General features: G+C 36.8%; 8 protein-coding genes across 11 annotated transcripts; 4 read left to right on the top strand and 4 right to left on the bottom strand.

Moving 5' to 3' along the window:
- The first annotated feature begins 3,451 nt into the window (after nucleotides 1–3,451).
- On the top strand, nucleotides 3,452–20,285 carry LOC144446952 (serine/threonine-protein phosphatase 2A 55 kDa regulatory subunit B beta isoform-like). Of its 2 annotated transcripts, none has more exons than XM_078136801.1 (8): nucleotides 3,452–3,617; nucleotides 3,750–3,815; nucleotides 7,726–7,823; nucleotides 11,183–11,348; nucleotides 12,117–12,407; nucleotides 13,121–13,285; nucleotides 14,324–14,585; nucleotides 15,656–20,285. In XM_078136801.1, the coding sequence occupies exons 1-8, from the start codon at nucleotides 3,611–3,613 to the stop codon at nucleotides 15,930–15,932; spliced, it is 1,332 nt and encodes a 443-aa protein (XP_077992927.1). In that variant the 5' UTR covers nucleotides 3,452–3,610; the 3' UTR covers nucleotides 15,933–20,285. The 2 variants fall into 2 exon arrangements, with proteins under 2 accessions (XP_077992927.1, XP_077992926.1); XM_078136800.1 differs by having other exon boundaries at nucleotides 3,747–3,815.
- Nucleotides 20,286–23,552: 3,267 nt separating this feature from the next.
- LOC144446114 (exportin-7-like) lies at nucleotides 23,553–48,012 on the bottom strand. Its single transcript, XM_078135824.1, has 28 exons — nucleotides 47,998–48,012; nucleotides 46,640–46,786; nucleotides 45,117–45,210; nucleotides 43,684–43,754; nucleotides 42,724–42,819; nucleotides 42,162–42,227; nucleotides 41,736–41,840; nucleotides 41,088–41,126; nucleotides 40,229–40,355; nucleotides 39,434–39,507; nucleotides 37,512–37,631; nucleotides 36,660–36,812; nucleotides 35,429–35,662; nucleotides 35,061–35,196; nucleotides 33,767–33,872; nucleotides 33,199–33,334; nucleotides 32,329–32,402; nucleotides 29,974–30,118; nucleotides 29,117–29,341; nucleotides 28,536–28,624; nucleotides 27,907–28,097; nucleotides 27,676–27,730; nucleotides 27,104–27,263; nucleotides 26,192–26,330; nucleotides 25,543–25,700; nucleotides 24,801–24,899; nucleotides 24,024–24,151; nucleotides 23,553–23,689 (listed from the first exon to the last, which is right to left on the bottom strand). The coding sequence occupies exons 1-28, from the start codon at nucleotides 48,010–48,012 to the stop codon at nucleotides 23,590–23,592; spliced, it is 3,282 nt and encodes a 1,093-aa protein (XP_077991950.1). The 3' UTR covers nucleotides 23,553–23,589.
- A 1,865-nt stretch (nucleotides 48,013–49,877) lies between these two features.
- On the bottom strand, nucleotides 49,878–57,323 carry LOC144446406 (protein PBDC1-like). Its single transcript, XM_078136162.1, has 6 exons — nucleotides 56,793–57,323; nucleotides 55,502–55,567; nucleotides 54,956–55,015; nucleotides 54,162–54,302; nucleotides 53,375–53,486; nucleotides 49,878–51,376 (listed from the first exon to the last, which is right to left on the bottom strand). Exons 1-6 carry the CDS (start codon nucleotides 56,811–56,813, stop codon nucleotides 51,252–51,254), a joined length of 525 nt encoding a protein of 174 aa, XP_077992288.1. The 5' UTR covers nucleotides 56,814–57,323; the 3' UTR covers nucleotides 49,878–51,251.
- On the top strand, nucleotides 56,942–81,472 carry LOC144446405 (F-box/WD repeat-containing protein 1A-like). Of its 3 annotated transcripts, XM_078136161.1 has the most exons (13): nucleotides 56,942–57,257; nucleotides 59,225–59,447; nucleotides 65,151–65,337; nucleotides 65,994–66,087; nucleotides 66,298–66,435; nucleotides 66,984–67,102; nucleotides 68,180–68,285; nucleotides 68,632–68,775; nucleotides 69,454–69,572; nucleotides 69,909–70,019; nucleotides 70,538–70,616; nucleotides 74,902–75,019; nucleotides 77,329–81,472. In XM_078136161.1, the coding sequence occupies exons 1-13, from the start codon at nucleotides 57,192–57,194 to the stop codon at nucleotides 77,361–77,363; spliced, it is 1,539 nt and encodes a 512-aa protein (XP_077992287.1). In that variant the 5' UTR covers nucleotides 56,942–57,191; the 3' UTR covers nucleotides 77,364–81,472. The 3 variants fall into 3 exon arrangements, with proteins under 3 accessions (XP_077992287.1, XP_077992286.1, XP_077992285.1); XM_078136160.1 differs by lacking the exon at nucleotides 77,329–81,472 and having other exon boundaries at nucleotides 56,943–57,257; nucleotides 74,905–75,954; XM_078136159.1 differs by lacking the exon at nucleotides 77,329–81,472 and having other exon boundaries at nucleotides 56,944–57,257; nucleotides 74,902–75,954.
- Nucleotides 81,473–84,524: 3,052 nt separating this feature from the next.
- On the bottom strand, nucleotides 84,525–110,371 carry LOC144446196 (uncharacterized). Its single transcript, XM_078135949.1, has 27 exons — nucleotides 110,132–110,371; nucleotides 109,072–109,330; nucleotides 108,403–108,596; nucleotides 107,492–107,630; nucleotides 106,243–106,464; nucleotides 105,664–105,775; nucleotides 104,924–104,995; nucleotides 104,183–104,332; nucleotides 103,368–103,533; nucleotides 102,373–102,645; nucleotides 101,542–101,681; nucleotides 101,223–101,397; nucleotides 100,562–100,655; nucleotides 100,266–100,474; nucleotides 99,222–99,351; nucleotides 96,129–98,584; nucleotides 95,282–95,344; nucleotides 94,556–94,750; nucleotides 94,016–94,187; nucleotides 92,008–92,133; nucleotides 90,883–91,661; nucleotides 90,433–90,552; nucleotides 89,169–89,408; nucleotides 87,264–87,389; nucleotides 86,490–86,577; nucleotides 85,117–85,286; nucleotides 84,525–84,630 (listed from the first exon to the last, which is right to left on the bottom strand). Exons 1-27 carry the CDS (start codon nucleotides 110,369–110,371, stop codon nucleotides 84,538–84,540), a joined length of 7,203 nt encoding a protein of 2,400 aa, XP_077992075.1. The 3' UTR covers nucleotides 84,525–84,537.
- A 1,410-nt stretch (nucleotides 110,372–111,781) lies between these two features.
- On the top strand, nucleotides 111,782–117,760 carry LOC144446845 (ribonuclease P protein subunit p30-like). Its single transcript, XM_078136685.1, has 9 exons — nucleotides 111,782–111,873; nucleotides 111,978–112,036; nucleotides 112,745–112,801; nucleotides 113,827–113,898; nucleotides 114,378–114,533; nucleotides 115,166–115,312; nucleotides 115,754–115,791; nucleotides 116,506–116,585; nucleotides 116,998–117,760. Exons 1-9 carry the CDS (start codon nucleotides 111,792–111,794, stop codon nucleotides 117,201–117,203), a joined length of 897 nt encoding a protein of 298 aa, XP_077992811.1. The 5' UTR covers nucleotides 111,782–111,791; the 3' UTR covers nucleotides 117,204–117,760.
- A 637-nt stretch (nucleotides 117,761–118,397) lies between these two features.
- On the bottom strand, nucleotides 118,398–129,569 carry LOC144446195 (uncharacterized). Its single transcript, XM_078135948.1, has 11 exons — nucleotides 129,405–129,569; nucleotides 128,048–128,157; nucleotides 127,374–127,472; nucleotides 125,418–126,008; nucleotides 124,730–124,852; nucleotides 124,224–124,339; nucleotides 123,975–124,050; nucleotides 122,747–122,892; nucleotides 122,338–122,421; nucleotides 121,784–121,871; nucleotides 118,398–121,016 (listed from the first exon to the last, which is right to left on the bottom strand). Exons 1-11 carry the CDS (start codon nucleotides 129,487–129,489, stop codon nucleotides 120,873–120,875), a joined length of 1,662 nt encoding a protein of 553 aa, XP_077992074.1. The 5' UTR covers nucleotides 129,490–129,569; the 3' UTR covers nucleotides 118,398–120,872.
- Nucleotides 129,570–132,289: 2,720 nt separating this feature from the next.
- LOC144446606 (uncharacterized) lies at nucleotides 132,290–136,119 on the top strand. Its single transcript, XM_078136409.1, has 4 exons — nucleotides 132,290–132,649; nucleotides 133,477–133,699; nucleotides 134,759–134,855; nucleotides 135,500–136,119. The coding sequence occupies exons 1-4, from the start codon at nucleotides 132,319–132,321 to the stop codon at nucleotides 135,707–135,709; spliced, it is 861 nt and encodes a 286-aa protein (XP_077992535.1). The 5' UTR covers nucleotides 132,290–132,318; the 3' UTR covers nucleotides 135,710–136,119.
- Nucleotides 136,120–144,179: the final 8,060 nt, after the last annotated feature.

Genomic DNA, 144,179 nt, shown 5'->3' with positions numbered 1-144,179 from the left:
AAAAACATCATCATATCATGACATATGTGAGCTGAAAATTGTATGCCCGATAAACTTCTGGTTATTTCTTTCTCCTCCCTTTTTTATAAAAAAAAATAAAACAATGAAGTTTCCATTTAAAAAAACCCCCACACTTTCAAATCAACTCCCGATCATAAATTTGACCTGCAGTCTATAAAATCAATCGAGTTTCAATCGTATAGGCGTATAGATATACTGTGGACACGGACTGTGATCGTCATACAGTCACGTGTGAGCTAAGATTCTGTGATGATTCATGACGGTCATAATACAAAATAATGTCGTTATTAGGCTTGGGTCAGAATTTACAGTAGGGGGGCCTGGGGAGAAATTATTTGGTCTAAAAATGTTCGCAGTCCCCCTACCCCCTCCTTCGCGCTCTCAAAAGATTTTTTGCCCCCCCCTCTTCGAAATGAATCCAAGTATGTTCGTAACCCCCCCCCCCCTCCCATCCCGGCTACACATATTTTAATGTGTAATTATACAGTACCCCGCCCCTCCCCCCATGCTCCACTTCAGAGATGTACAGTATGGTACTCTACAGTAAACTGAGAGAGAGAGAGAGAGAGAGAGACAGACAGACAGACAGACAGACAGACAGACAGACAGACAGACATACATACATACATACATACATACATACATACATACATACAGACAGACATACAGACATACAGACAGACAGACAGACAGACAGACAGACAGACAGACAGACAGATAGACAGACAGACAGACAGACAGACAGACAGACAGACAGACAGACAGACAGACAGACAGGCAGGCAGGCAGGCAGGCAGACACTGTCAGACCATGGATCTATTATTGAGATAATAGATCCATGGTCTGTCAGATAGATAGAGGAAGGCATACACATATACATTCGCATGGCTGTAACTCATCTCTGAATATAGGTTTTAGAAGGTATTGCGATGAATTCACGAGAAATGTTTTAATTTACTCGGTAAACGCTCCTGAGGTTTAATTTGGTTAAAATCACGAGCAAAATATTTCGGGCCCCCTTTCAGAATTTTCACCCCCCCCCCCTCCCATCCCCTTGAACTCTCATGCTCCCCAATTTCTCCCCAGGCTCCCCCTGCCGTAAATTCTGATCCCAACCTTACGAAAAATACTGTCACCAGTGTTTGCACTGGAAAAGGTTCGTTTAAATCGACTTGACATGGGGTCGATTTCAAAACTTTATCCAAGTTTCACGTGCAAACACCGGTGCCGGTGTTTTTGAATATGCGTAAAAATATCTAATATTAAACGTCATTACTTTGTATTATGACAATCCTTGAATAAATTATTACTATACATCGGACCCACACCTTAAAATACAGTTTCCGGCATTAAGGTTCACCTATGGTGCAAACATGTGTTTAATAACGTCAAACTTCATATTGCGTGTGCCCCATTAAAAAGCAATACGTCTTCCCGTGCAGGAGATCACATCCACTGGGAGGGAGTACATATTGCATGCTGGTGGTAGCTTTGTATACACATAAGGAACACGCTCTGATTGCGTAAATCCGCAGATGTCCAACTGATTGCAGTTAAGTTTGACTACTTTGAGGTTTACAAATATAGCAAACGAATTAGCATGTTTTAGCGTATTTCATATTACTTCAAAATGCAATTATATCTAGACGTTAGAGTATGGTGGCCCAGGGCTGCCATATATTATATGCGAACTGTTTAGATAAAAACATTAATAAAATGAAGAAAAAAGATTAAAATATTTTTTTTTTAAAAATAAAAAAATAAAGATAGAATTAAAACAAAAGTAGAATGAAATAAAAATGAAAGTGAAATGAAAACAACATTAAAATTAAAAGGAAAATAAAAGTAAAGTGAAAGCAAAAGTAAAATAGAAATAAAAGTAAAAATAAAAGTAAAGTAAAATTAAAACAACAGTGCAATAGAAATAAAAGTAAAATGAAAACAAAAGTAAAATAGAAATAAAATTAAAAGTAGAATGAAAACAAAAGTAAAATAAAATCAAAATTAAAAAAAAAAAAAAAAAAAAAAAAATTAGTGGCAGCTCTGGTCCGCAATGGCCCAGAGCTGCCATAGACCAGCATTCCTTGCGATCTCAACGGCGCCACTGAAAGTGCTGTATACATGTAGCGCCCTCAAAGGCGAGAGTGTCATTATCAGACTGAATATGAGGCTGAATCTGGCTAACTTTGAATTGACATTTTAAAATTGAATTTTAAGCCAAATAAAAGCGAGAACTGAACACTGTCTCGTTAGACAGAACTACGACTGATGAAGGACCCCAACAGCCGGTCCGAAACGTCTTAAAAGAAGGGTCAACTAGGTATCACCCCGGGGACGTATTGCCAATGTCTTCCCTGCTAATTTACGCTAATACTAGGGTCAATTACCTTAACAAACTGGTCAAGTGGCTAACTGACCTTCAAACCAATTTATTAATACCAAAAAAATGATCAAGTCTGAACCAGCGTGGAAAAATATTTCCACTTATTAACAAACTTGATCTAACAACCCATAGTTGGTTACATGGTAAACGCAATGTCACAGTCATACACGTATTTAACATTGATGGTGTTCGGAGTCCCCTTCCCCCTCTTTCTACCATCGCATACGTCTATCCAAAGTTCGCACACTCTAGGCATACTGAGGGTAGTCCCTGCTCACAAAATCAAGAATCTCCATTCGCTGGAGCCCTAGTCTCACATATTTCATCAAATCTCCTTTGAGAAACTCATCCTCCTTCCATAAGCTTGACCGACACAGCGCCATGTACAGTAAAATGCCTAACGGTGATGCATGATGAGCGACGTAAGGTCAGTCTCATACTCATATTCAGGCTTATAATCACAGACTCTCGCCCTTGGGGGCGCTATATGTATACAGCACTTTCAGTAGTGCCGTTGAGATCGCAAGGAATGCTGGTCTATGGCAGCTGTGGGCCATCGCGGACCAGAACTGCCACTAATTTTTCTAATTTTTTTTTTTTTTTTTTTTTTTTTTTTAATTTTGATTTTAATTTTATTTCTATTTTACTTTTGTTTTCATTTCACTTTTATTTCACTTTTACTTTTATTTCTATTTTATTTTTGTTTTAATTTTACTTTATTTTACTTTTATTTTTACTTTTCTTTCTATTTTACTTTTGCTTTCACTTTACTTTTACTTTCCTTTTAATTTTGATTTTGTTTTCATTTCACTTTCATTTTTATTTCATTCTACTTTTATTTTAATTCTATCTTTATATTTTTTTTAAAATATTTTAATCTTTTTTCTTAATTTTATTAATTTTCTATCAAAACAATTCGCATATAATGTATGGCAGCCCTGGGCCACCATAGTTAGAGTAAACGACTGTAAAAGAGGAGCTTCTGACATCTCTTCCTCACAACGAGGCTTTGTGACGTCATTTCATAGTATCTTCCGTACAGTGAAGTGCGCCATTTTGAAAGTCGTCGACGGTCTTAGTGAACGGTCGCGGCGCTGAATCCTAGCGCCATCCTCGCCATCCGCCGCCAAATAGCTGATGCAGACCAAGCAAAGGATATTTCAAACATTCGTTCACAATTCTAGGGTTATATTTTAGCTCTATATTATGGCTGGTGAGTGAAAATAAGGATTTACATGCACCTATTAATTACATGTTTATTATAGAGCGTACCGTTTGCACCTATTCCTCACATGTATGTGTATTGGCTTCGTTCTTACAGAAGGCTATTTTTTCTATTTAGCAGGGACTGGCGAGGTACAGTGGTGTTTCTCGCAAGTAAAAGGAACAGTAGAAGAAGATGTCACAGAAGGTAATTGTACTTTTCGTTGTTGAATTGGTTGTATTTTCTACGCGTTTACGGTTTACGTTCACAGACCCTCAAGTCGGAAATGTCACTCGGACTGTTTTTGTTAGATTATATAATTAACCACCGGTTTTTGTATAGGGTTTTAATTTCTAGTGAAAATAACAAGGGTATTTTTAATCTTAAGACAGTGGAGTATATAGGAAGGGTCAATATGGCCATTTCACCCGGTTCAAGTTCACCACAGTGACAACTTGACCAGATCGGCATAAAACACCCTTTTAGTAACAGTTATTCGGCTCGCGCACGTACACCGCCTTCAAATCTTAAACATGCCTTATAAGATACGAGTGCTGTCATCTTGGGAACATCGTTCGTTCGTTTTACCTAGCTTACAAGAAAAAAGCAAAGTCATTATTATGCGGATAATGGCATGTAAAAAGTGGAACTGATTTTGAAAAGAATGACCTAACCTTTGACACACTGATTTTGCTACCCTGGAAAGCTTGTGTTGCCGGTGACCAGGCAGGTTACATAGTCTTGCCTCTCACAAATCTCTCGCTTTGTATATTGAAAGTTAGGCTGATGCTATGCCATCGGAATTTGTCTCTCAATACAGGTTATTTTACACCAATACTAGTCTGAACTCTCAATATTGGCACATATATATTGTTTTACATGCATATTTAGAAGATTGGCAGGAAGTAGGTCAGAACATTGCTAAGGTTTCCCCTTGTGTGTACCTTTGTTAAGTGTATAGGGGCCCTCCCTATTAAAAGCTAACGTTTACATAAATTCAACAATGTGTTATTGTATAGATTTATACAAGTTAGTGTGAATGCTAATGTTTATAACTGTTGAACACTGAATGGTACACTCTCATACTGAGGAGACTGTTTATACCAACATAAAATGAAGACATGAAAGTATATGTGCACTGCGTTATAATTCTGTACAGTACTACTCTGTGTATTAAGTACCATGTTAGGATCAGCATATACTTACGAAAACATAGAACAAATTTTATTTTGGAGTAACAGGCTTTGATAAGTTTGAATTGACAAGTTATATATATATATATATATATGTATATAAGCTAGAAAATGGTATTTCATTAACTAGAAAAATTGCTAAAATGAAAGACTATTATATGCAAGAGTAAAAAAAATGGCCTTGCTGTGTGCCCCCAATCTTGACTGATAAAGTAACGTAAAAAAAAAAATAACGTAAAAAAAAAGGGGGGGGGGGTTTATAAGCTACTAGTAAGTCTCAAACTTCATCTTTCACACACACATATAAGATAGTCCTGGGTGGGTGCTTAGTACTGAAAGGGTTAAATGCAATAGATTTATCTGTCGCAGTAAATCACAAAAATGGGACTAGTTTCACACCACAAGAAGACTTCATCAGTAACTACCTGAAACAAATGGGTTCTGAAACACTTTTCATCAATTTAGTAGACCTTCTTGAGCTGTTTATTTCATTTATGAAGTAGTTTACATACATAATAACATTGTCACATAATATCTCTTAAAAGGTACAGACAGTCGTATAGATTAGAAAGATAATAATTGACTATATGTAAGTTTGACATCAGTAGACCTATAACATTGCAAGTCCAAAGTTTCGCTCATTTTTTTTAATACACTATAATAACGCAATAGTTTACCCGAAAGGCAGGTATACTCAAGGTTAGGCTATGATTTGTGACATACAGCCTGTGCGAAAGCAAAAAAAATTGATTAAGGTGAAACACCACTCGAGGAAGTAAAGGCATTTTCATAAACTTTGGATTCTGGAGAGTGATCTCATGGTTTCACATCATCTAAAAGTCATGTGATTTCAGGGAAACACCTAGTTGAACTTCTGTCTCATTTAGGGGATTTTTGCTGTGGGTCAATGTTGGAGGGGGAGGGGGGGTTATTGCTATTGTAATCTCAACAGACTTTGCACTGAAGCAGTATCTTCTCTGAATGAAATGAAAAGTTGCTCCTCTTCAACAACATTGAATACACCTAGCACTGGAGCGAGTATTTGAACCTTACCTCATACAAATAAGGTCGTTCAAATCCATAGGGTCCACCCACATCGCTGTGAACACAGTGCTGTCATATGCTTGTTCTTCACCACTGGCATATGAATATATTACCACAGCTAGCTATGATCCAATCTGAATGAAATATTAACATAAAACTAATATTCTGACATATGAGAGACTTACAATTAACTTACAAAATATTCATATGCAGAGAAACATAAAGACTATTTTCTCTACCACTGTACCAGAGTTATAATTAGATGTTATTAAGATTAGCCAATGTTTTTCTTTATTCAGCTGAGGAATATACATGTGACCTAAGGGGACTTTGTCACTACTTGTCTAGCGACTTGTAGTGACAACCCTTAGGTCATGAGTAATTTCCAGATGATTGAACAAAAATATTTGAGAATAACATAATTATACTAGCACCATTAATATTTTTTAAAAATCTGTGAAATTAATGGCGATTTTTAATGTTTTGACACATTTCGAACAGAACCAGTAATGTAGAAAGCGGTGTGACATAGAATGACCAGGGTATAAATTCCATATTTTTTGCTTGTGCATGGTATAATCCTTTCTACATGTATCTATGTCATACATAGAGAAAAAGTCATGTCACCTCCCAGGCTCCCACCTAACACATGGTTTAATAATTAAAAACAAAATATTGGTTAAAGTAGGTCTGTAGCTTTACTTAATTAGCTTCGTTTAAATTCAAGTTGACCATCAGCATACACCATATTGGACATGACCTTGTTCATTTAATGTCGGAAATAGCCAGTGTTTGTTCAGAGAACATCAGGAACTGTAGTGCCATTGGTACATTTTTAGTCAGTCTTAAAGCATGTCTGTAGTAGTGACTACTAGTGGTGCTCCAACTTCTCCGATAACAAGATTGATACTGCCTCAGATATAAGTGTCACACATCATGTTTACATTTTGTAACTTATACCCTGGTGCAAATTGAAAATTACCAAATGTAAACACTGTTGCAATTTAAAATGGTCTGATTTCATCATAGTCGGCACATCCGTGAGTGGTTAATGAATTCTTAAATGAGTAATTTTTCATAAGTCAACTAATAGTGACTTCCTCCTCAAATCAATCAGAACGAGTAGGAAATTGAAAAATATGGATGTTTGTTGGGCACTCGTAGGCTCAATGTGATGTTGGCTAAAAGTCCAGCACTACTTCAGATGATGGTGATGTTACATTTTGTATTTATGCTAGAAAACATGACCTCTTTGCATTTCTAGCAGGATTATTTGCCTTGGCCACATAAATTTTGTCTGTCAGGGCAGTAAATAACACTGATATGTGCAGTAAACAATCAAGGATTTTATTTGTAATTCACATTAATTGAATGTTTAATCGTAAGTAATAAACAGAGACACCATGGACGCAGAAGTCCTAACCACGATTATAGCAGGCCGCCATTTTGTACATGTAATTGTGTGTAAGCCGCTTAGCACGAGTCACTAATTTTTACTGAGAGCTCTTCACATACTTGCAATGTTATAACTTGCCTTGCACACATATAAACTGCATGGAAGGTAGTCAAAATATCTTGGTCTAATATTGAAATTTTCTTGAACATATATAATTCATTAGTGCACTACATTCCAATCCGAGATAATGGAAGGAAAACACATCCATAAATGCATTTATTAGGGGTTGTTAATATCTGGTACATAATGAAACCACTGATCTGGTTGTAAAGTGTGGGTGTTATAGATATGTTAGATTGTTTTATAGCAGGATTGGATTTCACCTAGGTTTAAAAATAGAAACTAGATGTTAATCATTATGTGCAATGAAATGCCAGTAATACAATATTCAATTGCCTCTTTTCCTTCTGTGTCCATGTTACAGCTGACATCATCTCAACCGTAGAGTTCAACCACGATGGAGAATTACTAGCGACAGGAGACAAAGGAGGACGTGTTGTCATTTTCCAGCGCGATCAGGCAGTGAGTATGCAATTTATGCAATGTATCGAATCACGTACATGGAAACAATCCGTACAGGCACACATATATTTTTCATATTGGTGAACTGCCAGTAATCCGACAAGATGTTTGTTTTATGTGTACATTTGTATAAGCCATGCATTTATACTATGGTGACTACTAATGATGCAAGTGTAGTATTGAATTCTCAAAACTTGATGTTGATGGTCGAAAACAGCAAACAAACTGATACACATACATGTACCATTCAGTTATTTGAATGTTAAATGTTCTACATTGACTTGTGTTTTGGGTCTTAAACCCGACTGACTTAATCTGTTGCTCCAAAAGGTCACCAGGTCAAGTGATGCTACAATGAAAGAGTGCTGGTTTATAAGCCACAGCATTCTTGTTCTACCGCTTGAGAGGTATTATTGAAATGAAAACTACTTGTGTCGTTCTACCATTACTATTTGAAATGCGACCCGCAGTAATGTTAAAGATGCACAATGAAGGATAATTTGTGTGATTGAAAGTAGCTCATCACATTTTAAAAAAATATCAAAACACCAAGTTATCAGTATTGTGCTCAATTTTGTGAAGAAAATGCTAGTTTTGAATGTAAATTTGTTGGGTGACTTGCTGATTGTACTGTTCTTGTCCTGTATCATGGCAATGGTAGTAGTAGTAGTAAAATTCATTTTTTTAAGACAGGGTAGCCTAGTAACAACAAAGACTGATTACCACTCGGCCCCTGTTGCCACTCAAAAACCTGCCAATTCACTGTTTAACTCTTTCACCACCATTGGCCTCATGGGATTGTTTGTGCTCCACCAGCCCCCTCACTAACATAAAGTGAGAGTGAGTGGTGTGCAATCAAATTGATATAAAAATACTTAGAATTGCCCAATCTTTGAATATTAGGTATCATTTTACTGGAAAATAAATTGTCTATGTCATACTTACAAATAAACACATTCAAATATTACATTCACAACTGAAATTTGGGTTAAAATAAGAAAATATTGGTAAAAAAAACCTGTGTTGTTTATTTATTGACATGTCACAAATAAACAAAACATTTATATTACAAACAAAATTCAAAATACCAACATTTATGTTTCTACAAAATTCTGTATACTGGTTAAATGGTCAAAATCGGCGAAAATTTGGCAGAAATGTTATTTTCAGTCGTATTAAATTTGAACGGAAAAAAATAACGGCTCTCTAATCTGATTACGACGCAATTAGTCGGTCCCGCACCGACAATGAAAGGGACAAAAATACCTGAAGTCGTTGCACCAATACCTTCAGAAAAATCAGTTTGTGTAATTATATATCATTATTTGACAGAACAACAAAAAATTATCACCAAATTTATGCTCAAAATCAGTAAAAAATGCCCACAAGTTGGTAGTATACGAGTCCTAATCGGGACGCCAAAGTGGCGCTTTTTGCCAACATGCTGTACCCACAAAACAAAATATGCAGTCGGGACTTTGAAGTTACGTTGCGATAATCTGATCCTTCCATTTCCTGCATTGAGTTCACTCAGTCATCTCCTTGTATAAAACATCGTATTCATAGTCAAAATTGAGTGGAAATTTCTACGAACAGCACCGTTATTTACATTGTAACTTACGTTAGGGGAGACAGATTTTGCTTCGGCGATGTTGAAATTTGAATTTTACGTTGAAAAACGCACATAAAAAATCCGATTCGTAAAATCGCCCGTATCGTGCATAAATTTCCCTCCACGACCTTCACACGCTGAGCTAGTACAAATACAAGTCATTACTGAGATGTAACAAAAGAAATAAAACCAAAATAATCCATTTTATAGCCAAAAATTACAACCAAGACGTTAGTATGGGAGTCGGTATCTGTCACAAGATCGCGTAAATTTGCCGACATTCAAAAATTCAACCGTAAACTGCCGCCGGCAGCTCATACGGACTTAGCGGGAATTTGATGCTTACATACAAGTACAATGTGTTCCCACAGCTAAATACTTGTATTCAATGATGTATTTCGAGTCAAATTCAGTCGAAATATCCAAAGACAGTGACATAATTTATATCGTAGACCATGTTATGAGAGCCGTTAATTATATCCGCCATGTTTAAATTCGATCTTGTGGGCGAAAAACGCACGTAAAATTACGATCGCTCGTCATTTGGATCGTAGCTCTCGATACCGTTCACTATCATACATTCAAAATGGCAGGCAATATAAACAAGGCTAATACGCATGTGTGGAACTAGTTATGGCAGCAAATTTTGCAGCAATTGCTGCCTTTGAACGGTTTTACGGCAAGATAGGTGAATGAACTTTGGCGTCCCGGTATACCGGGTACTGGTGGGCGCCCTAGCGCGTCCCGGTATACCGGGTACTGGTGGTGAAAGGGTTAAACTACTTTGATATGTGTATAATATACATACAATGACAGACAAAATGATGTCAAGGCACTTTGTGTAAACAACATGTCTTGATACTTTTCACTTATAGATACATCTAACTTTCCTCAAAATCATAGTTGCCATCATACTATGAGATTTGGAACCCCTTCAGCACTTTTTTATGTCAATTAAGTTTACTCCCTCATACTTGCAAATTATGTTAGGAAAACATTTTTTATCCCTACTCAGAGGTAAACTTATTCTAAGAAATGTACAGGTGAGGAGGTATTCACACAGGATGTGATTTTCATCAAAAATCGACAATTTAAAACTAAGTGTCAACATCAAAGCAAAAGAAATTTACTTGAATGAAAGCCATACTTTGGTTTGAACGAGTCTGTCTTTGAAAAAAATCAGAAGGATGTAGTAAAAGGAAAAGGAATATTAGAAATGAAATCCTCAGTACTTGTTATAGCTTTTCCCCTTCAAGCTAAGGTCAGAATAGAACAAGAAGGTTGATTTTCTATTGCGTGCATTGATAGATGTACATGTATGATGTAGTAGTGCATGCATAGTGTGTGGATTGGAAGTTACAGTGTCGACTAAGAAATGAAGGATTTTTATTTCTATGATGCACTTAAGTGGTAAAATTCTATTTTGGGTAATGAAAATTGGAATTCATAGATAAAAAATTCAAATTATGTTGAAACAGCAATAAAGAGACACTTCTTTCAAATTCGCCTTACTGTGTAAAAAGATAGGGAATACAATTAAAAGACAAGCGAATATGCATTCAAAATATGCATAGCAACAAGACCATGCCCATTTGTGGTGTAAATAATAACATAAACTACAGTTGTGCTACAAAGCCATTGGCACTATTTTTGTCCTATGATTTGATATCTTGAAAATCCTGACTTGTACACTTGCAGAAGTTTGCAGTTTATGCATTCATGTCTCCTGTCATTTGTGTATTTATAGACCAAAAATTCAACGCCTCGTCGTGGGGAGTATAATGTGTATAGCACCTTCCAGAGTCATGAGCCAGAGTTTGACTACTTAAAAAGTTTAGAAATAGAGGAAAAAATAAATAAAATTAAATGGTTAGCAAGACAAAACCATGCTCACTTTTTACTTTCAACAAATGGTAAGTAGAAGTATTACCCTGGTTGTTGAGCCTTCGATTTACTCAGATAGACACAAACTAAAACTATTGATGGCAACATGTTGATACAACTATCATAAGCTATTGAATGGATGTTGTAGGGAGTCTCAGTAGGGAGTTCAAGTTTCATAAACTTGCAGTGTAATGTTTTGGGACTTCTAATGTTTACACTAACTTGATCACAGGGTGATTGGAATCGGATAACAGAGGAACTGCTATCACCCACTTGTGTAATCTACCACATTGAAGAATGATAGATTTAGCTTTTGTGTCTATCTTAGAAAACCGAAGACTCGACTACCAGTGTCGTATTAGTTGTGTCAATTTGAAGGGGTAATTTTTAGTCAGAAGACTAACTAATGATAAGCCAGGGAACCGATGAGGTTGGGGGTTTACTGTGTCAAGTTGTAGAGACTGATATGCAAATTGAGTAAGAAAATGTTATTCTTCATGGTGAAAAGGTAAAATGTGTATGAAAAAACTGATGTGGCATTTGATTTTCTGATTTTCTTTATTGGCATTTTACTTTGGTATGGAAGATTGTTAAAATGCTTGATGAGATGGAAGTATGCAAAAATGAGTCAAAATATTTCTTTTGCCAGTTTGGTACTACCTCGTGTGGTAGAAATTAAGATTAGGCAGTATTTTACTGTTGAAATTATGAAGTTTCTCTAGAATTGGTGTTTTCTGAGTTTTGTAAAGCAATAGAAGGATGGATTTTCTAGAAACGAAATTTCTTTTCCTTTACAGATAAGACTGTCAAATTATGGAAAGTGTCGGAGAGAGACAAGATGTGGGAAGGGTACAATCTAAAGGAAGAAGATGGTACTTTACGCGATCCCATGGGGTTTGGTAACTTGGTAATACCAGAGGTGAAGCCAATGGAATTGATGGTGGAAGCCAGTCCCAGACGGATTTTTGCAAATGCTCACACCTATCATATCAACTCTATATCAGTGAATAGTGATGGAGAAACATATATATCAGCTGATGATCTTAGGGTAAATCTCTGGCACCTTGCCGTAACTGACCAGAGCTTTAGTATCCTTTTAAAGAATTCCTTTTCTTTAGTAGTAGTTCATGTGTTCCCAACAGACTTGTTAGTCTTCAATGGGCAAAGCCTGTTGTGGACTACTACATTAGGGTCCATCTGTCAGTGTAGGTGTACATCCACCTGTATCTCTGAAATGCAAAAGCCAATTTCAATGAAATCTGGTGCAAATGTCAGCTGCTATTGTCTGCCTAAGCATGTCACTTTGATTCTCGACTTTTGCAATAATGATCCAATGGCAGCCATATTTGTTGTACAAATTCCCCTATTTTACCCAAAACACTGAAAGATTAACAGATGAGAGACCTCATTAGAGTATCTACACTCAAGTTAACCTTGATGAACTTTCTAATGAGACTTTGACCTTGACTTTTATGTTCAAGGTCAAATGACCCAACATATACAAGTGTTACTGTATACCGCTGACATGCATGGACCAGTTTCAAACAAACCTGGTACAACTGTCAGTTACTGTTATCTGATTATGCACATTACTTTAAATAAAGAAACCTTTGTGATAATGACCAATTGATAGCCACACTTGTCGTAAAAATTCAGAATATGAATGCCTAAGTTGAAATAGTTGACTATTGTCAACGAAAATTTGTTACTCGGTCAAGCTATCCACGACTTTAACCTTTGTTTAAAACCTGTTCACTATATGTGTGCATTTTTTTGTGTTCTCCTTAACCAAGTTCACCAGATATTGTTGACATCAAGCCAGCAAACATGGAAGAACTGACAGAAGTTATCACAGCAGCAGAATTCCACCCTAATGAGTGTAATACATTTGTTTATAGTAGTAGTAAAGGCACCATTAGGCTATGTGATATGAGAGCCCAGGCATTGTGCGACCAACATGCAAAGAGTAAGTACAAATTTGATTTCATTTTTGACCGACTCTGCTATGTCCTGTAAATGTTTTGCTAACCTCGACATGTGTTTCCCCGTATAAGGGTTCGCTGTCGACTGCTAGCCACCTGATAGCAATATCAACAGATGGGTGTGTTGTCGTCAGATTTATGTAGAGAGGCTCTATCTTTGTTCTAATGGTATGGCAGCAAGCAATGAAAGTTTTGGCTTACAAAGATTGACAAAAACTTAAAACTGTTGCTGTTCAATGTGGTAGATTACACAAGTAGGTGATAGCAGTGCCTTTGTTGTATGGAAATGTAATCACCTTGTTACCAAGGTGGTGTGTGGCCACTTGAGAAAAACTAGCTAGTATAATAAACGTTACCCTACAGCAAGTACAGTTAAACTTGCAATGTCCCTTCAGTAGCTTATCTCAACACAATAACGGTTTTAGGTTGCGTCTCTTTCTCAGTTATAGCCAAAACCTTGAATGTTGCTGTCATACCAGTTACACTGTCTAGTATTTGTTATTTCAACCCACATGAAATTCTCAACATCATACTTACAATCACGTTCACTACTTGTATGAGAGCTAAACTAATTTTTGCAAACCACTGATGCACAGCAGTTTTTTGGTACTCGCAAAATTTTGGTTTTCTGTATCCTTACTGTGTGCTGACTGGAATGGAAACCCACTTTTTATCATTTTGACAAATAACACAAAATTTTTGTCTCGTATTTCAAGCACACTGCTCAGAACCAAAATCGCTGATTGTGAATTTTATGCATATTATTTTTGTGTGTATGTGAATTCATGAAAATTATACCAAAAACAATAACAGAAAGCTATGCGTACTAAAATGTTAACCATACACACAACAGAATTTGATAAGCTTGGAGCTATTGACTGCAAACTGTCAGTCTTGTTCACTCGATGATACAAAAAAATGTAGATGACGCTGTTTATGAAAACAGAAACAGAAAGCTTTGTTTTCTACAGAGTTGCCATATATATACCATAACTTTTTGTTTTCTTTCTTCTCATTGACAGTGTTCGAGGAGCCAGAAGATCCTAGTAACCGCTCCTTCTTCTCAGAGATTATTTCATCAATATCAGATGTTAGGTTTAGTCATAGTGGTCGCTATTTAATATCTAGAGATTATTTATCAGTTAAAGTGTGGGACCTCCACATGGATACCGTTCCAGTAGAAACCTTCCAAGTTCACGAATATCTACGTAGTAAATTATGTTCCCTCTATGAAAATGACTGTATATTTGATAAGTTTGAGTGTGTATGGAATGGCACAGACAGGTAAGTGTTATTTTATTGACCCCTAGTTCATTGTTAAATTTGTAACTTTGCTCGTTGAATACTTTGCATCACGTTGTGTTTGAACAGAAATCATGGACTGCAATGATTTTCAAGGAAGTTGTAATTAGATATTATTCCCCAATATTTGTCTTCATTAGCAAAGAAAAATATGAGTAACTTAGGGGGCCTTGTCACTATGAGTCACCAGACGATTAGTGATAGAACCAGTATTTTCTGGTTGAATGAAGAAAACTAGTGGGGGAATATTGTAATTATACTTCCCCAAGCATAATTTATGAAAAAGTGGGGGGGGGGGGGGGGGGGGGGTGTTGGACCGTTTTTACTCATATTGTGGTTACTGCAGAACCAGTGACGTGCACATGCAGTAGACTTGGGTTGTTGCGACATAGAGTAATCAGGGTATATAATCCATATTTTCTGTTCAAAGACTATAACTTGACTTGTATATGGTATAAATGTGTATGCCACTATTTCTTCTGCATCATTGCATACTTGTGCAAGCTACAATAATAGCACAGTCATGTAAAGTGTGTATGTCATGTTTTCAACCTTGTAGACAAAGATATAAGCTTCTTACATTGAAATTAGAAGTAGTCATTCAATGCACATAGTTTCTCAAGTCAAACACTGTGTTTGTAGTATGCGAGGCTTAGAATAGAGTCAATAGATTTAACACTTCACTGTCTTTCATTGGTATGTGCTGGCTGAAAAATACATGAAACAATCACATGAAATGAAACCAATCTATATGGTTGCTTTGATTAGCCGAGTTAACCTCACTACTACTCGTTGATGTACACTGGCTTGATGTCCATGTGTAAACAGTCATGAAAGGTTCAGGCTGTTTGTTTGTCAATAAATTGCAAATTTAAAGGATATGGATAGGATTTGGGCTGAATGAAATCTTACATCAGCAAGTTCACCAACTTTATTTTTACAGTATTTCACAATAGTATCTTATTGTGATAAGATAAGCCAATTGTAAATCAATGTGGACAACCTTCATTGCAAAGAAATAAATTGTTGTTTTCTTCTTCGATTTCTTACAGTGCAATTATGACTGGTTCATATAATAATTTCTTCCGAATGTTCGACCGCAACACAAAGCGTGACATCACACTAGAGGCATCAAGGGAAAACGCAAAGCCCAAACAGGTGCTGAAGCCCAGGCGAGTGTGTGCAGGAGGCAAGCGAAAGAAGGATGAAATTAGTGTAGATAGTTTGGACTTCAACAAGAAGATTCTTCACACTGCGTGGCACCCATCAGAAAATATCATAGCTGTAGCCGCAACAAATAATTTGTATATATTTACAGACAAGCAATAGTCGAGAGTCCGGTCCCCATAGTCAACATGTGTACGTTTATCACAGTATTCACAAAGTGTAAACCCCGCCACCCAGTAGAGTATTCACAAAGGCTTAAAAATAAGCTGTACATGTATGTTTCCATATTTTCTACAGGATTATGTGTGTGTTTCTGACTTTATTTGGCTCCTACTGCAGTCTCAACTCGTTTAGGGAGAATGACAGCATTTTGTTTTGTAATGTTCTTCTGAAAATGACCAAAATTTGAAGAAAAAACCCCCCCAAAAACCTTGCTCTATGTAAAATACTGCAGAATTGTAAGCCTATTGAAACAAATATATATATAAAAAAAAAATTGAAAACATTGCAAAATGCAGCTAAGTCAGACCATACCAACATCTTGCATCTCCATGCTTCAGGGAAAACTCAACAGCAATCTTAAAACTTGTAACTCAAAAACAAAACAAAAAAATAATCAGACAGGAGCTGTTGTAACTTGCATTTGTCAAAAGTCCTTTCTATTTGAATGTGCTTTATTACATGCATAATGTACTGTAACGTCTATGTGAAACGATCCCAAATATCTTTCAATTTTAAACCGGTTTTTAACATAAGGGGAAAAAGGGTGGCTTCCAAATTCAGGATGCAACCATTTCCACAATGTAACATCGCACAAAACAAATTTCAGATTAGTTGAAGAGTAACAAGGGGAAAGTCTAGAATTAACTAAAAGAATTGTCAAGAACGAGAATTTTTTACGAGGCTTATAAAGTTATGATTAGGATACTCTTTGTGTAAGTTCATCCAAATGAAATGAAAATATTTTACAATATTTTAAGTTAGAAATGTGTTAAGTTGTAGTTGATGCCAGAAGACAGTTCCTGGCTAATAGAAGACGGTTCCTGGCTAATATTGATAATACCGCAGGTTGAGGGTAGAGTTGCTCATTTGCTGATACAAAGGGAGTGTTGTTGTAAGACTACAGCAAGTTAGATCATAGAGTAAGAGGAAGGAGTTTCATTCAATCTAATTGGAAAGCTCGAGTTGAAAGCGTACGATATAGCAGCTGTACTTCTCATAGAAAAACCTTTGTATTACGTCATTCAGCAAATCAGATTTGTCAAGTTTCATTTGAAAATTTACTCACTGAAAACTTGTTAGATTAGGATGCCATTCATTTGCACTGTTACTGTATATGAAAGATTATTTTTTTTTGTGATAGTCAAGCTGATTTATACAAATTAAAAAATACCTCAATGAAATTCAAAAGATTATTCTTTCTTTTTTTTTCTTTTTTTTTTGTTGCTAGAATGGTAAAATCACATTTCATGCTGCTGTAAGCATTTGTGATTTAGAGGCAATTTTTTTGTATGAATTGTAACTCCACGGCTCCACATTTCTTACTTAAAGTGTACATGTAATTATATATCAACTGCCATTTACTAAATTTTGCAAACCAGCAAGTTTGTGTTATGTAGTACTTTTTGTGTCATAGCTTAGTTTTTATGCAAATATGGTGGTAGAAAATCACAGATTTTTGTACAAAAGTGTTAACTTTTACTGTACATGTATGTAGTTGGCTGGTGGTGTCAGTGTGTATGGCAGAAAGAGGGAACATTTGCAAAAATGTAAGATTTGAAACTTTGTGAACCCGTTTTCAAACATGTTAAACATGCTTCAGTGCAGTCGTTCGTTGTACATTCCAAATCACTAGACCTGCTAGTGTACAAAAATTGTAGGAAGTATGCACAAATCGTTCCAGCTTTTCCACGACCTTTACAAAGAAACATAATGTGCAACCTAACTGAAATATTCTGAGGTAGTGGAGAGCAGTGATTTTGGCACTTTCTACATTTTCTGTCAACAGTGCTTCAAAGCCGAGCCATCATCTAATTTGATGAGTAAAAGTAATGTGACTACAACTAATGTGTTCTACCTAGCTAGTTGGAATACAACACTGTTTTTGCAGGCATGCTACACACCAATCTGACCACAATTTGCAAAGTCATGTAACTACTGGTAATAACATATTTTCCTTTTCTTGCCGTACACACTATTTGGGTACTAAATACTTAATGTATGTCGGAAGGTATTTCAACTCCTACACTAGTGTTTTATGTTGCATGTTACTGCAGGCATATTGCAGTAATGGCATGGTACTGCAGTGGTGGTGGCTACACATCTTGTGATAAACAGCAAGTCTTTTTTAGACACCAACTGGCACTGCCCAGAGGTGGCTTATGTGTTGAGTTTTGTCTGTGTGTGCGTTCACCCTTGTATCTCTGGCATACACCAACCAATTTCAACCAAGCCTGCCACAAAGGTAACATGCTATGTGAGACATGCACGTCACTTTGTTTTTCAACTGAATCAAATGGCAGGCATATTTGTTATATGTGCATTCACCCTCGTATCTCTGGCATGCACCAACTGATTTCAACCAAAACTAGCACAAAGATAACATGCTATGTGAGACATATGCAAGTCACTTTGTTTTGCGACTGAATCAAATATGGCTGAATGGTGGCCATATTTAGTGTTAAATTTCACTCTATGGATCATAACTTTGTAGATGTAATACAGTGACGCCATTCAAGTGTCTACACCCATATCAAATATGAGCTTTCTTTTACGACCTTGACGTGTGACCTTGAAAATCTTCTTCAAGGTGAAATAGCCAAAATTGGGTTTTCTTCATAGCTTTTTGAATCAAACATTGCAAGTGATAATATTTTAATCATGACTTGGGTTTGACTGTGAGGCGTATGCAAGTTATTTAATTGACCTGTATAGCAAAATGGCAACCATAGCTGTGATAGAAAGCACATTTGCCTGAGATCTCCAAAGTTTGATAAATATGGACACCATACAAGTATCTACCCTCGCATTATCAATGATAAGCTTTCTGATGGAGACCGTGACCTAGATATTGATATGTTTGCGAGGTGAAATGACTGAAATTTTTCTTTTTGGTTTGTATGTTAACTCAAGAAGTTGAAGACACCATGGTTATGTCTATACCCCAAAGTGCAGCTTTCTTTTTATACCTTGACCTTTGACCTCCACATTCAGGGTCAAATCGTAAATTGGTCAATAAATTTTTGTATCAAGAGACGCCATTCAAATTTGCACAATAAGTTTGCCAGAAAATACGCCAGTTGGGTGCTATGTCTTTGATGAAATGCTTGTTTTTTTATTCAATTTGTAAAATCCTCACACAACTGACAAGACTGATCACAGCAACATTGTACATAAAAAGAGTCATGTATTTGTTCTTTTTCTTGTTTTGTATTATTGTAAGGTATGAACTTCAGTTTATGCTTAGATTTATGTTTCAAACCAAGGGGACATTGACGAGCGTCTTTTGCAAGACAATTGCATTTTAGGTAACCATTGCTTTTCTTAGTCATAGGTTTATAAATACAAGTATTGTCAAAGCGGTCAGTTTGTTTGCTGTCCCTAGTTACAATCAAGTATTTGTACATTTCAAATACATTTTCAGAAAGAACTGAGCAGAAAAATCATTAATTTTATGTGAGAGCATTTTGACAAAAAATACAAGCTGTTTTATAATTATGCATTACATTTCTATGTAATGTTGCATTTGTAAATTTTGTTCGCCATCAGCCTGCACAGGGAAAAGGATACATGTAAATTATAAGAAGTTATTTTGTGCAAGAGAAGTAGGTTTTTCATATGTTATTACAGCCTTGAATATGTGCAAGATAGCCGAGCACCCAGAATATATTTGGTTCTGTCTTAAAATTAAAGTGGTATCGATATGACCAAAAGCTATGGGTCTTGTCTGCAGGGGATGCTAAAAAGGGGTGTAAAATAAGTTTGTGTGACTCCAGATGGAGTGAAAAAGATCTTTCGTAGTTGTAAACAACTATAAGTTGTACGACAATGATTTTGTGTTGCTAGTGTTCAGTGGTGTTATGCCGAGGGGTTGCTTTCCAAGGAGTAGTCATTTGATAGTGATAATAGTTGCCCACCAAATGATAATCAGATTTGGAGAAATCCCACCCAGTAGTAGCACTTGATATGTGTTTCTAATACGTAAATTGTAATGTCAGTTTTGTTGAGAGAAACATGGGTGTATTTCTGACTTGCATCTCTTATGATAAGAACATCGACACTACTTGATGTTTTTACTTCTTTTTTTCCAGGCTGTATTGTCTAGTTTCTTCCCTGATATGCAAATGTGTCTGTTATTTTGCTAGGAAAACAAAAATCATGAAATATTGAACCATGCGAGACCAGAATAGTGGTAATTTATTCTGTTGTCATTCCAGATTCTTCTCCAAAATGTTTATATTGGCCATGTTATGTGGCAAATTTTATTCAGAAAAATAAAAATGAAAAAGCATCTGTAAGAGAAAATTGTGGCATGTGTTTCTTTATTTATGTGTTTATTGATATGGAATGAAGTATCGTACTTGGCATCACTGTTCAATCAATATGACTCGTATTACCCCAAATCTTTGATATCGACTCTGGAGATATCACACCCCTTTCTACGCCAATTTGCAGTGTCTTCACACTTCTGTATTAACCCATCTGTTTTTGGATATGGCTACAGTGGAGATTGGTGGTAGGGTAGTTGTAGATAAAATTATTATTGTTTTCATACAGCCTTCAGTGATTGGCTGAGATTGTGTCACATGGTATGGACTGGTGACCTCAATTTGCATACAGTGAGTACTAGTATTCTGTTTTCCCTAGGGTACTTCATATGACATGGTAGTCTTACCAATGATTGCTTTGACTGGAAAGAATACGTGCCTAAGAATGTTATAAAACACTACTACATGGTCTTATTTCGTCACTAGTAGATATCATATTACAGACCCCCTTACACAGCAAATTTTTCATCAGCTTTTAGCCTTGTAGTGGGAGGGGATAGTTGCTGCATAACAGCCCTTGGGTACTAAATGTCTACTAGTGCCCAAATAAGATCAGGCAATATTACCGGCCATGTACAAGAATTAGTGGGAGGTAATACATACTACCACATACAGGCATATTATAGCATTTGAAATTCAAATATAAGATTTATTTTCAAGTCTTTCTACATACACATATAAATGAAGCACAGCGCTTCATTGGTTTGTTGGCTAGTGATTCAAATTATACGGTCACACTTTGACTTATGGTGTAATGCTCGTTATTCCTATATTTCTGTACTATTCAGCAAAACATGGATTGATGTCAGCACTCTTGTCCCTTCAACATAACTACTTTTCACATAGAAACTCCACTTTGGTGGGGGGGGGGGTCTATGTTATAAACAATGTATGAAAAAGATGCACGGCTTGTGCATGTGTCTTGTGTATTTCTGGTGGCAGGTATGGCCATTATATCACTTGCATATTCTTTAGCTTAAATACAAGGCCCCACATGTCCCTTTTAATTCCAATATATAAACACGGTCCCTTAGGCCACCTGTGTATTCTTTGGTTCACCAAGGCCCCCTAAGTCACATGACAAGGCTCCATGTCATTTGTCATACGCCTACGTAGCAATATCCCATAATTTATGCTTGAAATATTCGGCTGGAAGCGGAAATTGGTGTAGGGAGATGGATTCTGGGCTACACTGCGTGGGAGCTTGGTCATTTGTAATTACTTTAATAGGCCCCGAGTTACTTTATATAATCCCTATAGCTTAAAAAGGGAGGCCACAATCTTATGGAAGGTAATTCAAGTATATTACAAGGCCTCCTAAGTCACTTGTAAAGGCTCTAAGTCTTCACTTTTGCGTAACAAGGTCCCTTGTCACTTTATATAATTCCTATAGCTTAAATGATGAGGCCACGCATCTGATCTTGCTTGTCATACATCAAACTTAACAAGGCCCCTTATGTTGCTTGTCATACATCAAACTTAACAAGGCCCCTTATGTTGCTTGTCATACATCAAACTTAACAAGGCCCCTTATGTTGCTTCGCTCAACTTACATAACACAATATCCCTTGTTTTCGGTAACAGAAAATGTTATTAGTTTATTAGTCAAGTCAACCCATGTTTAAGGAATCATCATCACCATCATCATCAACATGAATGCCATGGCAGTGTTTGCAAAAAATCCAGCAAATAAACATTATTGGGTGAATAGTACTAAAGTTGGCTCCATTCCTGGTCGTATATACAGTGAAGTTGATCATTTTGACTTCGCAGTGTGTGTCCAATCCAGTCAGTAAAATCTACCATCTACAAACTAAACATATAAGACTAATTCCTACAGTAAGTAAGTAAGGTTACATTGCAAGTTTTCTTTCCTTTTTCACATTTCTTAAGAAAATAGACAATTACAGATTGGAGATCTTCCATAAATTTTACTGCTATGTGATACTCTATTTATTTATTTATTTATTCGTTTATTTATTTATTGTTGTCTTCTGCTTCTCTTTTGAAACAAACTGTGTTGCGTAAACAAACGTATGAGTCTGGAAACAAAACAATGGTCTGAAAATAAACTATACACAAACTGTTTTTATGGTTTTCAAAGGCCCCATTATCCATTTATAGCCTAAAACATAGGCAATGCACAAACTCTTTGTCTCCCAATAGCATTTCATTTGAAACAATGACTATATAACTTATACAGGTTTCTATGTTCAGAACACGGTAGTTGCATGTCAGTATGTCAGTATGTCAGTATGTATGTATGTATGTATGTATGTATGTGTACGTGTGTGTGTGTATGCATGTATGTCTGCATTGTGTATGTATGTGTAAGTATGCATGTATGTTTGTGTGCATGCACGTATGTGTATGTATATATGTACTGCGTATGTATGACTGTATGCATGCAGACATGCGTGCCTGTATGTATGCATGTATGTACGTACGTACGTACATACGTACATACGTACTTGAGTGTGTGTGTGTGTGCGTGTGTGTGTGTGTGACTGCTGCTTCATTATCCTCATATACATATAATTATTCTCAGAGAGTGCACAAGAAAAAATATGGACATAAAGGGAGCATGGGTATATATATATCTTATGACCAACTCACATAGCAAATGGAATGACTGAATCCAAATATATGCTAATATATGCATAACATCTATACATAACATATGGGTAAGAAACAAGTATTACAGTTTTTGGTGTCTAATTTATTTTGACTTTTTTTTTGGTAAAAAATAGTATCCTATGTAAGCCTTCACAATATTGCATATAAATCTGAGAATTTGACATGAAAAAATACCCTGAAGCGCTACGCAACGCAACAAAATACAAAAACAAAAACATCAACGGACATCTCTTTGAAATGAACTCCAAAGTCCAACCTTTGAAAAAAAACGCATCTGATATACACAAATATAATATTCTGCTGGGTTGAAGTTCTTATGATTAGATGATCAGACATACATATTTGAAAGCTTTCATATACATGTGTTGAAACTATGGCAACAGCCTACGAAAATTGTCCTCTGAGAGACCGGGATAATATGTCTACATATAAAACAATTTGACTTGGTTAAACCAGAATCAAAAAAAGTTTGCTGACTCCTTGCCATTACAAAAGTAGTTGCCCCCCCCCCCCCCCTCCATCTGATGATTTATTTGCCTTCACAACCCTTCCCCCCTCCCTGCAAAACTGGAATGGTCTAAGCCAAGCATTGTGTTTGGACTTCTCTATAAAAGGTACAGGGTAGGCAGGCGGCATTAGCTCATCATTTCACTGGCTGTCATGGGTACTGAATTGGCTGGTGATTTCAAGGAGTCGTTAACTTCCCTGCGGAACACTGATAAGTTTTGTGTAAACCTGGAAAAAAAAGAATGGAAGAGAAAACTTTCAATCATTCAAGAGAAAAGTAGTGGATACAGTATATTTGAAAAGAAATTTGCAAATATTTTCAGATTGGCGATAATCCTGACATCCCAAATGTGTGCCCCATTTGCTCACAAAAATTGATCTTTTTCCATCTCCCTTCCAATTGGCCAAGATGATTGTAAAGGTGCAAGTAGAATAACCATGGGTTTTGGTTTAATTTGAGAATCATGATGGTTGAATGGTTTGAGTGGCTGGCTTGCAATCTACAGGCTGCAGGTGCACTCATGCCTAATTCAAACAAAGAGTTGACAATTCTGTCTCTTACCTATCTCTGTTCTTGGTGAGCAAATTTCGTTCAATGCCATCCATGAGGTTTTCAAAACACACATGCATGGATTCCTGTTTCTCTAATGGCTGGGAACTGATTATTCTCTTCCGTAACTCTGTGAAGTACTGAAAAGATAACCAAGGGCTGTAGGTATTAGCTGCTGTTGTTGTTATTTGTTTAGTATCCTATTATGAACTATCCTATTATGAACTGGGAATCTGAAGAAATAATGTATTCAAGTTGAACACTGAATATTCATGAGCCCCGGGTGCCTATACCCTTCAGTGTAAATCAACCCTCATGAATATTCATTGTGCAACTTGAATATATAATTTCTGCTGACTCCCATGATGCAATTTCCCACAGCAAAGATACCCTATAAAGGCACAAGATCAACTTGATGTTTCCAAGTAAATTGTAAGTGATGTAACCTATACCATGTAAACCCCCAATGTACACACCGACAGGAAGTGGCGTGCCTCCATGCAAATTTTGGAAAGGCCTATTACAAAAACAATACAAACAGCTGACAATCCATGTAACAGAGTTTGCCCAGCAATGCGCCCCCCCCCCCTCCCCCCGCCAACATCTCATTTCTACCTAAGTTCACATCTACACTAGCACCAAACTGATAAATGAAAGTGAATGAAACATGAAACCAACACATTTTATTCTCATTTATAACATCCAGTTTCTATTAATCAAAGTGAAATCACAAGTTAAAAGACTGTCATTTTACACCAGTGAGGGCAGTGTTCGTTATAATGTACCCACCTCTTCATTGAGGAGTATAAGACCAAGTAAAGGTCTGGACATTGACCATTGATTCCTACAGTCTTCAAACATAATAATGTTTAATACTGTTGATAACATCTAACAACAAAACAAGTAATACAATGTTAACATGAAAAAGGCTCAAACAACAAGTCTTCTATGTCGACAAAGCATGCACCATTGATGACGACAATTTCTAGTTATCCATTACTGTCATATTTAAAAGGGAAACACCGCACCTGCAAATAAAGGTATTTTCACAAAAAATTATGATGTTCTCCTAAGCAGGCATGAGTATGGATTAGATGAACACTGAATATTCATGACTCCTAAGTGCTCACTTCCTTCACATAAAGTCATGAATATACATTGTTCATCTAATAAATATTCATGTATACTAAAACCAATGAGGCAACAGTGTGACAACAACAAATTTGTGTGATATGAAATCATGAAGTGACTCTCTCCAGAACCCAAAGTTTATGAAGATACCTTGATTTCCTGGCTTGGCATTACTTTTTAAGATAGCAAGGAATAAAATTATATTAAACATTATGTTATAGGTGTTGCTTGGATTAGTATTAAAATGTAGGTGTGAAAAACAGTTGTCTGGCAGAGCTTTTAAAAAAAGTTGGTCCACAATAAATGATAGGACAACACTAATTAGCGATCCTGGGATTGAAACCTTGGCCTTTAAGTCCACAAGGTACAACATTATTCTGGGTATGGGACTCATACTTACCTGTTGTAGTATATCTGGATGTACTTCTAATATTCTTAAGAATGTTTCATTTTCTTGGATGGCATTGGCTCGTTTTTTACTTGTTTTTGATAACCTCTTAAAGAGATAGGTAACGATGTGATCCAAGATTGTACAACATCCGGTGCAAACCATTGTATCTGTATAAAAAGGAACAATGGATAAACATACGTACTTGGGATATGAAATCAAATCTCTTATGCATATCTTTTAAATCGTTCAACCTACAGTCACACATCCAGTCAGAGTTTGAACGATTAGATGTTATCCCCCAATATCTTTCTTTGTTCAGCCGAGGAAAATACTCGTGACCTAATGGGGTCTTTGTCACTACGAGTCTATCGACTCGTGATGACAAACCCTTGGGTCACGAGTATTTTCCGGCTGAATGAAGAAAGATATTGGAGGATAACATAATCATACTAGTGCCAGTAATATCAAAGAAAAATTATGGAAAGTAAAGGTAATTTTGAACGTTTGACTCATATTTCGAACCCAGCATTACCAGTGACATAAACACACATTGTTGTGACATAGACATGCGTTGTCGTTACGTCGAACGACAACAGTATATATTCCATATTTTTTGTTCTAAATGGTTCTTGCAAGGTGTAAACTTATATATACTTACCTAAAGCTACTAAACCTTCTGATATTGATGAAAGTATATACAAGAAAACTTGGGGTTCTAAATTGGAAATAAAGTTCATATGATCTTGGGCTAGGCACTCCAATAAGGCATAGTAGGACTGACTGAGTTTGGGATAGTCCTGAAATATGAATAATAACATGGCAATTTATATCAACAAAATGAATCAACACACCATTAACCACAGATATGGTACACAGGATTCAAAAAAGAATTGATAATAATTTTGTTACAGCACCATGAATAGTGTTTTATCTGAATAGCATTCTACCTGTATTAATCTGGTAATCAAGGCTTCAGTTTACTAAGATAGACTCATACTAAAACTATATGTTCAAGTGGTGCATTACACAAGCGGGTGATAGCGGTTGCTCTGTTGTGCGATTCTAATCACCCTGTGATCAAAGATACTGTGAACATTGGAAGTCCTAAAACATCAATAAAATGCTGTCTCTGTCGTCCTATGGACTGGTAGATCTGTATGTGTGTGGCAACTGAAAAAATACTAGTTCTCAGAGAGCTGTCCCACTGAGACTATTAAACCAATATCCATTCAATAGCTTATCACTGTTGTATCAAGGCCTTGCGATAATAGTTTCAGTTTGTGTCTATCTTAGTAAACCAAAGCCTCGATTACCATAGTCATAGTGTGCCAAACCTTCTTGTAGTTTCCAAGAATTCTCTTGATGCAATGAAAATCATACTCCAAACACCTTCACTTTCTGCATAGCCACAAAAATTCTTCCCAACTGAGTGACAAATACTGAAGATATTACACTGAGCTCTATCCTTCTGATAACATACTAGGGGTCACACTGACTGGCATAACACATAGACAACTTGTGGTACCGTCGATTGTTAGGATGTCACTCTTTCTTTGTTCTTGATACTTACCAATAAATCACTATGTGGAATAGATAACAGTAGTTTGACAAACGTCTGTAATGCGTTTTCAAGGGCATCATCACCATACAGTTGAAATACCCCAAAATTAACATAGTTTCCACACAGTGCTGCTTTCAACATGTTGAAACATATTGATATACCTTTCAATGTAAGACACTGTTAAGGAATTCTACAAGAAATTAACAAACACTCACACATCATATGTACATACATACACACATACATACATACATACATACATACACACACACATACATACATACATACATACATACATACATACATACACACATACATACACATACATCACACATACATATATACATGTACATACATACATACATACATACATACATACATACACACATATACATACATACATACACACACACACATCACACACATACATACATACATACATACATACACACACATGCATACACACAGATTCACACGCATGAAGGCATGAATGAACGCATACACACACACACACACACACACACACACACACACACACACACACACACACACACACACACACACACACCTTGAAAGGATATCTCATTTGATAAATATTATCTTTGGGTACATCACCTAAAGTTAACACTCTTGTTCCTGAAATAAAAGGCAACAAAAGTAAAAGTTACTCTTCTAAAAATGAAACAAACAAAATGATATATTCATTATAGAGGCTGCCACAGTGAAAACTTTAAAACAAAAGTCTATCAAACAATCACAAGCTAAGGCGTTGCCAGTTGAGGGCGCTAAATAAACAGAGAAGAGTTCCTTACCATAGCTGACAATCATTTTACTTGTTTCTCTGAACAATAAGATTCCATTGGGAGACGACACATCAAATTGTAATCTCTGTGTTCTATTCTGTACTAGTTCTGCCATCAGTTTCAAAACTGGCGTTGTAACTGCCGGGTCATGGTACCAGATTTCTATTGCACGTAATAAAATAGGCGTATATGTGGGATAGCTGAAGACAAAGGTCAAGGTTAAGGAAATGTACTATGTTATTGGCTTGAGTGTATTAACTAGGAAGGGTCTGATTTAACTAGGAAGGGTCTGATTTAAACAGCACTTATTAAATCAGAATGCTCTCCAGGAAATAAAGACATTTTCATGAACTATGGGTTCTGGGTTATATTTAGTCTTGTTTTGTCTTTATTATGTTTGAAATAACATTTTGATCAGGAAATGATGGAAAGATATGTTGACCTCTTTGATTATGGGTGATTTTATAGAACAAAGACTAAACACCATCAATGACAGAGAGGGATTTTATGGGGAACCCAGGGTACGTTCAGGTGACAAACATCCCCCTGAGTAGTGTGTGCAAACCCCACAATACATGACATTGTGTGGAGAGACGCGCAGTGCATCTTGAAACCGGCATTACGTCTATAAAGGATACATCCAGTCAAACAACATCATGTAACTGGTCTTTGTATTAATAGCAAAGGCTACACCACGTAGATCTCGCACAAGACCTATCAACGTCCTCTGTGGATAAGAAAAGAACAAAACAATGAATTATTATGAGAAAAAAATGGTCAAGTAGACAACATTTATTGACTAAATTCCAAATTTCTGTATAGTAAAGGAGTATAAAAAACAGTTGCTTTGTAACTTCCAACGTATCATTTTCTTTTTTTTCTTGGTACCCGCAATAGCATTTACTTCATGCTAGATGGTCGAAATAGAACAAGGCCAATATATTTTCACATGTGCCCCTAAAACGTTCAGTGGATCTTCAAAGACACCATTTCTACATTCCAAGTACTGGATCCTTTCAAGGCTAATACTTTTCAAACCCCCAAAATTTCTGACCCACAAGTAAGCATGGGTAAAAAAAATCACATGTGCATGTATCGTAATACATGTGTGGCACACAGAGTCGAAGTCATGTTGATAAAACGTTAGAGGCTAGGCTGAATCAGTGGTAAACTGTCATTATCATACGGAAGGCTGTACCCTTTGTGGTGTGTCCTTTACCTTTGCTTGTTCTTCTTGAAAAAGCCCTGGACTTTCATAATTTGCAAGCTGTGTGCCTACGTATTCAAAAGCTGTAGTCAAAGGTGATATAAAGTTTTCAAATCTTTGTTCATCTTCTCCGAGGTCTACCATGAGTAATCTTCCTAGTGCTGTGTAGAAGGTTGTTCTGCATCTCATGTCGTTGAGAGTTGTACCGTTGATGCCAAGAAATGAAAAATGTTCACTCTGCTGAAAAGTAGTAGTATGGCGAGTGACATTAGATACACAAAAGATTAAAGAAATAAGCTCACGCACAGAAGTAGCCGTGGGGTCCCATGCTACAAAAAAGTTACTTGGGACACTCAAAATTTTATTACAATTGCAGTGAATATCAACAGATCTACAGTACAGGAGCATGATTCTCGCTTTCACATCCTAGTACAAATTCCCTTTCATTTGCAGGAACTGGGATCAATTATTCAAGTTCACATCTCATACCAAACGCTTGTTGGCCGGGCCATTTTGTGTACAAACACTAACAAATACACCCAGCCAAAATTCTGACCACCATATTGAATTCAGTATATGTACATGAAGTCTGAGCTAACTTGGAGAAATAAATTTTCAATTCTGAGCAGAAACTGACTTGATTTACACAAATTTGTTTTCCCTTCAAGTGAACTTTACTGAGAGATGTAATAGTGATGAATGATGTAACCCTTGACTCATTAATTTCACTGCATTGTCAAGAGATGGCGCTGTTTACCAACAAATGTATTGATGATGAATGATGTGACTTTGACTTATTCGATTCTCTACATTGTCAAGTGGTGGCGCTGTTCATCAAAAAGGGTACACTATCGATGAGTAATACTTACAGTATGATTATTTAACATAAATTGTACAGCTTCTAGCTTGATGAGTTTCCTGACACTGCTGTAGCCTATTGACAAGTCACTAAGTAACTGGAGAGTTTTGGTGATGATTGCTTCACTTCGACCCCAGTACTTCAGATTGGTAATTCTGTGTGTTGTGAAAAGAGACATCCATCATCAGAGTATCTGTGGCTAGACTAACAGAACTGACATTGAGGGCGCTCTTTAATTCACACCCTACATATGACCAAGCACAGTCTGTGCCATTGTTGACCTTGTTTCAACGTATAACACAGTACAGTAAAATGTAATAACTTTGAAATGGTAGGTTAGAAAACGAATGTGAAATTTTGATTTGTTTACAATGGACCTTGATCACACAATGATTCATGTATATAGCATCTTTGCCTGTCTATGCATGGTTACCATATGTATGCAACCCAGGATTCATGATAACAGATTTTTTTTCAATTAATTAATTAATTACTTTATTTTTTGATTTTTTTAATTAATTAATTTATTTATTTATTTATTTATTTATTTTTTTTAATTTTTTTTAATTTTTTTATTTTTTATTTTTTATTTTTTTATTTTTTTCTGCTCACTGTTTGTGTAGGCTGCCAAAAACCCTACATACTCATAAAGTGCATGATCAAATCTGCCATAGAACTGCATGTTGGGAGTGATTAAAAAGGTCACCAACAATGACAAATGTTTTTTTCTAATTGATGTCTTGATATATTTGAGTCATTTTGGCTTCACATGGCACCGTGGTGATGGTCAACAAGTCTGGTTTTCTTTTTTTTAAAATTGTATTACATTCACATTTTATAATAATAATGTGAATTTACAATGCACCTTTCATCCTGAGAGTGCAAGGTGCTCACAATAATTACCCCTGGTTCACGTATCAATGACAGCACAATCTTACGACCAAACATAGAAGTTAAATTCAAACCCTGCCCAAGTACTGTAGATATGACTATACAGCATTCCAGGACCAGTGTTCTCCCCAGGAGTTGTTGATAGGATATCGGCTCATTAGCATAAATTAGCATCAATTTACATATAATTATATTCCCAAAAAATCAAAGTACATCATAATATCAAACAAGTAGTACATGTACATGTGGCCAAAGGAAAGTTGAAGGCCAATTTCTTACTTCAAAATATTAGCACCAATAAGAAACTCATAAAGCAGTGTTATTGATTATTATTGTTAGGAAAGCTGAAATTATTTAAATCTTAATGTCCACAGATAAATTAGACTTTCGAAACACGAAAAGTTTGTGTACAACTACCGGCAGACATCGTCTTAGTCCGAAATATCGTGATACACGAGATTTACTATACTTCCCTATGGAGGACTTCAAAAACTCGCGATAGTTTGTGACGTCATGGCCGCCATTTTGGAAAATCCATGCTTTCACCGTAGTCGTACGATGTATCAGTCTACAATGTCAAACTACAAACTAAACGTGTTTTCAGGGTAAAATTAAACATGAAACTGATAATCTGAGATAACATCGCCACTTTATCGAAAGGTACATTAATCTGTTTAACTCTTTTCACGACATTGAAGAATGCACATGCTCTAGGGTTGAGACATACTCGGCGTTATCACTGTTACTCTGTCACTCGAACTCATTGAATGTCAACTTCATGCGTTTGTCGAACTTTTATACTTTATAGCAAAATGGCACGACATCTTTTGATTTTGTAGTTGTCAAAATCTGGCAGTTCCGACATGCTTCTACGGTCGAACCGACGTTACGGATGGGCCGGTTTTGCCTTTGATTTACCGAAAGCTGTTGTACCGATCGAGTGTGAATCACACTACCATTAGCGGGTTTACGCATTTTATTCCTATCGAAAACAATACTGACGGCAAACTTCAATGAAATCTTTCTGGTAATGGTAGAGGGTTGAATAGTCAGTTGAATTAATTAGACACTCATTAGTTTTACTTGCTGCTTATGTGTGAACTTGTGAAGGATCAATACAAACGTTGTGAAACAACAAAGGCGTCAGCTGACCGATTGACAGATGAACAATATTTACCGAACCCTATACAATCTTATAGCGTATCGGGACAACTGATAGCGTATCGGCGAAAATTAAAGGATATCGGGCCCGATACGCTAAAACCCTCTGCGGAGAACACTGCAGGACTAACCACTTTATCAACAAATAACATTTCAGTTATTAGTCGACATGAATACTGTCATTCATTCTGCTGCCCAGCTTTCATTTCATTCATTCAAGTCTTCCTCTCCAATCATATGAGAACTATGTTTTCGAAAAGAAATCAAGACTTCTAGCGTACATTCTGGAAATAATACAAAACATTCCACTTACATTTTACTGATGAAGACATTGAGAATCATTGACTCATCATTGAGTCCTAGTACTTGTGACAATCTTCTATAAACCTGTTGAAGTCAGACAGAATTTATGTTAACACTCTCGTGAAATACGCTTGTGAGGAGAAAGTAATAGATGCTTGATCCACACTTAAAAACAATAAGTCTATCAGAGCACAGTATTAGACACTTGAGTCACACTTCACAACAATAAGGCTATCAGAACACAGTATTAGACACTTGAGTCACACTTCACAACAATAAGGCTATCAGAACACAGTATTAGACACTTGAGTCACACTTCACAACAATAAGGCTATCAGAACACAGTATTAGACACTTGAGTCACACTTTACAACAATAAGGCTATCAGAGCACAGTATTAGACACTTGAGTCACACTTCACAACAATAAGGCTATCAGAACACAGTATTAGACACTTGAGTCACACTTCACAACAATAAGGCTATCAGAACACAGTATTAGATGCTTGAGTCACACTTTACAACAATAAGGCTATCAGAACACAGTATTAGATGCTTGATCCACACTTCAAAACATTAGGTCTATCAGAGCACAGTATTAGACACTTGATCCACACTTCACAACATTAGGTCTATCAGAATACAGTATTTGACACTTGATCCACACATCACAACAATAAGTCTATCAGAACACAGTATTAGACACTTGATCCACACTTCACAACGTTAGGTCTACCAGAACACAGTATTAGACACTTGATCCACACTTCAAGAAAATAGGGCATCAGAACATGGTATTAGACACTTGATCCATGCGTCAAGACAACTTTGGATGCAATTGTCTTTTTTCCCTTTAAAATATCTATTTTCCATTCACTTACCTTTGATGTTTTCTGTACCTGGTCTCCTACATAAATTTTTCGAAATTGTTCAAAGAAACTCAGCATGGCCAAGTCAAGTTTCTCACTTCCCCCCTGTGCAAGACGTGAATCTGTCAAATTCATTAACTGTAGTACTCTGCAAGAGAAACAATTCCAAGAATGTAACTGCAACACAATGTCTAATCATCACTGGTATAAAAGCATTCTGTGAAGGACAAATGATACACACAATATTTTTTCACTCATTTGGGACTGAATGTTGAATCTATAAACTTACTAATTGGTTTGTATATTCTCCCTCGAATATGTCAGCTTTGTAGCCGATTCTAGTTAAAAAAAAGCTCTCGTGAAATGCAGCCGAACATGGATGTATACATATAATGCTATTACATGGACAGACAGCCGGACGGACCGAACCTATCCCTGTAGCCCCTTCCAGTACTGGTTTTGCCAACTGACGCAGAAAAATTACCTCCCTGACTTTGTGTGTTAACATTGCATTCCTTTGTGATCCCCTCACTATGTAAGTGAAACCACCAATATGTTTATCTTACAAGCAGATCCCTACCTGCAAACCAGCTCCCCATCCAAGGCATCGTGTTCATCTGCACTAGAAAATGAAACCCGACCACCAATTACAGCACCAATTATATAGACTAACCAGGTTAACCGACCTGTCAAAGGAACAGACACAGATGCATTCACTTTACATATTGACAAGCAGGGGTAGGGGTACGGGGTAGGTAGTACTGTGGGGGAAAACTAGAAAACTAGAACTCTACTACAAGCTGCAGCCATTCTCTGTGCTGTTTCTGTGTGGTAAACAGAAAGCTGTTCCTTGTTTATCTGAATGGGAGGAAAGATTGACTTTTGCTATTTCATGCGTTGTCAATTGTAACATCATATTTTGAGTTTCCTTAAATTTCTTCAGTTTTGAAGAAATAATTTATCTCAAACCGACAACTTGCAGATACTGAGCTGCCCATTCTCACCATTTGACAGGGAATGACATTAATGGTAGTCCCTTGTTGTCCACAGACTACTAATTATTGTCTTAGGGATGCCATAATTTGCAGCTGGTAGCCCACTTAGGCAACCACTGAGGGACTGTATGACAATTTAAATAAGGAAAATTTAGGGATATGAAAGTACTTTAATAACACACATTTTTTTTCTAATACAGGTTCTCTGTTTTCAGTTCAGCAATACATGATTTCTGGTTATCATACCTTGGGCTAATATTGGAAAGTGATAGCGGGACTGCCAAATGCAAAAAATTAATTTTGAGCCCTTTCTGACCATCATGACCCAGCTATTTATGGTCGTAGATTCTGCATTTTATAATCAATGTTTGAACACCTGGATATTTGAGCCAAGCAAAATGTAGCTGCTCCTGATGTCTTGAAGTCAATTGGAAGAAGGAACGGTAAAGCTGTATAGGAGTTTGGTTGCTGTGGTTACTGAAACACTTGCTGTATGCCATACGGTATGTCAGTTATCCACCTTACAGTTACTTTCACAGGTAATGTCACAAGAGGGTGCCCCAGATGAGGAATAGCAAGTGCTAAAATGACATAGCAGTAAATGAAATTGGTCAAAAAAGTGTCCCAAAAACAATTCATTGAATTCTTGAAAATTACTTGATTTGAAACAAAGCTAGTAGAATTTGTAACTGGTTGATCATGCCATCAACCTGTGCCATGAAACACAAAGACATTTTTTTTTTCAAAGATGGCTATAGTACCATCGCTGAACAGCACTCCTTGTGGCCAAGCTATGCAATCTTTTGTCTTTCTGATGACTGGAATATGATGTACAGTGGGGAAAAGACATGCATGTCTGGGACAATGTACTCCACCCACCTTCCTGCATGGCCAGTTCTGTGGCATTAGTTGGTGAAGTCTGTACAAGTTTTTGATATGACTGTGCTGACTGATCAAACATTTGAATCAACAAAGCACAGGTTTTCTCGTATTCGCATCTTCCTATTGTAGAGAGCTGAAAAACAAAAGTATTTGTGAAGATTACATATGAGGGCGACATCACCTTAATAGCTGTCACAAGTAAACCAAAAGACAAGGCTATGTAGAAAACACACTGTCCCTTTAAGTGAAGTACTTTTCTCTTTTCCAACAGTGGCAATTTGAATTTGATTTCCCCCTTAAGTAAGCCCTGTCTTTACATGTAAGTATAGTGAAATATTTGTTAGTAAAGGTGGGTAGATTTTTACCTGATCCAACTGCTGTGATATCATTGCCTGGTCCTCCAACGGATCCTCCAATCCGTCCCTTAGAACAACTGTGACAGACTCTAGCCTAGACGTGATGTAAGCTTTTGTAACTTCTGGTGTGTATGTTTCAAGTAAATGAGGTTCTGAGGCTTTGACATATGGCACTGACGCCACCATCCGCTGCCATAATGTAAGGAGGTAGTGGACACTGTTTGGGGCAAAGCGCCACATTTGCTGAAAAGAGAAACATCACCAAAACTCACATTCATGGCACATGAGATTGATTGATTGGTTGCTTGCTTAATTGATTGATTGATTGATTGATTGACTGACTGACTGATCAGTTGGTTGATTGATTGATTGATTGATTGACTGATCAGTTGATTGATTGATTGACTGATTGATTGGTTGGTTGGTTGATTGATTGATTGATTGACAATGAAATAATGATTAGCCATGAATGATATCGCCAATGCAGATGGCACACCATTGCTAGCATCAAATTTGCAAAATTACTCCAGAGTTACAGTTGGTTATGTATCTGTAGAATACAATGTATGGATAAAATTAACGACCAATGTTTGTATGTAGCAGCAAAGCTGTCATGGTAACCTTGCAATGGGTTGACTTTTATGAACTAGTAGTCAGGTGTCATTTTTAAATAAACAGGGGTAGTATAGAGACAGGAGTCAAATACAGAGACAAATAAATGTATTAAAATTTGAAACTTACATGATATGCAAATGAGGGTAAGAGCAGTGATGCAATAAGAACCTTTACTGCCCTCCCTTATCCAAAAAGGGGAAACTTACATGATATGCAAATGAAGGTAAAAGCAACATTTACTGCCCTCCCTCAACCAAAAAGGGGGAATAAAATTTGAAATTTACATGATATGCAAATGAGGGTAAGGGCAGTGATGCAATAAGAACCTTTACTCTCCTCCCTTATCCAAAAAGGGGAATAAAATTTGAAACTTACATGCTATGCAAATGAGGGTAACAGCAGCGATGCAATAACAACCTTTACTGCCCTCCCTTATCCAAAACAGGGAAACTTACATGATATGCAAATGAGGGTCAGAGCAGCGATGCAATAACAACCTTTACTGCCCTCCCTTATCCAAAACGGGGAAACTTGCATGATATGCAAATGAGGGTAAGAGCAGTGATGCAATAACAACCTTTACTGCCCTCCCTTATCTAAAAAGGGGAATAAAAGTTGAACTTACATTTACCTGTAAACTAGTGACAGTAAATTTGGCAATGAGAGCTATAACTTCTGGGTAGTTGTCGATTTTCACTAACTCTCCAAGTTGATAGTTTGACTTCAGTCTTGCTAGTAATCTACAAAACTCATGATAATTATTTGCATCAGATAAACCCTACAGAGAAAAGGAAGTCACAACTTTTCATGAATAAAAGTAAACAAGTTTGACTGGGGTCAACCTATAGTCAATGACTAGGTTGATATACTTTACTAAACATGTCATCATTTTCTAACAGTGGCTGAGTATTTAAACCACTTGCCTCTTACCACCACAGTCAGGGTTCAAGCCCTGGTCAAGATTGATTAAATTTGCCACGCTATAAGTAAGAAGAGTTTCACTCAGTTTGACTCCACCAAACGATGCATTTGCCATCCGACCCCAACTGATACACAGACACAGACACAGACACAGACACAGACACAGACACAGACACACACAGACACACACACACAGACACACACAGACACACACACACACATACACACACACACACACACACACACAAAGTCCTTGGAACAAAGAAGCTATTTAATGTCATCACATTGCAGCTCAGATTTTGACATATACAAATTGAAACTAGCAAGAATTTGAGTCTGCTTGCATGGTTTCCCGTGGTGACATGTGTACACATACAGTGCCTGCTTGTCGGCAGGAGTCTGGTGTTGTTTGTATTTGTATTGACTAGTCTGTGGGAAGCCTGTTTCTTATATATCTAACTTGTTCTTGGGAACATAAAATGTGTATGATATACACAGTCTTTCGGTGACCGTTCGATATTTCTGCTGCAGCAGTGCGATCACTGAGGTGACATACCTGAGGGTTTTCTAGAATTCTCTTGACACCAGTCACAAGGTGTGACAAGAAGTTAGCCCTCTCTGCATTGTTAAACAATGATCTTCTGACAGACGCTATCTGGACGATACATGAGATAGCCTACAAAATAAAGAACAAGGAGGTGAATTCTTTGCTTTTGCTCTAGTATACTTCAATTCTCTGAGATCTTTCTGTGACATCACATCATCAGAATGTGTAGGGAGGATCACACCAAACTGCAAATAATGCCAGCAAAATGTGATAGTAATTTATTCAGGCACAGAGGATGCCTTTGAACGTACAGTACCGGTACTTGAAACAGAGACTGCCATCAAGGACAGACTTACAGTTTCTCTTGTTTATTGTTGTCATGGTGCTCACCCAAATGCACAAGACAGGGGTATAGAAGGCCTCTTAACTTCATGGATTGTCAAACTTGAATGCATACAGTGAACAACGCAGCGATTCCTCTATGAAAATCCATGACAACAATGAGCAGCTGGTGATTTTATCAATAAATTTGGTATGTGTGGACGTGTGAATGTCTTGGGAATGAGTGTGTTGTTACATAAAGTTGATATTTATACATGGTATATACAATTTTGGACAAAACATGATCAGACTGGGGCTTGTTCGTTAATCATACTGAAAAGATATTACTATTCATTACTCTTATTTATTCAGGATTAGGAAGGTAACGACAACCGAACGGGAGGCTAGCGCTGCCTTTAAGAATCACAGCTTTGAGTCATCTCTGTTGATACGTGTAAATTTTTTTTGTATATATTGGCTTATTTACTGAAGTCCTCATTTATTCCTAATAAAATCTAGTATCAACAAAATATTAGCCTAAAATGTTAAAAGAATGAGTTTCAGAGTTGAAACATTTATCATTGATTACTTGCCAACCCATCTTGTCATTATTTGTTCCTGGTAGGGGACATGCGGGAAGTGTGTTCTCTGCTCATGAATAAATTTACCAAACTTTTTTAATATGTATTTTCATCATGGAAGCACTGCGATTAATTCACAAGTTCTCTTCTTTCATTTTCATTTAGAAACACATACTGTGAACAAATCATTCATCACTCCCCAGTGTCTGCACATTTGATCTGACCGAAGGATGAAAAGTCAGTCCAAAAACAACAACAGGTGTTGAACAAACTAGAGGTGTGAAAATGGTTATATATTAACAATGGCATCATCAGAAAGGGTGGTGTACAGTTAGATGTACAATTGACTAGAGTATTACACACTATAGAGGGCGCTATATTCTCCACTTCTGGTTTGCATTGTACAATGGGCAATTGACAAGTACTTTCACACCTAACTTTATATAAGAGAGCTAACGTTTTCACACTTCCAGTTTGTTTAACACCTTCAGCTATTTTACTCCCAAACCAGAGTGACTGTAGAGTTTCAATTTAGGTGGCAAAATACTTTTCCATCTGGCGCAAGGTTTTTTGTTAAGAAATACATAAAACAAAACACTGGCATTGATAGTGTGCAAGCATATAAAAATGATACATTTTATCTCACTGTGAACACAAATCAACATCAATATGAAAGAAAAGAACAAAACTGTTTATTTGTGTTCACAGTGTGATAAAATGTAACAATTTATGTGCGTGCATACTATCAGTGCCTGTATTTTGTTTGTGTAATTCGTGACAAAAATACTGTGCGAGATGTATAAAACATCATGTCACGCCTTGGCTGAACAATAGTCTTCATGGTTTGGTTGTACGACTTGATTCGATCATTCAGTGACTGTCTGTCAGATCCAGTGTGGACAGTAAGACAAGTGATTTGTTTGAAACAGGTACATTTCTCTAAAGCCAAAGTGGAAGAAGAGCATTTGTGTATTAAAACTTTCATGAACTTGAAACATGGGAAAATACCGATGGAAATGTTGAACTTACCAAAGGTGATAGTGACGGAGGTAGGCTATGGTACAAATCAAAAAACAGCTGCACATTACTGAAATCAAGAAATGCTGTCAAACAAAACAATAATATCAAGAGAATCAACACAAGTTTTCAATGTTTCAAAGATATTGGATATCGGATATATCAAAGCTGCAATGGCTGTAACTGGAGTATTCTTGTTTGGCTCACACAACAACCAATATATTCACTGAAAATTGTTATAATACCAATAATTAGACATTGTACATGTCAGTATTAGAGATCGATTTTATCCACTAAGTAGTACATGTAGGGATGTAAAAAAATAGTCGAAAGGTGGAGAGAGAAATAACTATACGTCAGCGATAAATTTCTGGCTGAGAAAATCTGAAACTTGGAAAAAATTCTGAGATATCAGATAATTCTATTGAAATGTTTATACTTGTAATGAACTTATAATTTGTATGTTGAATTTCCTACCTTTATTGTGAAGCCTTTTTCAATAGGAACCATGGAATTACAAAATTTTGCAAAAATAGTGATAGCAGAGGCCTCCGGAGCGAAACCCCATCCCACACCCACCCTGTGACCATAAAAAACAATCACCATATGCTTCAAACTTTAAATTCCATCAATCAAGACATTTTTTCCTCCTACCTCTAAAATTTTCTACATCCCTGCATTGAGGAATTAAGTTTTTGGTGCTGACTCAAAAATCAATTTTACTGGATTCATTTTTACCATACTATGTGTACAACTACACAAGTATGTCATACCCATAGTTTACAAAAAAAAAAATCTGTATCTTACCAGACCTCCATGATGTCGGTATCTGAACAGTGATGATGTCATCTGATGACTCATCACTTGATGTACCAATAAAGTCAAAGGTCAAACAGTTGTAGGCCAGCCTCAGTAGCTGGGTCATTAAACCATGCTGTCAAATGAATTATAAGTTATAAAATGAATCAATGAATCATTCAATGAACATGTACAGTCAACAATTCAGTAGCTGGGTCATTACAAACCATGCTGTCAAATGAACCAGTGACAAAATGAATCAATGAATCATTCAATGAACAAGTACAGTCAACAATTCAGTAGCTGGGTCATTACAAACCATGCTGTCAAATGAACCAGTGACAAAATGAATCAATGAATCATTCAATGAACAAGTACAGTCAACAATTCAGTAGCTGGGTCATTACAAACCATGCTGTCAAATGAATCAATGACAAAATGAATCAATGAACCATTCAATGAACAAGTCAAAGGTCACAGAGGTGTAGGCCAACCTAAGTAGCTGGGTCATTATACCATGCTGTCAAATGAATTATAAGTTATACAATGAATCAATGAATCATTCAATGAACAATGAAAGATTACAACCAATGTGACTCTCTCAACCAATTATACTACTGTCTACAACATAATAATAATATGAATTTTTAATACATAAAGTTGAACAAAAACATTTTTTAAAGTCCTTATCACTCCTTTGTTGAATCTTTAAATTGCATTTGCAAACTATTTCAAACCCATCTGTACATGACTTATCAAGAGGCTTTGAGTTTGCTATGTTCCGAGTGATCATCATTTTCAAAATAACAGATAAAAGGTTATGTGATGACTTCATGTTTCAAGGAAAATATGGCAAAAATAAACTCACCTGGTTCTCATCATTGAAATCTAAACTTTTATTCTGTGTCTGTGGATGAAAGACGACAACAAATTGTTGATAATATAAAGTGGAATGTACCAAATTATAACAACATAAAAGATGGCAAGCTCTCTGGTGGAAAGCATACAAATACAGTGAGGCTACAATGAAACACTTTTGTGAATTTTACTACATGTGTACACCTAATTCATTTGCACGCGTGCACACACAAACAAACAAACAAACACACACACACACACATACATACACACACAGCCACAGACACAACATAAAGACATACATAGTGATACATACATACATACATATATATACATACATACATACATACATACATACATACATACATACATACATACATACATACATACATACATACATACATGCATACATACATACATACATACATACATACATGCATACATACATACACAGATTAGATACATACATACATACATATATACATACATACACATACACATACACATACACATACACATACACACACACACACACACACATACACCATACACACACACACACACACACACACACACACACACACACACACAATCTCTTTCCCACACCTTTAGTAATACTGAAGTTTACGCTTAGTTTGTTTTAAATTTCATTTCTTACCTGTCTGAGAAGATTACAAGACAATGTGAAAATATCAAATAAGGAAGAATCTCTGAAGGAAGATGCTACTTTGCGGTGTTTGGTGAGTGGTCTTGTTGTGTCAGCCTGGTAAAGATACAACATGAAAAAATTAGGGCAATATTACTAGCATTTCAATATTTTATGATAATCAAAAATATTTTAACATTACAAGCATTAGGTATTCTCAACAGCTGTGATGTCTTGTAATGTGAACAAGTTTACACTGAAGAGAAGTCTCCAAACAGATCTTGAGCACAAAGTCAAGAAAGTGAATCAAAAAGAAAAGTGTCAATTTTGATTGCTAGCAAGTGTAAACTGAGTATGCGTGAGTTGCAGATCACACCAACACTTGTGGAATGTCGATCATAAAACAAAATCGTTGATTGTAATGCTTGTGAAACTTACTTGGTTCATTTCTGCTGTGAGCTGTGACAGAATCTGTACTCCAATCATACAGTGTTCTACGGAACCCTGAAAATAGTGGAAGTAGAAATAGTATTGAACATAAGGTAAACTGACAAATGCCACTCAGAATGTTTGTGGTTGTGATTGTGGCGGTTTTAATAGTGATGGTGATGGTGGTGGTGGTGGTTGTGAAGATGGTAATGGTTGCATTGGTGGTGGTGAACAGGTTAGTGGTGGTGGTGCTTGTGGTGATGTGATTGTAAATGTGGTAGTGGATGTATTGGTGGTGGTGGTGGTGGTGGTGGTAGTGATGATGGTAGTGTTTGTGAATATGGTAGTTGTATTGGTGGTAGTGTGATGGTGGTGATTGTGGTGGCAGCGTTGTTTGTGAATGTGGTTGTGGAGGTTGTATTGGTGGTGGCGGTGGGGTTGTGAAAGTGGTTGTGATGTTGGCAGTGGCGTTTGTTGTGGTGATTATGTCAGTGGCGGTGTTACTAGTGGTTATGATGTTTATAGTAGTGGTATTTCTGGTGGTATGAATGATAGTGATTATGACACTTACCTGAAGGAACTGTGTGACGTCGTCCACAACATTGCGAAACACCCACTGGTCTTTTTGGCAGTCAAACCATCCAAGCTTTGTGATACGAGAAAACAACTGCACAGAAGATACAAAAACAAGAAACCTCATATTCCTGCATGTTTTGTATTTTGGCTTTCACCATATATGGAGGTCTAACATTATTTGGCATTCTCAATTCAAGTACTTACACTTATGTAACTTATGAAAATAAAATTAAAAAAATGGGGAGGGGGGGGGGGGATTATTTTTTCTTAGTGAAATCATCTAATAATTAATACAGTATATGCCAATCCAAAGGATATTTTGATATCATTTCCTTATACATTACTTTCGTCAGTTGTGGAAAATACAAGTGACATAAGGGGCCTTGTCTTGACACTCTTTGGATTTGTTAAGACAAGCGATTAGGGTATTCATGATGTCATCACCAGTGGTTTTCCCATAAACCCTTGCAAGAATGATGTCATCACCCAGTGGTTTTCCCATAAACCCTTGCTGAAAACTTCCAAAATAGCTGAACACATGTCCAGTGCTGTAGGGCTGTTTTTACAAGATTTCAAAGTTGAATAAGTTACTGAGGTGCTATTTTATCACCCAAAATCACATCTAATTGATAGCAAAAATCAATGCAAGCATACTGAAGGGAGGAATACATCTGGATGGAATTTTCTTTTAAATCTAATATCATTTCGAACTTCCATTTCAAAAAAAAAAATTCTTGATTTTAGATGAAAAGGGGTTGGCGCTTTCATGAACAAATTAACATGAAAAATGTACAACTTTGATTTCATACATGTTATGTTAAATTAAGATTATATCAGCATGTATTCGGAACACATTCACTTTCATTTACATAAACGATGACTCCTATCCAATGTGGGAATCTGAATCAAAAGACTTTTTCCTCGCTGAGAAATACAGATGCACTGGTAAACCTACTTGAATAAGGGACTGTGTTACATAGGTTGGTAACTTTGGTCTGGTTGCAAGATAGTTTAACACATAATTCCCTGCAGAGATAAAAAGGATACAACATTTTGTGTTACAGCATTTGATACTAAAATCATGACCACTCAGACATTCATTACATGTAACAATGAATTTGTTTTCAACAGTGCATCAGATCTTAAACTGAAAGAAATAGCAGACAGAAAGAAAACCATCCTTGCAGTGGTGTAATACCAAGCATCATCGCCCACTCGATAAACATTGGACACTCCTTAAAAACCGTTAAATCTCAATTCCTGCATCAGTGCTTAGAGGAATAGAAAAGAGAAAGGAAACGATCCTTGGCATTGCAGGAGTGTAATATCAACACCACCCACTCAATACAAATTGGACACTCCTTAATGTAATCATTAAATCTTAATTCACGCATCAGAGCTTAGAGGAATAATAGACAGAAAAAAACCCATCCTTTTAGTAGTGTAATATCAACACCACCCACTCAATAAAAAATCGAAAACTCCTTAATGTAACCGTTATACCTTAATTCATGCATCAGAGCTTAGAGGAATAATAGACAGAAAGGAGGCAATCCTTGCTATCATGTAAGGTCCATTTTATTGAGTGTAAATTCCTTTCACTTTCAAAAAGCCCAGCTCAGCTCAAGAGCACAGCCCACGAGCCCAACAGCCTTGGTTTTAGGGTATGCTGTTTTCAATAAATGAAAAAAGGCACTTCATATATCAATGAAGTATGATGTCAACCAGGCATATACTTCTATGGAAATCAAGCTATGGGCAAACTAAAAACTAAAACAAATGACGCAACATGTTCATATAAGCGGGCATAGTAGCAAGTTTAATATATACACTCTCAGTTGGGTATGACTCTGATAATATGCTTTCTTCAAGAGGCTGCATGTTCAACCTCACTCGGGTCTACATGTACACTAAAATCACTTTATTCTAGCCATTTTGATTCTGGTGGCCGTAATACAAACATATATATTGATCACCGTTCAAATTTCAGAATAATGCTACTCTCTCTCTAATAGAGCTAGCTAGAGTAAGAAATGTAAGTCTTCAAATAAGCGATTGCAGTACACACAGACAGGAAGTAGAGCGCCACCATGACAAATTTTGCAAAGGCCTATTGCTAACAGTTCAACGTACAGACATCTCAATACATCCTGTCGATAGTCCAACACACAGACATCTCTACAAAAAAGAATACCCAGTGCTCTACAGCCTGTCAACAGTCCAACTCGCAGACATCTCAACACAGAATACCCCCCATTACTCTACAGCCTGTCAATACAAATATAGTCCAATTCGCAGACATCTCAATACCCAGTGCTCTACAGCCTGTCAACAGTCCAACACACACAGAAATCTCAACAACAAAGAATACCTTGTAACGATACTTACGCATGTCAATCCTTTGCTCAAGTGGCAAGTTGCCTGTGTTCCTTGACACCAGTTTGGTTAATGATGATGCTGCTAATAACTGTGAGTAGGGAGACTGTACAGGAAAGAAAAAATGAATATGCATGGCTTAATTTATGAATATATTATGTATATTGATTCCATCTTTATTGTACCTGGGTATATGGTAGAAATCATCCATTGAGCCCAGAATGAGGTGGGTATGACATATTTACAACTTAACAGGTATAAAGTATAAATTTCTTAGTCTGTATATTTAGTATAATACTAATGTTGGTTTTTATATAGGCTGTAAGATATGTCATGTTGTTCAGCCCCTATCAGGCTTCTTATTAACCACCAACTCTACTAATCTACCCAATATCCCACATAAGCAACCAGACTGGGTTGCAGCCAATCAAATATCGTTATGTTCAGGTGTCATACTGACCATGATGTTAGCCTTTCAATGCTGATTTATGAGACCAGTCACCTAACTTACGTTAATAGTAAACATAAGTTTCCAGCCAAAGTCTGGTATTTTATCAAGTACGAACAATTAACAAGTATCACCATAACAAAATAATGAAAATCTACATAATGACCTCTGTTTGAACTTGTAATCACAAGTTCAAGGAGTGGCCTAAATTCTTGATCTAGCAGGCAAGGTCCCATAGAATAGTACAGATGATGATGAGTGCTGGCTGATACTATGATAGCGTGGCATGATTCAAATGTCTGTAACTTACAGACTAGTTTTTATATAGCACTTTCCTACTTTTGTGTTCAAAGCGCTTTACAGTTATTAACCTGGCATGGATCTATAGCAACACAATGGCCCTTTATATTTCCTCAACTCCCTGGGAAGCATACAATACATTACAGCCTCTATGAGCACATAGGATTAAAGCATTCACATTGCAACCTCTATCCTACCAGGTCCCCAATTATACACAGCTGCAGCTGGGTTGACTGAGGCACAATCGTGGTTCAAATCTTGCCCACGAACTTTAGCCATTCAGAAACAAATGGCAGCGATGGTGCTCGAACCTGCAACCTGCAGATTCAAAGCCGGTCACTCTAACCATTTGCCCATCATGACTCCACATGAGTAATCTAGTTAGACCGATATACCCATAACTAAAGTGAGTGCAAAATACCAATTATTGAATTCATAAAGGTCAAAAACGTACCACGTATAAACTCCTAAGTTCTTATTACCTTCAGGTAAAGTTATGAATATTCATTGTTCATCTAATACATGTTAATACTAAGTCCCATGATGCAACACGGGACAACAATGAGAGCAAGGAAGGTGGTATTTCTTGGTATTTGCACAAAATGTATGTGATGTAAAATCAAGAAATGACTCCAGAATCCAACGTTTATGAAAATACCTTTACTTTCTGGAGTGGTATTTCCCTTTCAAATTCTCATTCTTGTATTATGTTGTTATTTATGTATATGTAGGCCAAGACACACTTGTATGTTGAACAATTACAGCTCAATGTATACGAGATACTTACATTTCCTCTCTCTAGTAGAAGCTGACATCTGCTTAGACAGTCGGGTGAGTTGGTAAAATTGACTAGAGCTTTCTCTGCTTCATTTCGTTCGCCTGGATTTGCCGTTGTATATAACTGTTTACACAACACCTCCAATTGTGCCAATTCCTGGTGGTATGTGAAAATAACAAACAGGAAGTATAACATGAAATATATTATACACCTGGTGGCTTTGTGTAATCATACATTTATACAAATATTACCGCTCCGTATTACTGTTCACTAATACCTCCATAACATATTATGAATTTATCCACCCACATCCACTAATGCACATGTTATATGCGCATACACACATTCACTATTCATAGACCATTAATGTGTAGGGCCTATATCATAGACCCTCCTTGTGGAGGGTGTGTGTGTGTCTATAGTATACACAAATACACCTACTTCACACTGATCGCAGACATGGTTATTAAACTAGTTAGCCCAGACACTTGCCATGGCCTCATTATCTCAAACCAACTTTTAATATCACAAAGGTAGGTGAGATAAATATGAGACCACAGCAAGTCTCCAGACTCCACTGTAATAGAAAATGGGAAGTTATTTGCAAACTAACAAAACCCTGTGTCATACTGACATAATTTTTTATGACCTGCTACCCCTACCAGCTACACTGTGAGAGAAAGACACAATCCCAAATGTACCTGTTGCACTGAATAACGACCAGGGGGTGGCTCTATCATCTTATACATGATGGCATGTTTTGCTGTACCCCTTGCGTTCACCGAGCTATTAGGAAAGGACTTAGTTCAAATATTGTTATGCTCAGTTGATGCCTCCTTCTCTTCCCCATTATAATAATGGCACGTGTTGAAATAAGAAACGATTTAACACAAAACCGTGACTTTTATCTGTCAACTGTGTTACACTTACAGAATCTGATTCAAATAGTGGTAACGTAACTTAACGTGCCTGTGTCTCAGACCATATATACCATAACAATCTTTCCCGGGTCTCCGTTTTCGAAATTATTTATTGTTGGTTGAAACCGGATATCCTGTACTAACTTGTTAATGGGTTTGTTTATATTTTGTCAAGACCGCGTTTTACAGTGTGAACACATTAGTCAAATGCAAATCCGTCTACGCATGGCGGCAGACTCGCTCTTCTTCATGTTGCAGTCATGTCATAAACGCGCACACGAGTCGAGATCATGTTCGAGAAAACGTGCTGCTCTAAACCACACCTCATTTCGACGACAGGAGCACTTAGAGATGAGAAATATTTACAGATGGTCGTGAACAAATTTAATCTCGCTTTTCAGAAAAAACGTGCAATGTCAAATGTCGTACACAAGCGTTTACCCTTACCTGATCCTCCGCCATTTTGTTTTGCTCTAAATCCGTATTTGTAACAGCGCCCTCATCCTCTTTCTTGAGGGCGCCACTAACTTGTGTAACCGATATTACAGTCTGGCAGTATTTATATATTACATCATAAGAATTTAACCCTATCCGGTACCCCATCCCATCCTCACCCATACATAACATTTCACATGAAATAAAACTTTAAACGAAAAGAATGTAAAAAAAAATAGCAACATTTCTCCTATTTTGTAATACCCTATCATAATTGATATCCAAAAAATCTTATCCCGTACTCGAAGATCATATACCCACAAAGTGAAAGTGGAGAAAAGAAGAGAAAGGAATAAATATATGATGACTATGACTGGTTGAAGTTATTCTTGAGTGGAAATCTTGAAAAGTTAAAAGTGAGAGCTGGATAAATCTCTTGATAAGCATATATAAATTGCCAAAACAGGGGAAATTAAAAGAAAAAACTGTATTAATATATTAATAGCTGCTCACATCATGATTCAGAATTGAGTTCAAGAAAAAATGATTCCAAAGGAAATTACAAGTTTTACTACTGATGGAACTGAAACGAACAGTAGTGGACTCTAGATCTGATGAGAGTGAAACTGACACTAGTGTAATAAGTATTGCTGAAAGTGATAGAGACAGTGGTGAAACTGACAATTCTAATTCTGAAAGTGAAAGTGAAACTGAAGAGACAATTGCTGTACATTCTCAAGGCCAGGTTACTTTGAGAAGTGGCAGGATTGCAAGTCGCACGTTTTATGTTTAATTAAAAATAATTGGGGGGGGGGGGGGGGGGGGGTTTCGATAGGCCCTCCTAAAATATTGTTGTGCTCCCCCCTAATTTCTACCGGAAAAAATCTCGCAGAATATCTGTCTACTTGCTTGTCCAGAAGCTTTACCTTTATTTCATCCAATTCGTAGAATCATTGGGTTATCATTTTGTTCAGAAAACTGTCCAAACTAGACACCCAGGTTAAACATTACACAACCAAATACTGAATCAATGATTCTTGGTGTCTCTATTCTGAGTACGAGTCATTTCCATATGCACTAGATGTACAGATAAATGGAATCTGCTTGTGCATGGCAAACATTCCTTGGTGAGTTGTTCAGTTCGACCTATATTTGATGTATGGTTGTTTGTTTTATATCTTTGAGACAAGTATACCTTTGCTTGCAGTACCATATCTTATCAGCTCTCCTTGCTCGTAGCCCTTGAAAAGGATGTTGCCAGATTCGGACTTGCTCCAATGTATATGCTGTTTTCAAGTCCGCTCGTCCAGAGAAGATACCTCTACTGTATAAACATTGTATAACTGTAAAGTTGGACTGATATTTGTTTTAGCTGAACCCTACATATAGTACTTCCATTGTTAATAAATCCCCTACCTAGACACCAAAGGTGACATCCTGAGCAAACATCATGACAAAGTCAGCTGTTTTAACTTTGTTTTGCAGAGTGAAAATGAGAGAGAGAGAGAGAGAGAGAGAGAGAGAGAGAGAGAGAGAGAGAGAGAGAGAGAGAGAGAGAGAGAGAGAGAGAGAGAGAGAGAGAGAGAGAGAGAGAGAGAGAGAGAGAGAGAGTGAGATAGAGTGAGAGTGAGAGAGAGTGTGAGCGAGAGTGAGAGAGACAGAGGAGAGAGACAGAGCGGGGGAGAATCCCAACACACACACACACACACACACACACACACACACACTGACAGACACTTGCCATTCCAAGAGCAGAACTGACAATTTAAAGCTCTGCCACTCAATACAATTATGAAACTTTGACATATACAACTATGTGTCATGAAACGTTCACAAAACTTTATTTTCTTGAATTTAAAATACAACTTCAAAATATGATAATCTAATCGACAAGTTGAAATATTTATGACATCTAAACATTTATTTGAAGTTCCATAATTACTGATAAATCTACTAAACAAATTACTCATTTAACATATTGCATGACGAGTTCACACTTAGCAATGGAAGGAACTGTCTAAAAAGATAAGAAGAAAATGAAAAAAGACATATTTTTGTCTTTTGCAGTAAAAAATAAAATATGACATAAACAATGCCATGTTTTGGAATGGTGAATTGGAAACAAATGCCATGTTAGTTTTCAGTGTTAATGTCTCTCTCCGAACTGGTTTTGGAGAGAGACATTAATGATGAATAATTTAATAATTGCGTGATCAAGGTCCGTAGTAGACGGATTGAAACGTCGCATTTGTGTCCAATTTACTGCACCAAAGTAACTATATTGTACTGTCCCATTGATTTTTGGAACTATGAACAATATATTCTCTAATCATTGCCATGTGTACTGTGACATCCACCCACTAAGGGTCAAGTGCACAATGTCACACAAGCTCAATAAGCTAACTTAGCTTGTTGGGAGGGGGGGGGGGGGGGGGTCTGGTTGCTGAACTTCATTTTCGCACTTCTAACCTAATTTAAAAAACTTTCATGCCTTAAATGCCAACAGGTTCTGTATTTACTACTGAGATGTTGATAAGTTTATTACAATCTACATTTAATGTTTATACAGTGCTGAGTTTCCGGTAGTATTTTAATGTGTTTACCATCATGTGTTTCGACTGCATTGGTAGTAGTGGTGTGACTGCTACAATTTTCATCATGTGTTACATCATATATAAATGTATCGATGTGGCACTTGTGAACGTTTGTTTAGGGGAAGGGTTTTTGGCTTAAACAAACGAAGTTCATTTATTGAGCTTGTGCGACATTGTGTTATCATCCGATAGTTTCTGTGTGGTATAATACAATATACCCAATATTTTTACACGTTTTTTACGCGGGGAGGGGGGTTTTGTTCGAATCGAATGACGTTTGTTTACCGAGCTTGTGCGACATTGTGCAATCGCCCCTAACATAATTTAAAGTACATTGTGTTCTATTCAGCGCTCTAATTATGCAGCAAAATAAAATATATCTCAAACACCAATCAGGAATATGTTAACATAGATAACAAACGTACATTTCAGAAGGAAAGAAAGACGGTGGCGTAGGTCTCGGTGTTTTTCTCAGATAGCGAAAAAAAAAATGTTGGCTGCAGTTTCTCTCCCTTGAAAAAAATTGACAAAATATTGATAAAAAGTAAAAAAACACTGATGACATAACATCTTTGTGTTGAAACATTTTCAGTTTCTGTATCTAAATGTACCTTGCATGTAAAATGGCTTTCTTGGGTTGAAATAAATGGATGACAAATGAACTTTGTTTTGCTATGACTGTTTTGATTTGTTTTCTGTGTTTTCATCTTCTGTCTTTGTTTTTTTCTTCCAAATGCAATCATTGTAACCTTCTCTATTCCTTGCTACCTCGATTGCATAGAACTGGATTCTAGTCACTGAAAGAGACAGAAAATGATGAGTTCAGTATCTGGTCACATCACACTAAGAAGGATGAAAATAACAGTACTATATGTACATACTATATACTTCTAAATATTGTATCTAGACTACCAAATTAGCAATAGTATAGTACATAGACTACTAGACATTGTATCTGGACTACCAAATTAGCAGTAGTCCAGCACACATAGACTACTAAACACTGCATCTAGAATACCAAATTAGCAGTAGTCCAGGGCACATAGACTACTAAACACTGCATCTAGACTACCAAATTAGCAGTAGTCCAGCACACATAGACTACTAAACATTGTATCTAGACTACCAAATTAGCAGTAGTCCAGGGTACATAGACTACTAAACATTGTATCTAGACTACCAAATTAGCAGTAGTCCAGCACACATAGACTACTAAACATTGTATCTAGACTACCAAATTAGCAGTAGTCCTGGACACATAGACTACTAAACATTGTATCTAGACTACCAAATTAGCAGTAGTCCAGGGCACATAGACTACTAAACATTGTATCTTGACTACCACATTAGCAGTAGTCCAGGACACATAGACTACTAAACATTGTATCTAGACTACCAAATGAGCAGTAGTCCAGGGTACATAGACTACTAAACATTGTATCTAGACTACCAAATTAGCAGTAGTCCAGGACACATAGACTACTAAACATTGTATCTAGACTACCAAATTAGCAGTAGTCCAGCACACATAGACTACTAAACATTGTATCTAGACTACCAAATTAGCAGTAGTCCAGGACACATAGACTACTAAACATTGTATCTAGACTACCAAATTAGCAGTAGTCCAGCACACATAGACTACTAAACATTGTATCTAGACGACCAGATTAGCAGTAGTCCAGGACACATAGACTACTAAACATTTTATCTAGACTACCAAATTAGTATTAGCTCAGGGGCACAGACTACTAAACATTGTATCTAGACTACCAAATTAGTATTAGCTCAGGGCACAGACTACTAAACATTGTATCTAGACTACCAAATTAGTATTAGCTCAGGGCACAGACTACTAAACATTGTATCTAGACTACCAAATTAGCAGTAGTCCAGGACACATAGACTACTAAACATTGTATCTAGACTACCCAATTAGCAGTAGTCCAGGACACATAGACTACTAAACATTGTGCCTAGACTACCAAATTAGCAGTAGTCCAGCACACATAGACTACTAAACATTGTATCTAGACTACCAAATTAGCAGTAGTCTAGGACACATAGACTACTAAACATTGTATCTAGACTACCAAATTAGCAGTAGTCCAGCACACATAGACTACTAAACATTGTATCTAGACTACCAAATTAGCAGTAGTCCAGCACACATAGACTACTAAACATTGTATCTAGACTACCAAATTAGCAGTAGTCCAGCACACATAGACTACTAAACATTGTATCTAGACTACCAAATTAGCAGTAGTTTAGGACACATATAGACTACTAAACATTGTATCTAGACTACTAAATTAGCAGTAGTTTAGGACACATATAGACTTCTAAACAGTGTATCTAGACTGCAATATTTATATGATGGTAGTCTGTTAGACCAATGGACATCAATATAAAATTATAGTTGAAATTTGGCTAAACCTGACTATCAAGCATAGAAGATAAATCTGAGTCCTGCAGAGCTGTAATTTTTTATGACATTTTTGTTATTACCTTTGTTTGTAGGAAGATATACATATTTTTACACTTGCTATGTGTCAATGTCACAAGATTAGTCTCTGTATACAGTGCCCATTAGAGACTGCCCATGGCACTGTAGTACAACTGACCATATTGAATTTAAATTTTATGTTGTACTATTGTGACACAGAATTACAATTAAAATCATGAAACTTAAAACAAACATTGTCCGGTTTGACAAAAATGTCACTAATGCAGTTACACTGTCATGTTTTGTTTCAGATTTTGTGATTTTGATTGTAGATTTGTGAACTTACCTAACGTTGAATTTTCTTCTGAGTACGGTTGACTACTATCTAATCTCAATAATGTACCAAAATTGTAATCATCTAACTGACCTTCAAAATGGTTACAAAATGGCCGCCATTTCTGGTAAGAAAAAGAAAATGATCAAATGTACATTAGGGATGTCTTCAGATAACACTGATGAGAGAGCAAACGTTTGATTGGTCAACATTCATCATGGTTGCTGAGAAAGCAAACTTTTGATTGGTCTAAATATGTACTAGTTGCTCACAGAGCAAAACTTCTGATTCCTAACATTAATCTTGGTTCAACACAGTTGGCAGTGGCCATACTAGTATTGGATTCTAGACTGTTGATAGGTCAACACTGTGGTTCCAATTGCGCTCAATTTTAGAATAGGTGGGGTAGGTAGATTTTTTATTTAATTTTGTTCATACATGTTTTTGTCATATGTGAGTGTCTAGTTCAGGTAGTTATGTTTTCCATTGTTTTCCATATGGTCTCTGCGTTATTGGCTTCTCAGATTTACACCCATTACAGATTGGAAGAACAGTTTTATATTGTCTTTTTAAGTGGATGTTAGCTTCCGCATCCACAATTTCTTGCGATTTTATTATTTTTTCTTGAATATGTAAAAAAAAAGTTTAGTCGGCGTGAAAAACTAGGTGGGGTCGGGTAACTGGAGCCAAACATGTTTTTTAGGCCTTAGTAGTTCTGCGTCTGCACCTGGAGCTCTTTGGAAAACAGGGCTGAGGCACATTAAAAATTCACTTTATTATTATTATTATCATTACTTACTGCTTTGGCTGATAATGTTTTCATACTCTCTTCATTGATTAGACCAATCTCAAGATCTTTAAAATCTTTTCGGAATTCTTGCACGATCTCATCGTCATGTTTTGTCAATTTCAAGAGGCGAGGATTGACTGATGAAATCAACTGGGGAAGAATTGGACAAACAACAATAAGAAATTTAAAATTCAAACAACTTGAAAAACTTATGGTGGAATTGCATCATGGGAATCAATTTCTCTGAAAATCAAAGAATATAAATGGCTCCAAACTTTATGGTATGAAAGCTTGTTCCTGCATTTTTTGAAATAATAAAAGAAATTTTGGGATTCACAATTTTGTTTTCAAGGAAACTGACAAAAAATCTTTCATTTTCCATAGATAAATACACTCAGTGGCAGCCATATTGGATGGCGGCCATATTGGATATGATGGTGGCCATATTGGATTCTAAAATGGCTTGATTTTGATATCAATTTGACTTCTATTTAAAATGTTTGTATGGTGACCACTGTTTTTTTTCCTTGATTTGAACTGAGAATGGGAGTTTTCTTGAACAAAGTAACATCAACAGTTTAAAGAGAGTATTTCCAATGTGCATATAACATTACATGTGTGGATGTGGTTTCAATATAAAAAGTTGTCATTATTAGTCAAAATGAAATTTATGAACATGAGTCAAAAAACTCAATTAACTGTACTGTATTCATGGATCCCATCAATGACTTAGTGATGGTATTTGAGATATTTTCATGTAAGTATTGTTTAGTCAGCTGTTGGTTAGACAGAGATGCACTTACATTGAAATATGTCTCAGCATGATGATATGCCTTCATTGCCCATTGGACCTCAAGCTGGGGCTGTAAAAATAGAGAGATAAAAAAATGTCTATCGACTGTCAGTGTCAATTGGCTGAGTTTGCAGGCTGTGTGAAGCAAAAAAAAATTGACAGGTCAATCATCCAGGCTACAACAAAGCAGTATCTAATCTAATCTAATTTAATCTAATCTAATCTAATCTAATCTAATCTAATCTAATCCAATGTGACCAGAACCACAGTACTGTTCAATGGCAACAATAAGGGTCAGTCCACACCAAATGCTTTTTTGAGTACATGTGTCTTTAGTGAGTTTGTTCTTGAAAGTGTTCAGATTTGATAATTGTCGTATGTCCAATGGTAAAGACTTTCATAGTCAACCATATGTCTTGGTCTTGTGTTGCGCAGACTATGAATGTATGAATGGCTTCACATTGTAGTGGAGAGATAAGGCAGTACAATGAATGTATGAATGGCTGCTTTGAAAGATTAGAGACTTCACAGTTATCAAAATCAAAACCCTACTTACGTTATTGATATAATCCTCGGCTTTGCCAGAGAGGGCAGCAGCAGCATCCACAGCTCCCTGTGCACCCTGACAAAAGAAAACACTTAGCTGTAAAACTGAGAAAATCAGTCAAAGCACAGACATCCACTGTCTATGTCTAAGACAGATTTGGGTTATTTCATGGAGGAAAGAAAAAAAACCAAAAACATTGTCGTGAATTACATTTATTGATTCATATTTTGTGTTATACGTTGTTGTTGTTAACATTGTTGCCATTTCTGATGAACTCATTATATAGTCATACGTCATACATAATCAACCAATCAGCACGCAGCCCGACGATAAGGCAGACGATCAAATCAAAATTTCTTGTGTGATGTAAGTTTCAGCTACAAGTTGGAGTGCGCATGCATATAAAGAACAGAGTTCCCAGTGTATTCTACTACATTTTTGTACTTGCTTGTATTGTCATTTCTATTACTGCTGTTTTCCGAACCCCTTTTCTATTGTGAGTCATCCGCAAACATAAAGAGTTTGAACAATATTGTATGTCACTGGAATGTAATAGACTCATCAGTTAGAGCAGACTCATCATAACGTATGGATGTGTATGTATGTGTGTGTGTATGTGTGTGTGTGTGTGTGTATTTAACATACTAGTATATTTATTGCTCTTAAAGTCCACCGACCCAAATCGCACTTGTACAAAAAAGAAGCTGATCTGTTGACAAACAAATTGTGCGTGTGTGCATGTGTGTATGTATGTATGTATGTATGTATGTACATATATGTATGTATGTATGTCGTGAATTACATTTGTATGTATGCATGCATGCATGTATGTATGTATGTATGTATGTATGTATGTATGTATGTATGTATGTATGTATGTATGTATGTATGTATGTATGTACATTGTATGTATGTATGTATGTATGTATGTATGTATGTATGTATGTATGTATGTATGTATGTATGTATGTATGTATGTATGTATGTATGATGTGTACATGTGTGCGTGTTTGTGCGTTTGTGGATGATGGATGTCAGTATGATAGAAGTGTACAAAATAAAAAAGTTTCATGGAAATATCAGTACTATTCTACAATTTACTATTGATATGATGCTTCTCTCAATGACTCTATATGAATATGTCCATGAATCATGATGATGATCATTGACCATGTGATAACTGTTTTCTAAGGTCTAGTAATGTGTTTCATTTCTAGCACCCCTACTCATTTTCCTTCCTGTTCTTTTAACAATAAAGTACAATGTATAACATTTTCCGAAATGTGGTAAAAATACTTACAAGATCACCAAGTCCTTCCATAAATGTACAAGAGATTTCTATCAATCAGCGAGTTCTACGAATACACACGTGATAATATTCTTTAACCTTTGACCCAAATGTCATTTCCGGGTATCAACTTCCGGATATGTCGTCGCTGGATCTCAGAAATAAAATAAAACCGCATCTTGTGAAGATATCGCGTGAAGTACTTCGCTTTTATACACTTAAACAGTAACTGCTCTATGTTAGTATAAATATTGCAGACATTTTCAAGCATTTCAAAAGTCTCGTTGCAAATCTCGTACTTCAAGTGACCGGCATTTGTTGAGATGACGTCACAGCCGTTTCCATTTGTGCTACGGTGGAGGTCAGGCTTTTGTGGTTTCTTTTCACCGTCAGAAGAAATACACCGAACGGATGAACAGTAACTCATATAATATGGAAACAAGTACTATCACGGACGACAAACTGCCAGATGGGATGGTAAGTCAATGTTTTCGCAATGTTATATCGTAGAAAAAGCTAGCACATACGCAGTTTAGTAATGTTACTGTTTAACGACGACCGCCATGTTGATTTTCCTGCGATGAAACATTGAAAACTGGGAGGAGTCGTTTCCTGTAAATATCAGCCAGCAAACTGTTATTGTCGCCAAAATAAGATTCAAAGTAGTCTCTACGTGTAAAAAACGAAGAGATATACTTATATGTCGCCTCTGTGTCGATAAAAAGAACATAACAACCAATAAATCTAAGTCTTGTTTTTGAAATCGAAAATTCGAAGTACACAAGTAGCAAATTGTAGAAATAACCATTCCTACACTTAAAGCAAACCGAATAACATCAAATTAATAATGGGAACTTGTGTATCACACAAACGGTGAATCATAACATTTTATGAACATGTGACTAATTAAATGCTGAACAACCAGACTAATTCAAATTGAAGTGCGTGAGCCATATTGTATCAGTTTTATGTTTTGGACTTCCCCTATTTTTTTCCCCTTGGTGTTTTTGTGCTACGTCATTCCGTTTTTTGGATATTTCGTGACTGTCCTTGACCGCATTGTGTTTATCTCATCATAGGAAACAAATTGTGAAGAAAAATTTGAAGAAAAAAAAAATTTTGTTCATAATCGTGTTCAAGGTATTTGTTTTCGAAATACAATTAGTGTGTTATGTCAATGCCAGAATACTTACATTGTACAGCGGTGGCCTAGTGGTCGAGTTCAACTGAGTTCAAGGATTGTCGTAAAAGGCATAAGATCTTCCGCTTGTTAGTAGTAAACAGACATATTTAGAGGAAACGTTTTAAACTATTTATCTAAGACCATTGTACTCTGATTTGTATGTTCCAGTCATAATACTAATTGAAAAAGTCTATCCAAATTGGTCTGTGTTCAGTTTAGTTTTGTGACCACTTAAGTCATCTGATGTCTTGGTCATTGTGAACTACAAGTTTTTGTTTTTTCTGGGTTTTTTTTTATTGTAGTTTACCTTATTTCATTATTTTATCCCCAATATTGAAATATAGCAGATGTCTGCTCAAAGACCCTTTAACCATTAGAGATGAATTGACAGTAAAATAAAATTTTGTCTTCAGTTGATTTGAATCAAAAGTTAGGTAAAAAAACCCACTGAATAATGATTTAAAAAAATATATAGTCATTTGAAGTAGCTCTAGTAAGTGTTACAGTGAGTTCTAACTTAGAAAAATGAAACACTTTCTGTTGAGGCCCTCAAGCATGTTAGCAAAAATGATAAAAGTAGAAAAATATATTTCAAAACGGTAAAAGATACACAGACAGGCGGATGTCAAGGAAAAAGCTACAAAATATGTAAAGTATCAAATCAAAAGTGAAAGTAACAAACATGTTATTAAATTTATGTATGTACATGAATGATAAAACACTGTAGAAAAGCAAACTCTTTTGCCACAAGAGTGCTTTACAAAGTTAAAAGCTCAAATATTTTACTGAAATTATACATATTAGAACCCTTAGTCTGGAAGATCAAACCCATTTTCATTTGCAGAAATGGTTTAGAATTTTAACTCAAAAAATGTGCAGCATTATACACTTGGCGTAACAATTGCTACCACAAACCATCTGTACTTTCCTAATACATGTAGATGTTCCAAAGTTATCTGTTTTTAGCGTGATTAACCTATTTTTGACGTACACGACTTTTTATAGAAAACTTGTATTTTTATTCGAGCCCTCGCTCAAGTTTATTCTAGACCAGCAGTTTAGCATGGACAAAATTCAGCATGCGCTGGTAAAATTATGTTTTGTGTACAGTAGGGTCTATGGTACTGGTAGTTTTTACATGAAAACGGGTAATTTTTCCACATTTATCTTTTTTCATTTTGTGGACTGGCAATGAGCTAGCATATGTAGTTAAAAATATTCCTACATTAACATTCAATTCATATCTCGTTTTCACTTACAGACAACGCCGACTCCCATTCGGCTCATCAAAAGTAACAAGGAACCCTCACCGAATTATGAACAAGAGAAAGATATCTGTGTGAAATATTTTGACCAATGGAAGGAAAATGAACAAATTGAATTTGTAGAACAATTAATATCACATATGTGCCATTACCAGCATGGACATATCAATTCTTTCCTGAAACCCATGCTCCAGAGAGACTTTATAACAGCATTACCAAGTAAGTTCACAACTCTGTCAACATTATCTTTGGCACGTTTTCAGTGCCCCAGGTGAGATGGAGCGAAGGCAGTGGTTGGCGACTTAATTAGTTATCGCCTCATGTACAGTAGTGTACAAGTCAATCTATCAGTCATTCCACCTTGCTGTTGAAATACTTTTTACATATATATCTCTTTGGCTACCCACTATGTTGACCTGTGGTGACAAGAATATACACTGCCAGATTACTGTTTTTACAGACTTTCAGTTAATTTATCATTTTGTCAGGAAGGGTTCAGTGCATGTTTCATAAACTTTCCTGAAATAATGCATCAGTGTTCTCATATGACAGTAAAAACAGGGTGTGTTCATTATTAATCTGAAAACAGTTTGAAATAAATTCTATGGAAATTACTACTGTGTAGTACATTTATGATGTAGTCAGAGTTCTAATGAGTCAGGTGTGTGAAAACAGAAATCTCTTCGCTGAATGGACAAGTACAGGAACGTCCATTATGTATGTAATCACATGCTGTTCACCACTGTTAAAATTTTCCCATGCCATTGTTTTGTTACAAAATTGTGATTATGCATAATCTGCTTTTGGATTGACAACGTAAAAGAAGAGAAAGCTCTTAGGTTTTTAGCAAATGATAGGTGTAATACTCACAACACATAATATGTTGCATTGAACCACTGCTGGTAAATTGCAGCCGAGTTCTTTTGTCAGTTTTGACACCCAAGTCAAGATACTAAATAGAATAGTCACACTACCGGTACTTTACATGTCTAGACATTTGTGGTCAACTCTGTTGACAAGTTCAATCCTAAACAATAGTTAGTGAGTAATTAGGAGCAATTACCGTGGATAATTGTAATCATCACCTTGCTTTTAATGGCCAGGTGATGTAAACACCAGCAAATGTACCAGCATAGGAAATAAAACGTTATTAGTTCAGTCCTTGAAAGTCAAGTTATTACAAACATCAACATTGGAATAAGAAGAATCAACAGAACCAAACATCCAATATGTTAGTATTATTACATAGAATAGATAGAACACACTACATGTACCCTGTCCCACAAAACTAGTGTGTAAAAAGTAATACTGGGTTGAGAATCGTGTGTGTGTCTGTGTGTTTATTGATTCCGAATGACTCAAATGTACTAGTCTGAGATGGATCTTTTTCACAATCGATCGTTGCATTTTACTTCTCCATCAGTGTGTCCTCTAATAGTAGCCAAATGTTATTGTTACATGTCAACATGAGAAAAATTGACATTTCTTGTGAGTCACCACATAGTAATAGATAGGAGAACACCAAATTTTGGTGCGTCACTAGAAATTGTGTGCGTCAGTGGCACGGCATATTGGCTTAATAGAGGGCACACTAATCTCCACCATGCATCTAATGTTGGACAGGCTGTTCTTATCTCAAATCAAAAGAAATAAATACAAGAACAGAAAAGATTTATCACTTCCAGAAATGTTTAGCCATATTGTCAGTGCTCTGTCCACATATGATGGATTGGTTTACCCATGTCCGTGTCTTCATTTGTAATGGCATTTATTGAGGTTTACCACTTGCACTGCAGTGCTATTTGTGTTTTACAATTTTAAAATCTTGCACAAAGATCTCGCATTATAGTAGACACGTGTCTGTGTCACTTTGTTTGTCTTCATCAAAAGTTATTAAAATCTCGGCCTTTTATGTCATAAATTGAAAAATATTTATGTATAGATAAAGAGAAAGTTACTAAAAACTTCTGATTTTGCATATACATTTGTACTGCTCATTTCATGTTAGTGTTAACTGGCGTTGTTTCATACAACCATGCAGAAACCAATAAGAAACTGTACATGCTACACTTTAAGATAGTAAGATTGAATGAATAAATTTTTTGCAACATTTTGTCTAAATCATGAAATGAACTAATGTGCCACCATGCAGACACAGACATCAAAACATAGGTGCCTGCATGTCTGTGTCTAGTTGCAGTAAGTTTAAATGGTTTATTTCATTTAGACAAAATGTGGCAAGAAATCACAATCTTGTTATCTTAAAGTGTAGTATGTGCAGTTTCTTGTTGATATCTGGTTGTATCAAACAGTCAGTGAACACTAACATGAAATGGGTGATAACATGTATGTGCTCTTATACTGTAAATATATGCAGGGCTCTCAAATCGTGACAGACAAAACCACAGACAAAGTGAAACTGATGCAGGCTTTTGACACTGCATTGATAAGTATGTATAATTGGTCAATACATGTTTCTGAAAGGGTTATCTAACTACAAAATATCTGTACAAAAGATTTAAAAACTGATACATCGTAAACAGGTCATGAAAGACACTGAACTGCAATGAGGAGCACACCAATAGCAATCATTACCTTTTACCAGTGCACCCTCTCCTGACAGACAAAATTCTGTGTTTTGGGTCAAAATGAGACAAAATGGGTTTTGTTATGAGTCACCACATACATGTAGTAAGAGATTGAGATACAAAATTTTGTTGTGTTATTTGAAAATGCTATGCGCCAGTGACATACCACAGGACTCAAAAAATTACAGTTACTTCTGCACACTACAGAGTAGTCAGATTCTGATAGCCAAGTGAACTGTCTCAACTGTAATTTTCTTGTGATTTCCATTGGTCTAACAGACTACTACCCTGTAAATCTGGTAGTCTAGATACAATGATTAGTATGTACCCAAGACTACTGCTTTCAAGCCCTGCATCGATTGCCTTAGCGGGCACACTGCCTTTCATATTAGCTTAGACCCTTCATTTGATTGATATTGGTTGTGTTTCGGCTACCTTTACATATTAAAATTCATCTTGCTCAATGATATTCTTTTTATGCTGTGATCCCGTGACACTGCCCACAGCTGTAATTATAAAATTGTTTCAATGTACGATGGCAAGCCAGATGAAGAGATTTCTTGTAGCTCAAGGGTTATTTTGTGATATATCAACAAAGTAGAAAAAGGATATTAATAATAATTATAACACTATACAGGCATCCTTCCATATTTACATGTATGGTACAGACACACACAAAGTGACATATGGATAGTTTTATTGTGTCTCTGTCTGCATAATATCTATTTTATAGTATAGGTTTCACTGTTTGCATTCTAAATATTGAAGGGTCAGAGCCACAATGTTTATGAAATATCTCTATTAGGGTGACCACCCTATCTTTTGCCCTGTTTCTCATTACATGACCAACCCAAATTTTCAGCTCAGACATAAAAAAAAAAAAAAATTCCCACACTGATATTTTGACGACGATTTCGCATGTTCACAAACAAAGCATTTCTTTCATGACCGAAGTTATTCAAGTAGGGGGGAGCGTTTTTAGAGGAGTAGCAATCTCTCTGTGCTAACAACATGCCAATTGTGTAGAGAAACTGAGAAAGGACTTGTTACCAGGAATCCAACAAAAAGAAGATTGAAAGGGGGAAGAAGAGAGGCAGAGAAACATGAAGAAAATGATTCTTTTCAATTTTTTTTTTTTTTTAAATCGACCGACTGACCGACCCATAGTTGCTATGAAAAAGTAACGAGAAGCAAACAAAATAAAATAGGATCACCCTTAGCTGTATTGGAATGACAAATATTGAATAAGTTATTTTAGATATATATCGTTTACAAACATGTAAGTCTAGTCTAAATACTTTGTCTTTTGTTTAAAATACTTTTATACTGAGTGATTGAAGTGGTACATATTGACAGTCTGTTATGTATTCATTTATTTATTTATTTATTTATTTATTTATTTATTTATTTATGTATGTATCTATCTATCTAATGTTATTAATTTTGGAGTCATCTGTCAATTAAACAAATCTGACTTTTTTATATTTAATAACATTTTTATTGGACTTAATACAAAGATAAGATACATATCTTTTTCATAAATGGAAATTTAACAGATTTAAAATTTCATATTAAAGTTATCAATTTCAAGAACTGTCCATTTCTTAATATGTGCATCTACTTTACATTTTCTAACTACAGTATGAAACTCTACATTCTAAGTATTCTGCAAGTATTTTTTGTATGCATCAAAATCTGGGTGTTTTCTAAACTTTGAAATATATAATGCTTAGCAACAAGAATAACAAACTTTAATAATAATGTCAGTTGTTCATCACCTAGGATATAAAAAATCATACTTTCAGATTCAATGTACAATAGTAACGGACAAATTATTTAAATAGAGATAACCAAGTACTCTGAGTATAGAGCCTTGTCATTCTCAAAGAAACTACCAGTTTTTATATGGTTTTCTATAATTTGAAGTCGTAATATGGTGTACATTGCGTTCAACAAATTGATATACTTCTGAGATGCAACGAAAGTGGTATTTCTGACTTACCTGAACAATCGCAGTCCAGTGATGATATGTGTACATCACTTTCTGTTGGGCCAGCAAGCTAAGGAGTCTTCTGTGTTTATGTTGATGTCTTACACCTATAATAATTTACTAGAACAGATAATCCTTGTACAATCGAAAACATGGGACTACACACACATAGACTCTGTATGTCTGGGGTACACAGACAAATACTTGTTGTAGAAATGCAAACAGTGTGGACAAAATCGACAGATACTTATATTATTTATGGGTCTCATATTTCTGGACTTTACTGCTGAGCACGTAATTTTCTACCTTTTGCATACACATAACTGGAGAAGTATGCACAGATCAGAAAATAGTTTTGGAAAACAGTTCACTTTAGTAGGCACTGTAGCTTTAAAAAAAGAAAGAAATATTTAGTGTGTAGAAGTAGTGAAGTTGACTTGTATCCTCTAGAAATTCTCTGGGCATATTTTCAAAATACCTCAAACAAAAATTGTTGATGTGGGAATGGATAGATTGAACTAATTTGTTTACATCCTTGTGACCACATTTACTAAATAAGGGACTGACATTGTTGAAATTGTTGTACACATGGAAAGAAATATTATTAGTTGTAAACACTAGGGTTTCATTTAGACTGATGAAATGGAATAGCCACGTCCACTCTTGGATTGATTTGAAACCAACTGAAACAACAAGTTTCTATCCCCACAAGAAAACTGAGCAATGGATTTGAATTGATTCACTTTTACTTTTGCATCAGTTTTGAACCGATTTACTTTGACCCCCTTGATTCAACTAAATCGGCTCAAACCAGTTTCATAGATATGGGGACAGGAGAACTTTAGATTTGACATCGAACTGATTCAAAATTCCATGTAGGAACAGCTAACTTTTCCAGCATTTCACCTGCTCTATAAGTTGACCAATATGCCCTGCCCTCTAAGCCATTTTGACATGCCACTGACTCACAACAATTTCTGGGTGACTCATCAAGTTACTTGGAGTTTCCCAATCCCATACTACATGTATGGTTGAATCACTAGTGGACCAATTCTGATCAGTTTTACCCACAATAAAAAATCTTTGTTTTTTTAGTTTGAGGACACTAAAACTAACTGACACCTGTAAATTCTTTCATTCAATTTCATGTTTACTATAATTTGTTGAACTGTTTAAAGAAAAAAAAAGTGATTTTGCGCGTAATTTTTCAGGATGATTATTTACTCATTTTGCCTTCTCTTTGTTTGTTTATTTTTTTTAATAATGTCATTCATTGTGTAGAAAAGCCCTTTGAGCAGTATGATTGTTGACATTAAAAACATTCAATCTATTTTTCAAATTCAGAAAAAGGTTTAGACCACGTAGCAGAAAATATCTTGTCATACTTGGATGCCAAGTCCTTGTGTGCAGCTGAATTAGTTTGTAAAGAATGGTACAGGGTCATCCAAGATGGTATGCTCTGGAAAAAACTCATAGAAAGAATGGTGATAACAGATACATTATGGCGGGGTCTGTCAGAAAGGCGGGGTTGGTAAGTACAAACAGTTATTTGTATAGATTGCTATATATGTATATATGGAAGAAATCGGAATGCTTCTACAAATGCTTCCTCAGAGGACACCACTCGATTGTGTTTTCAGACTTGCTTATTTTGATCTCAGTTAAGTCTGAATACCGATATGCCATATTTTGGTTATATGTAGTGTACTGCTATCTTTCATTGAATCTTAAAATCTCTTTTAGAGATGATTTGATGCCATGTTGGCATCCAGACTAGGATATACGACACTAGGGCTTGAATCATAATTAGCCAAGTTGTATGTTTCAGCTACAGTTTTGTATTGATTTTCATACCCTTCATAAATCTGGTGAGCTAGTTTAGATGTTTAATAGGGTATGTGTCTTAGATGTCTAGTTATAAATTCAAGATCAGGTAGCCATTGTCAAAGCCATTGGGATTCAAAAGACTTCTCCCCAGTTTTGTTGGTCTGTTTGGTCTGTTGCTGGTGACTCAACTAGGAAATTATCAGGAAAACCACATATAGATAACGGAAGGTTGAGATAAACAACCACTGTGCATGTCTGAGTGAGTGGGTCAACTTACAACAGTTGTCACACAATAGCTCTTGATATATAATAGCTTATTTTGTAGCAGGAGATATAATGGGTCATTTTCTTTCTCATCAGGGGTCAGTATTTGTTCCGTCCAAAACCAGGGGAAATACAACCAAATAATGACTTTTTCAGAAGACTTTATCCCAAGATAATTCAAGACATAGAGGTAAGTTGAAAAATGCAATATGCAAAGTTATTTTGTATGTAAAAAGGTTGTCTAAAACTTAGGAAAAAGAACGGTGGCGAGAGAAATTTATCATGTCAGTTTTGCTGCAATACCATTGGCACCATTGTTTTGGGGGTTTTTGTGCTCGGGTAAGGGGGAGGTTCAATCATTCACATGAAAATACTGACATTTTTTATATCTTTGTTATAGACAATTGAAACAAATTGGAGGTGTGGCAGGCATACACTTCAAAGAATAATGTGCAGAAGTGAAAATAGCAAAGGTGTTTACTGTTTACAATATGACGACTCCAAGATTGTTAGTGGTCTCAGAGATAATACAATAAAGGTGAGTTGGGATGTCAGCAAGATGTAGTACTTGTTACGACAACATTTAGGTACTGTCCTTGATTGTGGTTCAGCCATGGTGAATAATTGTTGACCTTGCATGGTTGCTTGTCATGGTAGACTGTGGTTCAGTGAGTGTGGTGCTATCTTTAAACACGTTTGTCCATGCTTGTGAAATTACACCATAGACAGGATGTGGTTGACGAGATTAGTATGGTATGGTCCAATGAATGTGTTTGACCATGGCTGAGAAATTTTACCATGGTCGGACGGATTTGAAACGACCATTGTTAACCATGGTTCAGCTGTATGGGACAATCATGGCCCAATGAATGTGTGGCCATGGTTAATAATGTTTGACCATGCTTTAGAAATTACACTATGGTCGTAGGGAATAATTAGATACAATTGAAACAACCATGATTTGATATCATAGACCAAACAGACAATGGTTTAAGTTGTTAACTCTGTCTAACTGACCATATTTTAACCATACAGGATTAATATTATGTTTACAGTATGATTACAATTGTGTTTTTGCACTTTCAGATCTGGGACCGAAACACGTTGGAATGTGTGCAAGTATTGACCGGCCATACAGGATCAGTATTATGTTTACAGTATGATGAAAATGTCATCATCACCGGATCCAGTGATTCCACTGTTAGGTCAGTTACGAGATTATCATCTTTTTCTGTCGACATTTAAAATGTCTGATTAGTTTTCTTGAATGATACTGAATTTAAAGTATACACAAGACACTCGCAATGTTGGGTATATTTTTTATAGAAACGATCAACAAAATTGCTTATGTAGGATCAGTATGCCCTCTGAGTCTAAGCCAATATGACGTGCCACTGACGTACACAATTTCTAGTGACGGACCAAAATTTGGTGTGCCCCTATCTCTTCCTATATATGTGATGACTCACATGAAATGACAGTTTTTATCATACTGACCCACAACAAAAATTGGCTACCACTAGAGGGCGCACTGTAGAGGATCATGATTCAGTCTCAGGTTCACACATTAGTGGTATCTTATCAATGAACATTTAAGGATGAGATCGATAATTTTTTTTTCTTTGACCAACTTTCGATACCTCTTCTACACAAACTGTTTTTCTTACCCAAAGTATCATCCTAATCTGACATGGTCCTTTCAAGAAAATGTTTCATATTGGCTGTTTCCTACAAGCAGGAAATACATGCCATGTAGTTTCTTGCATGAATTATGGACAAAAATTTGCCAGTCTGGGATTCAGGCATGTAACCATATTTTCTTTTCCTCTAGGTAAAGCCATTTGACTTTATTTATCTGTATTATGATTTAGAACTGATTAGTGATTCAGATTCTCATGTAAATTGGTAGATGTCGTGGGAGCGTTCCCCCACCCCCACCTCTGCCCCACCCCTGCCCCCACCCCACCCCCACCCTTCCCTCCCCATGCTGTGAAGACTTGTGTGAAAGCACTTGTGTGTTAGTGATTTGAAGGTTTTGCAAACCACACTAAATACACTGGTTTTGGTAAAGTGTGGGAACCCCGGTAACAGACAAGGGTAAATTTGATAAAACTGGCATAGTTCCCATACATTGTAAATATAACTTTAGTGGGGAACCCTGGTAAAATGACTTTGGCTCTCATGTAAGTTTTACCTACTTACTGCCCTGAAAAAAAATACTGAAATAGTTGTTGATGTACAAGCTGTCGGATGAATATTAAACCATTTTGTTTTGCCAACAGGGTATGGAATGTTCACACAGCTGAAATGGTGAATACACTTATACATCACTGTGAAGCTGTTCTTCATCTTAGATTTAATGACGGCATGATGGTTACGTGTTCAAAGGTACGTGTGATACTAATATGTATAAAGTCTACAAAATCACAGAGGTAGCCATGCTTGTCTGTTGGAAAATCCGCATATATTTTTTGTGCCACCTTTGAACTATGCTTTCTAATATTGGTTGTGTGAGGGCGCTGGACTGTTCAATATCTGTATTGGATATGTCGCCACTATTATATTGGTTGTATTTTGTATTCCAAAGGCACACAATGATAGCTTTTATGAAATAATCATGTTTCTCGATCCAGGACTGTTTGATATCTGTATGGAATATGCAGTCTTTATTGGCAATATTTTGTATTCCAAAAACCCTGTAATGATATGAAACGATCTCATTTTGTCTTTATAGGACCGTTCAATAGCTGTGTGGGATATGCAGTCACCGACAGACATCAACCTACGAAGGGTACTAGTTGGTCATAGGGCTGCTGTCAATGTGGTAGACTTTGATGACAAGTACATCGTATCAGCGTCTGGCGATAGAACCATCAAAGTGAGTCCATACTGTTGTGTATATTATGCATATCAATTATGATATGGCATCTGTAAGTGTGTTTCAAACGTGATGTGTAATATTGCCAGAAAGATAGGGGTCATCGCAGGTGACCATGCATGAGAAGCTGTTGACTTTGATCTATTTGAAGAATGTCAATGTGATGTAAGTTTAATTGTGATCAAACATTTGATTACCGTAAACCTGTTCAGGTCAAGTTCATGAAAAAGGTAACGTCTGCGGTAGGATTAGGGTTAATGAACTTCTTTGCGGGGTTAAATTGATTCCTGTAATTGACTTCATTAGGGTCATCAGAGTTGACCACATACAAAAATTTTGAAAATTGAGATATGACGATTAAATCCTGTTTGCGTTTGTTTGTTTGCGTTTGTTTGTTTATATTACAATATATTTGAAATTCCGTTGATTAAAAAACAATGAGCCTGGTTATCTAGCAACTCTGTGTCTCAAAGGAAATAATTCTTAATAATTATAGAATTATTATTCTAAATTATTTTTAAATTAAATTTATTATTCATTAATTATTATTATTGCTATTATTATATTAATTAAATCATTATTGCTCACAATGGGATCAAAAGAATTTTTCAAACATATGTGGTAGTTTACATTATCTTGTGTTTGTTCCGTTGATTTGAAAGTAACTGTATTTTGCAGGTGTGGAGTACTTCGACGTGTGAGTTTGTTCGAACACTGAATGGCCACAGGAGAGGAATCGCATGTCTACAGTATAGAGACAGACTTGTTGTCAGTGGGTCGTCAGACAACACTATAAGGTTGGTATCTCACCACGTTCCTAGCCCTAAGCTTGAGACATAATTAACCCCTAGCCATGGTACAAAAAATGAATTTTTCCATGGTTAAGTCTACTGTTCTGCATTCTTTTTCTCTGGTGTTAGATAATGGAAAATTTGCACTCCCACGTGTCCATGTTAATTGGTAAGAAAATAAAGTTGGATGGTTAAGGTTGAATCTGTACTCCAACTGTTCAGTTTTGATCCCATCTGCATAAACTGTTGTGTGGTGCAGACCCAAATGTAAACTTCAGTTTTGTCAATAAACCCCCCCCCAAAAAGTTAATTGAAAGTTGAAAACTGATTTGTTCTCTGCAGGTTATGGGATATTGAATGTGGTGCTTGCCTAAGGGTCCTTGAAGGCCATGAGGAACTTGTTCGATGTATCCGATTTGATAACAAGAGAATTGTCAGTGGTGCTTATGATGGGTATGTTACACTGTTTCTGATTTGAGTGAAATATTTCACATGTTCGTTTTACCATGTGTGATAATATGTCATGTCAAAGATGCAATATTCCGGTTATTGGAAAGACAAAAGGATTGTGTAGTTTAGCCACTAGGAGTGCTGTTCAGTAGCAGCCTTTGAACCAAAAGTTGAGTATACCGTAACTGCAAATAAAAGTCATCCTTTCCTAGGTTGAATTCATGAAGTTCGTTTAGCCATATTTTGTAGACTGCTTGATTTACTGTCGTATGATTTTAGCCCTCATTTTTCCTTGTGGGGCGCCCTCTTGAGATGCTGCTTTCAAAAACAACGACAAGGTAGGTAACCATAATATATGGCGAGTAATAAGATTGCTTTTGTTAGTTTTTCAGCTGGTTTTTAAAACAAGAACCCTCAAAAGTACTTAAAAGATCTGTTAGCTGTTATTATATTGTTAAAGCTCCTATGTGTCTTGTTTCTACCTCTTGTTTCATTTCATGTTTATAATGTTTCATCCATAGCAAAATCAAGGTATGGGATCTGCAAGCAGCACTCGATCCAAGAGCCCCAGCAGGCACACTGTGCTTAAGGACGTTAGTAGTGAGTATCTATGCATATGATCTAGACCCTTCACTTTCAAAATGTACTTGTGTGGTATGGAAAAATGGAAAAAAGTAAACTGGATGGTCTTAAAAGTTGGAAGGTTTCAAATTCTTACTAGGTTTTTACCTTGTTGACAGAACAACATCAGGTTGGCCAATTTATTTGTAATCTGGGTAGGCAGGCATATATGTGGAGTAATGTTCATATAAAACTTCATTTTCTTGGGTTGTACGTACCTGTGGTATTCAAATATGGTAAAACACAGAAAAGTAGTGGAGTCATGATGGTGGAATGGTTAAAGTGACCGGCTTAGAAACTGCAGGTTGCAGGTTTGCACCTCGTCGCCATTTGTATATGAATGGCTAAAGTCCTTGGGTAAGATTTGAACCACTATTGTGCCTCAGTCTGTATCTGTATCTGTATCTGTATAGTTACGGTGTAGGTCCTGGGTAAGGAATAACACACCGGGGGAGAGTATTTAGTCAGAATGGTTTTTGACAGTGACTGCCATTTTAAAGGCGTCACAAGATTTAGCGCACACAGTACTATTGTCCAGATGGTTCCAGTCTACTAGTGTTTTTACAAAGAATGACTGTTTGTATTGAGCAGTTTTACAATTGTCAATTTCAAAGCACTTTGAGTTGTTAGTAACTCTTTGTTCAACAATGTTAGCTGAGATACAGTCGGCAAATTTCCTAGCTTTTATAGATCTTTTGGGTCTTATGGGTTTAAGATAGTCCGCTGGTTGAATTGCTGGTACTAGGCCCTCAACCACCCTGTATAGAAAAATTAGCCTGTTTGCTGTGCGTCTATCCTGGAGTGATGTAAGTTCGAGGCTTTTTACCATTTTGGTGACACACCCTTCGTCCCTACTCCTGTAGTTCCCTGTGATGAAACGTGCTGCTCTGCGCTGTACCTGTTCGAGTCGGTCAATGTTTTTATGTAAGTAAGGGTCCCAAACCACTGAACCATATTCTAGCATGGATCTTACTAGTGAGATGTAAGCTGTTTTCTTACATGACTGCGTACAATGACGAAGGTTTCTTCTCAGAAACCCCAATGTAGAGTTTGCTTTCTTTGTGATATTTGCAATATGTGGAGTCCATTTCATGTCCTCTGACAAAGTGAGACCAAGATAAGGATTTTGTGTGACCTGCTGCAATATGTAGTTACTCAGTGTATAGAAATGAGAAGATTTATTTCGAAGAGACATGATGTAGCACTTTTTGGCATTAAAGCGCATCCCCCAAGTGGTGGCCCATATTTCCAGTTGATCTAAGTCTCTTTGCAGAGTGAAGTGATCCTGATAGGTCTTGATCTGTCTATACAATAGGCAGTCGTCAGCAAAGAGTCTAACATTTGATTTGACACACTCAGGTAAGTCATTTATGTGGCACAAGAATAGTAACGGCCCAAGTACAGTGCCCTGGGGGACTCCGGAATCAACGGTAACTAGGTCTGAGTATTCCCCTTCCACTACTGCTCTCATGTAACGTTTTGTGAGGAAAGATGTAATCCACGAGTGGATAGATCCATGGATGCCATAGTTGTTTAACTTATAGAGAAGCTTTTTGTGAGGGACCGTGTCGAATGCCTTGGAAAAATCCAATATAGCAATGTCTGTTTGGATGTTCTGATCGAAAGATTTCATGAAATCATGGAGAGTTACAACTAATTGGGTTTCACAAGAAAAACCTGACCTAAAACCATGGTTTAGTGATGACAGTATGTGGTTTCTTTCCAAGTGTTGAAGAATATGTCGGCAAATTATGTGTTCAAGGAGTTTACTTGTAATGGATGTTAATGAAATCGGCCTGTAGTTTTCTGGTAAGTGTTTATCCCCTTTTTTAAACACTGGGGCAATGTTTGCTGTAAGCCAGTCGTCTGGTAGGGATCCTGAGTCAACTGAAATTTGGAATATTTTTGTTAGTCCTGGTGCGAGTTGTTCAGCGCAGTCGCGTAACACAAGATTTGGTATTAAATCTGGACCTGATGCCTTCGATGGATTTATTGTTTTTAATAATTTTTCCACTCCTTTGTTATCAATTGTTAACTGTTCCAATGGTTTTAGTTTCTTTACTTTTCTAATTGTCGGCATGGCATCTGTTGATGAGGACTTTGTAAACACAGATTTGAATTGTTCAATCAGGATATCTGCCTTTCCTTTGCTATCATTTATTAGCTGACCTTTTTGTTTGAGGGGTGCTATTCCAATATTATCCTGGCGTTTGGATTTAACGTACTTCCAAAATGGTTTGGTGTTGTTTTGGTCTAAGCCCTGTTTTATGATACTATTTACATGATCTTTTTCAGCCTTTCTGAATTCTTGTTTACACTGTTTTTGGTAAAATTTGTAGTTTGACCACTTGTTTGTTGTCTTTGCCTGCTTATAAAGCCTGGCCTTTTTCCTTACCATACGTTTCAGTGACTTGTTAAACCAGGGAACCGAATATCTTGGTTTCCGCATTGTTGAGGGGATATGCTGATCTACTGCTGTTGCAATACCAGATTTAAATATATCCCACAATGACTGTACTACAACAGGTGTTGCGTTCTGGTTTATGGCACTGGCAGATGTTTTGTTTAATATCTTATGTGAGAGATCTGACATGTCCTTTTTGATGGCATCCCAGTTTGCTTTGGAATATTGATAACATTTTCTTGGTTTAGGTTTGTTGTACATTGGTCTGATGTCGGTGTCTGTAATGACCATGTCGTGGTCAGATATTCCTGGGACATTAGTGGATGATTTGATGAGGGAAGGATTGCTCGTAAATACCAGGTCGAGCATATTTGTCTCCCGGGTTGGTGACTCATGAATCTGTGTCAGGTGGTGTTCTGAAGCAATGTCAATTAGAACTTGATGAACATCTCGGTTTGGTGCTTTCACATTTACTGAAGCAGTATCCCAGTTTATGTCAGGGCAATTGAAATCTCCTGACAAAATCACATGTTTTGAGTTGTTTGAGTTATTGATTTTTTGTAGAGAATTGTTCAGTTTTGTTAGGTCACTCAAGTTCCTGTGAGGCATGTAAAAACAGCCAATAAGGAGGTCTTTCATTGATTTTAGCTTAATTTTCACCCATTCAAGTTCACATTCCGTGATGAATTCTACCATCTCTATGGGTACAATATCCTGGTGTACAGCAATGAATACACCACCACCTAGGGTTCCTCTATCATTCCTGAAGGCGACGTAATTTTCTGGGAAGACCTCACTTGACTTTATTGTATCCTTTTTGGGTTCTTTACCGGGTTTGATACCCTTTAGCCATGATTCAGTACCACATATTATGTCGGGTTTGATGTAATTTACTGCTGCAGTAAATTCGACTTTTTTATCATGGATACTTCTGCAATTAACAGTTAATATTCTTAGGTTTGTTTTCTGCGGCAGGTCTTTGAGATAAGTACTACTAGAGTTTCTTCTGTTGATAGAGGATGGGTTTCTGTTTTGAGTGGTGCTGACTTTGAAGGGAGAGGTTTTTAGCCTACTCGATGACTGGTTTGTTGGACTGCTAGTATGAAGTGGACTGAACGCTGACTGTGTGAAGACAGAATCCATAGATGAGTCAATATGTGACAAGGGAGCATACATGTTTGATGTGTTTAATTCATAACTGCGAAAGGTGAAACTATCGACGTTGATACTGTCACATTTGCAGCATAGCCACTGAACGTTCGATCGGTGTAGAAGTTCATAGTCATGGGAACATAGTTCTATACATGATCTATGATGCCATATGTTGCATTCGTCACAACAAGCTCCTTCGCAGGACCAGGTAACTGGACGGTCGCATAGACCACATGGGTAAATAGCAGGAGTTTTGCCTCTTGGGCCTGGGTTTGAATGAATGTCTCCACTTAGTAGCAATATCAATGTTAAAAGTTTCATCTTACCGCGTCCATTTAACGATGGTTGGAATGGCTTATGGTACGGGGATTTGGACAGCTTGGTGGATATAAATGTTCCGACAATGACAGCAACCCAGCTGTATAATTGGGGATCCTGGTAGGATAGAGGTTCCAATGTGAATGCTTTAATCCTATGTGCTTAGTGATGCTGCAATAGATTGTATGCTCCCAGGGAGTTTAGGAAGTATGAATGGCCATTATGCTGCTATAGACCCGTGCCAGGGGTAACATGTAAAAGTGCTTTGAGCAGAGCCTTTGTAACTGTGCAAAAACGAACACTTTTTATTAGTAGTAGTAATAGTGTCATTTTCATAACGTGAATCTTTGAGTTGATACTTACATGGGTTTTATTCTTTCCTCTTTACTGCAGGAGCATTCAGGACGAGTATTCCGCCTCCAATTTGATGAGTTCCAGATTGTCAGCAGTTCCCACGACGACACCATCCTCATCTGGGACTTTCTCAATACACCTCAACTTGAAGGAGGTACATCTCGTTCACCCTCACGCACTTACACATATGTGTCCAAATGAACAGTCCTTGCTCCAATCTATGGAGGTATAACCTAGTTCACCTCCCGACAACACCTATACACTTATGTGTCCACGTGACCAGTAACTGCTCCACACAGTGGGGGAACTTTGTAACCATCAAACTGAAAGAAATTTCACTCAAAAGACTGATCAAGTAAAATTCTTCCGAGTATTGAATTTTTTTAAGATGAGCCTGTACTATTTTGAGCCAGAAATTCATTTTATGTTATGTTATGTTATGTTATGTTATGTTTTCTCTCTTCTTCCGTTTTTGTTTTCTTTTTTTTTCTTAGGTTTTCTAATCAGGTACTTAGTAAGAAAGGCTCGTTAGAGATGACAGTTAATATGTGGTAGGACAATGAGTGGCTTTCGGGGCATAGGTAGATTAATCGTGCCAGGATGATTGTACATGTATGCGTGTTAAAACTGTGGCTAGGACATAGCTCAGTGGAAAGTACAGTCCGTGTACAGATCACATAGATTTCGTGTTTCAATTATTTATTCATGCATGATCAGAGTAAAAGTTCATGATCATTAAAACGCAAACCAGGAGTCGTTGATTGGCTATAATTGTAAATTGTATACTTGTTTTCTTTCTTATATTTGAATTTTTTGTTTCGTTCATTTTCATAAAATGGATATTATGTTAATGCTTATTTCAAACTCCTCTGATGTTATGCCGGAGAAAATGTCTCGCCAATGACATCACACAGCTGTAAATAGAAAAAAAAAAAGGTGAAAACGTTTACCGCTCAATAAGTTGGATGTGGAGAGTCGATTTTCTACTTTCTTCACGGCCAAGTACCGGTAGTATTTTCTGGAAGCAAACGTTTTAGTCCAAGAATTAATGAGCAAGGCAAGATGGACGGAATAGTGTTTTTCTTTGGATGGATGGAAGGGGGGGGGGGGGGGGAGGGGGAGTCATTTTATGAGGGGGGAGGGGTACACTTTACAATTTCAAACATTAAAATATTGCACATTTCAACTTGGTTGGCATATGGATAGTCAAGTCCATCTCAATGTCAAAATTTTAATTTCTGTTCATAAGCTATTTATATTAGTAGCCTTCCACGAAGGCAGTACGAAGGATTTCATACCAGATAAGGCTGAGAATGGGAAAACGCTTACATGTGAAGGGTATACGAGAGTTCAGATTCCTTTACAAAGTATCTTTACCTTGTTGTTACCTTACATGTGAATTATCACCTTCAATATATTTTGGAGTACCTGTATATCTGTCCCTTGTTCTCTCGAAGCTAAAAAGAAAACATTGATTTTTTACACAAAAATACAACTTCTGATCTTGAAACTGAAAACTAACAAGTCAGTCCGATATTATGTATACATTGTACTGAAGGATGTCTGCTATGTAGAAAAAACAACCAAATACTTTCTCAATACCACCAATGGGAGCACTTTTCTGAAATCTGTATATATGTTCAAGGCCTGTGTCTGATTAGGAGTTTTTGGTGTGAGGAACAGTTTTCTGATAGAGCGATTATTTAAAAAATCCAGCTCCAAACAAAAGAATGATCCCTCTTAATCCTCATAGCCACTGATAAGATGATAATAATCTCTAAGACCATGGGATTCAAACAGTGGAAGTTAAGGTGGAAAGTTTGCTTGGTGTAAAACCCAAATTAGAGAATATATTTGATAGTTACATCTCAAAAACTTGAATTGCATGTGATTACGACTTAAATCTTTTATCTGTAAATACAATTTTCTTTTCAAGGAATACATAGATTTATGCAGTTATCCGTAGGAATCGTTAGGAAATTAATTTGAATAATTTTCATTGTGGTCATGTAGGAAGGAAGGAAGGAAGTAAGGAAGTAAATTATATTGTTTTGTGTAACATAGAAACAGTTCAAATTAATATTTTTATTTTATGATAAAAAAAGATCTTGCCTTTTCTGTTCGATTTCCAGAAGACATGACACGTCACGGATCTTACGTGGCATTTCTGTTTGTTTCCGCAATTTAAAACTAACGGAGTATGACATGCAAATGAAAAAAAAAAACCATCTCATACATAGTAGACTTCCTTGAGATATTTCAAATACACATTATTAAGTTACAGCATGTATTTCATTCATCGACCAAGAACCCTTGTACTTTGTATTGTCACGTTCTGTAGTTGTAATGTCTTTTACGGTGTCACCCAGAACAAAAGAACAGAACCCAAAATATAGGGACGTCCAGACGGATAGGGTGATTTTGTCATCACTAAAGACCTGATTGATGTTTTTTCTCTTCTAGGTAATGAAGGGATGACAGAAATGCAGGTACTTTGAACTTTGAACTCTGACCTCTGACTTACCATGTCAATCATTCATTCAGAACAAAGCAAAAAAAAAAATATATATACATCTGACTTGACTTTTGTACACTTCACAGAAAAAACATAACTATGTGCAATTTTAACGATCCTGTAGTTGTACTTAATCATTTTTTTTTGTTTTTATTTGATAGTGGATGCAACTTTTCTTGTTGTTAAGGTTGACCACGCATATTGTCTTTGTTCTAAGCATGTGATGTGTATTTGTATGGTGTGTATGCACTTCTGCATGTACATGGTAATGTCGTTATTAGCATGTATCTTCATGCCACACAACTACCGTTCTGTATGCTACCCAAAAGTAAACCCTTTCACTGGATAGTGCTATCTTTTGGTGTGATGACGAAAGTTAAGTTGTGTACAAGAGAGACCTTTCAACTGAATAGCGCCCTCTATTGGTATGATGTAAAAAGTTAAGTACAAGAGGGACCGTTCAACTGAATAGCGCCCTCTAATGGTATAGCGCAGAGTTTTGTACAAGAGAGACCTTTCCAATTCGTAGCTTCCTATGTCAGTATGATATAAGGAATTTGTAAAAACACCTTTTGAGTGAATAGTGCCCTCTATTGGTGTGACGTAGAGAGTTGAGTACAACAGAGCCTGTTTTGATAAATAGTGGTGCAAGAGGGCGCTATTCAGTGTTCAGGTATATCATGGCATTTAAATGATGGAAACATAAGTGCAGGACGAGTTACAAAAGAAGCAGTGACCAGTGTTTTTGTTGGGGTGTTCCACCGTCATTTTAACGGGTTCCCCATCAAATTCATGGTACAGTGTATAGGAAACTGGCAGTTTTGCCATATTCCCCCCTTTCTGTTACTGAGGTTCCCCAACCTTAGCAAACACACTGAGTGACTGATACTTGAATGTGGCTTTCTGAATTCAACTGTGACACTCAAACTTTATCAAAGCATGTAAAACTTTGATCGAACATTTTTGTGTTGCCACAGTACATTTATGTGCTTTTCTCACATATATGTAAAACACAATACAGGGATTCATTTGTCAACATAAAATAACTCCAATGCAGTAGAATGATTTCTGAAATGAAAGCAACCTTGATTATACCACGCACGAGCCAGGTTCAACAAAAAATATGGAATATATACTCTGGTCGTTCTATGTCACGACAATGCACTTCTATATCATCACGACAACGTGTGTCCGAGTCACGGTTCTACAGTGTACGGAATATGAGTCAAAATGCTCAAAATTGCCATTACTTTCCCGGATCTTTTAAAAAATATTACTGGCGATGGTATAATTACATTATTCCACAATATTTTTCTTCATTCAGTTGGAAAATACTCGTGAGCTAAGGGTTGTCACTACTCATCTAGCAACTCGTAGTGACAAGAACCCCTTGGGTCACTCGTATTTTCCTTGGCTGAACGAAGAAAAATATTGGGGAATGCTATCTAATTATACTTCAGTCCGAAAATAAAACTTATTTAGATGAACGTTAAGTACAAACTGAGGCACAAAGCCAACTTTTGTGTGCCTGGTAAACGTAGCTGTATTGTGGCCGCAAAACAGGACATGAAGGTGTTAATTTCTGTGAAGTTCATCTTCAAAAACTACAAAACATACACAAGTATATTGAAACAACATTAATTGTCATAGAAAATATTTTGTCGTTCTGACATTTTAATTCTCTTTCAGTAAGCCGATTTTCATCTCGCAGCAGATCTCACGGGATCCCGCGTGAGCCATTGCACCCATAGCAACCACTTGAGGGTGGTCAAGCTGAATGTGCCAAACGCTTAGCAGCACTATTATACTCAACATCATTGCACATGACCATGGCGAAAGGCTAACCGTTGTTGCAAGGCTTATTTGCATATCTGGTGAGATCTGCAACAAGATGTAAAATCTCTTATTCATGATTGTCAACAGTATTCAATGAACATACTCATGTAAATATAGAGGCAGAGGAAAAAAAAGTTGACTCTTGCGTGGATCTTTATGTTCTTGAAAAACATTTGTTCTTTGTATTTGTATATCTATCAGTATTCTATCAGCTTGATCAGATTTTCATGTTTAAGTGGTTCTTTTTTTGTTATATCCTAGCGTATTTGTTACCACTCCACTTGTCTATTTTTGATTTTACAGCAGATATTGTGGGATGAAACTAATACTAAATGGGATGGGGGGTGTTAGGCTGCTGCTAAAGACAACAAATATCGCATTCTCACTTTGTCTCAGCTGTGTTTTCTTAAATACGTTATGAATCTGAGTGTAAGCAAATGAAGTCTGTCGAAATAATGTCAGCTAATGTCTTTGATAATTAAGTAGCGTAGATCCTTGACGGTGGATTTTGAATAACGTCCCTCCGTATAGACTCTTAACCTTGTGCTAATGTTTATGTATTAACCAAAACTTAGAGTATAGTCTTACACAGCGAGGGTTCAACCCCACTTAGATGTGTCCAAGTCCATCAGGAAATATAACCCTTCTGATTGGCACGACACATCTCCACCCTCTTTGATTCTGATGAAGTAGTGATGACCACTGACGTCATCTGACACACTGGGTAAATTTAAAGGCCAGTAAGAATTTGTATAAGTTTTCTGGTCGATGCTTCATCAAAGAAAACTATTGAAAGCATGAGGCAAAGTATCTGCTGATAGCCGGTTTACGACACTAGCTGTATTCCATTTGTCTCTCGTACTACACATGATTGCCGAGCACTGATAACACGATTTTAAAATCTTGACACATAATTGCCAAATCTGGTTGCTCGTATTTATGTAAATGACACGACAACCCTGCTGACAAACAACCTGATTGGGGCAATCATGCATTGAGATTTTCAAATCGTGTAATCAGCTCTTGGTAATACTAGTCACAAATGTGGCATGAGAGAAAATGGAATACCGCTAGCACTGTAAATATGCCAGTGTGTGGCAGAGGGATGTTAGGTGAAATCCACCAGCATGAAGGATGCAGGCTAATTATCAAGGATCTTTTGAAAGAGACGAGTTTACTTGGTGCTCCTTGATTATTGGAGATAATGACAGCGCCCCCATGATTGTTCAAGATGACATAACGTAATCAAAGCCCTTGAGTATTACATTCTGGTCAAAGTGTAATTATACATTAAACATTCTTTCTACGAACCTCAAATGCTTGCACCCTGATTCACACAATTAGTGTACACTATATTCCATTTCATTCACAACCCATACAGCCATATTTCCCTCGAATGCTGATGATTTATGTTAATACACAAATTAGGTAATTTTTTACAAAAATTTTGAATGTCACGTGATAAAGACTTGCCTTGTAACTTTTAATAGCCAAAATGATTTTCATAATTTTGCAATAATGTTCTGTATAGCTGTCGTGTAGTTGGAAGGCGAAAAACTGCCAAGTGAGAGGGGCCTTTGTATATATTAAGCTGATGGTTTCGCAATATCATTTACTTTAATGGAATTTTGTGTGTTGGGGGCATTTTTAAAACATTCTTCAGCGTTTACTGCAAATTGACAAAGTCTGAAACAACTTTTTTGAAAAGAGTCGAGTACAATAGCTGAATTATATTTGAATTCAATGTCTTATCAAATCTAACAATTTTTTGAAGCATAGTACTTTTGTATGAAAAGAGAATTATTTTCTTGTTGGATGGACAAGGCTGCGTTTTTTTTTGCAACACCATTGTTAAGTTTTCTTTCCTTTATGTACAAAGACACTATAGTGTTGCCATAGTGATGACTGTCATGTACTTTAGTTTTGCAACGTCATATATGTTATATCCTAACAATTGGCATAACATAACACATCTTTGCGCTGTCTCCTCGTCAGCACAGCTGAACTTAAAGTTTAGAAGGGCTGGTGCTGTAGGCACAATGGAGCGTCTGTCCGTCTGTGTGTGTGTGTGTGTGTGTGTGTGTGTGTGTGTGTGTGCGCGCGTGTGCGTGTGCATGCATGGATGTGTGTTGTGTGTATGAGAAAGTTACACGACACTGTGTACTGATTGTCACACTACTTGATAGGATATTTTGGGTGGCTTATCAAAGAAATTCCCATATCCAAATGGGTGAACCATGGGTATGTAAATTAGATGTACCCTTTTATGCACCCATTGCGTATCTCTCTGTATGCACATGAAGCCTATGGAAATAACTCCAACCAGAAGTCAAGTGTGGGAAAAGTGTTGAACCTCCAGTTAACGTTATTTCTAGGGCTTGACAGTGAGATTCGCAATAGATTTTCAAGTGGCAATTCCTACACATTGTAGGTTCTTGTACTTACAATCATGAGTTGGGCTTTCCAAGTCAGTCAGTCAGAATCAAGTTAATTTGTGCTTATAGCAGATGACAATTAACAACCAAGTATGATGCAAGTGTCAAGTTGCAAATTCTATAAGATTCAGAAAAAGTTCAAAAAAGTCTTACCCTTCATGTACATTTGTAAGGGGGGGAGGGGGGGGGGCTATGTTGTCATGAAGGAATTTTCTCCGAGATCAAATCTGATCAATAAACAAAGATGTTATGATATAGCCAAATGTAAATGACCATTTTTCGTACCATTTCTTTTTCTTATTTTCATTGACTGTTAAATGATTTAAATTTCTAAAAAGCAGTGAATTTGTTGATTATCTCATTTCTAGTCTGTGTATTAAGTCTGCCTATGCCAAGTCCACTAGAGAACTTCTGAAAAACCTTGGCCTGGCTCTTTGTAATGACTATTCTGTACAGCAAGTTGTGTATCATTGTGTAATAAAATTTGTCAAACATTGTATATTTAGTGTCTGTGATACTTTCTGTATGTGTGGACACGGTACAAAATAGTGGACTGTGGGTTATGACACAATGAGAGAGGTAGTTTGGACAAGCTGAGACCAGTCTAGTTCCTGACAGACCGTATTCCGGTTTTACACTACATTATCTTCACAAATTACATCTAGTCAATCTCGTTACTCAAGGCGTTAATTGTGGTTCAACCCCATGGTGGGCAAAGCGCAAATGGCGAGTCAGTAATAATCCGTCACAAATTGACAGGTTGTGTCATCGTTGCTCATTAATATTCATTTGGTATTGCTGTTTTGATTTGCAGAAATTTTTGACCTTTTCTCGTGTTTCTAGGACTGATATGATATGCAAACATCCAACCAGGACTCCACCTCCAGTCTGTTTAAACTAAAATCACATGGGGATGTGAAAATGTCATAACGTTTATATGAACACGGTAAGGGTACCACAGAATTGTGTGTGAGCGTAACAACATTGACTAGATGTAATGTAAAGATAACAGTGTAAAATTGGAACACGGTCCGTCAGGAACTAGACTAAGCTGAGACAGACGCAAACTAAAAACATTTATTGTTGTACATATATGGTGCAGGTTAATATAGTGTAGATTATTTTATCAGTGACATGGGGTAATTCCTCTCAGTCCATCATCAGGCTTACAACTGCCGACATCAGACCATGGACGAACGGTTCCTGTTACAAACAAGGAAAGTAAACAACTGAAATAACACTTGGCACAGCATATTAGAAGTACAAAGACTTGTATTACATTACAACATTGGGTGAAGAGAACAGTTGTATGGCCTGTTTACAAAGTTCACGTTCACAAACACATAAGTTCCCCTGGCATTTCATACACACATAAAGAGGCCACAAAACTCTACTCAACTGTGCACACAGACTCACATAACACACACACACACAGACTCACATGACACAGACACACACACAGACAGACTCACATGACACACACACACACACACACATTCTCCATGACTCAATCACTACTGAAATTCAGTTCAATTATGCTACAGGAATATGCTGTCAATAAAACACATTACGTCAAAAATTAAATAAATGCAGATTTATTCCAATAAATTCTCAAAATACTTTAATATGCCATACAAAAAAACACCAATACCATGATAAACACTATATACAGAACAAAAAAATAACAACTACCACCACCTTACACTGTTGGAGACATAGACGATACAAAATCCATTGGATTTAGAAGCAAAAGTTTCAGAGGACAGAGCTAGACAAAAAGTAGAAACGATAAATTAAGAATGCCAGCGAACAATTCTTTGTATGTGACATAGTCCCCTACAGTATGTGTTGATAGAATCAACCACTATTTACTAACAGTCTTATTAGAAAAAAACATGATATGCCGATAATAAAAAAAACAAAAGATTATATGGTTTGAACACTAGGAGTGCTATTCGAAAGCATGGGCCACAATAGTTGAGTACTAAAGGGGTCTGTCTCTTTGAAAAAAATGACTTTTATTAGAGTTTCAGGGCATATATACACGACTACATTCTCAGTCAGTCAGGAAAACTGTAATTTTTAGTAACTGAGTTAACTTTATATGTCTTACTGATGACTTCTTAGATTGCCATGTGGTTTGCATCCATAACCGAAGTTCTAACCCCCATTTGCCCGAATCAATGGCGCCCTCTCTTGAGACACTCCTTTTGAAAATGGTTGCATTACAATAGTCAGTACAGTAGCTGGAATACGGCATATTCCTGCAAGTTCTATTCATTGATATGATCTTTAATGTTTTTGTTAGTATGATTTATAGGTTTTGTTCGGGTTTCATTCCTGAGTCTAGACGTTTTCATTTCAGGTATACTTACTACAGTATGTGTACTTGTATCAATGTTATGCTCATCTAACCTTTGACGTTGGCGAGAGTCTGATATATATGAATCTTATGATCATCTACAAAAAGGATACAAAAAAACAAAAAAAACAAGCGTCTCTCCCAAACGTCTATGGTCTAACACATGTATAAACCTTCACTAAGATTGGTAATACAAATAATGTTGTGAATGTCATTGTTCAAATCGACAGCTCAGTAACACAAATCTCTCTATTGTATCTTCAAATGTTGTACAGCTGACTGTCGCATGAAGCAGGATGAACACAAAATTTGAAATACATCAAAAAGTACTCTTACATAATATGTAAAAAATAAGACTGGAAAACTTGAACAACATTGATAAAACTACGACTACAAAAAAAATGCTAAATATATTTGTACATAAAGATGCATAGTAAGTACATCAATTATATAATTCTATCCATGATTTCAAAATGAACATATTTCAATCTATCAATAACATTTCACTTTTCCTGAGTGCATATTTATTTCCTGACTGTACGGGATCGCAATCTCCTCGCTACGATATTATGGGATGTGTCACCACCTGCCTTGTTGTCGCTTGTAGCTTGCATTGACTGTAAAAGGACGAAAACCATGGATTATGTTAGTCTTGTAGCATGACCTTGAATCTGCTCTTTAGGGTTGCGAAAGGTAATTAGTGCCTATATCTGGGCGTAGGCTAGCGCCCTCAGAGTCGAACTTCTGTCATTTGTAAAGTAAGCAAGTTTACATGTAATAGTCTGATGATCTACCAGCTACACGAGGATTACGTCAGCTCAAACACAAAAACTTTCCCACATATGAAAAATAACACTGTAGGGTAAAATATGCTGTAGGGACCAATTTTCCTGAAGATTGAAGTCTTTCAAATCTTTTGCCATTGGAAAGCTTGTTCAAGGTTGTTTTGATATGATAAGAAATATTTGGGAGTCAAGATATTGTTTTCAAGGACATCCACAATCTACCCCCCCCCCCCCCCCCCCCCCCTCCACAGTATTATAAAGACAACATTTGACAGCTGTTTTTGGTTGAATTTCACCGAGAATTGGTTGGAAACAAACCTCATATGGCAACTCCAATGGTGCTGAGATATCAGTCTTATACAGCTTCTTTTTGCCTCGTCTCTTGTCTTGGGGAGGTGGTCTCGGAGGAGACTCGGGTTCCAGGAGTTCAGGCTGAGCAGTCAGACCAGTGGCTTCCAGAAACTTCTTGGCTGAGGAATGATTGGATGCTGATGTTCAGTAACCAAATGCCAGTTGTTATGGTAATGCAGCAAAGCAGGAAGTGGACAGAAGCAGGAGTTGTAAGGTGTAGTAGATAGACAGACAGACGGATGGACGGACGGACGGACGGAGTGGATAGATGGACAACACAATATAAGACAACACAAGATATTACCAAATTGTTAAACTATGTCTATGCATAGAAAGGTGTTTGTGAAAGCAGAAAAGTATACTGATATGTATATTGGACTCCTGTCATCTTTCTAAATACATATCACATCCAATCACTACAAACTGATACATTTTCAAATTGTTTACACAACATCCATTCAGAGACACTATGGATATATTGTCTATATTATCTGTGTATGTTTCATTTGTTGGTCAATATGTGTATGTTTCATAGTTGGTCAATATGTGTATGTTTCATGGTTGGTCAATATGTGTATGTTTCATTGTTGGTCAAATATGTGTATGTTTCACGGTTGAACAATATGTGTATGTTTTATGGTTGGTCAATATGTGTATGTTTCATGGTTGGTCAATATGTGTATGTTTCATGGTTGGTCAATATGTATGTTTCATGGTTGGTCAAATATGTGTATGTTTCATAGTTGGTCAATATGTGTATGTTTCATAGTTGGTCAATATGTGTATGTTTCATAGTTGGTCAATATGTGTATGTTTCATAGTTGGTCAATATGTGTATGTTTCATAGTTGGTCAATATGTGTATGTTTCATAGTTGGTCAATATGTGTATGTTTCATAGTTGGTCAATATGTGTATGTTTCATAGTTGGTCAATATGTGTATGTTTCATAGTTGGTCAATATGTGTATGTTTCATAGTTGGTCAATGTGTGTATGTTTCACTGTTGGTCAATGTGTATATGTTTCTTGGTTGGTCAATATGTGTATGTTTCATAATTGATCACATTGTGTATGTTTTATGGTTGGTCAATATGTGTATGTTTCATAATTGATCACATTGTGTATATTTCATAGTTCGGTACCTTTGTGCTTGTTTCTTGGATGGTCAACAAGTAACATTGTTGGTCAATATCTATATGTCCCATGGTTGGTCAGTAAGTTACTGAGTGGGTCAATATATGTATGTTTTTTTATATACCGGTAAATCAGATTTGACAGTGATTATAATAAAGTGACCAGATTGTGTTTAATCCACAATTACATGCACCGATGTAATCTTACCTGATTTACCAAATGGTGAATTTTGTAAATAATCTCCAAATTTAGAAAATGTAGTGGCTTGTTCCATCTTGACATTGACATTGTCAGTCTGAAAGAGAAAACAGGATAGTGACGCGAGATGTTCATTTCATGTCAAAGGTCACGCAAGGAAACAATGTGATGAGTTTATGCTCATCACATTGCATCATCACCATTGAACAAAATTGGTCATAGTCAACAATTGGCCAACAAAATTAACTATAGCATGTAGCTGAGATACGGTCGCAGGCGGATGGACAGATGACATACAGCATGTTGCAGGTTACTGTTCACTGGCTCTGTTTGATACAACCATACAGAAAATGCACATGCTACACTTTAAGATAGCAAGATTGAATGAATACAGTTTCTTACGACATTTTATCCAAATGAAATGAACAAATTCAGACATCAAAACACTGGCAACTGCGTGTCTGCGTGGGAAAACTTGTGTTGTTTGGCGAGTCAAACTGAATGACACTCTTCTTACTTACAGCATAGTAAATTTAGTCAAACCCTGAATGGGTTCAAACCCTGACTGCAGTTGTAAGAGGAAAATGGTTTAACTTTAACCACTCGGCTACCGACAAACCCCCCGATACAAGTAATCAATAGCCCCCATCTAGTCAATTCTCAGACACCCCTCCCCCACTTTCCATGGTGCCAGAATGGGTCAATGAAAGTGTTTGCAAAACGCTGTGACTTGTGAAAACACAGCAAACACTGTGCATGTGGTACATTATCTAATAATCATACCTTAGAAGGGCTGAGTACCTCTGATTCAGGTTCTTTAGCTACCTTGCCTCTCCTTCCTGTACGTCTGGTTATCTTGGCTGGTACATCACTTGCCTCTTGTTTCGACTGTTTCACATTTTCTTGTCCCTACAAGTAGACAACATTAAGAACAAAATTACAATTGATTGTACTAAACAGAGTGGTATGCCGTGCATTCACTTGCATACCAATTACCAGTACTAGTGGTATACCGTGCATTCACTTGCATAACAATTACCAGTACTAGTAGTGGTATACCGTGCATTCACTTGCATACCAATTACCAGTACTAGTAGTGGTATACCGTGCATTCACTTGCATACCAATTACCAGTACTAGTGGTATACCGTGCATTCACTTGCATACCAATTACCAGTACTAGTGGTATACCGTGCATTCACTTGCATACCAATTACCAGTACTAGTGGTATACCATGCATTCACTTGCATACCAATTACCAGTACTAGTGGTATACCGTGCATTCACTTGCATACCAATTACCAGTACCAGTGGTATACCGTGCATTCACTTGCATACCAATTACCAGTACTAGTGGTATACCGTGCATTCACTTGCATACCAATTACCAGTACTAGTGGTATACCGTGCACTCACTTGCATACCAATTACCAGTACTAGTGGTATACCGTGCATTCACTTGCATACCAATTACCAGTACTAGCGGAATACCATGCATTCACTTGCATACCAATTACCAGTACTAGTGGTATACCGTGCATTCACTTGCATACCAATTACCAGTACTAGTGGTATACCGTGCATTCACTTGCATACCAATTACCAGTACTAGTGGTATACCGTGCATTCACTTGCATACCAATTACCAGTACTAGTGGTATACCGTGCATTCACTTGCATACCAATTACCAGTACTAGTGGTATACCATGCATTCACTTGCATACCAATTACCAGTACTAGTGGTATATTGTGCATTCACTTGCATACCAATTACCAGTACTAGTGGTATACCGTGCATTCACTTGCATACCAATTACCAGTACTAGCGGTATACCGTGCATTCACTTGCATACCAATTACCAGTACTAGTGGTATACCGTGCATTCACTTGCATACCAATTACCAGTACTAGTGGTATATTGTGCATTCACTTGCATACCAATTACCAGTACTAGTGGTATACCGTGCATTCACTTGCATACCAATTACCAGTACTAGTGGTATACTGTGCATTCACTTGCATACCAATTACCAGTACTAGTATGCAACAATGTTTTCAGGACTTCAAAGACCAATGGTATGCGTGTGCACCAATGCAAATAATTAATAACCCCCATCTAGACATAGGCTTCCCTGAGGTAGGATAGGTTTGTGTCTACGTATTGGAAGGCTACACCGTGTGTAAATTTGCGACCCCCCCGGAACCCATCTTGACATACTCGTGCAAATAGATGTTGTGATGTACTGAAACTTTGTTTAATATTATTTTGACACACTTTTTTTTCAAGCTGACAAAAATGATAGACATAACAATTTACTGAAACAACAGAACAGAATCAGAAGAAAACTGCAAATCTGTTGTTATCTCTCAGTGCTACAACAGGATGGAATGCATCCACACAGCATGTAGGACGAAGTCAGAACAGTTTCAGGACATGTTCGCGTCTACACTATCCTGATAATCCTGATAGTTCTTACATCAGGTAAGCTGATTGAGTTTGTTATACCACCTAGATGGGGGCTAATGACAAATATTATCTATTAGGTAGCACACTTGTTTAGACAAGCATAACACACTGTTCAGAACAGTTTTAGACTCACTGAAAAGTCTCAGAAAGTATTCACAATAATATTCTCAGTCCTCTCCAAATCACAAAAAAATTGATAATTGATAAATAAAACGTACCTCTTCAGAGACTTCAGTACCTTTCCTCTTTCTACTACCTTTTGTTGCCCTTGTGTTCCGTCGTGTTTGTTTCTTCTGTAAAGGTGTAACATCTATTTCCATGTGGAGAGATTGGTTTTTATCATTGTCAAATACTGGGGTAGAGACGACCTCATCACATGTGTTGCTGCTGGTGGGTGATGATGCCATTTCCTCACTGACCTTGACATCTGAGGTCACTGTGCCATGTGCTGCCTGGTCCTATATCAAACAGAACAAGACACATTAAGATCAAGCCTTACATCACATCCTGCCCAAAGTGCAGTACAAATCTTGGAAACCTAGTAGACTTAACTTCACCTACTTCGAAGTAAGCATGGAAAAAGTGGCCATTTCTGGGTTGATGATGCAAAACATCTTTATGTTAGGGGGTCTAACCCTGGCTCTAACTCCCTAGCTTGGATTACAAATGTGGGTCATTGCATTTGTACAGTTGCACAAACACAAGTAGAGTTTATGCTGCATATAATTTTAAAAGTCCTGAACCATACTTTACCTATCACTTGCTATAGTATTGCCAAAACTCAATACTGATATCTAGTTGTAATATATAATATATATGGCAGAGGAGGCAAAATTAAGGAAGAGACATGCTGCTTGCATATGCACATAGTGTTTGACATTTGTGCTAGGTTTGCTTGAAATGGAGTCATGGGTGTCAGAGATATGGCTGGCCACGGATGCATCAACACATATGCATAGACAGACAGGTCATGGCTGTAGATCCCATTTGCGGCAAGTAGGTACATTTTACTTGCTTAAAAAAGACTTGTAACATGAATGACAAAATATGAAAAAATAGTCGAAGAGAGGGAAAACATAAAATAGTAAAAAACATTAAAGGGGCACAAGCTGAGTTTATATGTATTTGGGCGTAGTTTTTTCTGCATATTTAAAAGGTACTCATAGTATTGTGCTTATTGAAGTACATTTAACCACCACTTGTAATTGACTAAACTCAAACCGGGTATTAAGATATGACCCATAAACAATCTGTGACATAATTTATCATACTATATCAAAAAGTGTTCAGGAAATCCTTACTGTTCTAAAAGTGCCATAGCAATTTTAACATCATAGAAGGCATGCATCGACAATGACATTATACTGGAATGTAGTTTTATTTAAGTATTTTCACTAGGGTGAAAAGTTTATAAACTCACCCTGCGCCCCTTTAAAAAAGTAATAAACAAAAAATAACAGAAATGTGTCAAGGTTGTGTTACCTCCATTAATGACAACTGGGTTTGTAGTTTAATGTTGGCTGCTTTCAAATCTCCAATGATGTGTTCCTTGGCTTCAACTGCCTTACATGACTTTTCATGTACGTTCTTCTCTGTGTTCAGCTGTACAGATAATTATTACATTTTTAAAATATGAACATATTCATTTCCTGGATTTATTAAAAATACAAATGTATGAGTGAAAGATTTTTTTCTGTGGAAATAGCCCCCTCTAACATAACATACTGTACAAATTTTGCGCTGATGATGTGGACGTGATTTTCATCATGAAGATTGGCGAGTATTTGAGAACTGGCAACTGAACAAAATTTATGTGAGATGAAATGGATCTCAATCCAGAGCCGAAAGTTTATGAAAATACCCCTATTTCCCGGGGCGGGCATTCCCCTTTAACAAGTGAAGGAAAACATAATGTAAAGGAGTTTCTAATACCTCTTTCCTAAGTGATTCTATTTCTTTGGCCAGTACGTCGTCAGTTGCTGATGTAGTTGCTGCAGTGCCACGTCTAGTAGACCTGCCACCATGGTTACGTGTTGCCCTCTGTGATCCTACACTGGAGACATCCACCTTCTGTAAAGCTGTAATCATCTCTTCTTTTGCCTTTAGTTTCTTCTCCAGCTCCTCAATTTTATCCGACTCGTCATCAGTCAAATTATCAGTTGTTTCTTTCTCCAACTGAGCGATTAATTCTGTGATGTGACAATCTCTTTCTTTCAGCTGATCCAGTAAATTCTTTTCTCTCTTGGCCAGTGCTGTCATTTCTTTTTCCAGAGCAGCTACGAGTTTGTCTCTCTCGTTTCTCCATCTTGTCAGTTCCTTGTCTTTTTCAGCCTGCATTTCCTTCATTATTTGTTTCAGTTTGTCCACTTCTTCACTGCTGTTGCTGGTTTCTGAACTTCTCTCTCTGTTTTCGTTCTTTCCTCGGGCATCAGCCAGCTCAGCTTGACTATTTTTCAACTGCATTTCTAGTGTTTCCACTTCCTCTAGGTGTCTCTTCGCACTCTCTTCAAGTTCTCTCTTCTCTGCTTCCATCTTCTCTGCAGTCTTCTTCACTTTTTCTAATTCTTCATTTTTCTGACTGTCGTTCTCCTTGAGTTTTTCGTTCTTGGCTATGGTTTTCTCCAGCTCACTTTCTGTTTTCTTCAAAGTCCTCTGCTGTTCATTAGAAGATTTCAACAAGCTGGAGTGCTTATCTTGAAGTTCTTCCAAATCTGAGTGTAAAACAAAACAAAAATAATGTACACCAGCCAACCACTAAATTACAAATTCACAACTTTATGAAAGTAGCCACACACAAAAAAATTATTCATATGCTACGAAATGTAACGATCAATTCCTGCCCCTTTCCATTCACATTTAAAACAATAATAGTAAAACTAATTAACAAAGTGTTAATTAATTGTTGATATTTACTAGAAGTAATTTCATACAGATGTTAATGCAAACCATAACAAACTACATAAATCACTGTGATAGAGGGCGCTGTTCATTCCAAATAGGCTAGACTGTCACTAGGGGGCACTATTCACTAATCAGGTCTATGCCTGATGTTCATACCAGTATAGCTTTTTTGCAATTCTTCTTCCTTGGTGTTAAGCACTGCATCCTGCTGTGCCATAGTAGATTCCTGCTCTTCAATTGCACATTTCAGAGACTCAATTAGTTGCTCATTATGCTTCACATCTAAAAAAGTAAGATTCACAAACTATATGAAGGACAATCCACAAATGAATAAAAACAATACAGCTCTACTTTCTGTAATCATACTTGATCTAGGTGAGTTGTTTGAAATTCAATACTCATCATCAATTCATGAATGGGTATTTCTTGCAGCCATATTTTCCTTGCTCATGCTGTGGTACATTAACCAGCATGCAATGCGTAATCTCAGTTGTGCACTGTCACAAAGTGGTAGCATGTTTAGTAAAGTTAAAGTAATGTGACCTGGTCATTGACTTTAGGGTGACCCAGGTCTAACTTGTTTACTTTGTATGTAAATCAGTGAGTGTTCACTTTTTACATTCAATGTAAACAACCCACACTATATGGTAGTCTAACATGATTATTCACTATTAACCAATTTACATATAAAGTAATCACTGATTTACATACAAAGTAAACAAGTTTGATCTGAGTCACCCTGAAGTCAATGACCAGATCACTATACTTTATTAAAACATGCCACCACTTTGTGGTACGCACATTACAACCAACAAAATAGGGACTTTACACCTATTACCCTAACATCATAATAACAAGGTAAATAGCATTGGTTCTGCGAAACTTAAAATATGCATCAAAATATTCAAAACTGTCACTAATTTCCTTGACATTTCATAAATTAAGCTTGCGCAGGCATAACTGTCATATTACCAATACATTATGTATTTTAAACACTTTTCAATACAGGGATTAAAATCTAAATGTTGTGTTGTTTTTTTCTTTTGATATGTTTGCAGCAATCGTTTAGTTTTCAGAAGAGTAGTATCACCCAGCATTATTAGAATAAGTCAAGAAATTAACAAACATAGCTATCTGAAAAGAAAGAACACACAATATACAAGTCTTAGATTACTATATGGAAACAAAAGTGTACAAATCCCATTAAAAACCGGTCAACATAAACACATAAACAGACATGTGCTGGTAGAGATTTAGTTTTGATGAGATGTTAGTCATTTGATTATTACTACATGAGTAGAAAGGAAAGACTAGTCCAGTCCACCGATGACTATCAATTCACATGTTTATTGATATTGCACAGATGGGTCAGGATTCAACCAATTCTGAGGATCCAAGATGTAGATTACTGTATTTCTACAACCACTGCAGAACTTATACATCATTTCTTTCTGTCTGGACAGTAGCTTACCAATGGGGTGGGGGTGAACATTTTGTTGACAGTGCCAAGTCTACAGTTCAGAGAATGCACGCACGCATGCACACACACACGCACGCACGCACGCACGCACACACACACACACACACACACAGGCACAGACACAGTTAACAGATGAAAGCATGATATGACACTAATCACGTTTGTCTGTGCATACAGAGTGCGACATCACTGTCATCCTAACTGTTGAAAACTGACCATAAATGTTCATAAGCTTGGTAGATCAAATGATTTACAAAGGTTAAACACACATAAGCAGTTCAAAGTTTTAGCATTATGCTTTCGATCTGTCTTGGTCGACAATCCTCATCAGAATGACAAATTTCATAGTTACAGCTGACCACTAGGTGGCGGTATGATCAGCCAATTGTAGATGTTAGGCAGTTCGATGCCCCCCGTCTCTGTTGATCCTGTTGAAAACTGATGGGCTGTAGACTTATTGTCATTGTGAAAGAAATGTTCAAATATTGCAGTGTTGTCAAGACAGAAAGAACTGATGGATAATTTACTGCATTTGTTATAATTGCATGCATGTGGCTGTAATTTTATATTCACTTTAATCTGTTGTTGCAAATAGCCACATTATAGCAAGCATTTTTGTAGTCTTTGAACTTTTGACCTGACCTGGGTCATCTGTGGACTGCAAAGACCACCTCCACCACTAACCTGTTTTTGCTATGTCTACGGCTTTAACTTGGTTCTCATTTAAGTTACTAAGTTCTTTGATTTTGGACATCAGTTTCTTAATGGTGGTGCTCTTACTTTTCACTTTGTCTTCCTTTTCTTCGAACACCTTCTCAAGCTCCCTGATTCGATTTTGGAGAGAATCTCTTTCTTCCTAGAATGTGATAAAAACCAAACAAAGAGACACACATATCAGTTGTATGATAACATTTCTCAATAACAGTGATCACCATTTTCACAACATCTTTTATACACTCAATGTTGTGATCATGGGCACTGTACAATTATTACCCTGGCACAGACCTATAGTGGCACATTAACCTCTAAAGATCCTCAACTGCCCAGGGAGTCTATCCTTATACCTGTTCATTCTAGCTTCAACTACTGTAAAGTGGTTAATTATGAAGGGGTTAAAAATCCATGCACTCAGACTTCACTTGAAGACAAGGTATTGGTGTTCTGTATATTTAGATGTAACACATCTGATCGAATGCTAGATTTATTTTCTTAGATAGTACTTACTGTTAATTGCTCGATCTTCTCTTCGTGTTCCTTTGCAGTTTTGAGTCCACCTTCATCTTGTTCTTCTAGTCTTTCAACTTTTTCTTCAAGTTTTTGTATGGTTGATGAGTGTTTCTCAATTGTGTGGTTGCGTTCATTCAAGGTGACACACACTTCCTGCCACCCCTGCCTGGCCTCACTTTCTCGTGTGTTAGCCTGTTGTTATGACAATAATGAAGTCTGTGAAGCCATGGCAAACTACACCCTCAACAATTCAATAACCATATTCTCCTTTAAGGCACACAGTGCCAAAATGTGGCATATAGCATGTTCAGCTATGCCCAAATATGGAATGTGGTGTGCTCCACCATGCCCAAATATGGAATACAGAATGCTTCAGTATGTCCAAATATGGCATATCGTGTGTTCAACTATGCCCAAATATGGTTATGGTTTGCTCCGTTAAAATCATTACATTACATAAGATCAAGTCTATGTGTAGCAGGCACCTATGGGGAACTAACTAACAAAAAGTGGCTTTAATTGACAGGCGACCATTCTGGCTATCTCCCCAGCGTGGTTTATCTAATTATTCATGATAGACATTTTCTTTTGAATTAACATACAAAGATATGTACGCTTAGAGATAAAAAACTACAGAAACAGTGGAAAGCACATGTTATTCAGTAAACATAGACAAAACTGCTAGCTATAACACCACAATATATTATGTCTATTCCTACATACCTTGTCTAGATCTTTACGTAAATCTTCTAGACCCTGTAAAGATACTTTAGCCCTTTCCAATTCCTGGAATTTCCAAACAAATTTTTCAAAAAAGTGGTTAGAATTTGCAAAAATATCTCTTGACTCCCTTCTCTTTGGTGTGTGTGTGTGTGTGTGTGTGTGTGTGTGTGTGTGTGTGTGTGTGTGAGTGTGTACATGTATGTATGTATGTATGTATGTATGTATGTATGTATGTATGTATGTATGTCTGTCTGTCTGTCTGTCTGTCTGTCTGTCTGTATGTATGTATGTATGTATGTATGTATGTATGTATGTATGTATGTATGTGTGCATGCATGTGTGTGCGTGTGTATGTGTGTGTGTGCATGTGTGTGAAAGGATTGTTTGAGGTTTGTGAAAAAAATCAGATGTGTAGATAAATAAATAAATAATTTCCATTAATCCAAATATTCAGAAATTTGTGGAATGGTCATCACTTGTGCAGCGCCCCTAGTGTTGTTGAGGCACAAGGAAACCAGAATACCCATTTAAATCTGCATTGTTCAGCAGGGTCAAACTGTGCATCAGTTCTCCTACATACAGACCTGGTTAATTTTTTTAATCAAAGCCAGCCGATGCTTTGCAGGTTCGCACCCAGACTGCAGAGGTAAGACAGCTGGCCACTCGGCCATGGACAACCCTAACCTTAACTCATCTCCTGATGCATTCTTACCATGTCATGACCTTCTGGAAACACATGAGTGATATGAATGATATTTACAAAACCACCAGAATGTCTAAAGGCCATTACAAGTTATTGGTAAATGACCCCCCCCCCCCCAAAAAAAAAATGACAAGGACCTATTACCTTGTTCAATTGATCCAAATCATCATCTTTCTTGATCGTCTCTTCAGCAAACTCTCGGTTCAACTTGTCCAGATCATCTTGTAGTCTTGCTTTTGCTTCGGTACTACTCTTCACAAATTGTTGCAATTCACTTGTTTGAGTTTCCAGTATAGCATGTTTGTTATGTAGCTGTTCGTACAGGGTGCTTACTGCCTGCAAGTCAACCAGCTCTTTCTCTTTCACTTCCAACAATTCTTTGGATTTCTCAACCTGTTGGTTCAATTTTTCAATCTTTCTAGCCTGATCTTCAATAGTTAATGTCATTTTGTCACATTTCTGGGTTACGGTTTGGAATGTCGCCTGGACTCTTTCATACTCGGCATCAAGATTCAGATATTTAGAATTCATGTTTGTATAATCACCGTTCAGCTTTTCATTTCGCTCCTTCAATTCTTCCGTCACCTTAACTAATTCTTGCTCCCGTTCCTTTCCTAACGTAATCTCTTTCTCAAATCTTCCTGCACTTTCTTTTTCTTTCTCAATGGTTTCTTGGAGACAATTTATCTGTTTTTCAGCAGATTTTTTGTCCTGGTCCACTTGACTTTCTCTGTCTTTAAGCTTCTTTTCTAGTGTTTCAGCATCTTTCATTGCATCAGCTAGACTATCTTCTGTAAATTTTAATCGTTTCTGTATTTTTTTAACAGTTTCTTCTTGCTCTTTCATCTGCTCTTCAGCTTTCCTAGCTTTCCTGTTAGCTGCTCGGAGTTCCTTTTTCAGCTCAGAATCTTTCATCTTCATTTGATTAAGTTCTTTCTCCTCTTCCTTCAAACGTTTGCATTCGTCTTCTAAGTCTGTTATTGTCTTCTTTGCATCTTCAAGTTCGTCCTCCAACTTCTTTTTAGTCTTTTCGTTACTATGTTCCTTTTCTTGTAATGCCTTGAAATTTTCCATGACACCATCATATTTGCTTATCAGATTAGCTTCTTGAGTCTTGGTAACCTCCAAGCTTTCTCCAGCCTTTGTAACCTCATTCTTCAAGTTTTCATTTTCTTCCTGCAACTTGACAGCTAATTCTTGAGCAACCTTTAGCTTCTCAAGTTCACATCCCAGTCTGTTTTCAAGCTCATTCTCAGAAGTCTTAGCAGATGCCAACTTTGCCTCGATCACAGCAATTTCTTCCATCTTCCCTTTAAGTTCTTCCTTTGCTGCCATCAACTCTGTTTCCAATTTCTCAACCTTCTGTTGTTGCACAGTAGCTTTCTCTGCACCAGCTTCCAGTGCCTCTTTTGTGCTTTGCAGTTCATTTTCTGATTCGTCCCTACGTTGATTCACCTGACCAAGCTGTTCCTCCAGTTCTTTAATCTGTTCAATCTTAGCACTCAGCTCTTTCTTAATCTCGTCTACAGCATCTGTGGAATTCTGGACCATTGACTCTAGTTGACATCTCACATTCTGTAACTCTTCCTCTAATGCTATATCCACCGTCCCATCTTCTTTTTGATTCTCAGAATTTCTGAGCGTATCAATGACTTCCTGCTCTTTCTCGGTCAATTTGTTTTCATACTGTGTGACTTCCTGTTGCAATTCTAGGATTTTCTTCACAAGTTCTTCTATTTGTGACTTGGAGTCTGTTCGTAGCTTGTTCAACTCGTTCGTTTTCATCTCAGCAGCTTTCCCTTCTTGTTCAAGTTCAGCAACATTCTGCACAAGCTGTTTGACTCTGCTCTGTAACACCTTGACGTCCTCCTTCACCTCATTACATGCTTTCTTTTCACTCTCTAACTCAGTTTTCAACTGTTTTTCTTGCTTGTTCATCTGTTCTAAGAAGTTCTCGTTGTCATTCAAGGCTGTTTGGTAATCGCTTATACTCGTTTCAAGTTTAAGTATCTTGTTTTTATTTTCTTCAGCGGCAGATCTCATTTGTTGGATCTCCATCTCAAATACGTTCTTTTCCTCTTTCAAATTTGCAATCTCAACAGTCTTGTTATCATCTGACTTAGAAGCTTGCTGTTCCAAATCTTCACATTTTTTACTTGTGATTGTAAGAGCATCTTCAACCTGCTTAGCTTTCGCTTCCCATTCCTTCACCGCCTCTTCTTTTTCGCTTAGCTCCTTTCTCAGATGCTCTTCTGTTTGTTTCATTTTCGTGGTTACGCTTGACAACTTCTCTTCTGAGAGCTCAACTTTGACCTGCATCTCATTAAATTCAAACAATGCTGTTGAATCAGTGGCTGGCACTCGCATTTCAAATTCTTCAATTGTATCCTTGGCTTCTTGAAGCTTGTGTTCCAAACTGGCAATCCTGTTTCTTAAGATGTTTACATCAGAGTCTCGCTTTCCGTTTGAGGTGACATCGTTCACTTTTTGAAGCGATTCAAGTTCATTTGTCTTCTTTTCAAGACTGGTTTGAGTCTCGTGAAGTTGGCTTTGCAGTGTAGTTAGCTGGTTTTGTAATTCTGGAAGGTTACCTGATGATTCTGTAAAATGCACAAACACATATACAAAGAAGAAAATTTTAACTTCTGATCACAAATTGCAAGAATTCTTTTATACATTACAAATAATTGCTTGAAAAAACCCTTGTGTAAAGCAAAGTGATCCCAAGCATTATTTTTCTTTCAAAATATGGCCTACAAAACAGATGCTTATTCTGAGTGCACATGTTAACCAAGAAGATCAAATTAGAGTTCCCTTGCCCTACACACTTACCAAGGTTCCCCTCTGTACAATTTCACAAGGTTTCCCCCTACTACATTGTATGTTACACCTGATTTTACCAGATTTCCGCCCAGTCATTACACCCAATTTTACCAGATTTCCCTACTCTGTTACCCCCAGTTTTACCAGATTTCCCTATTCTGTTACCCCCAGTTTTACCAGATTTCCCTACTCCGAGGCTGTTACACCCAGTTTTACCAGATTTCCCTACTCTGTTACAACCAGTTTTACCAGATTTCCCTACTCTGTTACACCCAGTTTTACCAGATTTCCATAATCTGTTACCAGGCTTTCCCAAACCTTAGCATAAACCCTGCCTAAGTTACACCAAACTCAGACTTCCTAAACTGGTTTATTCATATAAAATCGTTTCTTTGGTATACAGTACTTCCTTACCTGTAGCCTTTTCCAGTTGTTTTTCAATTTCTTGAATGTACTCGGCTTTGGTTTTTAATTTAAGATTAGCTTCTTCTACCACCTTGGTGTTTTCTTGGAGTCCTTTTTCCAATTCTTTTATTGCCTCATCCTTCATGGACAAAAATTTGAAAGCGAGTGTTTACATAACTCAGAACTATAAGTTACTGGACCATACACCACCATGGCTGTATATATTCTCAAACACACCATACTTAGGGTGTACACCATGCCAGTATACAACCCATAACACCAAAGTACAGCATTTTCTGTATGTACCACAATCATTTATAGCATCCATATCAAGTGTAAAAGTATGCTGTTTTATTTGCTAATGGACCACATTAGAAAGGCAACATGTTAGGCTAGTAAATAAACCAAATGAAACAGTATACTTTTACACTTGATATGAAGGCTATAAATGAGAGTAGCACTCAGAGAAACTGTTTTATTTCAGTGTTACCTGTTATAAATACATACACAGTGGAGGTCGCAACCCATGGGCCTGGGAGGTCATTCCATAAAGTGATGCTAACTAATGTCAGATTTAATTTGACATATATAAATTCAAAACATGTGAATAATCTCTGCCTCACAACCTATCTGAGTGTAGAGGTCATGGGAAAATTGAAATACTCTGAAGTTAACTGTACCAATGCATAAAACATATAAGTAAATCTTCTTGCATATTTCACTCAAGCCCACAAATTTACATCAGTACGTAAATACTAATTACTATATCAAGTTTGTCACTAAGCTTATGATTTCTTTGTCCAACACTTTTTAGATAGTGAAGATAATGAGAAGGATTCTATCATTTTGAGGTGAGTTTCAGTGAAGTTGATCACACCAAGAGCCTAGTTGACACGTTTGCACTAACTGGGATTTACTGTCATGCAATGCATGCTGGTAACGCTATCATGGATAAAAACGTCTACAATGGGCAGTCCAAAAATGGTTAACCATGACAGTTATTCAATTACATTAAAAAAAACCACACAAATGAGTATAGAAAGCAATACAGACCTGTATTTTCATTTTGTCCTCATACTCTGCAATAGCAATCTTCAATTTTTCAATCTCGCCATTCTGTTGATGGAAAGTCTCCCCAGCTTCTGTCAACATCTCCTGTAGGTCTGTAATCTCATTTTGTTGTGACATTATCGTCTCCTTGTGATCAGCTATCTGTGAGTTCAGTCCATCTATGACAGCACTGTCACTGGAGGGCGCCCCAACTGTCAATTCCTCTGTCTGGCAAACTGTTGTCCTCAGATCAGCTGTCTCGGTCTTTTCAATGTCAGTCTGTATCGCTGTTGACTCACACATAGGTTTCTTTGTTTTGTCTTTTAGGTCGTTAAGGTCAGCTTTCATGGCTCCGAGTAAGGTGGTCAACTCTCTGATCTTTGCTTCCCTTTCCTGAAATGAATTATAATTAACAGACAGAATGACTGTAAGAGAGAATTGTAGCCGCTAGTTTTCTAAGCTTTAGGAACCTTTGTGGAGTCAGGATTGTTATATAATTGGGGAGGGGGAGGCCTGGCTTGTAATCTGTACCTTGTCATCATGGTTGGAATAGTCAGGAGTTGGCCTGTAATCAGCACATTGCTGGTTGTGGAGTCATGATGGTTGCATGATTATTTATAACAAAAAGAAACTGGCAGGTAATCTCAGGTACATTGCTGGTTGCGGCATCATGAAGATTGAATGTTTACAGAGGACTGGCTTGGAATCTGTACATTGCTGATTGCGTCATCATGAAGATTGAATGCTTAGAGGACTGGCTTGGAATCTATACATTGCTGGTTCAATCCTCACTGCTGCTGTTAGCTAGTTTAGCCCTTAGGCAATATCTGAACTGTGTGGTGCCCCAGTAAAACCAAGCAGCCCACAACTGCATAGACATACACACTGACCTGAGCATTCGACTACAGATATTATAGCATGAACTCTGACCCAACCTTTTAAATGAATAAATATACTGACCTGAACTTTGACCTGTTCTGCATGAAACAAAACACTTGAAACCCACTCATCTTCTTCATCTTCAATTTTGTCAATTCTTGCTCGTTTACGAGTCTTCTTCACTGATTGAGTGTACATTTCAATTCGTTTGTCACACTTTTCTTCAACAATAAGACGTTCTTCCTTCAACCGCTCACTGTAACAAAAAATTAAAAATGTTCAATCAATTCTTTTTGTACAGAAATGTACAGACATATTTTGGAAGTCTTACTAAACTTTCCTCTGCTGTTACTGAGATTCCCAAACTTTAAACAAACACTGTTTTTTTTTGGAGAGTTACCTGTAAGTGCTTTCGATATCAACTAACTGCTGGGCCATTTCTTGACAGACTTCCTCTCGTACCTTAACCTCCATGATGGCCATTTCTTGCTTGGAGACAATCAGTGCTTTCTTGAGATTGTCTATGATTGACATCAGTTGCTGAGATAAATGAAAAACAAAAACAGATGAAATTCATGGTAGTGAAAGACTGTGACAGAATCCCGTTAACACATGAGTGCAAGTGTGGTGTTTTTTGTACATGCTTTTGACGCGTTCTCTGTGGTTGTATTTTCACGGGTACAGTGAGTGAAAGTGAAGCAGAAAACATTGTAAACACGAGTGCAAATACCCCAAGTACCCACACTAGAAACTGACGCGGTATGGGGATCTGTTATCATTACAAAATGTTTATCTGAAACTGACAAATTTTGAAAAAAATTACAACAGAATCTGCTTTTGAGTATATGGAATGTTTACATTCTAAATTTCAAAAGAGTATGCAATACTGTTTGGTATATTGAAGCAGAAGGAAACTGGAGTACCCAAGGAAAACCTGTGTTGTTCGGTAGTTTCAAACTGAGCATCACCTTTCTTACACACAGACCTGGTTAATTTTTTATCAAACCTAGCTGGCATTGGGTGGGTTCAAACCCAGCAGGCATTGGGTGGGTTCAAACCCAGCGGGCATTGTGTGGGTTCAAACCCAGTAGGCATTGGGTGGGTTCAAACCCAGCGGGCATTGGGTGGGTTCAAAACCAGACTGCAGTGGTAAGAGGTGTATGAGCTAACCAATTGGCCACTGAGAACCCACTTGTGTAATATACATGAATGTAATAATAATAATCCTTACCACCATCTTTTCATTTTGTCCTTCCTCTGTACTACTATCACCACATATCTCTACAAGCTCCATCTCATCATCTTCCTCCTCCTCTTCCTCATCAATTACAATCTCATGAATAGCCTTCTTTGAGACGTCATGTGATGGAGTGGCCCAGCCAATCGTAGCCCTGTCTTTTATCGGTCCTTGTCGTATGGCCAGTGACATATTACGAGCCGAAGCAGGCTTAGGGAAGGCTACCTCTTTCCATCTGTTGTCCAATTTTGAAGTTACCGTAGTAACCTGTTTGTCACAATAGGGGATGAAAAGACAATTTCAGTGGGACGGTGCACAAAGGAACGTATCTTACATGATCAGATTATTTTTGTTGCTACACTGACAGATTTTGACTAGGACACTGCGACAAATTTGGCCAACTCATCACAGTGACACCTTCAATGGACATGGATATTATTTGTGATTTATTTTGCAAGCCAAGGGAGTCTTCAGTAATTATGAGGGGGAGGGCTGGGGGAATTAGAGGGGGGATCACCTCTTACAAATTAGTTCTCAGGGGGCGGCCATATTTTAAACACCATCAAAAGACAAACTTCATGGTAGTCTAAATGGCTGCTTGTGTAAGACAGAGAGATTGTGTTCACTGTTATTAAACTATCATTTCCTGCAGTTTTCCCACAATCCCTTGCAAGAAATCCCCAAAATGGCAGATCATGTGTAAGTTCAGTACCACTTCTTTCCAAGATTTCTACGCTGAATAACTTCTTGAGGTGCAATGATATCACCAAATAATATGTAAGTTGATAGCAGTTATCAATGCAATTTTACGAAAGGTAGAAGTAAGTCTGACTGGATTTTTTCTTTAAGTTGATGGTAGTGATCAATACAAGTTCACAAAAGGCAAAAATACATCTGACTGGACTGTTCCTTTCAAGTTTGGGACAGGAATTTTGTTGTTCAACAATTTCTTTGTGCTAACAGCTAGGACTGCTGAGATTTATACTGACCTGTTTTGCTATGGCAGAGAACTTCATTACGTGCATGGTTTCATCAAACATCGATGCACATTGATTGACATTCACTATCATTGATGCCTTTCCTTTACCCATGAAGAAACTCTGGAACAGTCTGGTCAGTTTACTTTCTCTGAATGGGATTATTTTTGGCTGTACCCTAAAAAAAACACAATCACACAATATTTCTCATTTTGTTGTCAGTATGCAAATACATGACAGAATGACATAAAATACTGTGAAACCTATATTTCCACCACTAGAAAATTTTGTGATTTTACAGTCTTCAGCTAATTCCCAAATACCAACTTTTACTAATTACCAGACAGGTACATTCTGTTCATGTACAAGAAGGCATTTTAATCATGACTTATTTTTGTGTTTTTTATTTTCCATCACAATTAGCAAAAAAATAAGTCTCCAGGTACATATTGACATCCTACATTTTAGAAAAGGTAAATATTAAAAGCGCTCAAGTATCAATTTTAAAGTTTATTTGCTGAAAATTGCTTCCAAATATCTTTATTAAAGAAAAAACATGTTTAAAAAAAAAAAAAATTCAGACGTTTGCAATACTTGGACAATTTTTTTTATATTCAAAACTGACTTTTATTAATTTGTATAAAGCCCAGATCATTACAGTTTTTTCTTGTTTTCATTTATTGTAAAACTTCAACAATTTGGCACAGAATTCTGTGTCTTCTCTCTTCTGTATTCAAGTGAACAAAATTGTAAAGCCATCAAGTCTGTCGGTAAGACTACCATTAAAGACAGGACAACAAAGCCTGGTTACAAACACGAACACTTACTTGGGATGGTTTTGATTATATCTCAAGGTAGTGATGCACTTTCCCAGAGTAAGCAATGAAGTGTTGATGTTACCAGCTTCTTTCAGTCTATCACCTGTATTTTGAGTTTTAGCATAGCGTTCAGACCCAGCCAAGTCACAGAAAGACAACCTGTCAATGGAGGGAACAACAGATGAGACATGGCATGGATGGAAAGAAAGAAGTTGACAGGTTACTAGTATATACATTACACACACACACACACACACACAATCACATGATTATATTGTGTGTGACTATCGAAGTTATATTGAAATTTAAACAAGTCTATTAAAATAAAAGACCACATTATCAAATTTTGTGAAAGTAAACTCTCTAGCTGTGAACTGGCCTGCTTCATTTGTGTGATCGGAATTAATGATCATGTAACCATGAACATTGACAACACATGTTAAGTTCAATGTGAACAAAGATAAGCTTGTGTTGATGTCAGTGAAATGGAAACAAACTTCAAATCAAACAAGACCATAGAAATTTAAAAAGCCCATAGAGTGGTAATGTAATTGGACGTCTTTTTAAAAATACACTGTGCCTCTGTAACTTTTTGTCCTAGTTTGTCCCTTTTTTGTTTGTTTTTCTGTGTACGTAATTTAGCACAAGGTTCCATTGGGAGAACAGAGTTTAAGCAATGCAATCAAATGGTGTCTGTATATGAGAGATTAATAAAAATCTAAAAACAAACAGACTTGTAGTTGTACATACTTGCTAACCCTGGCTACATGAGGGTTCTCGATGTCCACTACTCTCAACACCTTGATGCTGAAGATGCAATGACTGAAAGAGAAGAACACTGTCAGTTACTAAAATTGGTGGCAAAGAAAAACAACCATGGGTCAAAGTCATAAGTACCAATTGTTTACGTCATGATTCCATGTTATTTACTTCTCAATATTTTAGCACTTGGAGAATCAGAAAATTGCAAATCCAGTATCCTGAAATGTGCATGATGGGATATGTAGAATCATTTCATCTATAAACATTAATCAATAACTGGTGTGTACACAATCCAGGGGTCGAAATAATGAAAAAATTTCGCTTGTCCACTGGGCAAGTAGAAAACAAAAAGTACTTGCCCAAATTAAAAAGTGCTTGCCCATTCCATTCTATAAACATGAATCACCGTGTAAACAATCTGTCAGATTTTTCTAATCACTAAATTTTATCTTGGTTAAATGTACCCTTGCAGGAGGGATCCTTCCAATCACCCAAGATTATGTATTACCACAACTACAATTATCTAGTCTTGGTTACGCAAACCCATGTATAATGTATAGGAGAGCTATCCTTCCAATCACCACAGACTAGGTATTCAATCATATGTGAACAAAGACGTGTTGATGTCAATGAAATAGAAACAAACTTCAAATCAACTAAGTCCATAGAAATTTATAAAAGCAAAAAGAAACAATACATATTGGATAAATTCAATGAAATATACCAACCTTCTGCTAGAGCAATGATTTAGTTTGGTAGAAGCTATCCTCTGGTTCTTCTGACCGATTGTCAAAACCTTGTAAGCTTCATCAGCACTTGATATTTGTATTTCCTTCAGTCCTGTGAGTACAGTTGACAAGAAATAAAGTTCAACACTTTGATTTTCCTATTAATGTGCAACCTTCAGATATCTATCAAAACAGTGGGATATTACTCATCCAATACTAGTCTTCACTTTGTCATTGAAAATCAATTGACATAAGGGGCCTTGTGAAAATGCAAGTGACTTTATGAAGCTCATTTTTTGAGTAGCATGCAGTTACGAATTAAACCTTTCATGTCATTCAACAATAATGTTTTCTTTGACTCGTGTGACAAGCTCTTATGACATTCATGTTTTCGATCTGAGTGAATGAAAAAATACTGAAGAAAAACTTAAAAAGATCATTTTAGCTGCAAAAGTTTAATCTAAGAAATATGTCACTTTCAATTCTGAACAAGATCAGTAATTTCCAGATGATAACATGTCCCTATCAAAGTTATGCATCAAAGCCATGCAAGCTCACTCACTCAAGAAAAACTCTTACCTTTTATGTAGATGCTTCCATTTTTGTCTTCAGATAACTTAAGTGTTTGCCGTCTTGCTTTCTTTCCCTTTGGCATAGGTTCTAACAAGTCATAGATGTATTCATTGTAGATTTCGGCAAAGGAAACCCACACGGAAAACTTGACGGGTCCCTGTGCTTCCACATCAACTGAAGTGTCGTCGGGAATACGTGCCTGGAGGTCTTCAATGATACTGTTGAGCGCTGTGGACAGATCATGTTTTTTAGTCACATCAATACACCTTCATCTTCCCAGCTACTGTCAAATACTTATATTTTCATAGAAATTAATTTTTGCTGAAAAGAGGATTTGGGTGTTTCTCCTGGACCTAATATTCACTGATTTAGGAAGGAGACATGGTAATGAAAGGTAAAAATTATTTTCAAAGCATTTTGTTTTTCGTGGAAAGTCACACCCGCAAAAAGTTAAAATAAATAAATAATAAAAAACACAGGGTAGAACTCCACATTTTTATGCAGGTCAGATGTTTACTAGTGAGTTGATTCAATCTTACCGTACTAATTTTACATTTGCTTGAATTGTCTAATTAATGGTAAGTGATATGGTTATGTCATTATTAGACTCTCTCACAGTCCTGGAAGCTTCGCATAAATAGCTAAAACTTGGGTTGTTTTGTATGTATCTAACACATCAACAAAATGTTAGCCCTATGTAATCGATGAGGGCGCACAGTACAGGGCTAGGGATACTGGGATACTAGTATACGAGTACAATTATGCAGTAGATACATACAAAACGACCCAAGTTTTAGCTATTTATGCGAAGCTTTGAGGACTGTGAGAGAGTCTATGTCATTATGTGATATACAGGCTGGGTTCCTGTTGCGATTTGAATGTGTTTACCATGTGTTTACATTACATCGATGGTAGTGATGTGACCGCTACAATGTTAAGCATGGTTGACATATACAAATGTATCAATGTTGCACTTGTGAACGTTTATTTAGGGGGAGGGGGAGGGGGCAGGGCAAGGGGGAGGAGGTTTTGGCCTAAACGATTAAGTTAATTGAGCTTGTGTGACACTGTGCAATTGTCCCTAAAAAATGTGTACATTTTGTATACAATGGTAACCTGTAAGGTATGCCGTGTCAGGGTGCCCTCACACACACCAGCCAACCACTTACAGTGGGTGATAGCTGACACCGTGGCACAAACATCATATCTTACAGACTAACACAATTACAAAATCTTTGAATCTACCTCTACTTACCATCTGAGTCTTTGGTTGTTTCATCCTGTATGCTAGTAGTGTTATTAAAGTTACTCTCATCACCCACAGTTGTGTCTGATGCTTTCGATATATTTGCTGAAATATTTGTTTCTGACAAGATGCTGATCCCATCATTATCCTGTGAACAGACAATGTGAAAATCGAAATTTTCAAACTTTACATTTGGTGTTCATAACACAAACTGTTCTGTTTGTATTAATATTAGTTGTGTCAGTCATATAATAAACAATCATCTTTTAAAAAAGCTGAACACAATAGTTATAAAGTTATGCTATCAATGGACAATACTTTGTGGGTACTGTGTTCGAAGTGGCATGTTTATGCCAGTCCAGGAAATAAAAGTAAAACAGACTCAATACGGGCATGTATATGTTGATTGGTTGTAACCAGTACTCTCTGAACACATGCCCAACCACCACCCTGCAGCAATACCCAAACCCCGAAACACACACCCAACCATTACCCTGCAGCAATACGCAGACCCCTAAAAACATACCCAACCATTACCCTGCAGCAATACCCAGACCCCTAAACACATACGCAACCATTACCCTGCAGCAATACCCAGACCCCTAAACACATACCCAACCACCACCCTGCAGCAATACCCAAACCCCTAAACACATACCCAACCATTACCCTGCAGCAATACCCAGACCCCTGAACTCACACCCAACCATTACCCTGCAGCAATACCCAGACCCCTGTACACATGCCTACAAACCATCACCATTCACCAACTGAAACATATATCCACAGAGTAACCTATATACGGAGTACACCATTGGTAATATTTAATATCTGAATTTCAAGTATTTCTGCAAAACACTTTTTGTTTAGAAATCATAACATACAGGAAGTAGCAGTAATACCCAGTTGAACAAACTTACATGTTTAGACTCCTCAGCAAGCTTTAGAATGGCTTGTTTCATTTCAAGTTCCTTCTGAATTTGCTTGTCGGTTAGCTTGACAACATCAGAGAAGAAACGTGGTTTCAAGGCCATCTCTGAGTACTGTTTACCTTCAATACTGTTAAACACCACGTCTAGGGACCTAGGTAGTATTCCTTCATCCTGAGGGACACCTGTAATTACCAAAAGATATGTTCGTCAATAAAGTACCCCTATTTGACTATTTAGTTGACTTGTGATGATAGTTTCAAGAAGTTTACCCTGTATAGTGCAATGCCCTTTCAAGTTACATTTCAGTTAACTTACCCTGTATAGTACAATGCCCATACAACTTCAAGTTACATTCCAGTCAACTTATCCTGCATAGCGTAAGGCCCATACAAGTTGCATTTCAGTCAGCTTCTCCTGTATAGCGCAATGCCCATACAACTTCAAGTTACATTTCAGTCAGCTTTGTATAGTACAATGCCCATACAAGTTTATACAACATTTCAGTCAGCTTATTCTGTATAGTGCAATACCCATACAAGTTACAATATTTCAGTTAGCTTACCCTGTATAGTGCAATGCCCATACAAGTTACATAATTCCAGTCATCTTACCTTGTATAGTGCAATGCCCATACAAGTCACATTTCAGTTAACTTACCCTGTATAGTGTATGTCTTTCCAGCATTTGTGACACCATAGGTAAACACCAGACAGTTCTGGCCATCCACAAAGTCTTTAACTACACCCAGCATGGTCTCATCAAAGAACTTTTTCTGACTTGTCTCAGCCTTGAAGATGTTCGTGAATGTGAACTTGTGGTTTAACTCTCTGTGTGTACGTACAGAATTCTTAAATGCAAAGCTCTCTTCGGGCGCTCTCATGATACATGTTCTGCCATTGTCAATATCCAGGCACTCCTACAACAGCAATAGATACCAATTAAACCAATACAAAAAACTTTAGGGGGAGAACAATCACATCTTGACAAAATGTATAATGAAAATAACATATGCATGAGAACCATGGGTTATCTTTAGCCTTAGCACGGTACAAAACCAATAAATTTAAGTTTCATCACATCACCTCTCCATCCAATTATGTAATTACAACAGTCTTAGAACATTGGTCAAAATTGATGTAATTCACATTGTACTATACATGTACAATTTATGAGTCTCGATGAGGGGTGCCATACCCTACTTTTAATTTGAACTTTTGATGTTTTTTCACCGACAGAGAATGCTATCTATAAATTGAAGCCCACGACGAACAACTGTTGAGCAGTATGTTGTTGATTGCCAAGTGTGGTTGTGTATACAGGAATACTTAACATTTTGGGGAATTTTAAATTAAGGGTCTAAATCATTTTAAAATCCTTGATGACTCAAGATATACAAAATTAACCACTTGATGTTTTTAATCAAGTACAGTTTGGTAACTGTACAAGAAACACAAACTACTGTGACACTGTGTGTGTGTGTGTGTGTGTGTGTGTGTGTGTGTGTGTGTGTGTGTGTGTGTGCATGCATTTGCAACTTGTATGAAGGTAATCTTGCTTGCAGAAGGAAGTCAAGACTCAATTTGAAGACGTCTCTTTTCAAGTCCTACATTATTCCATCTACAAACATGACCAGCATAAGGAGTAACTAACTTGATCAAAACTTGTACAGTTGTACCATTCAATTTACAAAAATGGAGACAACACTATCGGACTATACCTGCGATTCTCCTTGTTCCACCTCCTTTTCTGTAAATGGTCTAACCCTTAGATACACTTTCATATGTTCTCTGGAGTGTTCCACGCTTTGTCGGGTCAGTTTCATGGGGGTGGCCATCTCGTCGAGATTGTCAAAGAGGTCTTTACGGATAATAGAATCCAACTCTGTGAGTTCATCTTCAAAGTTTTCTGTCGGATCCTCGTCTCCATCAGAGAGATCATTGTGTGTTTTGTCTGCCATCTTGAAATCCTTCTAAAAAGATTTATACAGAAAAAATACATAATTAAATACATATATAATTATTGTGAACATTAGAGGAATGAATTTGAGACCAATTTTAATATTCACAATTAAGTTAGACTACAGAACAGAAGGCCGCAACAAAAATGTTTACACAGATGTTGATAGATTTAGTATTGATTTTCAAATTTGTCTGCAAGTTTACTTCTGACAAACGATAACTGACCATCGATATGTTTGCATGAATAAATAGTCAAAGAGTTTTCTGACTTCGTTGCTTTTCAGAGATATCATGCCCCATCTATTTTGTGTTTGAATGTGTCTATAATATATGTAAACACTTGCAAATTATAAGTATAACCTGTTCAAAGTTAATAGAATGTATCGTAGTAGCCATATCATTCATATATATTATTACAAATCTATAAATACATGGGACTAGTATTTCCAGACAATAGTATGTTTATACTTGATGACATTATCTCTGTTTTAAAATAATTATAGTGTTGTTAGTTGTGATTTTGAGTTGTTTCTTTTCTTGTTTTTGACCTTTTTCTTTCCGGGGTTGAGGTTTACACACCGGAAAGAACAGGTCAAAAACAGAAAAAGAACTCAAAAACAAAACACTACAATTATCGCAGGCAAGTTTTATAACTTCAATAATGTCTGTCACTCGACACTGTTGTCGCAACCGTTGACACACAAAAAAGATAACGTCACGATACTATAGACGAGGCTGCGATATTAGATGGATCATGGATGGATGTACTATTAGTGACTCAATAATACATCCATGGATATTATTGCAGTTTATGTAATATGATTGGAGAGCGAAATTTTCGAGCGAAATTAATGTTTCACACGTTTCGAAAATTGATTTGTGCAGGCGATGTGTGTACATAAGGTTTTCGCTGTTCAGTTCCTCAAAGAGTGGACATGGAGATTCAAGACTTTATTCAAATCCTGATTCGATGCAAATGACATTTATCCGATTCCGTTTCCCTCTTGCAATTTGCACAGATTCATAGCTCATACAATGTATTACCATGGTCTTACACGTACACTACTACACTGCCAAGAATTTTGGATTTATGCTTCTTTCTTACAATTTTTGTACAAAATATGAAATGTATTTAAAGCAATAATTATCATGGCTTACCTTCGTTCCTTGATTTAAATTCTCACTTATCTATCTACGTGAAAATAACACAAGACGATAAACAGATACACTACGACGATTGCGAATTTACCGCCGTCGAGTTTGCGAACAAATTGTTTGAAATTGCCCAATGAGAGAATGCGTTTGAGATGAAATTCCCAGCATTCAATACGAATCAAACCGGAAACGAGAACGAACGTCGTCCAGTAACACCCGTTCTGATTGGTAGTTCTTATTAACAAGCAGAAGCCAAAGGTCAAAATGGCTCGGTTTCATGATTTGAACATCCCATACATGTCTGATTCCAAAAAATCAAAACAGTCGTTGAAAAAGCTGATTGAGTGTAAGTTGAATCAGTTGTGAGGTTACTTTTGTTTTCGTTTTTCAATAATCGTAATTGTTGTTTTGTTTACATGACCATGTGACATCTCTCCTCGTTTCATTCAGTGGGTTACGAAGTTGTTGCTGTAAATCACGTGGTTTCGTCTCTGGAGAAGAAGGATTCTGTAAGTGTTTTCTTTTACCATCACTAAATATGTGTGTCGACGTAAAACACAAAGCGAACGTTTTGTAGATTTACAATTACACTGTATGTACGTTGTAACAATTCATTTTAGCTTCACTTGTACTGATGAAACTAAAATGAAAGTGGCCATACGTACATTATATATAAACTTAATATTTTTAGTAACAAGTTCGCTATGTTTTCCTACTTGAAAAAACAAACAAACAATGCTAAACGAGTCCATATGTGTAACTCAATTACATTTAGTCTTCTTTTGAACCGGGCAGTCATCTGTCTATTTTACTAGGTAAACAGCAAGCCACTTTGTAACTTTACTTGCAAAGTGTAATTGAAAGATGAAAAAAAAAACACTTTAAAATATGTAAACTCTTGTTTATGTATATACATTGTAATATCAGCAATAATCACAAGTAAAAAGTGGCTACACTTCAATTTATAAATTTTTGTTTATATTTATGATGATGGTACTTACAAATACATCAGTAGATGTCTCTTTTCAGTTTGTGCAACAAGAGGGTGTGTTTTTGTGAATGAAAAATACTGAATGCCTGTATTGTTTTCTTGTCTTGTCTAAAGATTGCGTTATTTAGGCATGGAAATTAATGTTTTTGAATACCATACATCACACAAGTGACACTTGAATATAGTGTTGTACTCAAATACACCAATTACATTGATTTCTCTCTAGGTGAAAGTGGTCCCATCACACATTGAGCTAGATGAAGAAAGTTTAGCACCACTTAAAGTAAGGAATCTGAATGATAACTTTTCAAATGTCATCTGTTGTCAAATTCAATCTGACCCTAGTGACACAGGCCATTCTACTTTTCACTGGGGGGGGGGGGCTGATCAAAGGTAGGGTGATGAAACGATGTAATGGGATGTATGGCTGACATTTCAATTTAAATGCTAATGTAGTAAAGGCCTGGATCATATTAAAATCTGCTGTAGGAATACAACTCGATTGTTTTATGTACCTCCATTTCCTTTGTATATTGAATTTGTCATTTGTTTTTTGATTTTTTATCCTGCGAGTGAGTGCCCAAGATGAGTAACAGCTGAGATACTGGTGGTTCACATAACACCTAGTTGTAAACTGCCAGTCATATCAGATGAACCATCCATCTGTACTTGATTTAACGTTCACAGGCCTGTCAGCTGCAGCTAAAGTTTCAGGCATTCAGGCTCTTTGTTACCTGTAGTTTGGCCTCCCCTATTGACAAATAGACTCATCTGTGTCACAGAGGTCAGCTTGTATTCAACAGATCTAAATCCAAACACACCTGTACAAAGAGTATTGCAGTTTACGCCAAACAGTAAGAAGTGCAGTTATTAGTTCGCTCTGCCCAACATAAAATTTGAAATGATTCAAATGATTACTTAGAGTAGGAACATTGCAAAATACATTATCTTTGTTCTGAAATACAGTACCTCAAATATTGCACATATGATTTTCAAACTTAATACCCTGTGCCCTTCTGTGATCATTTCAGACTCTCTATAGCAAGAACTAACATTTTCTGAAATACTTAAGTTCTCCCACTCTTAATTATGAGAATATGTTCTGCATTTTTATTTACAATCACAAAACTCTGATTTCAAAGTGTTCTTAAAACTGGTACACACTTTTTTTCATACTATTAGGGTATTATTTCTGATGAAATATTGTCATTAGAATTTAGATTGTATGTAACAAAACAAGGAAGAGATCACTGTATTGTGTTTGTTCCACCATTTTAACTTGATGATCTTGACCTTTAACCTTTCAAGGTCAGAGCAAAGAAGTTTCAGCAATTATCCAGACTAACAGTGACATTGAGAGACACCCAAACATACAGACTGGTAGGTACCATTTCTTTATTTCATTTGAGTTACACATATTGACAACATCTGTACCAGTGAGTACTTGGACCGGTGCACATGCATACTAGTGCTATTTGCACTGCATTGCAATACTGAAAACATTTGTGCATACCTGCATGCAAGTGCAATCGTTACTTTTTCACTTATATTAAACATGTGATTGCACAGTATGATTTTTTTGGAAATTTGCTGTTATGGATAAACATATGTAGTAATAACAGAGGGTGGGGTATTTACACTTGGCTTGCATTGTTTTCTGCTGCACTTTCAATTACTGTGAACATGAAAAGCATCGTTGCAGAGAACACTGCAAGCACTTGGTGCAAATAACCTAAGTGTACCACACTATACACTCACAAGTATCATGGTGTTCTGTCATAGTATGTTGTAAAGTTTGAAAGGACTCATCTCAACTGTTGCTTGTAAATCACACAATTTCATTTGCCGTACTTTTTCAGGGATCTGGTCCAGTGCAGTCATACGATATCTTAGCGGTACAACCAACGTCAGAAAAAGCATTTCAGCTAGCATGCACACAGTTAGAAATTGACATAATATCATTAGATATGGCAGAGAGACTACCTTTCAACATCAAAATGCATCCAGTGAAAGCGGTATGTTTGCCATAAAATCCTAATATGGCTTAATTTTGATAACATTTTGACCACTATTTCTGTACACAGATACTTCCATTAGTTGGATCAGTAGATGTTTGCACTCACTACTCAGTGTGTTATATCTCAGACCACTAAAAAGATAGTGGTCTGAGGTTATATTGGGGCAATTAGCCTGTGAGTTTGTTCTAGGATTAGCAATATACTAATTAATGCAAAGCTGGTAAACTCTGATAAGGAAGTGATAACATAGGAAATAGGAAAAACACAGTGAGAGGAAACAATAGTTATGATGGCAATATTTAAACTTTATTTGAAATATAAAGAAAATAAGAAAATATTATTAAATCTCGAGAGAACAAAAATCATGTATTCATCCTGTTCCCCATGTTTTAAATGAGAATTGGTTGTTGTTTTCTTGTTTTCTTGTTGTTTTGAGCAAAGTAGCAGCCAAAGTTTATTTTCGATTCACATTTCACTTTATTGTTTGCCACCATAATATAAATTTGTGGGATATTGACAGTATTTGATCACTTGGTGATCACATATGTTTCTAGTAAGTAAAGTAGAAAATAAGAAATGACTTGCTGTGGTTTTGTTGCTGACTTTTCTCTAATTTTTTTACTGATCAGGCAATAGAGAGAGGTGTCCATTTTGAAATCACGTATGCGGCAGCTATTAGAGACTCCACAGCAAGAAGAAATATTATTTCAAATGCCTTACGGTTGCAGTTTATGTGTAAGGGAAAGAATATTATTTTGTCCAGTGATGCTGAAAATGTAAGTATCAGTAATTATTGTTTCGTAATCTTTTCTTCGTTTTAAATTTGATATCCAACGTATTGTAACAGTTTGATCTGGTTTCCTTCAAATGTTTTCAAAATCTCAGACTTTTTCATGATGGTTTGTGAATCCCAGTGAAAGCTGTAAAATTTGCACAGACATACTTACCTGATTTTGACATGATTTTGGCAGGGAACTTGGGTAAAAGGATATTGAGTTTCTTTATATCTTCCACTCACTGGGCCAACAGCTACACTTACTGTGCTGAGCACCACGTCATCAGAGGTGTTCAATCTAAAAAATTCTTTGTGACATTATTGACAGTGATAACTATACCTCATCCTGTACCACATTTTACAACTCTCCAAGTTCTGTGTAATATAGACCGGATGTATTTGAACAGTGAATAAATGGTTTGATTGTCAATCTAACCAACAGGCAATGGAACTAAGAGGACCATATGACATTGCTAATCTGTATCCTTTTGTGAAGAAAGTAAAGTACATTGTATATTAATTAGCCCAATTTACATAAAGTAAAGTACATTGTATATTAATTAGCCCAATTTACATAAAGTAAAGTACATTGTATATTAATTAGCCCAATGTACATAAAGTAAAGTCCATTGTATATTAAATTAGCCCAATTTACATAAAGTGCATTGTATATTAATTTAGCCCAATTTACATAAAGTTAAGTGCATAGTATATTAAATTGGCCTAATTTACATAAAGTGCATTGTATATTAATTAGCCCAATTTACATAAAGTAAAGTGCATTGTATATTAATTAACCAAATTTACATAAAGTAAAGTGCATTGTTTGGTTAATGTTTGGTTCCTCCATACTATAAGCATACTACCTATTAGTACATATATATGTACTTTGTCACCTACATGCCACTTATATTGCTTAATTAGCATGCATCATTACCAGTTCTTTCTGAATGGCAGGATTTTTGCAATGTAATGAAATGTACTAACTACAAGTACATCCGAGTCTGTTCATGAAAGCTGCAATGTAATGTTTTGTTTGAAATGATACAGTTGTTTATACATTATTCAGTGTGAGCAACATTTTTCCTTGGTGAGGTGATTGCACTCGGCTTCACACATTCAGTAAGGTAAATATGGATGCCTCAAATTGCCTCAAGTATTCGTATTTCTTGTTTCCTTGACTTTGAATGTCAGAGGATTTCTGTTTGGTTTAAATGAAGCACAATCCAAAGATGCTGTGTCTATGAATTGTAGATCAGTGCTGTTACATGCAGGTTAGTTATATGGACTTGCCTGGTTTACTGTATTTTATGTGCCATTTCATTAGCCTTTCACAAGAATCATTTGGAGGACCCTAGAAATGAGTGCAGTCGAGCTGCGACCAGCCATATCTCTTCTTTATAGAAGTTTGTTTCATTTAATTAAACCTGGCACAAAGGTGATGTATGATGTACTATATTTTCATCATTTTGTTACAACTGGACAAATTTTCAAATGGCAGCCATGTTTGTTATAAAAAATCCGTTCTTATTTGTCACTCAGTATTAAAATATGATTTATTTAGAGAATGTGAGGCAATTAATATTCTCCACAAATATCAAGATTATCAATGTAATTCTGGAATCATGATAAATACAAATTTGACTATTAAACATTGCGAACAACTTTTCCTTATTTTCATCATAGAGACAAGGAGGAATACTGCAAAGGCAGCTCTTTCAGTTACCAAGGTAATGGATGTAGCAGAGAAACATATGTGGAAAGTGAGAGAGAACAGGGCTGCTTTGCCAAACATTGGAAATCAAGATGAGGATTCAGACACCAGCAGTGATGATAGTGATGATGATGACAATGCTCATGTCAGAAAAAAGAGGCGAAAGTTGCAAACCTGAATTTTATTGTTTATTTTTTACTCTATTAAAACATTATGCAAATGAGGCACCAGTGGACCAGTTCCCAGGGTGCTAATGGTATCCATAGCCAGCACTGAAACTAAATAAACTGAAAGTTAGTGTGACTGCTCTGTTTTAGATAAGACATGTGGCAAAAAAAGAGAGAAGTCTGCATTTCCTGGACTTTGAAAGATACATTTTATCAAAACCATGGACAATTTTATTCTAAAAGTGCTGTTGTATTGCTTTGCATAACCAACCGAACTGCTCATGCTCAGATGCACAGGACTATGGGATAATGTGTACTCTAGCAGGTATAGAAGTACCTAATCTGGGGTGATTGGAAGGATTACAATCCTGCAATGTTCAGGGTAAACAGCACAAGATTGTTATGTGGTTACAATTAAATGAGGCTGTTGACAACAGTAAAAATTCATGTTTATCTGTGAATTGATACCATATTTCCCACAATGCACCATTCAAGATGGCAGGTTTGCAAGTTTCCAAATTGGTATGTTTGTCTGTATAGTACCTATCTTGAATCATGTCCACACAAAATCCACGCCAAGAGACAGTTATGTATTAAACATTTGTGCTCATAATTGTATGCAGGGAAGGTAATCTTAATGGATCTCTCCACTCATGCTGTCAAATTTTGTCATGGTTTTTGTTTGCAAAAAGTCTATCATGTGTACAAATTAAGGGAACCAAGCTCTAAAATTTAGTTTTGTTGAGAATGGCAGGACATCGTAACTAATTTTTGTTTTGTAACGTGTGAGGTAACTATTTATAATTACATGTAGGGACTGTCTCAGAACTTCACATCAGCGCAGCAAGCGAAATTCCTTCCTTTGGGTCAAGACCCCCTCCAAGGTCATGAAAATTCACAAGTGTGATAATGGGATTGGTGAGGGACTTTTTCATGATTCATTTGGCCCAGTTATTGTGGAGTCATGATGGTCGAATGGTTAGAGTGGGCCGGCTTGGAAACTGCACGTTCAAGGTTCGAGCCCTGTTGCAAACAGACTACCCCCCCCCAATAAGTGAAGGAATTTCTCTTCCTTTAATAGTTTACGTGACAATGTGAGAGCATCCCCGGTAAAATATCATTTATAGTCAGCATACCAATCCTACTCATTGTTCTCACTCCTAATCATACAAGTACAGTTATTCAGTCCATTAAGTTTCATTTATTTATTGCAATTATTTTGGGCTAATAAATGTGTTCATGTATCTCGTAAAATGAAAGCACATTAAAAAATAACATTACCCGTAAATTACAAATGCAGTATACACCCCTGACAACGCTGACAAGACAAGACGTCACTGAGCAAAAATTCGGGATTCACTTCTGAGAAATCTTTTCAACTGTGCGAGTAGAAATGTTCATTCGTAATAAATGTACAATATTGAAATAATACAATCTATGCAACTTGTTCAGTTCATGAATAGTTAATTCCAATGTTTGCAATGTCAGTACCTTCAATATTTTTAGCAGAAGTTTAATGAATTCAGAATATGTCTTACAGAATATTTCCATATGGATACATGTATTTAAGTCATAAAGAAATTGAGAAAGAGACTACATAAAACTTGGCTAGCTATATTATATTGTGAATAGAAATATCGATGGCGTTGACATGATATGTCTTTCCTCTCGTGACACCCAGTAGCTGGTGACGTTTTTTAAAAAAAAAGTAATTCACTGTTGTGCAAGAAAATATTTAACTAACGATGGAATTCAAATTATTGAACTAAATTAAAGCTGCACATGTTGTCACTGGACTGTTTGTTTGAAACTATTTGTTAGATAGCATGACTTAATCAGAATATCGTACACCCTGCACAGTATTGAATCACCTGTTCATACACATATTGTGTAGCAGTATGGCACAATATATCCAATCAAATTGATTTTTGGGTCCGTACCCAAAAATCAGCACCCCAATGAATCACAATTTCAACTTATTACTATACTACTCATAGATAAAATGACCTCTAATTGACATGTACAATATCTAATTATTGATATTTTAACAATTTCGTCAATATGTTGTTGGTTGTCTGATCAAAAAATAATACCTCAGTTATAGCCAGTGCATGTGAGTTCTACAACTCCATGTTCTGCAATGACGGGTGAAAAAATGCTAAATCTTAGACATAAAACTGTGTTCTTTATGGTTATTTAATTTAAAAAATCTTCCTCTGTTAGTGAATATAAAGTTACTTTTTGTACAACTTACTGTAATGAATACATAACTACATATAAACATTAGTCTAGAGACTAGCCATTGGATTGAAGATCTTTTCCAATGTCTAGTGGAACGCCTTTTTACTATGGAAAATCCAGCTGGACTCTATGCTAATCAAGATAACAACACACGTCAGTAGTAATTCATCACCCATTAACAGACGTTTGTAATTGGGTACTCAATTCACAAAAATATATCCTGATATGCAAATAATGTCTTCAACCAAACATCGCTTACCAGAGTCTGAATGTGAGTTTCTTATGGACTCAATAACATCATCGGTTTATTAATGCTCCAATTGGATTAATATATGCTCTTGGTGTAATTTAAAATTTAGCATGGAATGTTGCGCTATATCCATATTTCCTGATATGCAAATAATGTTCAGAACCAAACATCACCTTCCAGTCTGAGTGAAAGTCTCTTAAAGACACAATAACATCATCCATTTATATTAATGCTGCAATTGGATTAATACAGTTCTTGGCGTAATTTAACCCATTCAGTACTGAAAACTTTGCCGCCAAAATTATTTGAACAAAATTCTTGTTTTTCTGTAAGTTTTTGGCATATATCAGCTTCATTTTAGACTGGAATTAAAGAAATGTTATTTCCTAACAAAGTAATATTATTATAACTATGAAAATGTTCACATAAATTGGGTCCCAAAATTATTTAAAACTCGTCTCCAGTCATGAAAGGGTTAAAATTTAGCACAGAATGTTGTGCGAGATCCATCAATTCTCCTAGGCATGGAAATGATCTTCTGATATGAAAGTCAATGACTATTCTCTCGGCTAGCTATATAAACATACACTAAAACCTCATTCTCTATGCTGCCCACTAAAAAATAAATACACCACTAGAATTAATTCACACTTTGTTTGGACGTTCTGTATCATGTATAAAATCTTCACATAAAAAAATGTAGCAGTATGGTATTCCTGTCGGGGAAACATGCAATGTTGCCATGGCAAACTCATTTGTGTAAGATGTTGCTAGCTTCTATATTAATTAGGTGAGTTGCTAATTAATTAGATAACTATTTTACTTTCACTGCTACGGTGTAACATTGTCTGATCAGCCACTCAACCTTGTCAAATTTTCCAACATCCCATAGAAAACTGTTGAGTAGGTACATATTGAATGGCCCATTGGTAAATAAACGTGGCCAACACCTACAAGGCATTTGTAGCAGCTCTTGCAAGCTAATCAAATACTATAATCCCTAGTGTGTTACAGCCATGTAAAAATATTGACAACGAGTCCTTGCTTGAAACATCTGTTTAAATTACATATATTTCAGGGACTTTAGCACTTCCAATATCTGACACTGTTATAGTGCACATTACTGAAAAAAAAAGAGTTTAATATACAGAGTAGGTAATAAAGAAACTGTATAGAGCTTGGACAAAGATTAAGTGAGATTCATCACCATGGATATGGTTGCTAGGAGACCAAGGTGATCCGATGCAGCTGATTGTCTCCGTTTACCATCATCAAGCAATGATATGTTGTGTAGTCTGCAATCTTCTGGCAGCCTAACGAATATGTAGTCAATCTTGGGAGATGAAAAAAAAATAGAACGGGTCAGCAAACAACTAGCCAAAATAAACAAGTCTTTTGAGTTCAAAGACATAGCCCCTAGCACTATCATGCTGTTAATTAATGTCAAAATAAATAAATATGTTGACATAGTGAAATCAATTCAGTATGCACCTGGACTGTTATAAACTATGTATAATTCTTAATAGTTCTTGTCACACACCAAAGAGTTCTAATTACTGTACTTGTATGGAATTACAACTTTTTGTCTATTTATTACTGTGATTTACTGACCTGGTGAACATATTTAAGAATTATAGTTTTAGTTTTGGCGTCTGTCCTGTCAAAGCTACGTAAACCACAGTAATACTACCACACATACCAATCAAAGTCTATACTTACAGCATACAACTTGAACCTATACCGGTATACAAGGTTTGGTTGTAAATCTACATACTGTACACACAGTCATAGTCTAGATAATACTACCCATGGTAACACGCACATCCAAAGACATTCACATGTCCACACATACCAAATCTATTACCAAATCACGAGCTGCTCATTGCTATCATGGATTTCCATAGAAGAATCACTACATTGTTCACTGAACACATTCAAATTTGATAATAATCTCTACGAAGTTAGAGGGCCTTTTATACCCATTTTGCCTTTAAATAAAGAGAGAGCTTGAGATTTGATGCCACAGATAACACTAGACTAACACAGTCAGTGTATCTGCAATCATACATATTCTGGATTTTTGGGGGACATACGACTTACCCTTTCCTTCAGGTGTTTATTCAATGTACTAAAAGTTAATCCGTGGTCTCTTGGGTCATTTCCTGAATAGACGCCAGGTTGGTCTGGTCTAGAAATGAGAAAATACACAGACAGAACTATATCAACTTAAAAGCTGCACTAACTGCACCTGGAGCATTTTTCTGAAACTGGGTTTTTTAATTCTTCTCATTGTGAGATGATGTTAATAGCATCACCATGAGATTACAATCAAGTCGGAGGGTTGAGCTGTACGATGTTAACATGATTACCATATTTAACATTGCTGCAGGAAATCATAATCTAATTTTAGGTTTGACTATACAACCATTATAGCAAAATGCCAGGCGTGGTAGGGACAAAGTGAGAACAAAATCCCACACAACTGAATTCCAGGCTACAGAGATTTTGGTAACTAAAAGTAATGCTGTGATGTCATTTGCATATAATATCTGACTAACTGCTCACTGCTAGTCATGATGATTTAACATGTTTCAATCGCTGTGAGTAGTTACATATTTATGAATATTCATGACTAAAATGATATCATAATGTACCTTGGTTCTGGATGTCGAAGAGTCCATGCATCATATAAACCTTTGGTCTTAATGCCATTGATTTCGGTATTTCCTGATAGGAATCTAAAAAATAACAAAAAGAAGGATTTTAGCTCCCAGCAGACTTATTCCATTACTGCTGGTGGTGGTGGTAGTGTTCTTGGTGGTAGGTGGTGGTGGTGGTGAGGGTGATGGAGGTGGTGGTGGTGGTGATGATGAGGGTGATAGTGGTGGTGGTGGTGGTGGTGTTGGTGGTGATGATGATGATGATGACAACGACAATGATGATGACAACCACAGCAAGTTATCACCGTTATGACAAATACCATTTACATTGTAACACAGTATGAATACTCTTAATTGACAAAAAAGGTCATTCAAGAAAACAGTGAAAGTGTCATACACATACTTGATAGCCCTGGACTGTGAGTCAGCATTTAGATCTCCAACCAGAATAGCTGGTCCTGAAAACTGTGACATGAATTCCCAGATTTCCACCACAGACCTGTCTCTTGCTTTCTCACTCAATGACAGATGAGTCACAAACACATGGAGCTGAAAAAATAAGAATATTACTACTTTTATAACAGCCATAAAAATAATTTCATACAGCTCTCTGAAAACCTTTCCCACTCAGTGCTCAATTATTGCCCCCAGCATGGATCTATAGTATGGCACAACAGCCCTTTATACTTCCTCAACTCCCTGAGGAGCATACAATCCATTGTAGCACATAATAAACACATAGGATTAAAGCATTCTCATTGCAACTTCTAACCTACCAGGTCCCCAGTTGGATTGACTGGGCCACCATCATGATTCAAATCTTGCCCAAGGACTTTAGCTTTTCAGAAAGAAACAACTATGGCAAGGCTAGAACCTTCAACCTGTAGATTCCAAGCTGATCACTCTAACCATTAGGCCATCAAGACTCCACAAAGTAATAGCCAACATTTGAAACACACACACACACACACACACACACACAGATATATGATCCTTGGCTGATAATCAGATACTATTCTCCAATATTGTATTCATTTAGCCATAGAAAATATGAGTGACCTGAGGGGTCTTTCTTCGACTTGAAGAGACAAAATCCTTAGGCCATATGTAGTTTTATATTGAATGAAGATAAATATTGGTAATAACATAATTATACCAGCGTAAGCATAATTCATGAAAACTGAGAAGAGTAACGTGACTTGAACACTTTGATTACTATTTCCAGCACCACAGAATGAATGACATAGACACACATTGTCATGACATAGAATGGCATGGGTAAAAAACAAATTTTGGGATTGTTAAGTTCAACTTATTTTGTGAGTGGTATAATACAATATATCCAATATTTTTACTCGTTTCACTGCTTCTATGTTAGCATGTCTGCTTCTTGGCCAAGATAGTACCCAAGCATTGCACACAGTGACACAGAGACTGTAAAACTATGTATTCCCTTTTTGAAAACAAACAAACAAACTATTCCTCCATGTTGGCTGAGATGCAAATTATCCAAATTATTGTGATCCAGTTATCTTTTATCAATATTTTACTAGGCTGTTTCGAGGAGAATTCTCCTCACCAACTTTGAACATTCCTAAGACAGCACAGAAAAGAAGAAACGGTATGCTCACCTTTCCGAAAACCGGAATTTCAACTTCAGCATGCAAACATATTCTTTGGTGAAAGTCATCTGGATCAGATGCATTTCTGTCAAAAATATTAAAATTTTACTCAGTGGAGACATTCTGACACATTTGGATTATCTCTCCTTGAGATGAACAATATCCTCTTATCAGATGTTGGTAGATGATATAAACTCAAAATTACGACTTATAGCTTAGCCATAGGATCAGACAAGAGGCAAAAAATGTGGGTCTCACCTGTGTAATAATATAAAATCATGAGAAATGATTGGGAATCGAGAGAACACAGCCAACCCTTCCTCCACTCTACCAAAGATGTTCTCCAAGTAGGTCATGGCAGGTTGGTACACAAACTGTGGACAGACCAAAGAGATCATACAAAGTTATTCACGTGATTCAATTTCTACAGACACGGGTAAAAAGATACACAAACAAACGATACACAAACAAATGGTACACAAACTGTAGACAGACCAAAGAGATCATACAAGTTATTCATGTGATTCACTTTCTACAGACATGGGTAAAATGATACACAAACACACAATACACAAACAAATGGTACACTTTATGAGGAAAACATCTTTCTGGATTTATGTTAGCTGGGTAATTTGCTGATCATAAAAGTTCAGTCATTTATCACAAAATGATTGAGACATCCTCTGGTCCACATTTATGAACATATTTGAAGAAGACTACTAACATTTACGACTCTGTGTTCAATAAAGTGACTACATACTTACCTGATAAGATGGTAATGCCAATGACAGATGATGAACTTGACTTGGTCCAAGTTTACCACCTTTTTCCAATGTAAATCGAACCTCCTGTAAGCCAACTATGTCTGCATCACTTTGGGCTAAAATCTAAGAAAATCATGGAAGAGAATTTGGTAAACTAGAACAGAATTTGCCTATCAATGCCCAGACAACTAATTGTGATGAGTGTGTGATGATGAAAATCGAAGTCTTAATGTGGAAGCATAGACCCTCCACCAACGTTGGTGGACTCAGAGGGTCTATGTTGGTGGAGGGTCTATAGTGGAAGTAATAAATTCAATACAATATGTACTGCAATACCATTGGTGTTGATTTAATGAACAGAATCAAGTTGTCTGTAGGGAACAGGTCTGTCTGGACTGTATATGCCTGTCTGTCTGTTTGTCTGTCTGGACTGTCTTTGTCAGTAGGTCTGTCTGGATTCTCTGTCTGTCTGTTTGTCTGTCTGTCTGTCAGAAGGTCTGCTGGCCTGTCTGTCAGAAGGTCTGTCAGGGCTCTGTCTGTCTGTCTGAAGGTCAGTCTGTCTGTCAGGGCTGTCTGGACTATCTGTGTCTGTCTGTCATAAGGCCTGTCTGTAGGTCTGTCTGTCTGCCAGGACTGTCTGGACTGTCTATTCAGGCTATGCTGGCATCCAACAAATTCATAAACATACCTCTCCAAGTTGCATTATTCTTCGGATATACCCTTTTTCACTTCCTTCAGTAAAACTATTAAAATTCCAAATGTTATAAGATCCAATGTTCACCAAATATTCCTGAGTATTGCTATCTCGTCTTCTACTTTTGACCTCAAATTTTGATGACAATTCCTTGTTCCTCACATCAGGAGGTAGACTCCACAAATCATCTCTTTGAGTCCTACATTCTAACTGGTCAGTCTGTGCTACTGGGCTGTAAGCGCCAGCTCCTGATTGGCTTGATGCGACCACATCACCTGCAGTTACTGATTGGCTTGTGGATGTCACCTGACTGGTATCTATCTCCTTGCAATGATCTGCGAGTTCTAGTTTTGGCAATTTGTCGGGAAAATATAGAGTATGTTCGTAAATGTAAGAGTTTCTCATGCGGTCTTGCGTCAGAACAAAACGATGTTGGTACGTGTTTGGGATACTTGGCCACGCTAAGGTGAAGTAATACATCAGCCCAAGTATGACTTGTCGACTTTGTTGTTGTTTTTTACCTCCTTCTATACTGATGACATCATAATGGAATGGTGTGGCTCCATCCATTGTGTACTGTAATTTCTGAAAACAAAATGACCCAAATCATTTGAAACACTTGAACACTTTCTCTTTTCGTGTGAAAGCCTTTCTACCTATCGTCACATCTTAATGAAGAATACAAAAGATCTTTTACTTAACCATACAGAGACAAACCTATATCAGGATTTTATACAAGGTAAAGAACTGTTAAGCCTCTTTATAGGAGAGAGTACAAAAAATTATAACATTTTAATAAGTCAAAAAATTGCCAAATTTATCCAGCGATTTCTAATTAGTGCAATGGAACATAGGAAAACATGTTTAACCTGATGGAGAATTGTAATTTTTTATCTCTTTCTTTCTCTCTTATCATTTCTTTGAAGTTATTAGTTGCTATTTTAACATGATATTTAAATTTTTTTTTGTATGTATTTGACTTCTATGTAAATGCTGCTCCTCATGTTTTTAGTGAGTCCCTTTATAAAAGGGACGCAGAAAATAAATAAATAGATAAAATCATACAATTTAAAAAATACAACATTCAGGTATTAACAGTATAAACACAGCCCCAAAACTGACCACACTGATATAAGGGACGATCACACAATGTCATACAGGCTCAATAAACGAACTTTGTTCATTTAGGGGGAGGGGAGTCTGGTGTCAATGCGATTGCTGAACTTCACACTTTCACACTTCCAACCAAATTGTGAAAACTTTCACTCCTTCAATCATAACACTGGTTCTGTATTTACTAGTGAGATGTTGATAGATTGATTAAATCATGATAGACCTAGAGAAATTTCTCTCTAAGGTCTATGATTAAATTTACTTCTAATGTGAGATACAGTGCTGGGTTTCCAGTGGTATTTTAATGTGTATTATACTATAATGTTTTTTTACATTGCACTGATAATAGTGGTGTGAGCGCTACAATTTTCACCATGGGTTACATCATATAAATGCGTCAATGTCACACTTGTGAATATTTGTTATGGGGGAGGGGATTTTGCCATAAATGAGCAAAGTTTGTTTATTAAGCTTGTGCGACAATGTGCAATCATCTCTAAGGGAGGTCTATTTTTTTACCGGGTGTGAGGAAATTAACTGGAATATCCAGTGGAAGTACTAGAAAGTAACTTTGATGGTTCTTGAATCTGGAGGAGAAATGGTACAAACATAAAGGGGGGGGGGGGGGTTACAGAACATGTTATACCTTGGTGAGTTTAATACAAGGGGTAAAAAACACTGCTTTCTGTTAATGTTAGGGTAGACAACATTTGAGGTAGGTGGACAGCATCACACTGCCATCAGTCTCAATGGCAATGGAATAATAATGTTTTGGGAAAATACATGTGTACCCTATTGGTACCCTATTAATATTGTTATTACTTGTCCTGTACTCACCAATTTTCTTGGATTAAGTACTTCGGGTCTGATCACTTCATCTTTGCTATTTCTTGCCAATTTATCTCCATGTTTGATGCTGACATAGTCCAGAGCATACTGTACAAGGTGAGAAAAAAAACGCTGACAAATTGTACCAATCTCCACCCCCACCCCCAACCCAAAAACAAAAATAGCAAATGTATGTAGGAACTGGTGTATTTCAAAAATTCACTGATTCCCTCTCCACCATTGCCAGCACTCACAACGTCGGAGGAAAAATACTTAAAGCTACACTGGCGGCACCTGGAAATTTTTTGAAACTGTTGTGCTAGATAGAATGACTTGCCTGTAATGTTGTACACTCTGAACAGTATTGAATCACCTAAGAGTAATTGTGTTTGTGTAGCTGTATACATAATATAGGTACAATAAATCCCATCAAATTGATTGTTTTGGGTCCATACCCAAAAATCAGTAACCCCATTGTGATCAACATTTCAGCCATATTGCTATACTACTTCTAGATACAATTAATTTGACTCCTAATTAACATGTACAAAGACTAATTATTGGTATTTTAACAATTTTCAGGGAATATATTGTCTGATTGAAAAATAATACTCCACTGTAACTGTTGCTATGCAGACGGACAGACACCCATACTATGCCTATAATGATATGCAAACACTAACCGCTGCAGCACTTTGAATATCAGTGTCATTAGCTTGGACATCTCTAAATTCCTTTAAGATTCCACCATAAAAGATATTCTGTACTATTTCACCTTCAGAGTTTCCAGTCTCTGAAAAAAAAACAAAAAAAAAACCAAGTGCCAGAAGTATTCATGAGAAGGGAGTACTAGGTGAAGTGAAAACAGACCAGGACAAGACAACCAATAAATTAATACATTTATATTTAGATGTATGTGTGTGTGTGTGTAAAAATAAATCTACCAAACTTCAGTGATGAAGATTTGCACGACATGGTCTTCAGAAAATTAGGTTTCTGGAGGTAGAATTGTAGTGTTATTTTTTTGGTACAATCTCTGGAACAATTAAAAGCTCTGAAATAAAAATGTATACGTATAAAAATTGCAGCAAGGACAAGGTAAATATTGGTTTGTCTCAGACAGCAGTAAGACCATGGATCCATAATCTCAATTATACTTATAGATTCATGGTAAAACTGACTGGTGGTATGGCATTTTGAACATCTGTTCATTTATCAGAATCATACTGTCATTTATAAAACACACAATAATTCATTATGTGACAAGTGGAGACGATACGAGATATGATACTGGAAGAAGTTGAGACGTGGAGATAGGATCAAAGTGTGTGTCTGTGTGTGTCATTGTGTGTGTGTGTGTGTGTGTGTGTGTGTGTGAGAGAGAGAGAGGGGGGGTATCTGTCACTGTAAGTTTGTTTCTCTATATTTGTTTTCCATGAAATACCCAATGCTATACATTCACTAAAAATATTAAATAGTAAAATTGCCACTACCCGTCGTAACTTCTGCTCGAATAAACCAGACACCTTGCCTGTGCATAAACGGATCACTTTTTTTCTTTCTTGAATATTTGTTTGCCGTAAAAAAACACAAAGGTACGTTTGCTGACTTTTTTTCCTCGTCGTGGTTATAACTTATATCCAGAGTTCGTAACGGCGAGACCACATATGTAATGAAAGAATTTCTGTCAGCCCAGAGTCTAGTCCTGCTTGCAGACGGTGCATGGGCCTCTATTACTGACACGACCCTCAACTAGAAGGAAGGGACGACTTATTCCGTATACAAGCAGGACTACCCAGAGCTAGAGTCAACCTATGGAGTAAACTTACACTATGTATACGCTACGATGTTAGACACGTCTTCCCTCTCGCAGAAGAAAACGTGGTTTGACACATCTTCCCTCTCGAAGGAGGCGTGAAAGACGTGTCGAACCTCGTCGTAGCGGAGCTAACTAAAATACATAGTTGTCATATTCTACCATTTTACGAGTATCGGAGCCGGTGTGTCAACAGATCACAACACATATGAATAACAACTCACCTGCCTTCTCCTCATCTGGGTTTGGTTTTGCACCGGATGCAGCCACTAGAATGGAAAATGAGCACACTATAACTAAAGATGACATTCTACTACATGTAATTTGCACCGGAGACCTAACGAGTAACGTTAGTAGCCGCCGGTAGTAGCCGTCACCTTAAACACCACTCGTTCTAAGTTGTTAGTGCGGAAGTGACACGTCTGCGTCGTATATATGTGCACGATAGCGGGCGCGATTCGACCCGATTTGACACGTTGATACACCGTACAGTGGACCGTAATATGGTAATATGTTTAAGAAAACAAACAAGCAAACAAACACAAATTAATAAAGACAGACAGACAGACAGACAGACAGACAGACAGACAGACAGACAGACAGACACAAAATAAATAATTAAAAAAATAAATACTGACAATTAAGTATCAACAACAGAGTAATTACCACAGGATGCAACGAGCATGTAATTGATTTATTGATTGATTTACTATTTGGTTGAATGATTGATCGATTGAATGATTAATTTTTGTGGTGAAATAAAACTTATTTTGTGTGTGATATTGATCAATTGACTCATTGATTTTTGTGATGATATAAAACGTTTTCATCTTTCCCTGGCTACTTTTCTCTCTTTCAGCTGTATATAATTCCCTCTTTATTATTGACGTAATATAAAGACACTTTATTTAGTCTATCCCATCAAAAACAGGATATCATCACGTGCATCATTCCAAAGCTTAAGTCCAAGAAAAGTAGATTTTGCGTCCAATTTCATTATACAGATACTGATTTTAAAATCGGATCTGCTGCCCTTGCAATGAGAATGAAAATTAATGCCGACAAAAAGTACTAATAGCATGCTGGACTGACGAAAATTTCACAGTTTTGGGAATAAATTTCAATGTTGATCTAGAGGATATGGAGGGTATAAACTATACTCGACGTCTACAGTCACAAATAATATCAAAATTGGGGAAAACGACCACTTACACTATTGAGTAAAGTTACGGTTTTAAGACGCTAGCTTTGCCAAAATAAGACTTCAGAGGACTTGGTGCATCTTCTCTCTGTTCTTCCAGGTCTCTCTGAAAAACAAGTCCATGACTTGGAGGGTATTTTCAAATTTTTATGGAATAGAAAGCCAGACAAAATCAATCGTAAAAGGGTTCAAGCCTCTATTGAGAACGGAGGCCCATATGCCTGCATTGAGTTTATTTTCACAGTCTTTGAAAGCAAGATGGATATACCTTGGGAAAATTTGCTGAAATCCAGCATAATCCATAGATTATTATAATCACAAGTTGTCTGGTTCCATCCTTTCATAAAAATGACAGGAAATGCCGTTTTTAATAAAGTATTATTTAGTCATGGCATTGTCCGAGGCTCCATACACCACTTCATACACCAAGTAGCGAGGTAGCAGGTAACTGTTTACATATAACTTATGACGAATTTAGAGTGAAGAATGGTGTATTTATAGATTTCATTTCATACTACGGTTACGACAGTCAAGTTCAAACTCTCCCTCCTTCCACCCAGCATACTTGTAAAACAATATAAGGGGTATCAAAAGGTGGCACCTCAAACAACAGATATTATAGCATTGAGAAAACGGAGTGAAAGATATGGAATTAGTATAGATAAATCCGAGAGCTATTTTGAGCTGCCTATTAAGGTAACTGGCGATGTTGTACCCATAAGAAATTTCCCAATATAGATTTTGACATCGGATTGTTCATACACAGAAATGTATTTTTCTTAGAAATATTTCAGATTCTGAATTATATACTTTTTGTCAACAACAAACAGAAACAATTCAGCATTCATTTTTTTAGATGTGCCTTGACCAAGACATTTTGGCCACAGTGGAATATTATTGAATGTTTTTCAAGAAGAGGATGTTGTTGTTTGGTAATCCGGACTTTTTGCAAATTGAAAACTATTTGATTTTCTGTATTAAACAGTGTATTTTAGAATGTCAATATCGCAAGGTTCGGCCAGAGGGGGCAGCGAGCATGTAATTAATTGATTGATCGATCGATCGATCGATCGATCAATCGATCGATCAATCAATCAATCAATCAATCAATCAATCAATCAATCAATCAATCAATCAATCAATCAATCAATCAATCAATCAATCAATCAATCAATCAATCAATCAATCAATCAATCAATCAATCAATCAATCAATCAATCAATCAATCGATCGATCGATCGATCGATCGATCGATCGATCGATCAATTACATGCTCGCCTATTGGATATACGTATATGTGCCGTCCCCTTTGGGGTGGATTTTTTCACCCTTTGGTCAAAAATGGGTACTGCATTTTTGAAGGTAAGGAGTCTAAAATGGGGTCTACTACGTTGACACAATTTCCGATTTCTTGGTCTAAAATGGGGTCATGGAAGGAACCACATAATAAATTCCGGGAATTTCCCTCGGAATGTCATCCGGCTAATTCACTGGTTGACATTTTCACAGCACGTTCTGAAGAGAATGTTTACGATACAATACTTGGAACTCACTCGGCAGTAAGTCTGTTTTCAAGACGAATTCATCTACTTCCTTAAGTTTTAAATTTCAATAGGACTTTCACAAAACCTAAAGAAGGAAGGGGTGTATAATTTGAGGGTAAAGTGAATAAATTGCAGACGTGTTATGGAAGTAATATCTATAAATCGCCATAGCGATTTCTCACATATGTCAACTTTTTATATGCAAATGTTAAATTCTTCAACGTGGGTCACGGCATAAGATTAACGAATTCGAATACAAAGTGTGCAACTTCCCCCCTCCAGTAATTCTAAACCCCTCTGGCATATTACACCACGGGGCAAATATATTATATTACATGCAACGTGTACTGCTGGTCCATTTGAACAAAATACTTTGACTCTTATATCAGAAGCATGGCGAGTTTTAAAACTTTTAAAACAGTAATCGCCATCCTTATCCTCAGCATCTCATCATCATGTGGTCAAAGAACAGACCTAGGCGGCGATGCTAGAGTCACCAACGGCCAGGAACAGTGCGTCTATCGTATAACTGTACCCAAATCGTCGGAACAACAGTCATGTCCAAGTTTTCTGCAAGTATCATGGGACTTGCACGACCTGCACAGCGAAAACGAACGACTCCAAGGGAATGTTAATGCATTACAAGACCAATACTCAGAACTACTGGCTCAGTTGCAAGACATAAAGAATCAGTTGGAAGGACAAAGTGAATCTCATAACGGTGGTAAGACCACAGGCATTTGTTTCCCGAGTTATGGCTCAGAATATTTCTATCAGAATACGATAAAATGACGATAATATCGTTAATATTGACGTATTAAACCAACACTATATGAAAGGGGTAAAATTACACATGTTTCTGTGATCGCGCAGTTTCACTAAATGCGAAGGAAGACACTTCCTTCGCATTTTGCATTTTCCTTGTGTTTAACCCGCACCTAGGTGCGGGTTAAACACAAAAACTTAAAAAGTCACCAAAACAGACGAAAAACCCCACAAAACCGCAACAAGACGCTACAATTATTGCAGCTAGGCTATCTGCAGCGCTTGAAAATACTGGTATACTGTCAATGAAGCCAGGTAGCCAAGTGTTTAGGCTAGCTTATGACTTCGACTCTCTCATAGACTCTCTCACAGCCTCGCTGCGTCGCAAAGCTATGCTAGCTGTTTTTTTTTTTTTAGTGTACGGACACTGGATGATATCTACCTCATCCTTGTACCCGATCTAATATATCCTTGTACTCTGCGCGCTCATCGACTACATAGGGCTAACCATTCATTGGCGTGTTACTGCATCCACCGTGTTATTGCGACGACATAAATCGCCATAGCGATTTCTTACATATGTCACCTTTGGGGGGGGGGGGAGAAAATATATATATATATATATATATATATATATATATATATATATATATATATATATATATATATTATATATATGTGTGTAGGTTTATTTTATATGTTCAAATGAAATTGCTTAGTATATATATGTATATAAGTTTAAAAAGAGAATTATCCACCCAATTTTATCGACCATTTCTTGTGTAGGTGATGATCAAACCGGTTCTCCACTTTGCCAACATCTGTCAACGCCGAATACGATCACATTATTGAATCTTGACTTTGAAAATGACGACTCGTGGATGGATTACTACACAGGCTTTGACTATTCAACTGATGAAGCCAAAACCGGGTTCCGTTCCATCAAAGTGGTCATCGGGGACATAGGCCAAGAAGGGGGCGCGAAACAGAGACTCGTCTTCCCAGAGACGTATGTATTGTAATTATTTCGTGTGTTTTGATATCACAAAACTTTAGCTGAATGCCAATAGAAATATGGTCATATACTGTATCACGTTGGTAGTATGTGAACGAACGCAGCCTTTCAATGTACAGTTATCTTTGCTATGTGCACACTTTTGATTTCATGAAAGAAGTTTCCATTTTATGGACGAGAAAAGCACTCCCGGTCTGTCGCTCCAAACCTGAGATCGAAATCTAGACTGAGAGATCCGTAGTTGTTTCCACTAATATCACAGGGGCCAGCGAGCATGTAATTGATTGATCGCGCGATTAATTAACTACATGCTCGCTGGCCCCTGTGATATTAGTGGAAACAAATGTAACCACTCACAAGCTCAAAATAGCGAGGGGTTACATACTACGAAAACAGAGGGATTATAGCGTTGGTACATTATTTTGAAGATCTCACACATCTTTTGTTACGAACTGCGTACGCAAACAAAATTAGTGATACTGATACCAGTGCATCCGAATATAAAACTGTTACATTTTATCTCACTGTGAACACAAATAAACAATCTTATGTTTGAATCTTGAGCTTCCTTGTTTCATCTGACAGTAATGTTGATTTGTGTTCACCATGAGACAAACTGCATCCATGTAATCGTAACAAAAACGTTGTGTGAGACGTGTCACCTAAATGAAACTCTATGGTCTCTCTAGTTTTGTAGTCATCGGAAACAACGAAACAAAAACGTTGTGTGAGACGTGTCGCCTAAATGAAACTCTATGGTCTCTCTAGTTTTGTAGTCATCGGAAACAACGAAACAAAAACGTTGTGTGAGACGTGTCGCCTAAATGAAACTCTATGGTCTCTCTAGTTTTGTAGTCATTGGAAACAACGAAAATCTCCATTATTAGTATACATGTACATAAAAAATAGTCAGGTATGTTTGCAAGATATTTATCAATGCAATGACATGCCTCAATATATACATATAATCGTTTTTTGAGATACCATGTTCAATTATCGGAAATTGTCCAGAAAAATGAATCCCAATGGTCTATATGTTATATTTGTTTTCAGTGATCAGGCAACTACTATGCATATAAAGGGATGGAGTAAAGCAGTGGGAATCGAAGGCACCAAGAACAGTGATTACAGTATCTACTGTGACGTCATTGTAAGTATCTTAATAACAACTTTCATTTGAACAGCGTATAGCCATATACGGGTGTATAGTATAACGATACAGGCAATACACGTGACTATGTTTATAGTCTCAGACTTTTGCTATGATTTTTGTTCGTTCGCCCTTTGACACTGTACTGTACTGTACTGTACTATAGGGGAGAAATACTAGGGTGAGTGCGATGACTTAGTGGTTTACACTTCAGTCATTCCCACCTGGCTAAGGGAGCCTTCTATCAGTAAATACAGGGGGCAGGGGAAATCAGTTCAGACCCTCCGTTAATCAATTTTCTAAAATTTGACCCTCCCCCGAGAACCGATTTGTAAAATGTGACACCCCTGAAAGAAGGAAAACAGGAAGAAAAGTTCATATCACCACAAAAATCAGTCAATTGATCAATCACAAAAAACCAAAGTTTTATTTTACCACAAGAATGAATCATTCAATGCAGTCTATCGATCTTTCAATCAATCATCTCAGTCAGTAGGTCAATCATTAAATCAGTCAATAGATCGATCAATTACACACTCGCTGTCCCCTGTGCATTAATAGTTAGTATGTGAATATTGTCGTCCTTCACATTTGTGTCCCTGTCTGTATTTGTATGTTATAAATTATTTCTTATATCACTGCAGAAATCTGATGGCAACCCTTCATGGGCTCACAATGCACCATTCAACGTTGGAACACACGACTGGGAAGAGGTCATGCTCAACATCCATATCCCCGAAGGAATTGAGAGTGTTACATGCTATGCGTTGTTTAGAGAGAAGCTAGGTACAGCGTACTTCGATGACTTTTCTGCTGAAGTTACAACTTGCCGAGAATACTGTGCTTGTAACTAGTAACGTCGACCACTGATGATAAAGGCTACAAGATTTAGTAACTCTTTTACAGGCTCAGTTCAGATTTAGGACTAAAATCTAGGTGTGAAAGACTGGTGTTTGGCAGAGGTGTAGGAAAGCTGGGCCACAAAAGAGAGAGAATGTTCCTATGTAGTCCCTATGGCTCTAATGATAACACACTGAATATGAGAACACTCGAGATACAGGTAGTTTAGCGCCAACAACGGCAAATCTAAGAATTATCGCAAATGCATCGACACTTTCTATTACGTGAGGGCGCTATTTTTGTGCATCATGTGTGATCTTAGTATGAAGCGCCTTTAGTTCACAGTCGACTAGTCCCTTTATGGACTGTGCTTTAGTTGTAGTTATTGTTATATTTAGTGGTAATGGAATAAAAACTTAAAAAACAACAACACTTATTTGACTTATGGTTGGCGATATTCTTATTTTTTGGTAAACAGACGTAGCAGGCAGTTTTTCTTCAAGCTCTTTCAAAATATTTTAATATATATGTGGATATGGAAAGAATATTTGACCGTGTTTTTCGTCTAAAAGGCGGTTTTCAATGGATTTTAAATACTCTTTTTCAGCAGTGTTAACAATGCATACATCACTTACAATTATAGATGGCTAACGAGAAATTACAAATAATCAAGAAGGAATCGGAAAGAGTTGCAAATGATTGCAAAAATATTCGATTGAACCAGTTATGAAAAAATCTATAAAATTAGTCCATTTATACTTATGGATGTCAATTTCTATGGCACGGTATGAGAATATAACTATAACAATATGATGCAGCGATCACCCGGAATAATGGAAATAGAGGCAAATAAAGACATCTAGCCGCTTTCACCATATCAGATTTTAATCAGAATTTGAGTACTGTATGAAAGAGATCATACATATCATTTTATAATGAAGAAGTCGATATAAATGCTGATGTAACTTCCTAGAAATGAAAGGCGTGATGCAGAGACACGTACGTACACACTGGCGGAGAATCCTGGGAAAACGGATGCTGCGGGAAAACAGACATGGTACCGAATGTAGATCAGGGACGGTATTTGTTTTTTTTTAGTGGAATTATACAATGCCTTCGCCGGGACAAATGAATTCTTTACTTTGTGCGTGGTACATGTCTTGTCCGTAAAGTGTTCAAATCCACAGACAAAAGAAACCTATGGCCTGTGGGTGCAGCCTTTCTTGTCACGTATTGAGTGGCAGACTGAGCAGGCAAAACAGTCTTATTATTATGCAAATTTGAACTGTTATGCTAAATTCCACCATCTTTCTTACAATTGGTGCAAGTATGTAACAGGAAGGAGTAACGCGAAGTACGAGTGTGTCGTTTTTGAAGATGATTTCTGTGCTCATATCGAACTATACGGCTAAAGAACAAGACCGTACCTGTCAGAAATACTCTGTACGTGCACGGGAAGTGAAAATGGCCATGACACTGCTTCAACTGTGAGAAAAGGGTGTTATAAAAAGGCGTTCCTGAATGTGAGTGAAAGCCTGCGACTTCGATAAAATAGCAAGACTGAGCAAGACCTCAAGATGTACAACGTTTCCGATGTAAACACACAGCCGAACATGACAGTCAACGCGACCCAACAGGTTCCCGTCGACCAATCTGCGGCGGCGGCAGCGGGTGCTAGAGCCACATTTCTTCTGTTCTTCATTATCTTGTCACTGATCGGGAACATAGGAATTGTTATCGCGGTAGGAATCAGCGAACATCTTAAACAGTATCCGATGAATTTGTTCCTGTTGAATATTGCGTGTGCTCTCATTTCCGACACGATTCTGAACCTGCCGTTGATTTTAGGTGCCAGCATATCCGGTTATTGGCCAATGGGACAGTTCATGTGTCGATATAATGCATTTTTTGTTCAAGTCATTGACATAGAAATTTTGCTAGGCCTAGCGCTTCTGGCATTTGATCGCCTTGTTGCCGCAAAGTCGCATAAATATCCCGACCAATTTTCACGCACCAAGATTAATTTACTCATTTGTATGAGCTGGGTCCAGGCCATTGTTTTTGCCTTTCCTTTACTCGTCAGTGGGATTGACAACCAATATTACAGCTCGAGATACCTCTGTGCCATTTCTAGTGGTGCAAATTTAGTATATTTAGTAATTACGTCAGTCGTTTGTTTCATCTTTCCAGTGTCCCTCATTTTTGTGGCCTACATCATTGTTGTAAGGGTCGGAGTGAAAGAGAAACTCCGCGTGAGAGCACTAAATACACAGTTGCATTATGCGAACGACTTTCTCGTACAACCTCCCCTGTGGGAAGAAATGAGATCCGCGCGTTTCGCCGGAACATTACAAATTTTCTGGTGCATTTTTTACGGGCCATATTTAGTGATAAATGCAATAGCACAGTACAAGAATGTGCCTATTATTGAATCTGCGGATATAGTCTTGAATTATTCGAGTGGCATTGAAACTACATTTACATGGATGAAATTTTCCTTTTTGTGTATCGTTCCCTTTCTGACTTACATCATTCGCCGAGAGATATGGCAAACTCTCAAATTGATATTAACGTGCAGTAGAGACAGTGCAGTAGGCACACGTTCTCAAAACTCGACACCCGTCCATGTAATGCCAAGTAAAGCAATCATTCACACAGCTGTAGAAAGTGCACCGCCACCACCAGAAAAGAAATTTCCACTAAGGAACCTAGGCTATCAGGTGCCAGTACTTTTTGCGACGGCAAACGGCCTGCGTTTGCAGATTGGAAATAACTTTGAGGAGAATGACGTAGCAGGAGTAGAACGGGATGTTTTTAATTCCGACATTTACAATTCTAAGAGTAGTAGTACTGACAATGACTCGACCCTGAACTCAACACGTACTGCTGAACTTGGATTAACAGGGGACCTTGAAAGCAACAGGATGGGTCGTCATGGTTACAGGATGAAGAAGCCAAGTTATGAAGAGTCTGAGAGGATGCAAACGAAGAGTGTTCTTTCCAAAAGTGAGATCAAGTTTGAAAGGAGGACACCAACCAGCCCAAGAAAAACAAACAGTAAATCACCCAAGTTTTAAGGTCTTTTGTTTGTAAAAGGTGAGATATACTACTACGAAATTCATGTGTTTTAGTCATGTCATGTAGTTTTACTGCTGAAATAATTCAATGTTCTCCCCAGGATAAATTAGAGTGGTTTGTTTGGAATCTGCAGGGTGCAGGTTGAAGCCCCATCGCTGTATTTTGTTTCTGAGTTGCTAAAGTCCTTGGGTAAGATTTGAACCACGATTGTGCCTCAGTCAACCCAGCTGTATAATTGGGGACCTGGTAGGATTGAGGTTGCAATGTGAATGCTTTAATCCTATGCACTTATAAAGGCTACAATGGATTGTATGCTCCCCAGGGAGTTGTGCCATGCTATAGATCCATACTAGGGGTAATAATTGTAAAGTACTTTGAGCACAGGGTGGGAAAGCACTATATAAAAACTAATATTATTATTACATTATTAACATATATCATCGCGTCAGTATAGTAAGGTCATATCTGCCTATACAATTGCATTGCAGAAATGACCTTACTGCACTGACGCCACGATATAGATGACTAGTTACATGTAAGTCACAAAATGTCAGTGTCGTGTATGTCAGTTGTCACAGAAGAGCTTCTATAAAGAAGCATGTACAGCAACGTGATGGGGCCTGTGGCAAATAGAAGGTGTAACAATAAGAGAACTGTTATGTCATACTTGGCGAATATAATGTACACTGTATCTACCAATCAGGTAGATGTAACTAAAAATCAACAGGTTGTTTTTCTTCATCACCAACATGGATATTTAAGCTGGTATACATGTACCATCATAGCATGGATTTAAACTGGTATACAGTCATGCACAATTTGTCTGAATATTAAAGGGCCATCAGCTGTCAGGCTTAAATGTTATGGCAGTATCTTTTGCTGTATTACGTAAAAGTTACCTGTGGTATATTAATTTTTACTTTCTGAAGTGAAAATATTGATATTGGCAGAATTCAACCAGGAATGCATGATGTATAATTAAGTAATGGCAAAATATTGCGGAAACCCCGATAATACCATCAATTGTTAGAACAACACCAGTTGGTAATTTTTAATGCTACCAAAGGCAGCTTTTTAAACAGTAGATTGTCAGGGAAATTGGTCCTCAAGGCGATTTAGAATCCAATATGGCTGCTGAATACTGTAATTATACACTGTGGAAAATGAAATATTGTAGATTTCCTCGAAAACAGAACAGTGAACTTCCAAATTTGTTTTATTTTTCCAAAAGTTCAAGAAAATGGCAAAGTTTAGAGAAATTTTAAGAACTTTTCAGGAAAATTGGTCGTCAAGGCAAAAGTTACATGTAGGTACATGTAAGTACCCCATAACTTTTGTGCTAGTTACATTGATGGCAGTGAGCAAACAGATCAAACAATGAATCAAATGTTTTAGTCTCAGATGAAATGGTATTTTTTAATTTATTTTTTTAAAGTACAACTGAGCTATTGGGTTTAGTGATGCTTCAGGTGTGATACGTGAAATGTGGCATCGTGGTACGTGAATCGTAATATGTGAATTGTGATACATGTACATGTACATGAATCCTGTTAGTGTGTGTAAACAGGATAAGGTCAGAAAGTAAAGGCTGATTGTGTTGAGGGAATTATGTAAGGTGTCTGCATGTGTAGGTGGTATAAACAGAAATCCTTAGTCAGCTTTGGTCTGATGTATTGTTCCAGGGGCGACACATGTTGGAGGAAATGTCAATGTATGATTCATTGCTCAAAATCACTTTTAACAAGCTGAAAACTAAAAATCAAAAACTTTGATAACACTTTGTCAGCCTATTTAACAATATGGAAATGAAGTCATTGTGTAAATGAACCCTCATTATTCAGATGTAAATACTGGGGTTAACATAATTTACATAATAATATATATTTACATAATATAATATTATGTAAATATATATACAAACAGACATGCTGATAATTTCAAATGGGTGTGTGTGGCTAAATAAAGATGTTGAAACTGATACAAAAATGAATGTAGCATTACAGGCATGTTAGTGAGAAGTGAAACAAAATCACAGATGGCAATGCAGACAGGCTATACTGGTTGGTGAGGTTGAAATTATACACAGACACATACACAGACACATACACACACACACACACACACACACACACACACACACACACACTAAATGTTCATGATGATGTGTTCTTTCTACAATATCTCCATCTGTTTGCAGTGCAAATACTATTAAGGAAGTCAATCAATAACTTTACTCACTCAAATATATTGATAGTGATAGTGATCTCTAACAAATGTGACTTAGGTAACTTTCAATTTACCCTATTCACCAGTCTAGGATTGTAATACGTATTGTAACTGTAGAAATATTAGTTTTAATGATTACTTAATTTGACTTTGTGACTCTATCCATGAAAAATAAATGCATGGACACATTATCGATTGTCGGTGTGAACATGACCAAATATGGTACAAAATGTAAGTACATGTTAATTAACAGTTATTGAAGAATTTGATGGTGACTTTATTTCGCCATAGAAAATGGCGTAAGCTTTTTGTGTAAAATATCAATAAATTGATGTTTGATGTAGGTTTCCTATCTAGACTAAGTTGTGCGATATCTGTAGCAATTTATGCATCCATTTGTTTCTAAAAAATGGCTTCGGAACTCATAAAATGTTGGTGCATGTATAAAAAGTTGGGTTTTTGAAAATGTGTTTCTGTTGATGAAAGCGGCTCTAGCTGTAACTGGAGTATTATTTTTTTTGACTCTCAATGATTTATTCACTGAAAAGGTAGTTAATATACCATAATTAGATGAACTTTTGATCAGAGGTTGATTTTATCCAAAAAGTGGTACAGTAACAGGTTCAAATCATAATTGCATGGGGGGTGGGGGGGGGGGAGGGGCTGATGATTTTAGTGTGTGGATCCAAAAATCAATTTGATTTGATTTACTGACCTTGTTATGTGCATAGGTGATTCAGTACTATTCAGGGTGTGTGATATTATAAGTAAGCTAAGCACAGTTTTAAACCAGAATGGCGGCTATAAAAGGCCCCTTACAACTTCACGGGGTTATTGTCAAATGTGAATGTATACATTCAGCTAACAACATATAGCATGCATGCATGGTCACTAGCACAGCAAGATTTCAAGAGGCTATATATCCTAGTAACATTCGTGAGCCCAGATTGATTGTGGCAATTCTTTTTTAGGTACACGATACATTTGTACATGACATGTATATACCTGCATTAGAATGGTTCACAGAAATGACTACATGCAAGCATTTTCAGTGTTGTCTTCTTGGGCATAAGAAAAGACAGGTTTGAAAAGAAGTGCAATTATTGCCACTGCTGGGGGAGAAATCTAGAGAAGAGTTGTACGTGAAAGCATTTGCAAACTGTTCATGGTCTTTCAAAGAGGTATTCATATTTGGCCTGACCTTTGACCTGGCCTTTTGACTGCTACGCAGTATGCTTTAATCCCATTTAAACCAATCTTTTGCAATTTCTTGGTGAAGTCCTAAATAAAACCGTGAAGAATTCCATTTCGTGTTATTCTAGCCTGCGTTTTGTAGGTTGTTTGTGTTGTTGTGAATGGAAACTGTAGGAGATGTCTAGGATTACTAAGAAGATGCTATTTTGCAATACATACAATGTATTATGTGACCATAAACAAGGAGGTTTATTAACCATGATGATCCAGCCCCCCCCCCCCCCCCCCCCCCCCCCCCCCCCCCCCAAAAGTCTGGTTCCATTAACCCAACCCAACCAATTTTTTTAATGCCACTCTAAAAATTGTTTTCGGTTATTCAAAAAATTATTGAAAATTGAAAAAATTTGCAAACTTGTACTAAAAATAGTGAGATTTGAAGACGTTATTGCTCTGTGTGATCAAAACAACATGGTGGAATACACCGTAAAATACTAGTACAAAAAATGCAATTACTTCAATGAGAAGTCTCTGTTGATGTCTGTAAATGTGAAGAGAACATTTGAACAGATCCTTGAAGATAAAAATAATGAATAAAATAAAAAATAAATCACGAACCTACCCACCATATTTTGAAATTTTGCTTTATCGAAACCACACATTTTTTTGGGCCTTGCTAATGCAAGGACATGTATTTATTTTGTAGGTTGTACATTGTGTTAATTGTTTTGAATGGAAACTGTGGGGCACATACATTTACGTGTGTGGTACAGAGCTCGAAAAAAGTAGTCCCGTGTCCACAGTCACTACCATTCTACCAATTATTGTCAGGGGGCTACCATAATTTGCAGCTGGTACTTAGGGTAGTCCACTCAGGCACCACTGATTATGCGAAGAATTGTGGAAATGAAAGTATTTTAAAAATAATAAATAACACACATATTTCCAATAGAAAGATAACATTAATGTGAAAACCTGGCCGGGATTGAATCATATTATATCAGCCAGTCAAGCTGTTGACCACTTTCTGTCATTCTGTGACAAATGGTCTAACTACAAAATGTACTAATTTTAGTCAGTGCTAAATTGTTGAAGTCTCTTATCGTATGTCTCATTAACTGACACTTGTGGATAGCTCCAGATCAATTTCACAAGAAATCAAAGCACACATTTTTTGCAAATAGCTGATCAATATATGTATAGTTGGTATGAGTGTTTTAGAAAGTATAAAGTGGCCATATGGATGAGGATTGGGTATTTATTTTGGATTTTAAATTTATAAAACAATTTTATTAAGGCTTCCTACTTGAAAAATTAATGTGAAACTACATTGACAAAGTCTGTGTTTGTAACTCAATACTTTATAAAAAGCTCAAAAAAAAGTGTGTCAAATGTTTGTTATTGTACATACAATAACACACATTTTTACACATTTATGATCTTTTGCCATTTATTGAGTTATAAACAAGGACTTGGCATGTGTTGTTTCACATTGATTTTTCAAGTAGGAAGCCATGATAAAATTGTTTTATTTTCGAAAAATCCAAAATAAAGACCCGATCCTCATCCATATGGCGGCCACTTTAAGAGAAGTGAGCTGGGAAGTGAACACATTATGAATGAGAGTTAATTAGCAACTGTCAATCATAAAATACTATTCCAATTGACTTTGAGATTACCTGCAGACTTGCTCTCCCTGTTGTGTGCATATATATATATATATATATATATATATATATATATATATATATATATATATATATATATATATATATATATATATATATATATATATATATATATATATATATATATATATATATATATATATATATATATATATATATATATATATATATATATATATATATATACATGTATATAACTGATTGCCATGATCGCAGACTACTAAAAGAAATTAGTAGTGTGAGCCATGATACATGCATGTACATGCATGTGGTGAGAATATGTGGGTGTGGCGTGTGAGAA

Source organism: Glandiceps talaboti, chromosome 15 (genome assembly GCF_964340395.1).
Source record: "Glandiceps talaboti chromosome 15, keGlaTala1.1, whole genome shotgun sequence".
NCBI lineage: Eukaryota > Metazoa > Hemichordata > Enteropneusta > Spengelidae > Glandiceps > Glandiceps talaboti.
This window is presented reverse-complemented; position numbering and strand designations above follow the sequence as displayed.

What these genes read in the sequence shown, in the direction of transcription:
- LOC144446952 (XM_078136800.1), top strand. An exon ending in AGAAGAAGATGTCACAGAAG is followed by an intron (nt 3,816 to 7,725) that starts GTAATTGTACTT and finishes TCCATGTTACAG; the next exon opens with CTGACATCATCTCAACCGTA. An exon ending in CGTAACTGACCAGAGCTTTA is followed by an intron (nt 12,408 to 13,120) that starts GTATCCTTTTAA and finishes CAAGTTCACCAG; the next exon opens with ATATTGTTGACATCAAGCCA.
- LOC144446114 (XM_078135824.1), bottom strand. An exon ending in TCACAGCAGAAATGAACCAA is followed by an intron (nt 41,841 to 42,161) that starts GTAAGTTTCACA and finishes TATCTTTACCAG; the next exon opens with GCTGACACAACAAGACCACT. An exon ending in AGAAGGTTTAGTAGCTTTAG is followed by an intron (nt 25,701 to 26,191) that starts GTAAGTATATAT and finishes CTTTTTATACAG; the next exon opens with ATACAATGGTTTGCACCGGA.
- LOC144446406 (XM_078136162.1), bottom strand. Translation starts at nt 56,813, where the DNA reads ATGGAAGGACTTGGTGATCTT. An exon ending in CCGAGGATTATATCAATAAC is followed by an intron (nt 55,016 to 55,501) that starts GTAAGTAGGGTT and finishes CTATTTTTACAG; the next exon opens with CCCCAGCTTGAGGTCCAATG. An exon ending in AAACATTATCAGCCAAAGCA is followed by an intron (nt 53,487 to 54,161) that starts GTAAGTAATGAT and finishes TTTTCTTACCAG; the next exon opens with AAATGGCGGCCATTTTGTAA.
- LOC144446405 (XM_078136159.1), top strand. Translation starts at nt 57,192, where the DNA reads ATGAACAGTAACTCATATAATATGGAAACAAGTACTATCACGGACGAC. An exon ending in CTGTCAGAAAGGCGGGGTTG is followed by an intron (nt 65,338 to 65,993) that starts GTAAGTACAAAC and finishes CTTTCTCATCAG; the next exon opens with GGGTCAGTATTTGTTCCGTC. An exon ending in TCAGAGATAATACAATAAAG is followed by an intron (nt 66,436 to 66,983) that starts GTGAGTTGGGAT and finishes TTGCACTTTCAG; the next exon opens with ATCTGGGACCGAAACACGTT.
- LOC144446196 (XM_078135949.1), bottom strand. Translation starts at nt 110,371, where the DNA reads ATGGCAGACAAAACACACAATGATCTCTCTGATGGAGACGAGGATCCG. An exon ending in AACAACCAAAGACTCAGATG is followed by an intron (nt 106,465 to 107,491) that starts GTAAGTAGAGGT and finishes ATCTGTCCACAG; the next exon opens with CGCTCAACAGTATCATTGAA. An exon ending in AGAAGATCGAGCAATTAACA is followed by an intron (nt 94,188 to 94,555) that starts GTAAGTACTATC and finishes ATCACATTCTAG; the next exon opens with GAAGAAAGAGATTCTCTCCA.
- LOC144446845 (XM_078136685.1), top strand. Translation starts at nt 111,792, where the DNA reads ATGGCTCGGTTTCATGATTTGAACATCCCATACATGTCTGATTCCAAA. An exon ending in GTTGAAAAAGCTGATTGAGT is followed by an intron (nt 111,874 to 111,977) that starts GTAAGTTGAATC and finishes CGTTTCATTCAG; the next exon opens with TGGGTTACGAAGTTGTTGCT. An exon ending in CCATATGACATTGCTAATCT is followed by an intron (nt 115,792 to 116,505) that starts GTATCCTTTTGT and finishes TTTGAATGTCAG; the next exon opens with AGGATTTCTGTTTGGTTTAA.
- LOC144446195 (XM_078135948.1), bottom strand. Translation starts at nt 129,489, where the DNA reads ATGTCATCTTTAGTTATAGTGTGCTCATTTTCCATTCTAGTGGCTGCA. An exon ending in CCCAGATGAGGAGAAGGCAG is followed by an intron (nt 128,158 to 129,404) that starts GTGAGTTGTTAT and finishes TTTTTTTTTCAG; the next exon opens with AGACTGGAAACTCTGAAGGT. An exon ending in GAATAATGCAACTTGGAGAG is followed by an intron (nt 124,853 to 125,417) that starts GTATGTTTATGA and finishes TGATTTTCTTAG; the next exon opens with ATTTTAGCCCAAAGTGATGC.
- LOC144446606 (XM_078136409.1), top strand. Translation starts at nt 132,319, where the DNA reads ATGGCGAGTTTTAAAACTTTTAAAACAGTAATCGCCATCCTTATCCTC. An exon ending in AAGTGAATCTCATAACGGTG is followed by an intron (nt 132,650 to 133,476) that starts GTAAGACCACAG and finishes TTTCTTGTGTAG; the next exon opens with GTGATGATCAAACCGGTTCT. An exon ending in GTATCTACTGTGACGTCATT is followed by an intron (nt 134,856 to 135,499) that starts GTAAGTATCTTA and finishes ATATCACTGCAG; the next exon opens with AAATCTGATGGCAACCCTTC.